At 46.5% G+C, this 144,179-nt stretch overlaps 5 protein-coding genes across 5 annotated transcripts in view; 1 reads left to right on the top strand and 4 right to left on the bottom strand.

The window, feature by feature from the left end:
- Positions 1-23,040: 23,040 nt before the first annotated feature.
- Positions 23,041-78,099, bottom strand: LOC115318656. Its single transcript, XM_040207673.1, has 16 exons — positions 78,039-78,099; positions 74,071-74,243; positions 67,365-67,457; positions 66,983-67,118; positions 65,707-65,745; positions 60,172-60,216; positions 58,949-59,058; positions 46,880-46,945; positions 45,470-45,612; positions 43,449-43,498; positions 36,973-37,078; positions 32,809-32,952; positions 28,797-28,929; positions 27,530-27,667; positions 24,677-24,702; positions 23,041-23,137 (listed from the first exon to the last, which is right to left on the bottom strand). The coding sequence occupies exons 1-16, from the start codon at positions 78,097-78,099 to the stop codon at positions 23,041-23,043; spliced, it is 1,560 nt and encodes a 519-aa protein (XP_040063607.1).
- Positions 38,503-39,270, bottom strand: LOC115312596. The gene has a single exon (XM_042293486.1). The coding sequence runs from the start codon at positions 39,130-39,132 to the stop codon at positions 38,518-38,520; it is 615 nt and encodes a 204-aa protein (XP_042149420.1). The 5' UTR covers positions 39,133-39,270; the 3' UTR covers positions 38,503-38,517.
- On the bottom strand, positions 50,582-53,470 carry LOC121046141. Its single transcript, XM_040499993.2, has 2 exons — positions 52,583-53,470; positions 50,582-52,282 (listed from the first exon to the last, which is right to left on the bottom strand). The coding sequence occupies exons 1-2, from the start codon at positions 53,246-53,248 to the stop codon at positions 51,410-51,412; spliced, it is 1,539 nt and encodes a 512-aa protein (XP_040355927.2). The 5' UTR covers positions 53,249-53,470; the 3' UTR covers positions 50,582-51,409.
- Positions 78,100-78,775: 676 nt separating the features above from the next.
- LOC115332999 (putative fatty acyl-CoA reductase CG5065) lies at positions 78,776-109,039 on the top strand. The gene is made up of 9 exons (XM_040207674.1): positions 78,776-78,809; positions 89,872-89,960; positions 90,983-91,099; positions 92,297-92,472; positions 97,751-97,823; positions 99,423-99,529; positions 100,630-100,807; positions 108,746-108,867; positions 109,036-109,039. The coding sequence occupies exons 1-9, from the start codon at positions 78,776-78,778 to the stop codon at positions 109,037-109,039; spliced, it is 900 nt and encodes a 299-aa protein (XP_040063608.1).
- Positions 109,040-144,055: 35,016 nt separating this feature from the next.
- Positions 144,056-144,179, bottom strand: part of LOC120837981 — a gene marked incomplete at its 3' end in the record, with an annotated part of 2,360 nt that continues 2,236 nt past the window's right edge. Inside the window, exon 1 of the mRNA XM_040207676.3 lies at positions 144,056-144,179. This exon is cut by the window's right edge and continues 2,236 nt beyond it. Within this exon, the coding sequence (XP_040063610.3) occupies positions 144,056-144,179 (124 nt within the window).

The raw sequence follows: 144,179 nt of genomic DNA, 5'->3' as shown, positions 1-144,179 counted from the left end.
CGGACGGAAGTAGTCATCCCCCGGTTGTCCGACTAGGCTGCTTTGGCTGCCAGGCTGTCAAAATCTTCCTAAGAAGGCCAAACTCTCTCAGTATAAACGGCCTTGGTGCAGCGGCTTTGCCTTCACGACCGAGATGGTCATTTCGGAATGACCAGTGACGTCATGGACTTCGCGCGAAGAATTTGAAATAAATTTCTCACCGTCAATGTTGCTTTAAAAATATTTTTTCGCATAAAATGTTTTTTTTTGACACGCGTGTTTCAGTTTACCGTTTAGTTTTTTTTTTCTTTCAGGGTTCTTTAAGGCAAACCAAAAAAAGAAAAACAATTTTATTGAATTAAAAAAAACAATTTTTTTTTTCGTATTAGCATTGCGGTTAGTAAAAATGACTATTGGCTCGAGTTGGTAGAAGAACAAGGTATTCATTGAAGTCGCAAGTGTCTCATTTTGTACCGACCGCCGACGCAAACCGAGACAGCTATATTTTGTTTCACCTTGTGTTGTACCGCAGGAAAGGCTACAAGCGCGAGCTCCTTGCTCTAGGGCACGTCTTGGTGGCACAAGCCCTCGTGCACCAAGGGCAGCTGCCAACGCTATGAGCTCGCGCTTCTAGCGTTCGCTGCGGTACAACATAAGGTGAAACGGAGTATTGTGGGGCGAAATGAGACACAACTTAAGGAAGAAAAAGACAAATCAGTTCATGCAGTCGGATCATTTTCAGTGTACTCCGTGGGCCCCTAGCTAACCTTCGTGAGCCCACTCTTCGAACAACGTGCATTGGATCCACACAAAACGGGGTGCTCTTTCGCTCCATAGTTTCTGCAACACCAGGCACCGCCAGTCACATTTAGCGCTCGTCGCACGGCCTGTGTAGAATGCTTCCGTCATCATTCTGTGAACAAGGAGTCCGCAGACCACCGTATTTTCCGGACTATAGCCTGCGAACTATGCATGTTTAAAAGTTGAAATGTTAGGCTGTGCGGACTATTTACGCGTGCGAACTATACAATGATTTTATTTTTCTACATCGTTCACTGTGACGAGTCGTGAAGAATTTTATGAGTAACGGACTATATAAATCCTGATTTAAATATGAGAAAGCTTCTTTGTGAGCTAATGAAGTAGGCATGTGTCAAGGTGTGCTATGTATGATACTTTTTTTACGTTCGGACTAGTCACCAAGTGCGCACTATGCACGGGGTGCGGATTATGTACCGGTTGCGGAATATCTAAGCAAATACTTTTATTTTTCATCCCAAATTTGACCCTGCGGACTATGTGCACCGAGTGCGGACTGTAGTCCGGAAAATACGGTATCTTCGTCACCTTGAATAATCTTTCTCCTTGGTTTCATTTGCTTGACAGCAGGTGTAAACAATCCTCTACAGTCACGTACGAAGTGAACTGCTCTTTGATACAGATTATGCTAAATACCGTAAAATCGTACTGATCGCAGATGAGTCTTAATTGCAATAAACCAAGTCTTCAGTCTTGTGTTTTTTAAGTTGCTACTGACCTTGATCTAGTGTCGTTGAAATTTGGAATATCGTACTTAAAAATTGTGTTAGGAGTGTGTTATCGTCCCGCTGATTCTGGAAGAGACCTTGTTGAAAAACTCGGCGCCTGTTTGAGAGATGTTTTCGACTAATACTAATAGTATAATTAATTGAGCAGAATATTTTAACTTTCTTGATATTCACTGGGAAGATGGCAGTGTTTCTCTCGCATGTAGTAAACCCCCCTGAGTGCCTGGATATCATTCACCTTCTTTCTTCATTTGAACTTCAAAGTATCGTTGGACCAACACGCTGTGACTCAATATTAGACCTATTTTGTATCACCCACTTTGAACTTATCTCCCGTCCACTTCTTATCGCAGATTAGTGATCATACACCCATAAGCTCAAGCAAAAGGGATCGAAAACAACTTGTGCCAACTCAAAGGCAGACTTAGAGGGCCTAAATGCCTGTCTTCTCGGAGCGCTTGCCGATTTTGAACTACCATTCAGTGATCGCTCAGTCGAGGCCAATTGGACTGTTTTCATAAAAGCATTGCACAGTTCTTCGAATCAGTTTATTTGGAATAAAACATTCACCTGTGACCCCTCCTCTCCCTGGTTCTCAGTAAAAATGAGGCAAATACAAAAAAAAAGTATTACTGCAAGGCTGCACGAATAAAAGACGATGATGCATAAATTCATTTGAAAGTGCCTTAGAATGTACACAACAAATTCGATCATCAAATAAACTAAAACATTTCTTGAAAAAAAAAAAAGAGATGTGAATTTCGGCGTATTTTTATCTCGTAAATCTGAATATCACATTCGTTTTTCCTGAAGATGTAACTAAACGCGAGAAAACTCGAAAAACTTCCGACCAGTAGTGACGTCATACAAAAATCTTTGGGCCGCCAAGCGCGTGTCACTCTTGTGGGCATCGCGTGCAATTACAAGCTTGCCAGGTATATTTTTCCGCACTGACGCCAGACGTGACGTCTCTTTCTGACCTTCTTGAAGATAGCAAGAGTGCACGAGCATAGCTTTGACTGGTGCTGAAGATGCGCGAGAGAGGAGATTTCGAAAACTCCTAGTGTGACGTCACGCCCCGGGAGGGAGGGGCTTCAGCGGTACTTTAGAAATTAATTTCTGAATCCTCTGTACACCAAATGGAAAAATAATTTGAATATTCGTGATCCTGGAGGCCAAACAAAAACCATTAACTCTTTTTTTTTTTTTTAGATTACAGAAACGCTTTATTTGCCATTTAAATTTTATAACTGCGACCTGAGGAAAGCACTAACTGATAACCTTAAAAAGGTTTTGGTCAATCTTCAATTCTAAATCTAGGGGTGGCAAGCTGCCCACCGTCGACCAAGGAGATAATAACTTATTAACTCCCGCTGTGATTGCTTCTGATTTCAGCACGTTCTTTGGAGACATCTTCACACGCAAAACCTCTGCCCTACCAAGCTTAGCCCTTCCCTCTTTCGAACCTACAATGTCCGTGCAAGATGGTCCATTGACGGCATTGTGAATGTCATTGATCGGCTTTCTTTAAATTCGTCACTTTGTTCTGATCGTATAAACTCCAGACTATTAAAACTGACCTCGGGTGCATCTGCCAACAGTAGCGTACCAACTTGTTTTTAAGTGTGTGTGTGTGTGGGGGGGGGGGGGGGGAGGGGGCAAACCAGACCCCCCCCCCCCCCCCCCCCCCCCCCAGCGCCGGCGCCATCGGTATCCCTTGGGCGCCGCCGGCCAGTGCTTGCCCTGCCCAATGGCGGCTGTTTTAGGGGGGGGGGACACATACTTTGCCCACCCACTCTGAGAACTGGGGGGAGGGGGGGGGGGGCAAGCGCCCCCTTGCCCTCCCGGTCGGTACGCCCATGTCTGCCAAGTTTCTACTGTTAATTCTTGAATATACTCTCTTGCCGTTTCTCAACTACCGTCTGATTGGCTGCATAGGAACGTAATCCCAAACTATAAATCGGAAAGTTCGAATGAGCTCCCTATTACAGGCATATCTCATTGACTAGTATTTCAGGCGAAATTCTAGAGCGTATCGTATTCAGCAATATAATATTACATTTAGATAGTAAGAACCTGTTGTTTCCTAATCAGCCTGGTTTTAATGAGAACCTCTCTTGTATTACCCAACTGTTCAAACTTACCCATGATCCTTGTACTAAGATGAATTCTTCAAAGCAAACTGTTATTTCTCAAAAGATTTCAACCGAGTTCCTCATAGCATATTAATATATAAACTTTCTTTTTACCTTAACGCGAATAACAATTTTGTTTTCTGGATCCAAGCTTTTCAATCTAACCCAATCCGTGATCTTTCCTGAATGTCATCCCCGGTGTTCCTCAAGATTCTGGCCTTGGCCCGCTTCTCTTCCTAATTTATATAAACGATATTGCTATTTCATTATCATTTACCGCACGATTATATGCCGACGACCTTGTGTAATTCCTGGCTGGTGTAATTCCTGGCTCATAACGATTAACCTAGAAATATAGAAAATAATGTCATTCTCACGATCAAAGAAAAAAGTATGTTTTCCGCCTACGGCTATTTCTTCTTGCGATATGGAGCGGGTGATAACATCTAAATATTTAGCTGTGTACCTCTCCGAAGATCTACATTGGAAAAATTACGTTAACTACATATCTGCTCTAAAGCTAACCAAGCATTAGGTTTTTGAAGAAGGCTTCTTCATCTCACTGACACCCTTGTTCGACGTTTAGCTTACATTACACTAGTCCGGACATGGTTAGAGTATGCATCCATAATATGGAACCCCCATCAAATATATTTTTCTAACCAAATAGAAGCTGTTCAAAATCGGGTCACTCCTAATTACCCCTAAGGTAGCGTTTCTTCCTTAAAACAGTCCATCTTAATTGGAACAGATTTATTACAAAACATTCGTAAACGATGCACTAGTATGGTTTGTGCAGGTGAGTTATATGGCCAGGGGGACATTCCATGGGTGGATAATCTTTGCGACAAGTCGGCTAACTAATTAAAATTTATTCATTAACGTTTTAATTGGTGAAAATAGACATATGGTTTTAATTAGAAACTTAGCTAGCGTCATCGAAAACCACAAAATCAACTCTTTTTGGAACGACTTGAAGCTCGTGGGAAACTCGAGGCCGCGCAAAAGTTACCACTCGTGCTGCTGGCGCAAAGCTAGCAGTGGCAGAACTCGGATGATTAAATTATACGCGCGTTCCGCCACTGCTAGCTTTGCACCTGCTTCACGAGTGGTATTTTGGGGCGCGCCCGAGTTTCCCACGAGCTTCAAGTCGTTCTAAAAAGAGTTGATTTAGTGGTTTTCGATGGCGCTCTCTAAGTTTCTAATTGGAACCATATGTCTATTTTCACCAATTAAAACGTTAATTAAGGAATTTTAATGAATCAGCCGATTTATTGCAAAGATTATCCAACCATAGAATGTCCCCCTGGCTATGTAACTCGCCTGCACAAACCACATAAGTGTAAATTTCATGATTTTTAAACACATCTGTAAACCCTAAAAAAACCAAAAACACCCTGCCTCGCCACCAAACAGGGTGTTTGGCGGCGAGGGCTTGTATATATATAGCGTCGGCTGCGCTTAGGGCCTCGTACTTAGCATGAAATGAAGTACAAAGCCGCAGTATCACTGCTTACACATCGTACATAAGACACACGGCGTTCGCTGACACGGTGACAGAATATCATCTGCAGACGTGCGTCAATGATGTTCGAAGCATCTTTGCTTCATACATATGTGCGCGTTTCGAACGTGTACGCCGACAGTTTCCATATGACCAATGCGGCAGGACAGCCATACAAAGAACTGAAACGGTCCTCAGACACTGTCTGCAAGCTCTCTTTTGTACGAGGTATTTATTAGCAGTGCGTGACCGCGGTTTAACGATATCACGCCGGTCTGCGCGCTGCCGTCTTTATCTGCTGAGCAACGCGTTCTGTTAGTGCGCGGTAGAGACCTCTCTCCGACAAACCATCAGACGCCGCGCAGGCGTCCACAACCCAGTGACTCAGCGTTCTTCGCCCAGGTGATGAGATCTTGCAAGTTCTATTGGTGACGAGACGTTTCGGTGGCTCCCTCTGATGGTTCCTCTCTGTGACGTCGCGAGCAGGATTAGGCGGAGTTCAAGTTCGTCTGCTTCTTTTGTAGGGGTTATGATGACGTCAGAATGACGCCGAGCTCTGATTGGCTTTGGTGGAGGGATAGCGGGTACACCTCGAGGCAGCTTGCTTTGTGGTCTACCCACTGTCCTTCAATCAGAGCCAATCAGAGCTCCGCCTTCTGACGTCACCACAACCCCTGCAAAAGAAGCAGACGAATTTGCGCTCCACAATGATTTAAAGCGACAATTTCAATAAAGTCCTTAAAAAAAAATAACATTGGACGTTTGTTGTTATAGCGTCCTTAAACCAACACGTTAAAGTTAAGTCTAAAATTCCTGTTGTTTCCATCGATAAAAGTAAAATTCACTACACACAAGACGTCATAGTTGGCGTCCTGTCAATCGTGGAAGGCCGATCAGAGCAACGCTTTGGGTCGCGCACGTCTCCAACATGGGAGGGAGGCTGTGCAACGCTGCCCTACCTGGGACGGAAGTTGAGCGCAACGCAGCGCGGTTCCCGGAGGCAGGCCGCCGTACACTGCATCCGGGACCTCGGGGGACCGGGCAGGCTCGCCAGCAAACCCTGGGGCTGGCGACGATGACGAAGCAAAGTTCGAAACAGCGTGTGTTGCTGCGGCTGTTGCTGGGAGCCCCCCGCCAGAACCGCGAGGGACAAGAGGACTGCCCAAGCCAGCCTCGCCATGGCGGTGGTCATCGCGGCGTCTGATATGCCCGCAGTAGGACGGAGAGCCCTGAATATTTGATGACCCGCGCTTCGCGCGTCAGCGGAGACCCGCGGCGCGGGCTGGTGCAATGCCACCTAGAAGACAAGGCCTTCGAGCCTCTCCCCCCAATACGTCATCAGTAGTGGACCCACGCAGCGTCATCTATAGCCCGCGTCAGCATCGCCGAGTGCGCGTCTTGGAGCAGCTCAGTGGAGTTACGGCGTGTTGTCCGCTTGGGGCGGGTCGGGGATCCACTAAAGATGACGTCATGCGCAGGCCTTTTCTTCTAGGTGGCATTGGCTGCTGCGTGTATTGCTATGTCACGTCGCCAGGACGTGCTTTCGAGTGGGGCTTGACGCTTGACGCAACAGCGGTTTGTAGCCCGCGTTCTGCGTCGCCACGCTCGGGGTGGGGTTGTCGCTATAAAGCACCATTAGTTCTCCTAACGTTTTATATACTTACCCCTTTTTTTTTTTAATTGTGAAAGTTCCCACAAAAGTTTCGTATTCCGCATTCGGTGAGGGCTTGTATATATAAATGCGTATTCGGTGCGAAGTAAAAGGGGACGCGTGTGATAGCGTTAAAGTACTGTAGATATATTCGGTTATATAAATAAAATATCGTATTTTCAAGTCCGCGGACTATAGATGTTTAATAGTTCAAATTTTATCCGGTTCGGACTATTTAGAGGTGCGGAATATACAAGGATTTGTTCATTACTAGATGCTTCGTTATGACAAGACGTGACGAATTTTGTGAATGACGGAGTATGTTATTGATGGATAACGTATGATGCAAGCTCCTTTCTGATCTAATACAGCTGGAATTTTCAATGTCTGCTGTGTATGTTTTTTTTTTTTTTTTTTTTTTTTTTACGTTTGGATTAGGATAAGGCACCGGGTAAGGCACGGGGCTTAAATATTCTAAGCAGAAACACATTTCTTTTTTTAGCTCAAATTTGTTTTTGTGGAATATGCACGGGATGCAGACCGTAAAAATACGGTAAGAAAAGTTATTCAAGAATGCGTATCTACATTCTATATTAGCTAAGTTGAGACAAACGAAAACCAAAGTTAGGCGAATCAAAAAGGTGGCAGACAAATGAATGAAATAGTGACAGAGACAATAAAAGGGCTTCAAAAAGATTAGCTGCTAACGCCAGTTTCAACCGTATATTTGCCTTATATATACACGTAGAGACTGGATGTGAGCTTGCACGCAATATAAATGTGTGATACGTGCAGATTCATATTCGACCAAAATAATAGGACACCCACATGTTTCAATTTTTTTTTTTTTAAAGAACAGTTGATATTACTTTTGCGTTGAATGTTTAGGCATATTGAGTTCGGTCTACCATAGTATGGCGACACTGTTTCACGCTGTAAATTGTGCGGTGCGGCTCGAAAATGGTGAATACACGAACGCCTACAGGCAGGATGCTCATCCAGATCGAAAGTTAAAAAAATAAGCTCTAAACTGTAGAGTCAATATAATACAACGAGCGAAGTGTTGATAGAGCAAAATATTACCAGGGTTACCAAATAGCTGTCAAGAATCGGCGCTGTCACGCTTCTGAAACTGTATCATAACACAAAAACAACTGTGCCTCACTACTTCCTGCTTGAAGCTGTCGTGTGTTACGAGGATCTGTTAAGATAAATGGTACCCGGAAAGAAAACAAGCTCGATTAAAATACAAAAAAGGCAACTTTGAGAGTTGTGCGCAAAGGTCACGGCGCGGAGCAATAAGACTGGCGTGTGCGAGCGAGTACCATGAATTAATGAAGACGCGTTGATAAGTCACGAATATGCCAGGATCGATGAGTTGCTATCATCGACACATGGTTGGCTGCTCGCGTGCTTTATCTTCTCGCACGCGCGCCTTGCGACGCGATCATGGTGTTTCCCTGGCCGTGTACCATCGGAGAGGCCTCGTACGTCCAGTGCAAGATAACTTGCCAGAACGTTTGGTGCCGGGTAATTATAAACTTAACTCCTATTCCATTTAGTCTTGTACACATTACCGGAAAAAATTAATCTACGCGGAAAGCAAGTCGTCTGCTTGTTTCGCAGGAGTTGTGGTAACGTCAGAATGACACCGAGTTCTGATTGATTTTGATTGGAAAGATAGTGGGTAGACCGCAATGGCCTCGATGTCTCCCCACCATTTGTGTCAATCATGCAGCCAATAAGGGCTTGGCGTTCTGACATCAAAGCAACCCCTGTGCTAGAAGCAGACGAACTTGCGCTCCACGTTACAATTACAATTACAGTTGATGAAAATTAATCAATTAGATTACGTGATTACTTGAGAAGAAAATTAATTGGTCGTTACTTGAAAATGTAACCATTACTTTTTCAGAGTTTCAAAACAGAGTTAGCTGCCGGTTTGAAAACGGATTTTTTTCTAATGTTCATTATTAGAGTAGAATTGTCAATTGTTGACTTACTTGTCTTCTTCATCCACCTATGATGGTAAACTTTCGTCTTGCTGGTGGCTTATCTCGAGGATTCGTTAGCAGAAAACTTGTATGAACGAAACGTGCCGTTAGAAAGCGGCGGGAAAAATAGTAACAGCTGCAAGTAATTGTAGCACCCCCAGAATAGTAGAATTACTCTTCTGATTACTGCATAGTAAACGCAATCAAATAATTACAATATCACTAAAAAGTAATCGATTAGAGGTAATTTGATTACTTGTAATGAGTATCGTACAACCCTGATTTCATCCAACGTTTGTTTATTGTATCATCGTTTTTTATTGGTTTATTGGGTATACTTTACGCCGTTCCAAGGGCCCTGCGTTTTCATGACCGCCACGAAAACGTACGGTGCCCGCTGGCTCCAGGAAAACCACAGCGGATCATCTAGTGGAGTTAATTACGCTGACAACGAATAAACAACGGGAAAACTTGTCCTCCTAAAACAATGCCCTGCCGTATCCTTCTGGATGCATACCAGATGTATCTTTCCCAGTCCACAGCGATCTGCATCTAACTCAAACTTACAATTTAAAGCGCAACAAACTCCAGATAGCTTGGCGTCATGTGACGAACATTTGACAGACAGTCACACTCGAGAGAAAATTAAGCGCACATTTATATCTGTCGACAAAAGTAAATCATAATGTTGGACGGCTCTAGCAATATTCCGATTGTTCACAAACCTTTTCTTTGTGGCCAGTTAGTGACTCCTTATTCTACACACAATTATATAGTAGTAAAGTACGCTTGGCGCGTCTAGTGGTACGCCAAACACACTTTAAGCCGCAGTAACGTACTACACTGCTTATACATTATAAGAAACTCACGGTCTTCGCTGCAGAAGTAGTGACCACATTATCTGAAGACAGACTTCATGCATGGGGAAAGCACGTTTGCTTTATACCTATGTATACGTTTCGAAAATGCATCTGAAAAATGAAGCCAGTTATTCTGGAGCCAATCTGATAGGACCGTCATACAAGGAACAAACATGCCTCAGACAGTGTATGCAGACTGTCTTTCGTGCACTCAATAGCTGTGCGACCACGGCTTTATGCGTGCCAAAGACACAGCGACCAACGTTCTTCGTATACAGACCAGAGGTTTGTTGCTTCCCGTGCCAGGGAGTCTACATGCCATGTCAAATAGCGTCGTTCCGCAGGACAGCCATTCTTCCTCCTCAACTTTCTAGCCCGGGAGAGGGAGAAGGTTTCTCGTCTTGTGCCTGGAAGGTTCACCCTGATGTCTTCGGTCCCGTCGGTGACGGATGTTGCATGCAGTAGTCTCTGCAGTGGCCATGGCTTCGGTCAGCGTGTTCGGCGACAGCGAGACTGGCGCCATTTCGACCTACTCGCAGAGATTCCTCTGCTGTCTCGCCCTCTGCTTACCGGTGCCGTCGCTCGTGCTCCGGTTGACCAGCGCGACGCTGTCCTGGTGTGAGGACAGGGACCAGGTGGTGGTACTAGACAACCTGATGACGATGGTACGCGAGGTTGTCGCTCTGCTTTCCGGAGTCATCTACTGCTTCAGACGCCCGCCGGAGCTTGAGCTTCCCGTAGGGTAAGTTTCACATTCAGCGTAAATACGCCGTCCAACGCCGTCTTCTTCACGGCTGCTTAGTGTCACATGGTACGGGTAATTCTTTGCGGTTCTTCGGGGCAACCATTATTACTCGCTAGTAGCGTCTGTTAAGCAGAATTAGGAAAAAAAAAATCAATTTGAAAGATTTTAATCTAAACCCGGAGACACGAAAGAATAAAATAACGGACAAGACATATCTCGAGATTTTGGGTCGTCCGTCATTTTAACTCTATATTATCTCAGGTTTAGATTATGATGTTTCCTAAACCAACTCAACTGCATACTTTCGCTTCTTGTTTGGGAGGTTCTTGCCCGTTAAACAGGATAAATGGCCATTTGTGAAAATCGTAAGAGAAGTCAACGAAGACACCATTCAACTACAAAAAAAGAAAACCTTGAGAAAAAAGAAAACTTTCTTTTGTGCTTGTTAAGTGCTTTTACCACTTTTATTGACAAACGTTCTTGGTGGTACTATTTTACACCTTTAAACTCGCCTTGGGCAAGCGCCGCAGCTCAGAGAGCGAAGAAACTGGTAGCATAGCTCCCATTATCGATTGGTAGCGCCGGTAGGTCACTTCCTCGAATTTTAGTTCTTGCAGTCACCGCCCGGTGCCGTCATTATGTGGAAAAGGTCCATTTCCCCAAGGTGTCTACGTCACGTGGCGTCAGGTGGCACCACTTTCACCGCTAAATTACCGTGGAAAACGCATTGACAGAAGGACGGACGGACAACATTTTGAGACTCGGAGGGGGGGTCTTCAAATATGTTCGAAGGATACACGTTTATGAAGTAAGCATGTGCTTCGAGTATGTTCAAAGCAAAAAACTCCGCGTTTTTTTTTTTTCTTTTTTAAATGATATATGAGCATTGTGACTGCAGTTCAAGAACTGCACGACGTAACGAATCCCGGGCATATTATTCCGGCTCAGCGAGCCAATGAGAATCCCGCACCGGCCTATAGGAACGCCTATATGAACCAATCGCGAAGCAGAAAGCGCGAACAGGATAGGCCGCACGCTGCGTTTCTGTCAGGTGTCGGCGACTCTACCGCGGGCAAGTTCGTCTGCGCCTCGCGCTCCTCGTTCGTTTGTTTACCCTCCAGTAAAGGGGTATTCACACGAGGGAGAAATCCCGGGGATTTCCCCCCGGCACGCGCGCATCACGAGACGAAAACGCGAGGCTTTTGCACATCGCAAAGCCTGACGTTTTCGTCGTGGGATGCGCGTGCCGGGGAGAAATCCCCAGGATTTCTCCCTCGTGTGAATTAGAGCACTGCACGGGCCGGAATTTCCAGGCCCGGCCCGACCCGGCCCGGTAGAGACACGGCCCGGGCCCGGCCCGAGCCCGACAAAATTTTTAATTTCTAGGCCCGGCCCGACCCGGCCCGGAAGAGACACGGCCCGGGCCCGGCCCGAGCCCGACAGAATTTTTAATTTCGAGGCCCCGCCCGACCCGGCCCGATGGCTGTAGCCCGAAACAACCCAGTCCCGTTTGAACCGGTCCCGTTTAGACCCGTTCCCGAAACGAGCTCTCCATTTGAACCCGTCCCGTTTCGACCAGTTCCCTAAACGCCCTTCCCGTTTGAATATGTCCTGTTTCGACCCATTCCCTAAATGCCCTTCTTATTTGAACCAGTTTCTGAAACAACCTTTGCGTATGGACGCGTCCCGTTTCAACCTACTTTTATAAGGCCCTGCACATCGCAACCTCTTCGCAAAAAGTCTCCATCGTTCTCAGCCTGGTCTGCGCACCTTTTCTGTTTAAATGTACCTTTACATGTCAACGCGTTCTTAAAATATACAACCCTTTTAGGCGAGCTTCAGTTTAATATATTCCTACTTAACCCCTTAAAACGTTTTTTTCAAGATGGTTCCCAAAACGTGCAAGCGCGGAACGGTATGTACACTGCGCGACATTGATACCGCGAACACGACGTTGGCTCTTTTTCCAATTTTACTTCGAAATGGTGTTAGTAGGCACCAAAGTATACCGCTTAGGTCTGTGGCCCAGATGAGCACTTCTAAAGAAAATAATAGTTTTGAAAACAGCCTTTTGATTCTATGAGATAAACATAAAAACACGACTATCGCTTGTTCGCGCTAATATAGTGTTACGCTCTGTGCAATAAGGGAGTCTTAGAATAACGTACTCAGGCACTTTGGGCAAGCTAAAATTAGCATCACCATAGGTTTTACATTGCAACGCTATTTTTACGGTACCCAAAGCGCTTGCGTACGTTTTTCTAAATCTCCCTAATAGTGAACTAGATATTTTTGAGAGCGTTGAATCAGACAGGTTGACAAGCATATGACTGGGACTTTATTTTGTTTACAATTTATAACACTGAACCTTCTCTCACACGGAAAAAGCTTGAAGGCTTTCTAGCTTCAAGACGTCTTTTAGTTATTATTTTTAATGACGCTGTAGTGAATTTGCACTTGGCTTTTTTTTTTTTTTTGTATACAATGAACCTAAAAGATTAATGAGCGAACTTCTTGCTATCAACAACAATTTATGATTTACGGCACAAGATTGCCCAGGCACGGCCCGGGCAGGCCCGGGCCGGCACGGCCCGAGAACTTTTTTGTTCAAGCCCGAGCCCGGCTCGGGCCCGAGAAAATACGTGCTACCCGGCCCGAGCCCGGCCCGCGGGCCGGGCCGGGCTCGGGCTTTCGGGCTGGCCCGGGCCCGTGCAGTGCTCTAGTGTGAATACCCCTTAAATGACGGGGCGCGCTTGGCTGCTCGTCATCACACGTTTTCAGCGCATTCTCTTTGTTGCAGTTGTTGATTTTCGTGCCCCTGCTCGCGTTCCAATGCGGAAAAGATGCTTTTGGTACAACTGGCTCTCCGTATAGTTGACCTCCATGTGCACTTTGAAGGCACCTCGATGAAAACCATTGGTATACACGACACCAGACTGGTTTACACACTCGCGACTGCTTACGCGTCCCTGTGCCTTAAAACTTTAAAATCCCTTACGACGAGAGGACACACCAGCTTTACAGTGGCTTAAAGGGGGTAGTGCAACGAACGAAACCGGAGAAGCGGCACAGCGCTGGAAGACGGCCGCGGGTGGCGCTGGCGCCTGAGGCAGTTGCGGTGAGCGGACATGTTTCCTGGTTCTCCTCGAGCATCCGAAGCTAAGTGCCAGTTTTTCTTCTTTTCTCTCTCTTTTTTTGAGAGTTGATTGGAAGTGACTATGCGGTAGCAGTATTAGGTTTGAACAGCAGCAGTTAACGTTAGTTTCGCAAAGTAGGCTCTGTTTGAATTTTTGGCGGGAAGGGACGGTTTCCCGGTCTAGACATGCGTCTAGATTTGGGTCGGCATGACAAGGGTGGGGACGGGTTGGTACAGTGCGAGGGGTGTGGGATGTGGTGTTACCTAGAGGAGACGGGTTTCGGGAGCCTGGAGGAGGCGGCGGGAATGAGTTTCGAGTGTCGGCTTTGTGTGAAGCTTCAGCAGGTAACTGGGGAATGGGAGGGTAAAGTTCGGGAGATTGAGGCCCAGCTTAAGGTAGAAGGAGAGCTGGGGGAAGTATGGAAGGCGGGTTTAGAAGAGCGTAAGAGGGAGTGTGACAGTAGGGTAGAGCGCCTGGAAGGGGTAATTCGAGCGAGTGAGAGTAGCGAGGAAAGAAAGGAGGAAGTGTCAGTTCTAGCGGGACGAACCACCAGTCTGCAGGCTGGGGTCCCTGGTGGTCGGGAGCCCGGCCTGTTGGCTGGCGGGCTCGACGACGCTGGAGAGCTGATTGAACCTCAGCTCAATGGCGCCTTCGAGCAGCAGGCGTCGGGCAGTCAGGTGACAGGAGATAAGTCGCAGGACAAAGGCGCGCAGGCAACAGGGGGATCTAGGGTACTGGTAGTGGGGAGCTCTAACGTAGCACGGGTTAGGAGGGGTGTACATAACAGGTTGAAGGGAGACCAGAGGGTAACCGTAGAGGTCCAGCCGGGGAAGTGTATGGTGGATGCTATGACCGCAGCACGTGAGGGGGTGTGGGATAACCGGGAGGGAAGGAATCTAGTAATAGTTCATGCGGGGCTTAACGATGTGCTCAAGGGTAGGAGCCAGAACCTCGGAAAGCAGCTAAACGTGGGAATACGTAAGCTGAGGGACGTGTCTGAGAATGTGCATGTGGTTGTGTGCACCATTCCAGAAGTTCGGGGGCAGTCCGAGTTAACGGAGAGGACGGTTGTCGAAGCCAACGGAGTAATTAAGGGTATGAGTCGACAGCTTCGGTACGACGTAATGGAAGTAAACAGAGAAGTGTACGAGGCTGGCTCTCGCCCTTTTGCAGATGGCATTCACTACAGTGAGGCCACGGGTTACAGGGTGGGGGATAGGATGGGCCGCACGGTGACTGCTTTTTTGGGGGGACCGAGGGCCCTGGGGGCACTGAAGTAACTGAAAACCCAACAAAGTCAGGAGAGGCACCCAGGGTTAAAAAGAGGAGAAAACGTAAGAACAGGTGTAAACAAACAGCACAATCAAGCATCGGATATATTAACATGCAGGGTGGTAGAAATAGGTTAAAATGGGAAGAGGTAGAGAAGCCACTAAGAAAGGAGGATTTAATGGTGTATGGGTTTGTGGAAATACATCTCAGAGACATGAAGCAGCCACCTTGCAACCCTGACTATGTGTGGGAAGAATGCAACAGAATGGAGGGAACGAGGAAGGGAGGTGGAATTGGAGCATTTATTAAGAAGAATATGAACTTTGAAAGGATCAGAAAGGAGTGCGCCGAACATTTGTGGCTGAAAGGAAAAGTCGCTGGGGAATCAACAGTACTTGAAGTTGTTTACTTATGGACAGGGACAAGTGCTAAAGAGGAAAACAGAAAAATGATTGATTGCATATCAAGAGGCATTAGGGAACTAGGGGAAGGCTCCGAAATAATTGTTATGGGAGACATGAATGCCCATATTGAGGGTTTGGATGGGTATACGGACTCAACTGGAAGCATATTACTAGAACTGGTGGAGAAACATGACTTAGTTTTATGTAATACCAGTCAGAAGTGTGACGGGCACATAACTTGGAAAACTGGCAATCTACATTCAACTATAGATTACGTACTCATGTCACCCAAAATATATGGTAAGTTACAAGTAATGAAAATAGATGAAGAAGGTTTCAAAAGTCTTGGTAGTGATCACAAACGTATTAAGCTGAATTTTGCCAAAGTAAATGCTGAAACTAGACAACGTAATTCAAAGCAAACTTTGTACAGCGACAAGGAGTTGGAAATAGTTGTTGAAAGATTAGAGGTAGCAGTTTCAGGGCAACGGTATACAGATTGGACCTATGAGAGCCTAACTACCCTATTGAAAAAACCAGCTTAAGCTGGTCCCAGCTTCAAGCTGGGTTATTGCCCCAGCATGCCCAGCTTGGCATGCTGGTCATGCTGGTTGATCTGGTCATACTGGTCATGATGGTTGATCTGGTCCCAGCTTCAAGCTGGGTTATTGCCCCAGCATGCCCAGTTTGGCATGCTGGTCATGCTGTTAAACTGGTCATGCTGGTGAACTTCCCAACCAGTTTAACCTGTTTAAATTAATACACAGAATAAAAAAGCCAAGCTCGTCAGAAAAGCCAACTCGGCATCCAATTTATTATTTTCGTACTTGCGGCAGCCTCACATGAACTCAAATGCTACACATCCTCGGCGCTGACACAGTACTAACCGACGCACAGATTCTCGGTGCAAATTGTCTACAATGTTAATAAAACCAGATTGCTTATCTCTCAACACGAAAAAAATACTAGACACAGGCCAAAAACAGGCAATAGCAGACGAAAATACTACACGGACGAGAGAAGCGAACCTGGGTCCCGCCAGCGATGGGGGCGAAGCGGCAACTTGCGTGGTCGGCAGAGGCGAGGAAATCCGTGTGGCTTGGATGGCATTGGCGATACTCCTCGGCACCGCCGTCATTCTTGGGCACACACACGTTCGAAGACACGAAGCGACGCCGCAGTCGGGACGTCTGACATCTTCCCGCACTGAACGGACTGCCGCTCGCTGTCTTCTCAAAACCCGCTTCGCTTGCACCGTCGTTCAACTAGTCTCCAAACAACGCGCACACAGCCGTCCCTTCGATCTGCCCTCTGCCCAAGCTATCCAAACGCGTCTTCGATTCTCCGTTTCTACCACTCTCTCTCTCTCTCTCTCTTTTCTCGCACACAAAGGTAGCTTGCAGCGCGCCTGACGCGCCCGGTGGTCTACCAAAAACGAGAGGACAAAGAACAGGACGTGGCCTCGTTCCAGCAGCCGACCTTGTCGCGCGCGCTCCCAGCAATGCCAGTTCGGCTATCTCTAGCCGACCTTGGCGTGCGCGCTCCCAGCATGACCAGCTTGACCACCACGATTATTATTTCGACCAGATTCACCAGCTTGTCTCCCAGCATGACCAGCTCGTCTCCCAGCTTGACCACATTGGCTCCATGGAAAACCAGTTTGACCAGTTAAGACCAGACTGGCTCCCAGCTACACCAGATTGAATCTAAAACCAGATTCGAGTGAGACCATGCTGGTTTTTACTTAGACCAGACTGACCAGCTTAAATTCCAGCTTGCCCAGCTTAAACCAGCTTGATTGCCAGCTAAACCAGTTTAATTACCACATTGACCAGTTTGACCACCTTGATTACCAGCTTGACCACCTTAATTACCAGCTTGACCAGTTTGATTTTCATGCTGGTTTTTCCAATAGGGTAGGCTTTTTGCTCTAGAACTAGACAAAGTTAAGAATAAACGAAAGGGGAAGCAAGGACATAGACCAAAAAGCTGGTGGGACAAAGAAGTGAAGCAAGCGATACAAAAACGTCAGGAAGCCTCTAGAGAACACAGGTATTCCAAGCGTAGTGGGGAGTCCGAAACGGAAGTAAAAAGAAAATGGGACAATTTTATAACATGTCGCCGAGAGGCATCCAGTTTGATCAATGCGAAAATTCAGAGAAAGGGTGAGGAATGGATGAGTAATGTAAGTAAGAAAGATAGAAACGCTGCCAAGAAGTTTTGGGAGCACTTGAACTCACTCGGTGAAACGACGCAAGCTAGACAGAGGTTCATACTCTCGCGTCAGGGAGATCAATTAGAGGGAGATGATGCGATACAATATATAGGAGCAGTGATGGAGAAGAAATTTCGGGAACGGGTACATGTGGAAGATAGGAGAACCGAAGGAAGTAGCAGTCCAGTTTGTGACATCGCGGATTTTGGACAAAGAGAATGGGAAAAGGCGGAACGAAGAGTCCCTAGTGGCACGTCGACAGGCACAGATGGTATCCCTATCAAGCTGGTGAAGAATTTGGGTCCTAAATCTAAAGCAAAACTGAGGGAGGTAGTGAGTACCATGATAACAAAAGGAAATATTCCAGATGAATGGAGGCTTAGTAGGATGAGTATGATATATAAGGGAAAGGGAGATAAGTCTGATATTAGGAACTATCGTCCCATGACCGTGACACCGGTTATTTACAGGTTGTTAATGCAGATTATAAAGAACAGACTGGAGGAATGGGTAGATTGCGAGGGCATACTGGGCGAGTTACAGAACGGGTTTCGGAAACAAAGAAGGTTGGAGGACAATTTATTTTCTCTAACACAGTGTATAGAAATAGCGCAAAAAGAAAACAGACAGCTCTGGCTGGCATTTCTGGATATCAAGGGTGCCTATGACAATGTGAACCAAAGGAACCTGTGGGACATAATGGAGAGCTTAAACATAGATGAAAGACTAACAGCACTATTAAGGAACATTTACAAAGATAACAAGGTGATTATAACATGGGAAGGAAAGGCGACAGGGAAAATAGAGATAAGACGAGGCCTTAGGCAGGGGCGCCCGTTATCGCCTTTGCTTTTTATGTTGTATCTGAGAGGATTGGAGGATAGACTAGAGAAGAGTGGGCTTGGATTCAACCTTTCTTACAGTAAGCTAGGCCAAAAACTTCAGCAATCCTTACCGGGATTGATGTACGCGGATGATATCGTACTAATGGCTAACAACAGGACAGAGTTGCAGGAATTAATGAGCATGTGTGGTAGGGAAGGAGAGGAATTATGTTTAGAATTCAGTAGCGAAAAATCAGCAGTCATGATTTTTAACGAGGATGAAGTTGAGAGGCCGAAGATACAGAATATTACAGTTGAGAGAGCTAGTAAATACAAGTATCTAGGAGTGTGGATATGTGATGGTGCAGAATATCTCAGAGAGCATGAAAAGTATATAATAGGTAAGGGCAACAGAAATGCAGCTGTAATGAAAAATAGAGCACTTTGGAATTACAACAGGTATGAGGTGGTGAGAGAGATTTGGAAAGGGGTCATGGTGCCTGGCTTGACTTTTGGAAACGCAGTGTTATGCATGAAATCCGAAGTGCATGCGAGACTAGAAATAAAACAGCGCGGAGTAGGTAGACTGGCTTTGGGGGCACGTTGCAAAACGCCAAACCAGGGAGTACAAGGAGACATGAGATGGGCGTCATTTGAGAGCAGGGAAGCGGTGAGCAAGAAAGAATTTGAGGATAGGTTGAGGCTAATGGATGGGGAGCAATGGGCACGAAAGGTTTTCAGCTATTTATACATGAGGAGTGTAGACACAAAGTGGAGACAGCGCACTAGGAAATTAAGAGGAAAGTTTTTGGGCTATAGCGAAGATACGGAAGAGCAAGTCTCAGTTAAGAAGAAAGTTAAGGCCACAGAAAGAGATTGGTGGCTAGAGGGAATGCAGACAAAGACGGCTCTGGAAAGCTATAGATTAAACAAAACAGTTATTGCCAAAGAAAGCATTAATGACAATTCTAGGGGAAGCTCATTGTTGTTTGAGGCAACGACGGGTGTTCTGCGAACCAGAACATACAGAGTGAAGTACCAGGAAATGGATACAGTGTGCACTGCTTGTGGAGAGGAGGACGAGACGGCTGAGCACTTGATACTCTACTGTAAAGGGCTTCACCCTATGCCTACCGAAGACAACATAGATTTAATAAAGTCATTGGGTTTTAGAGACAGCGAAGGGAGAGTGGATTTCAAGACTATAGAGATTACCAAGCAAAGATTAAGTGAATGGTGGCAGAAATCGAGAGAAAACTAGGTATTTTCTTATTTACTGTTGGCAAGGGGGTTTCATAGCCTCATTTTCTTCGCACTGCGGAGTGAATATAGATTTCACATTTAAATATTCTAAGCTTAAATGTAAAACAAAATGGCTAGGTGGCGTAAGCTACCGCCCGATCCAAAGGGCTCAGCCGTATTCATCCATCCATCCATCCATCCGTCGTTCCGGCTATGGCTCTGGCTTGGCCGCTTAGCCAGCTTGGCTCCGGCCAACTCCGGCCGATTCGCAGCTGTCGACTACACTGTCGTCTGCTAGTTTCACAGTTTTATTCACCTTCAAACACAAATCATGTCGTTGGAAGCTCGATGGAAACAAATATTTGTTTTTGAGGTATTTATATTACTTATATGAAGCGTGTTAGGGTGCCTCTATCTGCCGGCCGATTGAGGCACCCAACGGAGCTGCGGATCGAAGCGCCACCTACACCGTCTTCCAAGGAGCGGCCGTTCCCGATGCATGGCGGAGGCTACGCGATAACCACACTACCCCTTTAAGCCACTGTACCAGCTTTATCTATCGGGCAACCGTGGAACATTTTTGGTATTTCCGTATAGTTCCTAGTTTTTTCACGCTTCATTCTTTCTTTGCTGGATCGGAACTTTTTTGACAGTGTTATAAACGGCAATTTCTCACTGCTAGTACGTGCATTTGATTTCGCAAATACTGCAAAACATTCGCTCTAGCGAGATGCTCCTCCAGGGTTACTTCATAGATGGCGCCAGTGTGCCAGTGTGTTCTCTCGTCTCAAGAGATCGCGAGAACTCGGTCGTAAGCGAACGCAAACGTGTAAACGTACCTTAGAGACCCCCATATACGTGTATGCATTCAGTGGCACATGCACCTCGAATCGACAGTCTAGATGTGAAGAGGCAGGTTCAAACGACGAAAAAGAAAAGCAAGAGAAGCGGATCACTTGCCGTTTGTGACTGACCTCACAAGTGGATGACCGTTCTTGTTTTGTACACCGTCATTTGTTGATCAAGATTGGCATATTGCATAGATTGGCCTATAGCGTACTATGTGAAAAACTAGACGCTGTGGCGAGTCGCAGAGTCGACAATGTTATCGTGTGTATGTGTGTGCGCACGCGCGCGTGTGTGTGTGTATATGTACATGTGCACGTGCGTGCATGCGTGCGCGCGCGCGCGCGTGTGTCTCTATGTGCACGTTTATGTGCGCGTGTGTGTGTGTGTGTTCAGTTTACGAAGCTTGCTCTGGGGAGTATTCACTGGCAGCCATAGTAGCCGTGGGCGCCCCTGCTGAGCGCGTGCTGATGGCGAGCTTCCACAGTTCTTTTGCAACGTGCATTCCGCACCATCAAGAGTGCCGGTCTTAGCAGCTTATTGATGTGAGTGTGTTCTGACTCCTGAGCATGCGCTCTAAACAGCACCCACAAATATGGCGTCCAGTGAATACTCCTTATAGGGAGTGCTCACTAGACGCCATATTTGTGGGTACTGTTTAAAGTGCATACTCGGAACGAGCTCGCTTTCATAGGTTGCTAAGATCGGCAATCTTGATGGTGTGCAATGCACCCTCTAAAAGAACCGTGGAAGCTCGCCATCAGCACGCGCCCAGCAGTATTCACTGGCGGCCATAGCTGTGTGCACGACTGCTGAGCGCGTGCTGATGGCGAGCTTCGAGAGTTCTTTCGCAACGCGCATTCCGCACCCTCAAGATTTCCGGTCTTAGCAGCCTATTAATGTGGGCTCGTTCAGAGCATGCGCTCTAGACATCACGCACAAATATGGCGCCCAGTGAATACTTCTTATAGGTACGTTAAAACAAAGTATCTGCGTGGTCCTGTTGAATAAAGCACAAAGATGCTTTTTGGTAGATTGAGATAATTATCAGACTGTCCGTATTATACACCCAGTGGGAGATTCCCACTAGGCATGCTGCTCCAAGGTATACATGAGGACGACCGCTCGTTGATCTTATAATGAACCCAGAGCCTTTTATACTGGGAAACCCAGTACAAAAGGCTCTGAATGAACCTTGCCGGAAGACGAGCGATATCGCGCTTTCTCGGGTTTCTCCCCCTTCTTCTTAAAATGTACTCAACGAAAACTGCGGGAATATAAACATTCAGAGGGGCTCGATACAATGAGACCTATCTTGTATTTTTTTAGGTCGTATTATTCTAGCGAGCGGAACCTGCATATATCTATTTTTTCGAGTAATTTTATTTGCCGTATTAATTTTATATTTCAGTAATATCATCAGTGCAATATGTACCGTACATTGGAAGTATGTATACCACGTAGAATAGTAGAAAGTTTTAGGAAACCGTCTTTGCACATTCGAAACGGTACCATGCACCTCCTGTACAAAGTGCGCATATAGGAGTTTTGCGCGCATGCGCGGTTCGTACCGGAGGGCCCATCGTACCGTATCGAATGTGCAATAACGGTTCCCTGTTCTGGTGCCTGGAACGCGTCTGCGAACGGTGTGTTCAGCGTCCTATGGGGAGCGCGAGTTCGTCTGCTTCGTGCACAGGGGTTGTGAGGATGTCAGAACACCGAGCTCTTGTTGGCTGATTGAATGAAAGACTAGTGGGAACACCTCGAGGCATCTAACATTCAGGTCTACCCAGTATCCTTTCAATCAAAACCAATCAGAGCTCGGCGTCGTTCTGAAGACGCCGAAACTCCTCCGCAACAAGCAGACGACAATTGCTCTCCGCGTTCCGCCCATGCATCGGGAACTGGTCCCGAAGTGGCTACAAATGACGTCACAAAAGCCGGAGTGTCACGCTATCGGACGTCGCGACCCTGGCGGTTGGGCATGGAGGTTCGGGCAAAAAGCACGAGCGAACGCGAGTGTTTAGGTTGAAGCTTGGGCTAGTTGGTGTGACATTCCTAAAAGGTTAAGACAACGCAGACGACGAGGGAAGAGAAGCAGAAGAAGCAGGTCACATACACAGCGCTGTGTAGTATGTGTCCTGTTGCTTCTTGTCCCTCGTCGTTTGCGCTGTCTTCACCTTTTAAGGACGCGAGTGTCGCTGTCGTCACGGCGTCCCAACTTCCGGCTGCCGAAGCTCGCGTCCACCACCGCTGCCGCCGTTACACCGCCAGCATCGCGGCCTGTGACAGCAGGGGTGCTATGTTGCGCTTTTTGCACTCCCAGGAGACTTGGAAGAGGGAAGTGACGTCAACGACTAGAGCAAACGCAGATTGGATGTTGACAGAAGAAAACAAAATCAACATCCAATCTGCATTTGCTGCGTTGTTGACGTCACTTCCCTCTCCCTAGTCTCCTGGGAGTGCAAAAAGCGCAACATAGCCCCCCAGGACACCTTTATGACGTCATCAGGCGGACATCCAGGGACCACTTTTTAAGTTGCGATAAACACACCCGTCGGAGACGCCTAGCAGGCACCATACTCCTGCTGCTTTCTTGTCGAGGTAAACAGTGATGTCGTCTCGTGTCCGTCGATGGCCGTGTAGTGTCTTCCTCTTCATAATTCCAGGACTCGTAACTCGAGTTCACGGTTTTCTTCTTCCCGGCGGCGGCAGTGGGGCCTTCGGTGGCTTGGTCCCCTTCTGTGGCTTACTCTGGGGTGCTTGAATCTTTCGTGTTTGTCTGCATTACGTACCCACACGAATGAAGAAGAAGAAATGATCATTACAGTGTAAAAGCCGCGGCTTACGCACTCTCGACTGCTTACAACGGTGTGTCTTAAGACCTCCGAAAATCTTTTACGAAGACAGCAAGACACCTTACACGAGAGAACACCTTGTCACCCCCTACCGGTAACCGTTGAACACTCAAAGATAGCAATTTCGCTCAAGGCCGTCTTCAGCGAAATTGCTGCTGCCATCGCTGTGCAGTAACTGATAAAAATCGACCCACAAAAAAAGAAAAAAAAAAGATCAATTAGTTTTTTAGTTTATTAAAAAAGATTAAGTAGTGACTTTTACTTGTAAAGTCCTGCAATGCATGGTATGCGGTATTTTGAGAAATGCATGGCATGTAGTATTTCATTCGTTTAGAAAGGCATTAAAAGTCGTTTGGGAGTGTGAATAAAAACGTTTTTGTCGTTAATTTTTCTCTAAATTTAGGAGGGGGGCAATGAATTGGTGTTTAGGTAATGTGGGGTCAGGCCACGTCAATTTCCCCGGTGAATTCTTCGGGGAAATGCACATTCGAACGGACTGACCCACGGACGAACATATTTTGGGGATTATGGGGTCCCGTTACAATTACAAAAGCATTACGTGCTTTAAAAACCTAGGCGTCAACTATTTCGTGCTACGCTGTCAAGCCTAGGGCAGCTTCCAGAGTGCTTCACCTCCGCACTGATTAAACAGCAAAGCTTTCATTTCATTCGCCAGCGCTCGCGCAAGTAGCTTTGATAGCGTTGGAGCGCTGCGGAGCCTACTTTAGCCTTGACAACGTAGCACATTGGCCCTAAACGCCAACAAACACACGCTTCAGAACACTTCCTACATCATGACAAGCTTATCTCGAGAGGGCACAAAAAAGACATTTTGCTAGTGTTAGAAAAATGAAGAAAAAAAAGGGGCAGACAACATCTCTAGCTCAGCTAATGATTATATTTATTTTCCAAGGACGCGCACGGAAGCCCCTAAATTTAGGGATAATGAATAAGGGGTAGACATCAAAGCAGCTTACTTTGAGGTCTACCCATTATCCTTCCAATCGGAGCCAATCAGAGCTCGACGTTCTGACGTCATTACAACCCTCGCAAAAGAAGCAGCTGAACTTGCGGCCCGCATTAGCAATAACGTTTGGGAAAAAGGCTCAGGCCTTGTCTACACCAGTTTTTTGTCTCAAGAACCGTAGTAAAAAAAAGTCCGGCTCATCGCGGAGCGTTACTAATTTCCCCCTTTATGCAGAGAATTAAGATAGATGTAGGTGAATTTTAGATTAGATATACGTTATGTCATCAAGACGTACACGTTTCAAACGCCAAAAAACATCGCTTCTTCCTCTGACAATTAAACATTTCAATAACTTCTTCGCGCGGCGTATGAACAATGCGCAAAACTTCCTTTTCTCTTGAAGTGAAAAACAAGTATAATTAGTATTGGTCAGACACTCCCTCTTTGGAACGACCTCCTCTACATCACGCGGGCCGTGAAACTTGCGACTGCTTACCTCTCACAGAATCCATTGATGCACATCTGTGCAAAAGAACAGAAACGGGCGGCAAGTTCGGATTAATGACTGTAGTGCAGATATATTATCTCCTCACGTCCAATTAGCTCTTTTTTCACGCAGAAAGGAATGCAGCCCAATAATCTATATTAAAGTGTGCTAAGAATACCCTTGTTTTTGTGCCGTTAGTACCTTCGTTGAATTGAAACCTTTAAAACCAATAAACTCTATTAAGAGTTCAGTGGAAGCTCTTCCCACCCCTCTCCACTTTGGTAAATGGAACGCTGGAGATGAGGCGACCTCTTCTCCGGCGTTCGCACTGCTAAAGCGGAAGTTGGTGGGAGGAGTTTCATTCCCTGAACTATTTTAACCTGTCATCAATTATATGGCTGCCGTGCAAGAATACGCGATTTAAGGTAAAATAGGTACGTCAACTCTAAGCGTGAACTAAACTGCTTTGTCTTACAAAGCATACCCGTCACCGGGAGGAGAAAATGAATCTTTTTTACTTCCACAGCATGACCAAATCTCTCTCAAACACCATCAAATGGTGCTATTTTTGTTTGGTTTTCAGATACGCTTTTAAAAGGGGGATTCGGGCAGTTTTTCGGAGCTACCCCTACCAACTATATTATCTGAATACCCTTCCTTTATCCCTTCCGGTGTGCAATTCAGTATCGCGAAATTTGGAATAGTTCTTGTGAAATCAGAAAATGAATATGAGGCAAAAACCGATACATTCAGATATACCCGCACTTTTCAGTTTTGTGACATCAGTGGCAGGCACGCTTGCCAGTCGAGCAGGCAGTATATATATATATATATATATATAAAGAGACTATGGCGAGTATTTGTTTTGTGCTGCTGCGCGAGTGCTGGAGTGAGCTTCCAGTGGATTCATTTGACGCCATGAAGCTGCTTGGAATCAGTTGAGTACAAATTCTACAGTTCTGCCGGTGGCGTCACTTTTTCATTGTTGCCGTGTGTGCCGGTAAAAACATTCAATTCGAAAAAAAAAAACAAAAAAAAAACGGTAAGGATTAAGATTGTAAATACAACAACCTGCAAAAAAAAAAAAAAAACAACCCTAATATTTGGAATATTATTTTAGCGACGTTTGTTAGTGTGTTTAGCACATTTTTAGGCAAATCAGGGACCACGACAGAAAAGGCCGGAGTACCCCTTGAAGGTTTCCCCCCATATTTTCTGCTTCCTTCATTTATTCACTATTCGAGCCATCTTTACTTGTAAAGCCTAACATATCTCGAGCGGCTACCATGCTCAGTTTCGCAGCGCAGGAGACGCGCGTCCGCCTTGGCGTCGACGCGTGCTAGCGTCGCGCTCGTCGTGTGACGCCGCGAGACGCGTTGGCGGCGAGCGCTGACGCGAGCTAGACGGCACTGCCTGGATCCACGAGTGTTGACGTGTTGGGGGAGGGGAGGGCGCAGGCCTCTGGCTTCTAGGTAATATTGGCACAACCGACTTCGAGGTGAAGTGCACGAAGAACACAAGAGCTATCATCTTTTATTATTGCATCGTTTGAGTGATTAGCCTTGCTGGCATTAAGTTACTGTTATTTGTGACTGGGGAAGCCGTCCGCAATTAGGTAGAGTGACATTTTAGCGGATGGTTGGAGGAAAATAAAGATGATAATTTTTCATTATTTAAAATTTGAACAACATTTAGGTGGAGCAAATTGGTAAACTATATTGGATGCAGCTTTATTTCTTTGTTGTTGTAGTAATACCCGTCTTTGAAGATAACTCAGTATCTACTCTTAAAATATTCTATGCCAAGGTGCTTATACCGCTCTAACTTTCAATTGGTTTTAATGTCACTGGTGAAGTTCCGTGAGTTAGCAGCATAGATTGCGAGATGTTTTAACAGTCGGGACGTTTGAAATCAATCTGACGCTGTTTCAAAGGCGTGGCATGGAACGTAACTAGTTTAATGTTTGCTAAAAGTTTCCAACGTGGACGGCATCCGCTCCCGCCATGCTCGCCGGTTTCCTTCCGTCGCGGTCTGTGGTGGGGGAAAGGTCCGCACGCCACCGCATTCCTTGGGGGATGGCGCCATCTGTCGGCTTATCTCGTAACAGACGTCAAGGCCGAAGTGAACTTATTTACACGCTATCGTTTAGCTGAGCTGACACGCCTAATCCGAACTCAGGTAATACGAGACAAATCGAAACGCACATAGCTGAAATGAAACTTCACGAAAGCTTAAGCGCTAAGCCTAATTGAGGCTTAAGAGATATTGGGGATTCACCATAACTAAATCCACATTCACACTGCTAGCACATCACACAAAAGTCAATGAGTTCTTTGCAGACACGACGACAAAAGTATCTGCGGAAACGCCTCAAGAATGTTCTAATCATGTTAATCATGTTTACTTCATATATCTGTGTGCTTCGAACATGCCTCCAGGCAGTTTTCGAGTGAGCAATGTGACAGGACCGGCATAAGGGGGAAGAAACCCGAATCGGACAATAGGGAGTTCTAGGGAATCGTTTTTGCACATCGGATACGGTATGATGGGTCCTTTGGTACGCACTGCGCATGCGCCACCACAGAAGACTCGCACATGCGCAGTTTGTACCGGAGTTCCTGTCGTACCGTATCGGATGTGCAAAAATGGTTCCCCTAGGACTCCAGAGTGCCCGCATGTCTGTCGTTTATATGATTTACTGGCAGCATGACCACGGCTCAACACGACAGATTGCGCCAAGTCCTGAATGATACATTCGGCGGTTTAACTATTCCCACGCAAATTTGCCACTCCAATGTGTGGGATCGTCAAATTCCTTACACAAAATGAGAAGTTATAATGTAAAAAAGCGTTGTAACTCACGCCAACAGTGTGATACGTGTCGAAGAAAGAACGGCAAGACATTCCGTCGAAACCGAAAAGGGTCATCGTTTTTGTTTTTGAAGGGCCGTTCCACTCACAGCAGTCCACTGTACACGTAGAGGGCAGGAGGCTGTACTCCTACAAATGACAGATTTTAGGGTTACGACTGTTTTTCGTAAAAAAAATGTCCCTAAATTACGAAATGTTTTTTTGTTTTGTTTTGTTTTCAGCGGTTTGTGTAGATCTGTAGATATCTCAAAGATTTGTTTCGGGGGCCTCCTGCAAAACCGAAAGTACCGGCTCGAGAAGATGGCAGCCCTGATGATCCGCTGAACGACCCCCCGTGTGACAGAAAGTTCGCCCCGCGTCGTGGTACCGCAAAACGTAAGACTGGCCTAATAGTCAAGAGCTGTTCCTATCAATCAGGTAAAATGCTACGACTGTTTTACTGCTTTACTCCGTAGATATCAAATATCTGTAACAAATATTAATGCGCATTCGCAAAGTTGCGGGCGGAAAAGTGGGCTTGCCACGATAGACGCAGGCTATGCGCAGGCTCAAGCGTGTTTCACATGCAACGATTTTGGCCCTAGAGCGGCGCGATTTCTGCCGTCGCGGAGCTCGTGCCGCTCAACCGCTGGTGCTGGCCAGAGATCTAGGGCCAAAACAGCTGCATGTGAAACACGCTTGTTGTTTAGCTTTACTTTACTTATTTTATAGAAAACAACGATGGGTTACGCGACCATGCAGGCCCGTAGGTCATTGTTGAGGAGGGAGGGGGAGAAAAGGATAAAAGAAGAGAAAAAATGAAGAAAATAAAAGAGAGAGTGTGACAGTCATAGTGTCGTCATCGTTGTCGTGTTTTCGCAGGAGCGATTTGGCCTGCGTTTTCTGAAACACCCTGTACGTCCTTATATATCTTATATAGGTCTTTTATGGTTCTTATATGTTCTTATGTATCTTGTATAATTCATGTGTGTTTATTGGGCACAAGAAATTTCTCATAAAAATGGCTTTTTCACTAGGGACCCGCTATCCTTACAATCAAAGCCAATCAGAACTCGGCTTGGTTCTGACGTCACTGCAACTCCCGCGCAGGAAGCAGACGACTTGCTCTTCGATTAGCATCGGCTAAATTTCTCAACAGCTGAGACACTAGACGGTCATTGGGGCTGACTGACTTCCGGCTGTCTGAACGTGTACACTCATCGCAACTACTTTCTGTTTTATGGCCGTCTTAAGATATTGAAGATATAAAAACACTTACCGTGTGACAGTATTTCCATGCCGGATCATGGTACGAGCAGACTTCATCCGGCGTTAGTCCCACACCAATTAATTTTTTTCTCCCGAAGACTGCTGGCCTCGCGTAATTAGGGTTAAGACAGTTGCCGCCCATGCTGCACGGAGTCGGGATATAATGTTACAAATAGAAAAATCAGTTCCGATTGCCTCAGCAACCTTGCCATGCGCAAGAAAAGCAATCTGCACGCTGATAGGATATTTCAATCCGAATATCTTTTAGGGTAGGCTACGTCTATAGCGAGAGTATACTTTTGGTAAAAAAAGCAATACAGAAACGCGTACCGATATTGTATTTTTATGAAACAAATGGGTAGACTTAAAGCATATGTCAAGCATGCCTTCATTAGCTGAACTATACCGCTGATCTGCACTAGGGTGCTGAATGGAGCATTGAGTAAACAGTTATGAAACCGCCGGAAGTAAGCGGCTTGTCCCGGAAGTGAGCGCTTGTCAATCTTTCCAACTCTTTCAAGCGTTTGTACAAATAGTGTCCAAGGCGTTGGATTTGCTTTTGTTCTCACAAGAGAACCTGCCTTTTGCGCAATAACAGATCATGCAGGCTCGAGAAGTCTTCTGGGAAGCCATTCGATGTGGGAGAATTTCGAGATTCTAGTTGAGCAAGTGTGCATGCCCCACGTTCAAATGCCTCATTCTCGGGATTAAATGGTGAAAGGGGTTATTAAAACCCAGGCAAGATTTAAAAAAAAAGCGTGAACTAAAACATCGACTAAATGCGGCGTAAACCCCAGCAGGCACTCAACTTCCGGGACAAGCATCTCACGTCCGCTGACTTTGCTCGTGCCAGGCTCGGAGCGCGGCTAAGCGCCGTCCAGCCTTCTAAGTAGAGATCAGCGAAGTATATACTTCTAAATTATTTTTGTATACTTCGTATTTGAGCGTTGCGGTCCAGGCGTCGGCCCAGCCTGGTAACTAAGGTGATTCATGATCTAAAATCATGCCTCAAGTACACTTTGAAAACTGTTCTACAGAAGTGTCAAATTAGTATACTTTCAGTGTATTGCGCTGTAAAGGGTATCTTGCTTAAAAACGTCAAACGGAAACTCAAAAGCGAAACGACAAAAACATACGGCCTCCAAAACCTCGTCAAATAGATCTTTTTGAAAACCATATGAAGCAACACTGGCGCTCCCCATTTCTCGGGCAGGGGAACGCCTGATTAGATCCGAGTCCTTGCCGAACGCACTCGCTCTCGATACGAACTGGGCCGAGTTCACTCCGAACGCCGAAGCAGCCCTCGTGTCCAATGCACGCCTACGTTCCCAAACAATGGCGGGGTCGAATAACGGTCCATTCCAGTAAATCTCTCTCTCAGGAGGTTTTGCTATGTAGAGATAAGGGAGAATTTTTTGTGGCAACCTGCTACAACCGCTTTTCCCCTGACTGCGCGGTCTGTAAAAATAAAACTGAGAAACTCGTTTTCTTTTTTTTTTGAAAAAACATCGCGTACCATTCGAGATAATAATGTTTATTTCAAGCATATCATCAGTAAGACGATCATGTGCACAACCTTAAAAGCTACGTCCATACAAAAATGTCATGGATGGCTATTGAAAATTATTTGTATGGTCGCCTTTAGCTATTTGGCCCAATTAGCTAAAGCATTTTCTAAGGCTGTCTTTAGAATTTTTTTATGGTCGTCTTTATAGGCCTCCTTAGCTTTGTCTACGGCCCTATCACTGTCCAGTCATAGCGCTTTTCGGCTTTTCTAATGTCTGGCTCTCTGTAGCCAGCATGCTATAGCTGCCTATTGCTTTTCCTCTGGTGTTTTTAGCCATTTATATTGTCTGCTAAAGAAGGCTGTATGGGTTTTCCTATGACCCTCATTAGCCAGCACACTCTAAAAATATATTTTCAAGTTCCTTAGACTTTTGAACGCTACATGGTAGATACACAGCGTTCGTGGCACCATAGTTTGGGTACAGCCGAGATGTTTCTCTGTTTATTCATCACGTTTGCGTGCAGGATAACTCGGTATTGCGCAGCAGAGGGCTGCAGCAACAGCGTGCTGAACTGCGAGGCGCCGACCCACGGATTTCCAGACGATGAGAAATTCCGAAGCGTGTGGATCCGTCTCGCGCCTGTTAAATCCGATCGCATGTAAAGTGACCATTTTCGTGATGAGGACTATGAAAGGCGACACACTGTTCTCAGGTGTCTTTTGGTTTTCCTACCAAGAATGTTTGGTTGCTACCAGGGATTGCGCCAACTACTTTTTTTTTTCTAAGAAAAGAAAACGAACCGCACAAAAAGCGAAGCAACCTCGTAAGTGAGCACGCTAGTAATAAAACACATAATAGCGCATACCTCCAAGTTCGACAATCGTTAATAAAAATGGGGCCTTTTTTGGTGCCCTCGACGCCCTTTAGATGTTTTTCGGGCGGACAGTCGGTCTGTCGGGTGGTTCGTACGGTTCTAGCCCGAGTCGCCTGTCCGTCACCACGCGCGAGATTGACTACTCGTCCTCGCTGGCATCTTCCAAGCTCCCTGGCAGTCGAAATCCTCGTCCTCTCGAGTTCATATATCATGGCAAAACGCATCGAGGACTGCAAGGGCCGAAATGAATGCTTCACGACGGTCGTCGTGCCGCTATACACCCTTTCAGGCAACATTTCATGGGCGCCGCCATCTTGACGTCACGTGACCCTGCCGCCATAGCCGACCTTCAGTTCCTCGCCGTGGTCGGCTATGGCCGCCCGGAAAGTGCGCGGAGGGCACGCCGAATGGTCGCAGCTCGAGTAACTGATTCGCTGAAAGCGTCTATATGCAGTCCTCCGCCGCTCCGAAAACGCGAGATTGTAGCACACAAAAACCAACGGCGTGGCGGCGCTCATAATCACGCCAGCCTTTGTCTGTGCTGAGGAGCCTGACGTCGGGATTGCGACGGAGTTCCCGAGACGCTTCGCAAGCCTCGATGGCCGATTTCGAAGCGCTGGCTAGGATCGGGCGCTTGAAACGAAAACTGTAGCCATCTGCTCAAAATACGAACGTGCGACTGTCATTTACGAATATCGTGGGTCATATTTCACCCATTTCAGAAAAATTTCCGGATATTTTGATTTTCGTTTCGTCCAGACGGTACACGGCTAATGCTGTCACACAAACAAAACAAAAAAAACAGATATTTTTTTTTGACGACGTGAAAGTTGCGGAGCGCGCGTCCGTTTTCAGCTTGAACATTAACCGCACAAACAGCCCGACTTTTTCGTCAACTCCTCGCACTCGTCTCTTCCCCTTTCTTGGGGACCGTCAACAACAGCGGAAGCATCCACAACAGCCAGCAAAGCTTGAGAGTGGCTGCCTGGACACTCGTAATAAACAAAAAAAAAAAAAAAAAAAAAAAAAAACGTTCTCAAGAAAACACAAAACAAAAAAAAAAAAGTAAAAGAAAAAGACACAAAACTGGAGGAGGGCCTCCACATCTGTTGCGGATGCTGTGACTGCAGAAACCTTGTCCTGTTTGAACAACCCTGCGATCGCAGCATTGAAAAACAAAAGTAAACACCAATCGATTAAAGTTATCTTACAAGGACTAAAACTAAACACGCAAGTGATCCACATACAGGTGGATCACCTGCGTGTAAATGCCCGCAAAAACATTTTTGTATTTCGTTTTCTTTTGTTCTTAGTCACGTAGGTTCCTTATCTGGTATGCAAGACGAAGAAATAATGAGGCATTACAACGTAGAATATCCGAGAAAATATTAGTTAGGCAAAACAAGAATGTGCGACTTTTACAAATTAAAAAAAAAAAAAAAATCTCAGCCGGCGTGGAGAGATTAAACTGTTTTAACGCACACCAGAAGGGACTACATTCAAGATGGCTCTGCCCTCGTTGAAAGGTGTATTGGTATGAGTTTGCCCGAAAAAAAAAAAAAAAAAAAAAAAAAAAACTTCTTTTTGCGTGTCGCCTAATTCTATTTCACCCGTTGAGCAGAATTCTTGCATACAATTACCGTATTCCAAGATTCTTGAGGATTAAATCTCTTGAACAATTAGAAAATGCGAACGGCACAAAAATTTGTTCGGTGCCCATAAAAAACCCGGCGAAGTTAGGGCACGGTGCAGCATCCAATCTTCCGTCATACTCCGCACCTAGCCTGCGAGACGAAGACACGTTTGAGTTTGCGCGCAGCTTTAACTATCTGCAATAAATCTGTCTACTATAAAAATTCTTCATCGAAAGATTTGCTAGCCTCACACTGAATTCTTTCCCGTCACAAACATAAGAGCAAATTTTGGAAGTAATAGCTCGCTTTATGCCTTAGTTAGCAATTTACTCAATTACTATTGCGGTTATGCGAGCTTGCTTTACTCGCTTTACTTTTAACAACGAAACGCTCTGTTTTAGTAATTTGTAAATCTCTGCATATATACTACCGCAAGATCGAGAGCATGTTGGAATATGCAATAATAAATAAAAACAAAGGTCGAGAACGAAACAAGACAACAGGAAACATCCCTTTTCTTCCCTTCGAAACTCACTAATGAAGGCAAGGCAAGATACGTTTTCTGTTTTCTTGTCTCATACACGTTTGCAAAGCCTCTGAGCGCCTCCCTAAAGGGCACTAGCTTGCTCTACCAAGCCTAGAAACTAAAAAGAAAACATAAATGATTCCCTCCTAAGCCAAAGCATTTCTGCTACTACCACGAGACCATGAGGGTGATGGCTATGACGGCCTTCGAAGGATCGGGTAAAATAACTAAATCAATCCCCCCTCCCCCGCCTCCTCCCCCCCCCCCTCCTCCGGCGATGGAGTCGCCAAATTTGCTCTGGTCAAACTTTGACGGCGTCACCCCAACACCGGACTTTGGTGTGCCGGAGCCACGCGGGAGGGAGTCCCCATTTTCCACTCTCCCGACTGTGCCCTATACCTGCGCTGTTTAGTTTTACGTTATCCAATTTTCCCTAGGTAATTTTCACCAATCTTCTAACTTCCTCTTTGTGACTGTAACAAATTTATCGTCAGTTCTTCCACTCCCGCCAGCAAAACCCAACGCTCCCGCCAAATCCGTCACTCCTTGTGAAATGGCGGGGCGAAACCCCGTGCACTTCAAAATCAAGTGTTCTAGCATCTCGGTCTCACTAAGGGGTAGGGCATATAATGTGTTGTGTATCACTTGATCACTTGGAATTTAGCCTAGTATGACTTTTTCATTAACATTCCCGATCTCACCTCGAACAGCAAAGTTTTTCCACCTGGATTATCAAACACGTTTTCTTTTCTTACGTACTGTTTTCGTGACCTGTCTATTGTTAAAGCTTATTCTCCTTGCATTCCTCCCTCCCAAATTTTTATTTCTGCCTATTTTACTCCCTTTTCCACTGAACTAGTCTGCTTTGTATCTTCAGTAGTGTTTAAATGCCAGCTTTCAGGTTTAATTTGTCCGCTTTGTTCTTAAACTTTTCATACATAAATACTCGAATACTTTCCTCGCCTACCGATTATCGTCCATTTAAGTAAACCTTTCTTTAGATTTATATTCGAACAAAGGTTAACCGAGCCTTGGCTGAATGAATAGTTGCGAACGGTTGCAGCCTTTCTAACGGGGCGATAGCTTGCGCCACCCAGCCTGGAAAAAAAAAAAAAGTATGATTCCACCCCTTGTCCTTCTAAGCCAACTCTCCCCAAACCCCTCTATATTTTTGTAGCTATTACCAGGCAGTGTGGGATATTGCAAGGATAATCTTTGGTGGATAGGGGGGAACGTGGCTAGACTTGGCTATAGTGGTCTACAATAACTTGGCTGGAAATTGGTCGCAACTTGGCCGGTTGAATCGAGCTGTCTATTGACAGATTATCACTTTACTTCCTCGAAAGAACGAGGACGAAGGCGGCGAAGTGTTTTAATTGAAGTTTCACAAAGAAAGAAAATTATGAGCAGTTAAATATAGTCTATGTTGGTAAGCTCTCGGCATTTGATAGCTGCATCTTGAGTGGCGGCACGTAGACGTTTCCATACCCTTCACGTACCATGGCGTAAAAACATACATTGCAGCGATAACCTAATCGGAGCACCGACACCTGGTTGGAATCGGTTCGCTTGCCTTGGACTAAGTAGTCGTGAGCATACACGTGACAATGAGTAACATGCAAAGCCCTCGTGATTCATGCTCGCAATCGACTGACTTCATAAATAAGGATCCTTGGGGAACATGTAAAGGCTGACTAACGTATAAGTTTGGGCTAGTTGGTATTTCATGATTAAAAATTAAAACAGCGCAAGCACACGGACAAGAACAAGAATCTTGTTCGTCTACCTTCTTGTTCCTGTCCAGCGCCTTGTTCGTCTACCTTATAAGGCATTGTCCTCATTTTATGAGGAGGTGCTGCTCCTGGCGGCGATTATGTGAAGCAGGCACAACGGCGCCGAAGCACGCACGAGCAAGTCATAGCGCGGGCAGGCATCGTCATTATAAAGGAGGCTATGCCTTTACACGATCAGAGCTGACTTTTTCTGCATTCTTGCATCTCACATCTTACTCTCGGCTTCTTTTATATCCTTTTCCGCAGAGGTTGTCAGCTCTAACCCAACACTCACCTGTTGGTAATACTTAAATTTTAGCTTTCGGGTTTAGTGTGTCCATTTAGTGTTCAGACTTTGCATATGTAAATGCTTATATACCCTTCTCACCCACCATCCCGTCGCTAGGGTATGTCCATGGTTGTCAGGCTGGTTCCCCAACAGACCATTTTCCGCCCACAGCATCCAGATCACAATTTGAAGCTTGACTGCTTTGCTCGTTCCATGTCAATCGCTTATAAAGTACACGATTCTTTTTAATGCGATATTAAATGATATCGCGAAAGCTGACATTTAAATACCCACACACTAGTGATGGGGCTGAAAAGATTAGTTCATCGGAAGAGAGAGTGAAAAAGAAAGTAAAAATAAAAATGTGAGAGGAGAGAATGCAAAAAAGAATCAACCTGATCAATGCGCGATGTACAAGACACAAAAATAAGACATAAGCACCGTGGGCATAAGAAAAGAGCAGGTGTTTGATAATTCACGGGAATTCTCTTCACTGTTTGAGGCGAGACCGTGAGTCAAGGACAAAGCCATATGGGGCTCCATTTCAGGAGATGTGCCGTCTGCCCTAGTAACAGCGAGACGCATGGACATTTGTTTTTGACGTGCACGGGACTTTGTCCTGCCCTCCCTAAAGGCGTGCCGGCTCTGGTGAGTGTATACTGGTTGTGTTAGCGAGGACAAAAAAAAAAATCTAAAAACAGCTTTTTTAGTCTCGGGAAGAAGGAAGACCAGCGGAGCAGTACTCGATACACTGTTTTCCTACGATGAATTCCCACCAACGCGCCCAACTATCCATTATTCTATTATAGCTGGAAAGGTTGTCGCCATCTACGAGTGACGGCGGAAACCATACTGGTTGTGTGCTTGCCGCCGTCGCTTATAGATGAAGGTAGCTGTCAAGGCAGGTTTGTGTCGACATACCGGACACGACACCTAGCCCTTAACAGCTACGCTGTAAAAAGTAGGCTATAATATTGGCGGAGAAGGCCCAGAGAAGCGTGATAATACTCAAAATCGATGAGGTAGATAACTTAACACGATGCGTAATTTATAAAAAAAAGCTTGAAAGGGATCGAAGGTTGTAAATGTTTCTAAGCTAGATGGCGCAAGCTGCAGCTTGATACAAAAGGTGCTGCCAAAGCCATTCATCAATCCTATGATAGAAGACTCAAGTTTGCTAAAAGTGTTCCAGTCATCTTCGCAATGCCTCCCAAGACAAGGGTCGTCTTCACGAGGCCTCGCAAGAGCTATGTACCGAAAAACGTGGTGGGCTCTTTCTACTACAACCATGGGCTAAAAGAAGAGACAAGGCTGGTTTCAAATAAATCATCTTAATATGGCCGTCATATCAATAAAAACGTCGAAATGGTATTGCGTTTTGACGCAGTACGCAGAGAAGCACCGCAAAAACAGCCCCGTTCTTAATCTGCATGCAATGATAAGCGGGGCTGCTTGTTCATTAACACGTTCTGCTGTGGTCTAAACTGGTGACTCTGAAGACTAGGGGTTTAGAGGTATTTGACGTTTCTACCAGTGACGTTTGTTCTATGTCACACAATGGAAAGCAGGTTCAAATAACTCACAGTCTTGCAGAAAGTACTGCTGCCACTTCCACTCCTTCGTAGTAGCCACCATCCTTTACATAGGCGTACTTAAATTTGGTGCACACGCCTCTTAGTTGAGCATACCCTGTGGGTCGAAGTAGACAGAACCGTGATAACAAACGTCACGAACATCTAACCAAAAGTGCTTAAAAACCTGAAAGTCGAAGAAGCTGTCGCGTTTGCGGCCGGAATGAACGCAATACTTGCAGCTTGGGGCTCAGACCAAGAAGTGTCCCGTTTATTGCCACACCCACATATATACACACATGTCAAGTCACATGACGATAGCCGTGCGCAGCACCCCTACGGCTAGTCATCTCGAAGCAGACAGAACAGCGCGATAACTGATAGCCACGTGCGTCTTGGGCTATTAGCGATGTGCGCGGCCAAAAGCGTCGCTGTGGTCAACTTTTCACGATTGGCCAAACCATGGGCATTGAGCACTGTCAGATTGTCAACTTTGACGGTGTTAGTTTCGGATTATGATGGCTCCTAGCTTCTACTGTGCTTTTTAAACACACTATCGAACCCGTCGTCGCCCCCATGATAAATAGCCAGAATAACAACTGGAGACGTCACGGCGAGGCAAATCCCAGTCGTGACGTCACGGAGGGAAACCATAAGAGGGCGCCACCGAGACATCTCGGCGCTAATACCTTTGGAGCGAAAACACTACAGGAACCTCCAAAGAAGCGTTCACAGGGCAAGCAATTGAATGGAACAAGGTACACGACGTTGCGAATGTTACTTTTTGTGATCCCATGCCACGACCACCAAACTGTCAGTTTCGATTTTGGATGATATAAGAAGAGGTTGAAGGCCATACCCGTTTGAATCCGTTTGAACCCGTTTGAAGGCCACGCCCGTATACTCCCGTTTGAAACGTCGGATTACGTATAGACCATAGACTTTCAGATTTAACCCAAGACCACCGATTCGTCGGTGCAAAAAATACAAATTAGAATGTGAAAAGCAACAATAACAACAACAAAACACCGATTAAACAACCATTGCATCAGAAAATACAAAATCAGTTCAAACCAAGCAAATGAAAACACCAATTTCTTTTTAAAATATTTAAAAGGCGGGAGGCGGGAGGGTAGTGTGGTATCTGGAGTAACAGGCCGATGGGGTTCTTCGCTGGCACATCTTTATTGCAGGACTACCGGAGTACGACACATAGTCACGGGCGTGAGAGAGCGGCAGGATAGCAGCGGGTGGTGCAAACGGTGCGCTGGCTCAGATAGATATGGCGCCCCGGAACAGTGGCGCGAGACGCACGAGCGCGCGCTAGCTGTTGCCCGCTTATTGTGTCACCCATACAACACTCCCCCACACTTAGTTCAGCACAGTAATACCATTCGACGGCGTTCCAGTGCAATACTCACAAAGTAACACGATATGACAATTTAACAAAACACGAGAATAATTGAAGTTCTGGAAAGTACAAAGTACAGACATACTAAATACAAAATAATTACAGTTCTGAAAAAACACAAAGTCCTCGTCTTTTTCTCTTCCTTCTCAAGGCGAAAACCTATTGGGCGCACGCCGTTGCCGTTCGGGATACCGGCGCTGAATTTCTTGCGGCTGGGCTGGGGAACGACCGGAGACTGGAGTTGATCCCATGTCTTGTCCCTCTACCACCGGTGACCCAACTGGAGGCAGCTCGTTCACGAGTCCCCCTTGCCCTGGGGTTGGCGATGATGGCAGGACACTCGGTATCAGCAAACCACCTTCCTCCTCCTCTGGGGTAGAGCTCTCCCGCAACCGCAGGTGGTCTTGGTGTCGCCGCCACACGAAGGTCCCCCGCGGTGTGGTCACGCGAAGCCTGTAGGAGACCGGTCCGGATCTAGCCATGACGACTCCGTGCAACCACCTCTCACCCGGCCGGAAGTTCTTGACGTACACCTTATCACCCGGCACGAAGTGTCGGTGTTTGCCACTGTGCTTCACCTGTAGCACGTCCTGCTTGCGGTGAACAGTTTCCTCTGCAGAGGGTCGCAGTCTGTCGAGACGGGTAGTGAGCCGCCGCCCAAGCAGCAACTCCGCAGGACTCTGAAGGGTTGTGGCGTGCGGTGTGTTTCTGTAAGCTAACAAGAAACTTGCTAGTCGACGGGACAGAGGCCGGCCCGGCATCTCTTTTCGTAAGGCCTCCTTCAGGGTGCGGATGAAACGCTCAGCCAGCCCATTACTTGATGGATGGTAGGGGGCGGTCCTGACGTGCCTCACACCGTTCTCTCGCAAGAAAATCTGAAATTCTTGGGAACAAAATTGGGGGCCACTGTCACTGACAACAACATCTGGCAGACCGAAATGACTAAACAGCTCCCTCAGCTTTTCAATAGTTGCTTCGGCCGATGTGCTGTTCATCACAAAAACCTCGGGCCACTTGGAGTGGGAGTCGACGCTCACCAGAAAATGACGGCCCTGGAAAGGTCCCGCAAAATCCAAGTGCAGCCTTTGCCACGGACGAGTTGGCCAGGACCACGGATGCAGCGGGGCTGGACCTGGAAGACTCTGCTGCTGTTGGCAGGTATCACACGACCTGACGCGATATTCAATATCCGCATCGACCTCCGGCCACCATACATAGCTGCGTGCCAGTTCTTTCATCCTTACGATTCCAGGATGCCCTTCATGCAGCTCGTCCAGTACGCGTTCGCGCAGTCCCTCCGGGATCACAACCCTCATTCCCCACAAAAGGCAATTCTGGTGCCACGTCAGCTCGCTTCTTCTTGCAGAGTAACGCTTCAGACAATCTTCTACTTTTGCGGGCCACGCACCGGCAAGGAACCTTGCCACTTGACAGAGCTCTTTATCTTTTGCTGTAAATTGTGCGATCTCTTGGCTGCTTACCGGAAAAGACTGCAGGCGGAGACTGAGAAACGCCGCGACGTCATCCTCGTAGTCTTCATCCTGAAACCCAGGAACTGGAAGTCGTGACAAGCAGTCCGCCTCCACGTTGAGTCGACCCGGTCGGTAAACCAATCGGTACTGATAGGCGGAAAGGGTAATAGCCCATCTCTGCAGACGTGCGGTAGCAATGCTCGGAATTCCCGTCTTTGGACCAAGAATGGTTTGCAACGGTTCGTGATCAGTGACCAAGACGAAGGATCGTCCAAACAAGTAGATGTGAAATTTCTTCACGCCAAACACAATAGCCAGTGCCTCCTTTTCTAGTTGGCTGTAGTTCTTTTCACTCGATGTCAAGGTTCTCGACGCAAACGCGATAGGCCGTGTGTCGCCGTTGGAGTACACCCTGGACAGGACGGCTCCGAGACCGTATGCCGAGGCATCACATGACACCTGAAGGTCTGCCTTGGGGTCGTAGTGTGCCAGGACAGGTGCGTCAACCAGAAGCCTCTTCACCATGTTAAAAGCGTCTTGACAGCGCTTGCTCCAGGTCCAGACGACATCTTTTCTTAGTAGCTCGTTCAGCGGTGCTATTGTGGTCGAGAGGTCTGGGAGGAACTTTCCGTAGAATGTCACCATTCCCAAAAACGACCGTAACTGTTTTGAGTCTTGCGGTTGAGGTGCATCGAGGATCGCTTGCACATTTTCTGCCAACACAGCTACCCCTTGCTCGCCGACTTGGTGCCCCAGGAACTTCAAACTTGCCTTCAAGAACTCACACTTTTCTTTCTTGACTCGGACGCCCTTGTCACTCAGTTTCTTTAGGACTTGCTCCAAATTCTTCAGGTGATCCCCGGCGGTCTTCCCTGTTACCAGGATATCGTCGAGATAGCAGGTTACTCCTTGAATTCCCGCCAGCAAGCTGTCCATTATCTTTTGAAACAGTGCTGGAGCTGAAGCGATCCCAAACGCCAAACGCTTGACGCGGAAGAGACCCTTGTGCGTGTTGATTGTCAGATAGGGTTGTGACTCAGGGTGGACCGGAACTTGCTGGTATGCACGACTTAAGTCTATTTTCGAGAAAACAGTCGCCCCAGCTACCGTTGCTAGAAAATCTTCCAACCTTGGCAACGGGTACTGCTCCACGTCCAGGCAAGGGTTTACCGTTGTTTTGTAGTCCCCGCAAAGGCGTACAGACCCATCCTTCTTCAAAACCGGGACAACTGGTGTAGCGTAGTCACTATGGGCCACCGCTTCAATGACACCTGTCACCTCCAGTCTCTTAAGCTCTTCTTCTACAGCTGGCTTCAGGGCGAACGGCATACTTCTAGCTTTCAGAAACTTTGGACTCGCACCTTCCCTTAAGCTTAGCCGAGCCTCTTCCCCTCGCATGCATCCGAGCTCGTCCTTGAACACATCCTGGTAGCGTATTAGGATGTCTTGGAGAGACGCTTTTACATCAACGCTGACCGCGTTTAGCGATCCCAAGTCAAACTTGAGCTTGTAGACCCAGTCTTTGCCAATCAAAGGTGGCCCATCTTCTCCCAGTACGTGAAGCGGAAGTTTTCCTTTGAAGTCTCGGTACTCTACGTCCACCGTCGCCACTCCTTTTGGCTTGACACGCTCGCCGGTGTACGTGCGCAGTATTAGTGACGCCGGAGACAGCTCTGTGCGAGGAAACAACGATTGGAACTGGCGTTTCGAAATGATAGACACGGCAGCACCGGTGTCTAGTTCCATCTGAAGAGGAGCGTTCCCGACCTTGAGCGTGTAGTAGAACGGCGCATTCATGTTTCTGTCTTGAAGCCCGTATATCGCTTCACTCTTTTCTTCCTCAGCGGAGAAGTTTCTGAACTGTTTTGCTCTGCCTGGTGTATTGGCCAGTGATGCTTTACAGAAACGTTGGAAGTGACCCTCACGGTTGCAGCGATAACAAATAGCGTTACGGTGCGGGCATGACGAGGCAATGTGCTTAGGGGACCCACAACGGAAACATTTGTCCTGAGCCCCCACTACCGCTTTCGGTTTCACCGCCGTCAGTTTCTGCAGTTCGAGTTGGTCGTTGTCCGCCTTATTATGACACGCCTGCACATTCATGGTGGCTCTTTCAATAGTTAACGCTTTTTCCACAGCTTTCTTGAATGTCAGGCTCTCATCTTCGGCAAACAAAACTCTCTGAATGTCAACACGACTCAGACCGCTGACGAATCTGTCTCTGAGGGTTTCTTCCAGGTTACTTCCAAAATTGCACGTCTGTGTCATTCTTTTGAGCTCGGCGACATATTTTCCGACCGATTCCCCTTCCTGTTGTTCTCTCTTATGGAACGTTGCCCTTTCTGCGATGACCGACGGCCTCGGCGACAAGTGGTTTCGCAAAACGGCCAGCACATCTTCAAAACTCTTCAATGCCGGGTCCTCAGGCGCTACTAGAGTCTTGAGCAACTTATACGTGTCAGCTCCTATGAGGCTTATGACCACGTCAACTCGGTTTGCGTCCGCTACCCCGTTCGCTCTCAAAAAGGCTCGCAACCTTTCCTCGTAGGATAACCAATCACACTTCGTGTCATCAAAAGGTTCGACTTGCCCGAATAAGGCCATCGTGACTGCCTTCCGGTCCTCTGGTCCTTGATTCAAGATGCCAGATACTGGAACATCAGTTGAAAGGCCCTCAGTTGCTGAGTCGTCCGACGGTCTCTGCATCCCGTTGTAGCAGCGAAATCCGTGTCCTCGTCGCCACTGTGTGGTATCTGGAGTAACAGGCCGATGGGGTTCTTCGCTGGCACATCTTTATTGCAGGACTACCGGAGTACGACACATAGTCACGGGCGTGAGAGAGCGGCAGGATAGCAGCGGGTGGTGCAAACGGTGCGCTGGCTCAGATAGATATGGCGCCCCGGAACAGTGGCGCGAGACGCACGAGCGCGCGCTAGCTGTTGCCCGCTTATTGTGTCACCCATACAACAGGTAGTGCGCCACACAGCTGGCTTCTTAAGTTTGCAGTGACTATACAACTGAAGTAGACTCTTTTTAAAAGTCCATCGAGCAACATTGGCGGTCGCTATTGCTTGGCCACGAAGCGCGTGATTGGATCCGAGTCTGCGCCGAGCGATGACGTAAATACTCCTTTTCAATACGAGCTGAGCCGAGTTCACGCCGAACGCTGACGCAGACCTCGTGTCCAATACCTTGCTCAGAGGATGTGTGCAAGCAATGGCGGACAGGGATTGGCGCGGACATTATGAAAAGGGACTTTGCGCCGAGAAAGTGAGGGAGAGGAGGAGACGAGAGGGGACGTCAGGATGCCGAGCTCTGATTGGACGGATTAGTGGGTAGACCTTACGCTTGCTGCATTTGTCTCCAGTGCACTCGCGGAAGGCGTCAGTACGCGGAACGCCTGTGTCCAGTGTTTGACTCTCGCACTCGGACGCGTTCGACGCGTGCAGTGGAGACAAAGGCAGCGAGCTTTACGTCTACCCACTAATCCTTCCAATCACAGCTCGGCGTTCTCGCGTACCCGCTCTCTCTCGTCTCCTGCTCTCTCTCATTTTCTTGGCTCATTGGTCCGTATATTAACTAGGTAAAAACAATTTTTAACTCACCAATTTTATCGTCGTCAGTATAACGAGTTTGGGATTCGCTTAGATCGTACCTAAGTGAATGTTACAAAGGAAATGTTAGATACTGGTGAATAACAATATTTAAAGTTGTCAAGTCCCCAAGCCTGATTGTGTAGCCTTCATGGTGACATCACGATGATGACGTCACAATGTTCAGGTAAAGCCGTCAGCATGACGACCGTCATGTGACATCGAGACGTCCCGTGCCCCTTTGACGTCAAGGGACACCATGAAGTCGCATGACATTGTGAAATCATCGTGTTACGTGACACGATCATGCAACACCGTAACGTCAGGAAGCACCACGATGTCACAGCGGGTCTATGAACGCTCTGCACAACGGTGGAAGAAGAGAGCGATACCGGAACAAGTCCAGAAAGAGGGTCGAAATTTCTCTAGGTGATCTCCCGGCAGGAACACTGTCTGGCTGGGGCCACTGTTTGCAGAGAGTATCGCGTGTATGCTCCTTTCTCCGGCAACTCCGTATTAGTGGAGAAGCGTTCACGTGCGCTGAGCTAGATTCAAACTTTAGGCGGGAATGCGACCTTGCAGGAGCCAAGTTTCGGACGGAGCATGTTTCCTAATTTGCGTTTGCGAAAAATATACATCCTACACTAGAATCGAACGAACTGGAATGTTCCTCGACCATTTAACGTTATATGTAGCCACTGGGTAGAGTACAATCGCGTCGTTTTATAACGCGAGCGACGTTTTGAAATATATTTCAAAAGTCTGGGAAGCAGACGACACGGATGACGATCGCGTGCTCGCGTCTATGGCGCTCGCGGAGTGATACGCGATTGGCGTATCCGGGCGCCTCGGACATAGAAAACAACGCACAGCTACGGCTCGCGAAGGGACGACGTTTTCGTCGTTTACTACGTTCTGCCGACGGCATAGAAAGAAACAAGACGCAAATGACCGGACGGCGACGCACGCGCGGCGTATCGCCGCACTTTATCTTTTCAGCTCCGCACGCCGCCTCACAGCCACGCCATCCGCGCCTCCGAAACTCCTGCGGAAGCGAAGGTCACTTCCTGCAGTGCAGCTTGGATGCAACACTGCCCCTCCGTGCACGAGCTCGGTCGCGTGGCACGTGCCCTTGAAGACATGCGCGCGAATCAGGGCGCTTCCTCGAGCTCCTGTCATGCTGCGCCATCTCAGGGTGTTTGTCAGAAATGAGAGCGGACCTTCGACACGCTTGCTCCGCGGCGAGGTGGCGTCGTTCAGACCTCTCGCTTCTTCCACAGTGCTATGGATTTCGAGCGCCTTTGGGATATACCAAGAGGGCAGTTTCTTTAGACGAAGTACGACAATTATTGGAACCTTTTCTAGTAAGCCTCTGCGCACGCATACACCCTCTCCCTTGGGCTTGGTTTCCGCTGGGCCATTTTGGGAGAGCACGATCAACATGGTCAGCACCCATCTTTACGAGCATTTCGTCTTTTGACGATTGCCGAGAGGTTGTTGGGTATTCTCTCGGCACTGGGCTGCTAGCTATTTTATTTCGCGTGGTGGTGAAGCGTTAACCTCACGAGGAAGCCTGCAACAGCAGTTCTTGGAGCACCGTCCAGCCGGCTAGAGGCTGCCTTCTCCGGCATCCGCCAGACCAGAGTAGCGCGGACGTGGCGGGCGGCATGGGAACGGCGCGATCTATTTCTGCCAAGCAAATTTGTTCGGCGGCAAAAAAGTTTTCTGCAAGAGTGAGTGAGCCATTGCTTTTCTGGCTGGAACTGTCTATTATTATGCTGGCATGACCGTTGTGCTAGGATGTTAATCGTCAGTTCGTGGCAAACTCGAGGTCAAACTTCACGTGCGTCTTTGTATCTAGAAACGTTCTCGCCATTTAATCATATTGTAAGATAAATTCTATTTTTTGTCTGTATTCGGAATAACTTATAACTGTGACCGCTTGAAACGCTCGGCAGATTCCAAAGGTCCGGGCTGAGTCTCGCGTTGCCCGACGACGATGGTGATAAACTATACGACGGAATCATACTCACATTGTGAGAAAAATGACCACATCAGCACTGTTGTGCGGGGTCCCACGCCTAGTAAGCATTGACGCTAGTACATTAGTGGTTTGTATTACGGGCACCGTTCGCGGACTTTGAGATTTTATAAGTTGCTCCACACGTTGAGGCGCCTGCAAAAACATAATGCACAAATATAAATAGGAAAGCGTCAAATAAAGCTAAGGGTAAATATACTGCCCCCCAGGCGTGAATTGGGATGGAAGTGAATAATCTAAACATTCATTTTTAGTAGGATTCTTAGAACGGAAGGAAGGGCAGTTACTGAACAGACTGCACGTGTTCAAATTTGATTGCGAACGTTTGACACTCTCGGCAAAACAATAAGCGCCAACGGACACTCAAGGTCAAGTCAGGATTGCACAGTATACTCCGCCCATAAATACAACAACTATAACAACAACAATGAAAAAAAAAAAAAAACTAAAAAACTCTTTTCTGAAAGAAGAAAGCTGCCCGGGGTTCTCTTCGGTAGGTAAACGATATGCAGACGACAGATTGCATCGTCCGCTTGCTGCGCCCATAGGGAGATGGCACCACGATGTGTTACAATATATTTTAATGATAGCCTTGGGGGTGCGGTCTTTCCTGAATTTTCAAAATGCTAATGAGCCTTTTGAATCGATTGTCGCAAAGTCATTGATTGCTTCAGTTAGTCTCACCTCTCACAGGAAGAAAGCTTCCCGTTCTTCAGGCGTGCGCTAAACACATTTCTGTCATGCGACGTTAAAAGTGAAAACAAGCAGAAAATATCAGTCACTGCCAAACCTTTGGAAGTTACGGCGTTTATCAATAAGCATTGAACCAATGCTTTCGTCAGCTCTGAAGCACGTGCGAATTCACTGGTCCAACGAAGTGGATTAATTGTCTCCAAACTGTTTGTTAACCCGCCAGCTTATGGCCCCCTCCATACTTATCACAGCACCGAACACGCAGTTTCATCCTTCTTATGTCGTGCTAAAAATATATGTAGCCACCTAGAGAAATAAAGTCTATAATTCTGCGCCTGAACTCCCTCGATGACAGCGGAGTGCATCGCATGGTTATGCAGATTTATGCAATAGGCCAATTTTACGTCATTCTAAGTTTTACGGCGGTTCAAATTAACCATATATTTTTCCTTTTAATTAAAAGAGCCTTTGTAGATTTTCAACAGGCTGGGTAAACACATGGAGCAATGTTGGTCGAAGCGCGAAGAGGGTGGGACGGGGAGAGCGAGGACGGGGCTTTTGGCACGCGGAGGACACGAGACGGGGTAATGGAACGCGGGGTTTTCGAAACGTGTAGGGCTAATGACGTAAGACTTTAGAGACTAGCATACTGCATATGGGACAGGCGTGCTACACCCTTCGAGATAGTCGAGCTAAGGAAGTCACTCACGCTGAAGACGCCAGTCAGAATCATGTTGATTCCTGGGTATTCCAGGGCCTGAATTCGTAGGGCAACCTGCAAGCAAGTAAAACTGACGGATATGCAAGATTTACACATTGATGGGTTAAGAGTCCAGGTCGTCCCAGGACTAAGAGAAAAAATGCTCGTCAATACACAAAGGATTCGGGCTCAGAGGTACACACCAAGACATGGTACACTTGTGAGAAAATAAATAACTGTGTTCTAGTGGCTAGAGAGCTAAAATGCCTCAGGGTGTTACTGCAACACTTTTAAGCCGCGGTCACACCTGCTACTGCTTCACACAAAAGACAAACCGCAGACACTGTCCACTGTCTGCGGCGGGCTTCTTCTTTGTATGGCGGTCTCGCTCTATTGGTCATGCAAAAACTTTCTTTGGGCATTTTCGAAGGGTATACATGTACAAAGCAAACATGCACACCCTTGAAGCGTGTCCACATATTCGCGACTCCAGCAAAACGGACGTCGCCAAGCGGGAAAACCGGGAACCAGCCGGTCCAGGTCGCTCCGCGCCCCTCCGCGTCTCTGGTGCCTTTCGCGGACACGTGTTGTCGGCGCGGTGGCGAACAATGTAATTTGACGAAGGTCCGAATATTTCTTAAGTTTGCCCGAGTGATCATTAGTGTGGTGAAGCCTCAGTAAATTGTTTTCTTCTATTACGTGTTTGAAAGCCCGTTTACTCCACAGCACAAGGTCGTATGCTTTCGATTTCTTGGATGGAGAGGAATCACGGAAAAACTTTTTGATTTCTTGTCTGTCTCGAATCACATTCAAAGTGACGACTGCTTGGTAACTGATACTGGACGGAACACCAATGTTGCAGTCAAGTGAATGGGAAGGTTCGATAGCTGCTTTTCTTGAGTTTGATTGTGTTCGGTATAGCTTCAAGTTTGAGCCACCCACGCCGGCCGGTGCGTTGGCTATTCATCTTGGCTGCTTTTTGCCGAAAAAGCCTCTGGACCACACTGAAGGAGTTGGGCTGATTTCGTAATTACTTGATTCAGGAAAACTTGCTCGCTGCAAATGCTGAATGAGGGAAATTATCTGTTTTCAAAAGGTGGGAGACAAGTCTCGCAACGTTAGATGCTGTCACGGCATTTTGACCTATCGCGCCTCCAATATTTATATTACCAGGACATCGAAGCCAGCAGCAATATACGTCTACATTGATCAGGTTGACCGGCCACAAAAAAATACTAATTTTCTCCGTTCAGGATTCGAAGCAAAGTTCAATGTAGAGAGGTTCTGCGTGGATCTTCAATGAAGACCCTCTTCAGTTTGTCTTTGGCTAAATTTAAGTAGTATGTCTTCGTCTGTCAAATATACTTTTATTCAGCAGCTCACCTAATAGCTAGTCGACTAAGCTCATATTTCAACCCGAAGGATATACTAATATCGGTTTAGTGGGACCATAGTACGTAATATAATACATAACCCGCTCGTCAAAATGACATCTCGATTGCTACTAAAACCTGAATTGAAATACGAGTATCAGCTGCTAAGTGGGGCGCCGGCGGGTTAACATGGTCCTTTCATTTCATTTATTGAACCTTAAGGGCCCGTGAGGGCATTACATAAGGGGGGGATCATTCATATTATACATTGGAAAAACAGACAAAAAATAATACATTCAGGAAAAGGTTGGTAAACAGTTAACAACATAAAAAGTGCGATTGAAGACTTGATTTAAAGGCGTTTGGTTCTACGATGGTGACGATGGAGGATGGGAGGCTGTTCCAGTCTTTGATAGCTTGTGGGAGAAAAGATCGGTTGAAAGCGTTTGTTGAGCCAGAGATCCTTTTGATGGTACAGTCATTGTTGAGGCGAGATGATGTTCGATCGGGAGGTGATAATAATGCTGTTTTAAGTTCAAGACAGTCATAATAAATTTTGTGAAGGAGGCAGAGCTGAGAGATGTTCCTACGAAGCTGCAAAGAAGAAAGGTTGAGTTGACTTTTTAGGGAAGAGACACTGATGGAGTTATCGTACGTGGAGAGGATGAAACGAGTGGCCCTGTTTTGAATTGCTTCCAGATGATTGATAAGGTAGCCTTGATGGGGGTTCCAGATGGAGGCAGCATATTCTAATTTAGGTCGGATAAGTGTGTCGTAGGCCAGTTTGCGGACAGTTGGTGGAGCAGGTCGAAGGTTACGTCGGAGTACTCCCAGGGTCCTGGAGGTGTCTGCGGAGATGGCTTCAATGTGAGTATTCCATGAAAGGTCTGATGTTAATTTTACACCAAGATATTTGTACGAAGGAACGGTCTCAATTAAATCGGAGCCCAAGTAATATTGGTAGGACAAAACAGTTTTTTTTCTAGTGAAACAGATTAGTTTACATTTAGATTTGTTTAATGGCATCAGCCACTCTTCGCACCATTTATTAATTTTTACTAAATCATCTTGAAGTTGAATGTTGTCATGCAAACTTGTTACTTTGTTATATACGACACAGTCATCTGCAAACAGGCGAATATTAGATAAAATGGTGGCCGGAAGGTCATTTATGAATATTAAAAAAAGTAGGGGACCCAGTACGGACCCTTGAGGAACACCAGATGAAACGTTTGTTAGGGCAGACTCATGGTAATTAGTAACTGTGTATTGCACGCGGTAAGAAAGAAAGTCACGTATCCATGAGAAGATTAGCGGGTCAAGACGTAGTGAAGCCAGTTTGGATAGTAGTCGTTGATGGGGAACATGATCAAAAGCTTTCGAAAAATCCAGAAAGATGGCGTCAGTCTGAGCCCGACACTCGAGATTAGTATGTAGGTCATGGATGAAGTCGCAAAGCTGCGTCTCACAGGAGAATCCCTTTCTAAATCCATGCTGCTTTTTGAAAAAATTTATTAGTTGTTAGGTGACTCATAATTTGCGAATATAGTATATGCTCAAGAAGTTTAGATGCGATTGAAGTTAAAGATATAGGACGATAGTTTGAAACCAAACAGCGACTTCCCAGTTTGAAAACTGGGACGATCCTGCCAACCTTCCAGTCAGAAGGGAGGGAGCTTTCAGATAGTGACTGGTCAAATATTAATTTTAAGAACTCACTTGAGATACTGGTAGTATTTTTTAGAATTTTGGAATTGATGTTGTCGGAACCGGCGGACGATGAGAGTTTTAATTTGGCAATGAGGTCTTGAATACCGGCTGCGCTTACACTGATTGGAGGCATGGTTTCGTAAGGTTGCTCGGGGAGGCTGGGAACAGTGTTCAAACACTCGTTAGTAAAAATGGAAGAAAAATATTCGTTAAACACTGTAGCAATGTCTCTCTCTGGAATGGGATCGCCGTTGTCGGTACGTAGTTGGATGGCAGAGTTGTTGTTCTTCGGTGAAACCAGATTCCAAAACTTTCTCGGGTTACTCCTCAAAATGGACAGTAAGTCATTAAAAAAGAATTTATTCTTGGCTTGTTTTATGCTCCTTGTGTAGTTTTTTAATGCAGAATTGTAGACATCCCAAGACTGGGTGGTATCTAACCGTTTGGCCTTTGCAAAAAGTCTTTTTTTCTTGTTTCGCAAAGAAAGCAAGGTTTTTGTAAACCATGGATTACCTAAATCGGTGCGTACACGAACTGTAGGAACAAACATTTTTACTAGATGATTCATTTTAGTTTTAAATAATGTCCAGTTTTCTTCTACAGATCTAAGAGGAAAATGAACGACGTAATTGTCAAAGAAGATTGCCAACTCGCGGTTTATCGAGATATAATCAGCTTTGTTATAATCGTGAATAGTTTTGGAAATGGGATGCTTGGTGAGAGTGGGGAGTGATAAATCAACATGCAGCAGCCTGTGATCACTGAGCCCGTCACAGTACTGGATACACTTGACAAGATCCGGTGACGTAGTTAGTATTAAATCGAGAATATTTCCCAAACGAGTTGGTTTATCAACAAGCTGTGTAAGGTTCAGAGTAAGACACATGTCTAGAAAGTGTGCGGATGTGGCCGAACCTACGGATGAAAGGTTTGACCAATCGATTTGTGGAAAATTAAAATCACCAAATAACAACATATCAGCCTTTGGAAATCGATCTCGTATATCAAGTAAGACAGAGCATAGATCAGTATGAAATGATGAAGCACAATTTGGTGGCCTATAACATACGCCCACAATGACCTTATTTGATGGCGTACAAACACATATGCAAGTAAATTCCAAGTCATGGTTCGCTAAACAGATATCAAAAGAAGATATAAAACTCTTTATTGCGATAAGCACACCGCCGCCCCTCTGGCCATGCCGGTCGTGGCGGAAGACTTTGTAATCTAAGTTTCGCGGAAAAAGCTCCTTATCTTCGATTTCAGGGTTTAACCAAGTTTCTGTCAAAATGACTAAATCTGATGAGCTGTCCTCCAATACACTGTGAAACTCGTCGCGTTTTGGCATGAAGCTGCGAATATTAGTGAAAAGAACAGAAAGGCTTTTGTTTTTATCGCGCAAGGCGGCATAAGGGGATGGCGGTAACGCTTTGTTTTTGCCAGAAGCATGTAGCTATGAAAATTCAACAACTGTTTGAGATTCCGAGTTAAAAATAAAACGCTTGTTGTCCGCATGCAGTTTGTTAAAACGCACTTTAAACGGCACGTTCATACTCCTACCATACTCAAAAAGTTTGGCACGGGCAACTCGCACAGACGCAGAAAAATCTTCGCGTACAGCGTAATGGGTGCCTTTCAGTTTGAACCCACAGGCCAGGATGCTCTCTTTGTCTTTAAATCGGGCAAACTTGACTATTATTGGCCTAGCTTTCTGGGGCTCGAATTTCCCTAGGCGGTGCGATCTTTCTAAATTTGCGGGATCCAGCTGGATTCCCAGCTTGCTCGAACAAAACTCGATAATTTTTTGTTCCGACTGCCCCCATGTTTCGGTGCTGTTATCTGGGCAGCCAAAGAACAACAGATTTGACCTCCGAAGCCTATTTTCGTTGTCATCGCACTGCTTCTGAATATTCGCTAGGTCAACAGGAAGATTTTCATCATGGGGGGTTAGAGATGCAGAGTTCCTATCAGCCAACCTCGTTTCAACAGCACTCATCCTTGAAAACAATTGTTGGACAGATATCTCGGTAGCCTTTTGTCCGCTCTCCAATGACGAGACTGTTGCCAGCAAATTTGTCTGAGCAGCCTCGATTCTCTGGACAGCTGCAAGAATACTTGTGATTTGCTCACTATCGGTTAGTGGTCCTGGGTTTGCCTCCACGTCTCCGGACATTAACAAAAGGAGCCGAGAAACATAAAAAATGTACGAGTACTGCAAACAGTAAAAACACAGCCACTTTCGCCAGAAAAGGTCGTTGGGGCACGACATCGCAATAAAATTCGGATTTCTACTTCGAGAACAAACTGCATTCGGAAGGTAACCAACCTGAAGAAGGGAGAGGTTTTGCATCGCTGTTTGTCTGGCGACGCCGTGCCCCAACTGGCCATCCATCCCGGTCGGCTTATGTAGCCACCCGTCGGGGTAGGAACCATGTGATGTTACAGTGCTTGAGTGTTGCCAGATGCTGATGTTGAACGCCTCCTGGTGGATCCAAGTTGGTGGCGAAAACGCTCGAGGAAATGCCGTGACACTCTCGATGACAACAGATGACGTGTCCCAAGCCAGGAGATGACGATGCAGCAGATTTCCTGGCGGGATCGCAGAAAGGGCCGCAGTCACCAACACCTGAAGAAGGGAGAGGTTTTGCATCGCTGTTTGTCTGGCGACGCCGTGCCCCAACTGGCCATCCATCCCGGTCGGCTTATGTAGCCACCCGTCGGGGTAGGAACCATGTGATGTTACAGTGCTTGAGTGTTGCCAGATGCTGATGTTGAACGCCTCCTGGTGGATCCAAGTTGGTGGCGAAAACGCTCGAGGAAATGCCGTGACACTCTCGATGACAACAGATGACGTGTCCCAAGCCAGGAGATGACGATGCAGCAGATTTCCTGGCGGGATCGCAGAAAGGGCCGCAGTCACCAACACCTGAAGAAGGGAGAGGTTTTGCATCGCTGTTTGTCTGGCGACGCCGTGCCCCAACTGGCCATCCATCCCGGTCGGCTTATGTAGCCACCCGTCGGGGTAGGAACCATGTGATGTTACAGTGCTTGAGTGTTGCCAGATGCTGATGTTGAACGCCTCCTGGTGGATCCAAGTTGGTGGCGAAAACGCTCGAGGAAATGCCGTGACACTCTCGATGACAACAGATGACGTGTCCCAAGCCAGGAGATGACGATGCAGCAGATTTCCTGGCGGGATCGCAGAAAGGGCCGCAGTCACCAACACCTGAAGAAGGGAGAGGTTTTGCATCGCTGTTTGTCTGGCGACGCCGTGCCCCAACTGGCCATCCATCCCGGTCGGCTTATGTAGCCACCCGTCGGGGTAGGAACCATGTGATGTTACAGTGCTTGAGTGTTGCCAGATGCTGATGTTGAACGCCTCCTGGTGGATCCAAGTTGGTGGCGAAAACGCTCGAGGAAATGCCGTGACACTCTCGATGACAACAGATGACGTGTCCCAAGCCAGGAGATGACGATGCAGCAGATTTCCTGGCGGGATCGCAGAAAGGGCCGCAGTCACCAACACCTGAAGAAGGGAGAGGTTTTGCATCGCTGTTTGTCTGGCGACGCCGTGTCCTTAGCTCAAGAAGCGGTTGCTTAATTTTCGCAATTTTCCTGCAGCCTGTGTTCATGGCCGAGCAGACGACTGGAGCTGTTTCGTAAACGCGGATACGCACAAAAGCTCGATTCCGCGGACAGATAAGTCGCATGGTCGAGGCATGCGAGTTAGCTGAAAAGTTACTCACTGTGGAACAATTCTATAGTAATCGCCGCTTTCTTTAGATGATCAAAACTGATTAGTATATTACCGTCTCTCCGGAGCCCATAGTTTCGGTTTTGAACGAAACCTCCGAAACGAAAGTTTGACACGAAAAGAACAAAAACAAAACACCGGCAAAACAAAACTATGCTTTGCAAGTTTATCTGCACCGGCTACTACTTCACCGTTTCAGTTCAAATACCTATAAAATTGGGCGTTAAACAAAAGAAGATCTGTTAAATTGAACAGGCCACCTGTTCAGGCGGCCCGGCCGAGCCGCCGCGACCTGGACTCAGCCGCCATGTTTGTTTGGTGGTGGCGCCCCCTATAGGTCGCTGGAGTCGCGAATAATGTTGTCTTAAGATGGCAATTTGGGCCAATGTAAGATAGACGCCGAAAAAAACAAGGACAAGAAGAGACGTAAGCACTGGCGCACTCGCAACTAACATTTATTGAAAAAAAGTAAAAACCGTTTACAACTCCCTGTAACGCCGAATCAGAGCGCAGCTCTTGAGGAGGAGAGTAGGAGGGAAGGGTACTGAGGAAAAGGTATGCCCCTCCTCCTCCTACTCCTCCCCCCTCATTCTTCAATCTCCTCCGGGGGATCACCTGACCTCGGGGGGAGGGTGTCATGTGACCTCGAAAAGAGGGGGGGGGGGGGACACGTGACCTCGAAAGGAGGGGGGGAGGGGTACGTGACCTCGGGGAGGGGGAATCACGTGACCTCGGGGAGGGGGGAATCACGTGACCTCGGGGAGGGGGGTCACGTGACCTCGGCGGGAGCGGGGTCACGTGACCTCGGGGGAGGGGGTAACGTTAGGGTGCCTACATGTTTCCGCTCCGCTTTAGGGTGGCGCCAACTTCTTGTTACCCTTTCCCAGATCCTCTCCCACCGCCATTTTGACCTACTTCTTATTTGGCTAAACGTACACAACGTTGAGTCTTCGTAGTTTTGACACACCGGCAACACTGTGAGGCCCCTTCCGTTTCCGTTCATAAGAGGAGTCGGACGAGTCGGAGGCTCAGCGGGGTGGCGGTCGTCGTGGCTGTCGCTCTCTTTATTCGGGTGTTTCATACTTTGAAGTTGCGAGCAGGAAGTATGCGTTGCGCTTATCGAAACGTGAGTCCCCTCGACTAAATGGAACGCAACAGACCGGCATCGCACGCCGAAACCTCGCCGTCGGAACGAGAGCGGTGGGCGCTCCCTAGCCCTAACGAGGATTAGCGGAGTAGCGCGAGCGCACGACTGGCGAGTGTGACAAAATGGTCGACGAAACAGCGGAGGTTGCCATGGTAACGAGGTAGGCAACACTGGTTTGTCGGCAACAGGTTTCACAAACGTTGTCGCCACCCTAAACAGCGGAGCGGCGGAAACATGTAGGCACCCTAGGTAACGTGACTGTGGAGGGAGGGGTCACGTGACCTCGGGGGAAGGGGGGGTGTCACGTGACCCCGTGGTTACGCCGATGGCGACGCCACTCAAGCCGGAAACGGGCTTCTAAGAGCTGCGCTCTAAAAAAAACGAATGCTATATAGTTGGGACAGAAAAACCTTCGTCACGACACCATGGCTTCGTGGGTTCAGTGGTTTTTGCTGGCGGAGCACACATCTGTTGCATTAAGTTGCTGAAAAGCTACTAAGCCTATTTTCGGGGGCAGCTTTTTGTAGTATTTCAGAAGCGAAAAAAATTGGGTTGTGTGTGTGTTTATACAGCCTAGAACTTGATCTGCCTCACAGGGGCGACGAGTCTCCCAGCTGTAGATGAGAAATTTAGCCAGTGCGGTACAGCCGCTAGCCTGGGGTCTTTAACGTGCATCACGCAATAGTGATACACGACCGCACGGCGGTACGATGCTCATCCAGATCGAAACGGGCAGGGGTGGGGCTTGAGCCCAGGATCCCTGGGTTCTGCAGCGCGAGCTTTCGCTCCACGTGCTCCGAGCTGGTGTGCGCTAGACCACTCGGCCACCGATCCCCCCTTTCAGAAGCGAAGAGTGCCTGTGCACAGCCTTGATCGACTCTCGAGGTGCACCAGCTAACGCGCGGATGCCTGTCGGAAAGCTATCGATACTGCAATGAGTAGCGTGAAAACAAAGTGTGATCACGTAATCATAACGAGTGACGACGACGACGTCAAGACAGTGTTACACGGAACGATGTTTCAGGGAACAACGTTCCCGGAACGCGTTCCTTTTAGAAGGAATGAAGGGACGCCGCCGCTCTGTCTGGGTCAGTGGAACCGGAACGGGAACTCTTTGCGCCTTCGAGGAAACAGCGCGGTGCTCCTTTCTTACGTTTTTTTTTTTTTTTTTTTTTTTTTTTTATATATCTGCAATTTTGCCCAAATTTGGTAGACACTTTTTTTTTTTTTTTTATTACCAGCTATTAAGATTTTCGATTTGAAGAAATGGGGAAGTGTCCGAGAGGTAGTGGAAAACAAAGAACTGGAAGAAATGTGATCTTGACGACACGACACGCCGAGTTCGATGCGGATAGTCTCACTCTTTCGTTCCATTTCATCTAGGAATTATGTTAATCAAATATGCAAATGTAACGTTAATGCAACGACTCGTTCTAATCTTAGAAAAGTGACGGGAACGCGTTCCTTTTGAGCCGCTGGAAATGTAACAGAAACTTGTACTGTCAGGTTGAAATGAAAGGCGATCACCGGAGCGCGTGCCGCTCCGTACATCCTGCGCCGCCTGTCAGCGATCGGGGGAACCCTCGGTGCAAGCGCTGTTCAAGTTGAGTGTGCGAGGCTGCGTGTCCTACTGTTAGGTGCCGAGCACGGCGGCCCCGGCGGGGCGTCCGAATGTCGGCTCCTCGCTACCGCTCGCTCGGGGAGCGCGCGGCGATGGCAGCCAGGAGCTTGAACTCCAGCGGCGACGGCTTAGAGCACCCTCAGCGGCGCCGCGGAGAAGCACAGGTGCGCCAGCCGGGAGCTGAGCACCTAACAGTAGGACACGCAGCCTCGCACACTCAACTTGAACAGCGCATGCACCGAGGGTTCCCCCGATCGCTGACAGGCGGCGCAGGATGTACGGAGCGGCACGCGCTCCGGTGATCGCCTTTCATTTCAACCTGACAGTACATAGATTAACAATGAACGAGGAAGGAGCTTTTGTTCTTGATTTTGAAGAACGCGTATGTGTGTGAAGTGTATCAACGTCGAAGTGCACGCCAGCGCGCGCGTTTCACATAGTTATGATGGCGTAGAATGCGATTGCTTCACAGTCTGTCCCCAACATATTGAAACTACCCTGATGTTGACTTGACACAGAAATAATAAAACAAACTCGGGGCAGGAGACAAACTCGGAGTTTGTCTCTTGCCCCGAGTTTGTTGGATGCTTTCTGTGCCCAGTCGACTTTACCAACACGCTCAACAGTTAATTTATCTAGCGTTCTTACCTAGGTAACTCTTTCGCTATTTTGGGTCTTGTTCAAAACACAAGAACCAGCGAAATCTTTTCTCACTTTGGTGGTTACAAACAGGTATACGAAACACAATCTCATATCGCGAGCTCGAAAACGAAATTCGCGGTTTCGAAACTATGATGTGAGAGCAAAATAAATTGACTATTCTTTGCGGTGCACGTTAATGAAAAAAAAAAGGAAAACTAAATTGAGAGAATGACAATGCTTTGATATCGCGAACTAAACCTACTAAAGAGATGTTTCTCTCGCCGGTGAAGTACCATAAATATTTTGCAGACGATCTCTATGCGTGTGATCGTTTCCATCAGGCGGGATCCCTACCCTATTGGAAATACCAGTTTAAAGTGGTAGCAGTTTCAAACTGCTACCACTTTGACCAGTTTCATAATGGTTGAATGGTTTGACCAGTTTCATAATGGTTGAACTGGTCAAGGTGGTTCGAACTCGTCACACTGGTTGACTGGTCATGGCGGTTGAACTGGTCATACTAGTTGACTGGTCATGATGATTGAACTGGTCAAAGTGGTTGAACTGGTCACACTGGTGGACTTGTCACGCCGGTTCGACCAAAAAATTTTAATTTGTTCAAGCACTACGCTTCGGAAATCTTTATTATACACAAATGCAGACACAATACGCCTACTACAAGCATCAGCTGAACATACATTGAGCGCATACACATACACAACACATACAAACATCAATACAACGGCACACTAACCCGATCACTATACTTCCGAGCTCTGCGTTTCCGTCTTTTATACTTGTCGTTTTGAACGTACGGAATTTCTCGGTGGCCGCCTAAGCAATAAAAAATATTCCCAGCATGTTGATTTCTTTCCCGAAATCTCATACCTCTAAAGGTAGTTTGAACGGCTCAGGGGATGAATCTCTTAGTAAAAAGTAAACGTTCGATTATGCTGTAATTATTTGAAAGTCAATACATTAAAGTGAGAAAACCAATAAATAAAGTCAGAAAGAGGGGTCAAACTGGTAACCAGTTGGACCAGGTAGGCCAATCTGGTAACCAGATTGGTCAATCTGGTTCCCAGTTGGACCAGTTTGGCCAATCTGGTGACCAGTTCGGCATCTGGTGACCAACTCGGCCAATCTGCTGACCGGTTCTGCCAATCTGGTGACCAGTTCGGCCAATTTGGTGACCAGTTCGGCCAATCCGGTGACCAGTTCGGCCAATCTGGTGACCAGTTAGGCCAATATGGTGACCAGTCAGGCCAATCTGGTGACCAGTTAGATCAACATGGTTACCAGTTAGACCAGTCTGGCTACCAGTTGCACCAGTTTGATTTTCTGTTAGACCAGTCTGACCAGTACAAATACCAGTCTGACCAGTCCAAATACCAGTCTGACCAGTTAGATTTTCAAACTGGTCTTGCCAATAGGGTATCGCGCAGAAATACGATTCGTTTTTATGCACCTGTTTAGTTTGTGTTATACCTGCCATGCTCATAATAGATACGAGATCAAAATCGTTTCTATTGTGGGATTCACTCAAGCTGTTAAAGACGACGTACGTCTGTCATTCCGCATTCGTCATTCCGCATTCGTCGTCTGCTGCAGGCACCTCAAGACGTCTCGAGGACCGGAAGTTGTCGTCGCAAGTACGTCATAAGTAACGTATTCTCGGAAAGCTTCGATCAAAGTAGGTGTGAGACCCAGGCTTTCAAATAATAATAATAAACACATTATCGTAGTGCACAGAAAACATTTCAAGAAGTGTTTCATAAAAATCATGCCTCAGAATTTTTTTAACACCAAACAAGGAGAGAGAACTTACAGAAGCCCCATAGAGCAGCAGGTACGTTATTGGGTCATCCGGGACTGGGCTTATAAAAATTGTATTGAGCAAATCAGCTTCGGCCACGATTATAGTCTGCATGGTAACACCTATAAATGAAAAACAAAGAAAGTATTTTTAAAATTAAACAGTGATTTCACAGTTTAGTGGTAATGCTTTTAGTCATAGTCACCGTCAACCACTAAGTTCCCCCCTCATATATATTATAAATATACAGGGTGTTTCACGAAAGGTGGAAAAATTCGATATTGCGAAAACTACGTTTTGCCACAAAAATGACTTGTGTCGTTTCGCTCCTGGGCCATGGGCCTAATTGGAAAAATAATTAAAGTCGGAGATAATTAAGTTGTTAATTATTTTTGCGTAATTATCTTTTTAATATTGTGTAAGGGCATGGTTTCAATGAGAAAATTTCTCAGCATCATCAAAAACACTAAATCAACAAATTGCAGAATGATAGAAGGCACGTGAAGCATTTTACGGCTTTCTGAAAAACCGCACAAATTCGACGGGTTTTTAAGTTTTGGTTTGCTCTCGGGGCGCATCTCGGCCCCGACGGCACCGCGCCCCGTGGAGGAATAGTGCAACCAACTTCTGCTGCGTCGCGCGATGACAGCGCAGCAGTGGTTGGTTGCACTATTGGGATACATTCCCTTGTGCCCCTGAACCGAAAGAAACAAAAATTCTGGGGAACTTAAGAAACAAGAGCTCGAGAGAATTGTATGAGTCATTCAACATCAGAATGCAAGGTGGCGAGAGATGCATGAGCGCGCCGAGAGTTTATTTAACATAATTTAAAGTCCTACTTGTAAAGCCCGAATTGGTCTACAAATGGTTTGCGCTGTTTCAATAAACAGTCAGTTGAAAGTAGCACTTGGTGCTGTGACTCTCGCTCTCTGACATGTCTTCTGGCGTTTTGTCAAAAGGAACGATGCACCAACCAGCCTATTTCTCACTATTGACGCGTCGCATAGCAGCGCGGGACGCATCGCATATCGGATCGGGCAGCGTGAAACACAACAAGCGGGCCACAGCAGATAGCGGAGGGGGCACATATGGACAGAGAAGCATGTCGTAAAGGGCGACTTCCAATATTTGAAGTCATTTCAATGGATTTCCGTTGCGCGGTTTGTTCCTGCGATGTCCACGTGAAGCTCGCGAATGGATTAAACCGCGTTGTTCACAAACCAAACAATACTCACTCGAATATTTATCCTTGGGCCAGCGATCACGTCTGTGTTTCCAAGCTAAAAAGAAAGCAATATAAATTAGGTTTTGTTTTACTGGCTGCTTTTGAAGGCTCTCCACACTTCATATCAAGCATTCTTCAGTGTGTAATGGGAGGCACGGACACGACTGCATTAACACAGTGTGCTTCTGAGCGCTTTAGGGACGTAGAAAAACAAATAGTTTCCATAGACTAATCAAGCAGCGCATGGAAAATAATAAATGTGTCTTTAGGTGGTGAATTTATTATAGTAAAATTTTAGGACTGTGGGTCTAAAGAAAGGAAAGTTAAGCCCGATCAAACCTGTTTCTTTTTATGAACAGAGAGGGAAACGGCAACAATCATCTATCTGGTTGGCGCTGATCCTCGCAGATAGTGTACCACACACGATCGAATCTATTGGATCTGCTTTCGGACCTTCATTTCAAAGAAGTTTTCACGTTTTGCTCTATATTGTGGTGCCATCTCTGAGTAGCATACGTCAACCAGACAGTTTTTGACCATTTTCCCCAGTGCGTAGAAAAAAACAAACAAAAAAAAAAAACACGTTTGTTTACGCTTTTAGGTTGCTTAGGCTAGCAAGCCGTCTGTTCTTTGAGACTGCGTGCGCTACTGAGCTTCAATACCTGGTTGACATTGGCGCTGAAGTCCGCGTCATTCCACCAACAAAAGAAGATGGACGGTGTCGAAACGAAATACCTCCGTTACGAGCTGTCAACGGCTCCTCCATCAAGATATATATTGACTGCGATCGATTACACTCGACCTGGGTTCGCGTAGGACGTTCCGCTGAGTATTCATTGTAGCAGATGTTTAAAAAGTCATCCTAGGAGGTTATTTCGGCGTCCTCATTGATCCCAGGCGCAACGTACTTTTGGACACGGGAACGCACCGATACGTTCACGGTATGATGCCCAAGACGGAGTCCCTCAGCCTCTCCACATCAACACAAAGTTTTTGAGGCTCCCTTGAAATCTCTCCTAGGCGAGTTCCCTCAGCTACTTCGACCATACGATGCGACGGAACCAATTAAATACATTACTACGCACCATATTGAAGCAACCCGCCCACCGGTCTTCACAAGATCCCGACGCTTCGCTCTTAAAGGAGCGGTGCAACGATATTCAATTGGAATGTTTTTCACTTTACACGAGCTTATTGACACACCTGGGACTCAAGGATACTCACACGCAACGCCACTGTCCAAGAAACTCCTTTGTTGCCGTGTGATTTCAAGGACAAAATCGATCATTTTCATTCAATCTCTCCTTTGCAAAATTTGATGACGTAACGTGGGTATCGCAGTACACCCCATATTACGATATTTGAATGCGGTTCATAGATTGGACCCGAGCATTGCGTGGGCACTCGATTTGGGCTCGTGATAATTACTAGCTCGAGAAGCATTCGGGTAGTGCCCGGTGTCCAATCGCTGCAACGACGACAATAGCCGAGCCATAACAATGTCTGGAACTCAGCGCGTGTCCTGTGGTTTGCCAACCCCAGTGCGTGGCTATGATCAACATTAGCGGCATTTAATCGGCCCCAGATCACGTGGCCGCTTGTTCTGGCTGCGAGTTGAGGGGGTGAACGGTGTTCGTTTTTCTTTAGTTTTTTTCCGGAACTTCTATTGCTTGCGGTGAAAAACGAACGGGTATTTCATAGGTCATTAACGTCAGGGATCCGTTTTAAGCGGTATTTGCGCAAAGTACAAAAATTGTTGCATCGCCCCTTTAAACGACTCAAAATTGCACGAGAGGAGGCCGAGCTCATGATCGAACTTGGCATTGTGTGTCCCGCAACAGGTGCTGGGTCATGCGCATTACAGATGATGCCAAAAAACAAATCTGGCGACTGGCGGCCATGTGGGAACAACAGAGCTCTAAACAATGCCACAGTACAAGGCCGGTATTCAAAACTTCGTAGGTGCCTTGCAGGGATCTAGAGTTTTCACGAAAGTCGCTATGGTGAAAGCTTACCACCATATTCGTGTCAAACCCTGCGGCGTACCGCAAACTGCTATCATCACGCCTTTCAGCATGTTCGCATATACCAGAATGCCTTTCGGCCTACGAAATCGAGCACAAACATTTCAGAGGCTCATGGACATGGTACATCGTAAATTGTCTTTGTGTTTTGCGCATTTGGACGATATTCTTGTTTTCCGCACTGATCAAAAAGAGCACCTTCATCACCTCTCCCAAATTTTATTTTGTCTCAGCGAGTACGGAATTGTTATCTACCCGACGAAATGTGGGCTTGGCGTCTCAGAGGACGGGGTTTCCAATAAACTCAAAGAGTACCTCGGGCTCGTAAGGCTTTATTGTCGTTTTATTCTGAATTGCATAGCCATGATTCAGCCAGTCGATCAAGTTCACGCAGGATGCAAGCGCAAGAACGAACAACTCACTTAAACCGAACCAGACATTGCAGCATTTGCGGTCATCAAAAAGGCACTCTCCAGAGTAACGATGTTAATTCACCCGCAATGCGACGCACTAATGTCTATTTTGGTTGACTCATCCAACACTGCAGCATGCGCAGTTCTACAAGAGTTCAAAGACGGCCGATGGCGACCAGTGTCGTTCTTCTCAAAAACGTTTTTGCTGGTAGACACAGTATACCTTCGGTAAAAAGCTACTTGGACTCTATAGACGATTGGAAGCGTGGAGACTGGCCGCCGCCATGTCTCTGCTAATGCAGTCAAGCCCGTGCATATGGAAGCTTGCCAAAGCTACGCTCACGAGCACGCTGCACGTGCTTGCATAGCTGGGGCACCAGTCGCGGCACCATGCCTGCAATTGTAGCTTGCCGTAAAACACTTCCGCTATTTCCTGGAAAGTAGAAAACTTTGTATTTAAACCAATCACAAGGCTTTGGCGTACGAGTTTCAATTTAACAACTTCAATCATACCTCGAGAAGGATCCTTCATATGTCCTTCGGATCTGAATTTACAGCAAACATAAAATTCGTGTCGGGGAAAGACAAACCCGTCGCCGACGAGTTCTTTCGAGTACGCATCAACGAGATCACTTCTATTCGACCAGTGCTAGACTTCGCAGTTCTCGCTCGAGCTCAACAGACGGACAACGAGTTAAGTCGACTGCGCACATCTCAAACATCACTAACCTTTGAAGATGTCAACATTCTTGGCAGTAACACAACGATCGTTTGCGGCGTCTCTATGGGCACACCGCGACCATATGTCCCCCTGAAATTTGGACACACTCTGCCACACCCTAGTATACGTGCTATCCGGCGTTTAGTCACATCACGCTTTGTGTGGCCGGGCATCAACGCAGATGTGAGGCGTCGGTGACAATGACAACCAGTGAAAGTTCTTTGACACACAATCACACCTCGCGGCGTTTTTAATCAGCTTGACACTCGCTTCAGCCATGTACATCTGGACATGGTGGGGCCATTACCATCATCGCAGGGTTTCCAGTACATACTGACATGCGCAAACCGGTTAATAAGATAGTCTGAAACAATTTCCATTGTCGGCATGACAGCTGAGCAGGTCGCCAATGCATTCAGCACCACGTGGGTTAGCCGCTTCGGTGTGTCATTTACCATCACTACTGTCCGCGGTCGACACTTAGAATCGTCTCTTCTCAGTCATCTTTTATAATTCCTGGCATAAACCACCTTTACACCATGGCACATCACCCGCAAACCAACATAATGGTTGAAACCTTACATCACCAGCATAGGTAGCCCTGAGAGCACAGTCCACGAATCCATCATCCTGAACTGAAGTACTGCTGTTGGTATTGCTCGGCATACGCTCCGCCTTTAAGATTGACCTGCGCTGCACCCTTACTGACCTGGTCTATGGCACCAACTTGTGGCTCCCCGTTGACTTTATTGAACCACCTACGTAGCCTGCCATCCCCGATGTACTCGATTTCGCCAGCCCTGTGCACTACAGATGGCATTACTGGGACCCTGGCCCACAAGAGCCACACAACCGTCTTCAATATTCGTAGGTTGAGCTTTGGTGGAGTCTACCTACTTCTTCAACCTCCGTACAACGAACCCTACGAAGTCCCACAGAGAGAAGCCAAGCACATGACTCTCCTCATCAACGATCGTACAGACCATGGTATTCATAGATCGACTGAAGCCGGCCTTTCAGGAGTGCCCACGACCCTCGTCATCCTCAAATCTCCTACCTGCACCTTCAAAGAATAAGACAGTTCAAAAGGAAGTTCGTTTCCAAGACCACACAGGATATTTCATAGCTCGTCACCCGCCCTCCTCGCTAAGGAGGGGGGGGGGGGGGGGGCATCTGCAGAGACTGTGCTGAAGAAGAACCAGCAGTTCCTACATCCATGAGATGCTCAAGAGGCACGGCACGAGACATCGTCAGGATCCAAACGGCTCAACTACCCGAGGAACATCCTCCAGTGTAAGTGTCTGTAAATATGTAAATATATTGTATTATTGAGTTTTACGACTCCTCACTCCCGTAAGCAACCAGCAGAGTTATTCACACGAGGGATATGCTTTTTGGAGAGGTATGTGCGTGACGCTAGTGATCGGTGGAATCAGCAGCACTCCCTCCCTGGCTCGAGCATTTGAACAAATGGCGGGGAGCCGAGAGGGATGTCAGTGTTATCAGACGCATTTAGTGGTAGCACTCTAGGCAACAGCGATCGGTGCGCGCTGACGAGTGTAGAAAAGCGTTCATGAAACGGCGATTCGCGATTATGGCGGCAGCGCCGTTGGGTGCGGAAGACGAGAAACTGCTTTCTGCAGGAATTAAGATGATCCTTGAATGGGCAGATGCAACACAAAGGACGTGGAATTAAAAACCAGTTGTGTGAGGAGGAGCTTGAGGACGACATTGATGATATCGAAGACTCCTTCAGGTGCCTCAAACGAGATGCCCGACACCGCAAACCACAAGTCAGGTGATCCCGACACCACCACCGGTATTTCGCTAAGCAAAACCTATAGGTTTCCAGACATGCGTACAAGGTACCTCCAATTTCGAAGATATCCCATGCCAGGACGGGGTAGTGTTTGTGCAGCTAGAACAAAAGCCTCTCCATCCCCCTGCGATGTTAACACCACCACAGCTCCACGCAAAAGCGCGACGTTCTTGTCACGTGATGCGCATCACGGGAATCAAAGGGAGGAATTTCTCTTTCGTGTGAATACCCTTTACTGGGTGAACCCAGGGATACTGGGTTCGGTCCCCACCTCTGCCCGTTTCGATCTGGGTGAGCTTTGTACCGACGTGCGGTCGTGCATCACTACTGCGTGATGCCCATTAAAGACACCAGGCTAGCGGTTGTACTGCACTGGCTAAATTGCTTACCTACATCCGAGACACCAGACGCCCATTGGAACTAACCTCCGGCTGTACAAACATGCACTCAACACAATTATTCTTGTGTCAGGCAGGTGTCGTTATGCCTTTTACGCTGTCGACACTTCACTACTCCAATATCCCGTGGATTAAAGGAATATTTCAAAAGTAACTTTGAATTGTCTTACCATTAGTCAGGTCGACTTCATCGAACCATGTATCGCCTCCTACGTTAATTGTTAAAAGAAGGTCAAGGTAAAATAAATTAAGTATTGTGAGTAAATTAAACTTACTATACTAAACAAGATAAACGTGAAGATAAAATTATTTAAGAAAACTGTGAGATAATCCAATAAAAATGTTTCCTATTTCCCTTCCAGACAAGTTTTTCCATTCTTAGCTTACTTCACACAGCGGTGTCGCGACGTTGTATTTATTTTCTTACTCAAATGGCCTTTAAGTTGTGAGGTTTATGTTTGGTCGTAATATTGAACTCACTGGTTTAGTTAAAAAAATTTAATGCGTATTATTGAAAACTTTACCATTTTCAACTACAACTCGAAACAATTCGCAACCGAAAATAAGTAAAAAATAATCGACGCCTTAAGCCCAGCTGACCGGGCCCTGGTATTTCTTTTATCTGTTATTATTATTAAAGAAATTTTCAAACAAACCGAAAATAAGTCCTAGCAATTGACTAGCACATATATAGATTAGCGTAGAGACAGTATATGGGATATGCTTCCGAGTAAGGACTCTTTGGCTATGTTTGTTCTTAAAGTAATTATTGACGTTTTTTTTTTGTTTCTTGTTTTTTTTTGAAGGAAAGCATTATTTGAAGTCGCAAAAAAAAATGTTGGGCCCTCCAGAAATATTCAAAACAGCCTCCCATCAAAGCGAAACAACGTGGCTTGAAAATCCTGAAACCGTGTCTGTGAAGCTGTGGGAGTCGTATTTTCCAATCGTAGCCATCGCGAGTTCAGGGGCGACCTGGAACAACGATACAGGTTGTCTGGTACCATTTATTTTTTTTTTTATTTTCGTCAAGCTTATCGAAATAATAATCTCGACCAGCTCAAAGGAAAATAATGCTACGTTCTTTGGGAGCTGCACTTTTGAACGTGTACCACTATTGCACGCAGCCTCTAAAAAAATGCACCAGCGCTGCATAATGCATTAAAATGGCGGCGCTTCCGGTATAACCGGGCAATGGAGGACCGATACTCTATGCTTAATTTAGTAATTCTAGTGTAGCGCATAGCGATTACCTCTCATGCGCAATGCTTTGAGCAATGCGTCTATTTGAGACAGCGCTAGCTAAAAGGGACTGATGTAATTTCTCACAAGGCCGTGATGTTCTCTTAATTTTGCTTATCTCGGGTCTATCAACAGCCACCTCGCGTATCTTGATATATTGTCATAGTTATCGTGCTTGTAATGAATAAACCAATAGTAACTTCTCACCGTTTAGAATGTCATCGGACCTTGAAGTTATACGTGGCTTTTGTATGGCACGTACGGCGTGAGGCATTAAGCCGGCCCGCGACCGAGCCATCGCAACCAGCGGCTGGATAGAGTGCGTTGCGTTCACTAGTCCACTCTAACAAGTAAGAAAGACGAAATGCGCCCATGTTAATAAGTAAGGCATAAAAAAAAAAAAAAAGAGGATATATTGAGTAGAAAAGAGTCAAAGTACAGGCTAGCTGGTGGAAGTCAACCATTTCGTCGTTTACCCTGAGACTGGGGTGTTTTTTGAAGAGCAGTTTTTTCTGTTCTGCTCTTCAAAAAAAACCCAGTCTCAGGGTAAACGACGAAATATATTGAGTGTTTTTATTACTCATCTTACCATTTTATAGAAACCGCCAGATTGCTCCAAGGATATTGCGGCAAGGTGCCTACGGTCAACGTACAACCGCTCTGAAAGTAGTCTTCCGGACATCTGTTAGGTGAAGCAATAGAGATGACTTTGCACTAATCAAAAACGAGAGCATTAAGCCGCATTCACGCTGTTAATACATCGTACAAGACAGTTTGCAGACATGTTCCAAGTATACGTGCATGTATGAAGCAAGAAGGCTTCAAACCTGCTTCCGGAGAGTCAGCAGACGATTTTGTCATAAATGTCTGAAGAGGGGTCCGCGTCTTTTGTACGACGTATGTGCAGTGTGACTCGGGCTTCACGTTTTTAGGAGACGATAACATAAAATATTTTCGCGTTATAGTAGTCCCTTTTGACAACCCCATCAAGCAACATTGGCGGCCGCCATTTCTTGAGCACGACGCGTGTGATTGGATCCGAGCCGTCGCCGAACGCTGACGTCATATTCGTGTCCAACACACACCATGCTCAGAAAAACACCTGCCCAAACAATGGCGGACTCGGAGAATTGGTGAAGCGGCTACTAAGACGGCGAGCACTTTTGAAAGAGGGTCCTTTGTAGCGCCTTTACCAACACGCACAGAAAGAACTCAAGAAAAGTATTTTGAAACGATTCTGCGACACTACACTCAGAGGCTAAGAGTTTTGTTTTTTGAGTATAGCTTAGGGCCTATAGAGTCAGTAAATGAGCTGCGTTTAGCGTATCGGCACTCTGTTTGTCGATCTGCTAAGGCACCGCCATCCTGGTGCTGCGGAGCAGGCGCAACTGTCGATCGTCACAATTCGAGAATGCGACTTGCTCAGCCTTAGATGCGGTGTTAGGAAACTCAAGTGCTGTTATTTCGCTCTGTCGGGAATTTTTTTATTTCTACTTTTCTGAAGGACAAAAAAAAGCATTTCCTGCGATTTCAGATAAAGCTTCAAATAACTGGCAACCATGAATTTCAGCACCGAGATACTCTGAAGCGTAGCTTATTTAGTGGCTCTAGCTGAGCCGGAGAAATGGCTATATGCACTCCCCCCATTTAGATTTACCTTTTTTCTGATAACAAAAGCGCCAAATATATTTTCTTTGTAGCACGACACTTGGTTGAATAGCACAGTGATGAATCCTCGAGATTACAACCAGAGTCACAAGTAGCTTGACAAACGCGGGGCTTGACCGACTATGCTAAGGCTTATGCGGAGCGCAAATTCGTCTGCTTCTTTTGCAAGGGTTGTGACGACGTGAGAACGGCGAGCCCTGATTGGCTCTGATTGAAGGATACTGGGTATACCTTAGAGCAAGCTGCCTTCGGGTCTACCCACTATACTTCAATCAGACTCAATCGGTGCTCGGAGTGCTGACGTCGACACAACCCTTGCAAAAGAAGCAGACGAATTGGCGCTCCTCATTGCTTCGTGATTTGCATCTTTGGAATTATTATCGGCCGATGGAGCGCTCTCATTGGCCAGTGCGTCATCGGCGCATCATAATGCACGGAGTGGAACCCCAATCAGAGGGAAGAATAGAGAACGCGGAGAGAGCTCACGATGACGAGTAAGCCAAGAGCGCGGTGTTATTGGTTAGGGTCGTGGACGCAAAGACTTGTGGGTGCACGAGGTGGGAAAACAAACGCGCGAGGTGTGCGAGGGGCACGCGAAAGCGTCTACAAATTTTTTACTATATTTCGTGTCACCTTCGGTGTGAGTGTATTAAACGCTACCAGAGCGAGCTCCGGGCTTCCAGCGTCCCTGCCAAGCACGCGCGCTCGTGCAGTGGAAGCATTGTTCAGGGCCACACGCTCGAGCTTGTAGCTTTGGCTTCGCTCGCACCTCAAGTGAGACGGAGAGAAAACATCTCGCACGGACAGGTTTGGTGTAGTTTGAATGGCTGGATGTCCAACAACCTCAGTTTTTTTTTCGCATTGAATTGGGACTGGTGGGAGGCGCCACCTATCGCCGTAAAAGTCGCGTTTATCAGGGTGCCAATGGGCGAAGGGCGCGCCGGAGGTATGGTGTACTAGAACTGGGCAGTGTGTCGTCCGCGCCGAGAAGCAACGGAGGGAGGGGGTCGGCGCAGCGATGACCAGGGTATCGGAACAAAACGAAAACCAAAAACGAAAAACGAAAAAAACGATATTTTTTGACCGAACGGAAACGTAATCGAAACGTTATTTATTATTTTGTTCCGGAGTGAAACCGAAAAAATTTCTTATCGGTTTTCGGTTCAAGGGAAAATATCAGGTATTTCAGTAATTCGTTTCACGCAGCGAAGAGACAGCCGTTGGTTTGTACCATAATTAAAGAGAAGACAAGCAAGCCATCGCCCCCGCGTCTAAACTCCGGGCGAACAAGCATAGCAAAAACAAAGACAAAAAATACAACGAGAAACAAAAAACATGACGCAAGGCGCCATTGCTTCCCACCAATGAGAGCGCGGTGGCGCGACGCCTCCACACGCTCGCAATGCTCTCCTTGGCTTTTGCGCCCTCTCCCTCCATGCTTTCTTCGGACGACACAGACAGACAACAGATCACGGCAAGCGCGGGAAGTTTGTGACCCGGCGTTGTAGAAGTCCATCTTTTGTTTTTCTACGGTTACGGCAGTCTGAGACTCTGTTGCAAAAGTGTACTCCTTGATCCCCATGAGCCTTCAGGGCCTTCTCGGCGCTGAAATTTATTTTATCGGACCAGAGGTCTTGCCTTTCACCGAGCACACTTGATGACGTGCTGCTTCTGAGATCATGGTCGGTGCCTTGATCATGATCTCATTCTCAAGGCAATGAACATGATCTCAGAAGCAATGTCGTTTCCGCGGATTCCTCTAGAGCGCCTGAATTATCTATTTTGGTGTAAAAATAAACGTTACGTACCTTTTAATTTTTGCTGCGATTTGTTTTTTTTTTTTCATAGAAAGAAACCGTTACGAACCGTTACGGAGCATTATTTTTTTCGTTCCGGAGCGGAAACGGAACGGAACTTTTTTGTATGGAACGAAAATGAAAACGGAACGAAAAACATTTCGTTCCAACACCCTGGCGATGACGGCGCGCAAGGACGCCAGGGGGCGCTGCGGGTAACAGGCGTGCTCCTTCCCGCTCGGATTGCCGTGTGGTCGTACTGCTTGTGATCGCGTGGTTCGCGTCGTCGCCTTGTTTTCCTGCAGTTTTTTTTTTAATGGTTGAGTGAAATGGATTGTGATCGGCGCCGTTCAGTGGGATGTAGACGACGCGTGCAATTACGGAAAAACGGCGGGACAAGAGAGACGGGACGTGTTTTGTGCCGGGGCAGTGATTTCCCTACACCACTCTACGGGGGTGTACTCCCTCCTTGTTTTTCCGAAAGCATTCCTTTAATTCGCAACTACTCTTATATTCTCAATGTCCCCCGAACCCCCCCCCCCCCCCCCCCCCCCCCCCTCCCTAACCTCAATTCCTGGGGCCCGTGCCGGGTTGCAACAGTGGCTACCGGTCCTGCAAAGAACCCCGTTCTCTTTTTCGTGCCCCTCTCGAGTTCGATCGGCGTCAGTCGTCGTCCCGCAACATTAAAAGGAGTGACAGGGAGACTCTGCTTCATGTAATGCAGGCAGTCATGACAGTCGTCCTCTACATTTTTTTTTCGGATTTTTTGCACTCTAAAGTATCTGCTAAATCGGTTTTACAGACACTGGTTTGGACACGCCGAAGGGTCCTGTGCACGCTGGCTGCATTAGAAAGGCTTGGAGAAGTGACTGTGAAAATGTGACGTTAAACGTTATGGCCTCACATCAGCAAATTTTTTTTTTCCTAACAGCTTTAAAAGGATGAGGGTTGGCCCAGCACTCCGTCTCTTCAATGAGGTGTTAAGAGGCCTATTTTTTTACCGCAAGAATATTGAAGGGTCTTATGGCCCAGCGGAAGATACTGAGTAATTTATCCTGAAGGTGTCGAAGCTCATCAAGATCATGACTTCACGTTGGAGAATGTAGAGATACAAAACGCCACAGGCGCCGACCACGGGAGAGCTCGGTAGTCCCCCCCCCCCCCCCCCCCCCCCCCCCCCCCCCCCCTCTCCCGAGCTCTTGGGAAAAGGAAGTACCATCGCCTCCGGAATCCTTGGGTGCACCTCATTAATCTCATCAGTGCGCTGGTGCCCAGTGCATAGTTAAAAAATTATATGTGCTCCCTGGTGCCCACACATATCAATATAGCTGGTGCTCAGTGGATAAATAAGAATTTATCCACTGTGCATGGTTACTACCAGAGCTGGTGAGTGGGTACATTTTTCTAACTATTCGCACAGTCCTGTATGACGACCCTACGTAGTAACAGCAAACACGATAAAGGCTAGTACTAGAAATTCCTTTGACAGCCCGTGGAAGTAGTTGCGAGAGTCGACAGTGGCACCTCCATGCAGCCTACGGAAGTAGACGATATAATCCGTTTTGTAAGCCCCATCTTGTTTTCCCAAACGTTGAAACAATTAATTACGGTCAATGCTCTTGAACCACGGAATTCATTGATCACAACTACAGTGACAGCGAAATTATAGGGTCACAAAAGCACACATTTGTTAGGTATCATGCCATCAGCATGCTTATCCTACGTTATCCAGGGGATTACACAGGTTTGGGACGCCTCTTTCAAGAGACTTCCCGAACGTTTCCCTGGGGGATGGATTTCCCGCCTATTCAGAACGCAACATTGTTAGTGCGAACAAGCGATCGCCAGTTTTTCTATGAGAAACCAAAGGATCTCAGCAAAGTTCTAATTGCTGGGGAAAAAGCTCATTCGGGTCTATAATGCAGGTGATAAAAGTTCGTCCTCACTAATACTCTTTCGAAGTAAATCCGAGAAAGCGTCAATGTCTTGTTCGCGCTAGCAGTGTCGGGATGTGTACTGTGGCGTCCTGCCCGAAGATGCACGTCTCGGGCAAAGCATTTGGCAACGAATTAGTGCGATAAATAATATGTGAAACGGCAGAAATAAAGAATACCGTAAAGAGTTAGCCAAACAATACGAAACAATCGAACTCGTGAGGAACGCCAAGCCAGCCAAGCGCTACCGCTGCCTGCGCTCCGCACTCCGGCAGCACGCCTACTACACGTTGCGCCCTCTCGCGCCCACCGATCCGGTCATCGCTGAAAGAGCCCCCCTTCCGCCGGCGCTCGCTACACTGCCCAGTCTTCTAGTACACCATACCGGAGGCCGTTCGGTCGAAGGAAGTGTTTGCACAATACGTGCTGTAGCTTGTTCTCACAAACAATTTTAGAGCAAAAAGACGTTTTTTTATTTTTATTTTTGGCGTTACGAGACGTCCGGACTGCTAGAGGAGGAAGTATTCACTGGACGCCGTATTCGTGGGTGCTGTTTAGAGCGCATGCTCAGAACGAGTTGACATATCAATAGGCTGCCAAGACCGGCACTCTTGATGGTGCGGAATGCACGTATCAGAAGGACTGGGGAAGCTCGACATCAGCTCGCGCTCAGTCATTCGTGCACACAGCTATGGCAGCCAGTGAATACTCCCTATAGGATGTGAGGTATTCACTGGACGCCATATTTGAGGGCGATGTTTAGAGCGCATGCTTAGAGCGAGCTCACATTAATAGCCTGCTAAGACCGGCATCCTTGATGGTGCTAAATGTACGCTACCAAAGGACTGCGGAAGCTCGCCGTCAGCACGCGCTCAGCAGGAGCGCACACGGGTATGTCCGCCAGTGAATACTCCCTATAGACCGATCACACCAGCCAGTTTGACTACGCCACCGCTGCCGCAATGCATCGAGGAAGCTTTACTATTTCTGCACGTGCGACAACCTCGCTGGAGCTCTGCGCATGTGGAGCATGAGACGGCACGAGCCGTCTTGTGCACTGCAGCCTGCCATCTGCGAACTAAAGTTGGCGGTGTCACGCATGCGCCGAACGCTTGGTGAGATCGGTCTATTGACGCAGTAGGCACGCCCTTAATACAAATGAGCAGAGAAGGGCGTATTCCCCCTATAGTCAGTTACAGGTTAAGAAGGTAGCGGCAAATGCCCCTCAAAGGGAATCAGATATCCCTCCGCCACCTCTGCATCCAATAGCGTTCCACCGTTTCCGTGACGTCGCGGCCAACGCGCGAGGAGGGTCTTGCCCTTCTGTACATATTTGCTTTATCTTTCGACTTTGACTTAGCATTGTGGAAGCCACGAGAGGGAGATTAGAGTTCTCCCCCATCGACGGAAACAAATACGACATTCGGGGATTAGCTTCCCCCCCGATGGATACAAAGGCTGCTTTCAGGGGCTCGGTTCCCTCTCCGATGAATACAAAGGTCGCTTTCTTAAAAAGTGGGATCGGAGACAAGTGGGAATTCATTGAAGCGGAACAAGGAACGCTTCCAGTGAACTCTTCTTTCGGCTGCGGAGAGATTTGAAATGGGCGCATCACACTTGTGGGAGGAGCTTCTCCTACCTTCTTGACTTGTAACCGACTAGTAAAGAATTTACGTCGGTCCCTTCGGCGATCGGCGAATCAGCCTGCGTTCTTGGGTCGCGAACACATGCCACGCGAGGGGGATCGCGAACTGAATCGCCGACGATCATAAAGGTCCCCCAGCTAAAGGTCCTTTTCTGATTGTGTCAATAGAGTATCAGATCATGTACATCGTGTAATGTCAGAAAAATCATCCAAGAGCCGCGCCCCTTTAGAAGGTCATGGAGACGTTGTTACCCATTGCTCTACTTTTCTTCCGTTTCGATTCAAAGACACGTAAAGTTCATCGGCGACGACCGAGCTCTTCGTGAGGTGCAGAGTTAAATGCTCGTCGACCCGGACCACTTTCCTGGCATCCAGCGACCTTTCTTCAATGAGCATGGGATACACTATCCGGGTTTCTTTGGAAGCTGCAAAGAGAGTGTCGGCATTTTATTTAACGGACGAATCGGATTCATTGGTCACGTTCGCGACAGCAGTTCAATCGGGACTTTTTTTTTTTTTTTTTGGAATTCGAAAAAGGATCGGTTCAAGGGAGTTTGCTTCCCCCCTTCGAGACGTGGATCCACATGTGAACCACTAGTACGAGCTCATCGAAACAGTGCGTTCGCGAGAGGAAGAGAAAACAAACAAAGAAACAATGATGGTATTGGTGCACGCTGATAACTCAAACACTTCAAGCAAGAAACGTACTGGCCATAACACCACACAAACGACAGGGTTTTTGCCGCAGACATGAGGACAGAAGTACCCGCGGGCAAGCGAGCATGGTTGAAGCAGGGTTGCTTTATGAATAGTGCTTCGAACTTGTCTACAGACTGTGTTTTATAACATCATACGAGGAATAAACAGGCCTCAGACTGTGTCTGTGGGCTGTTTTTTGTATGATGCGGTATCATATGTGACCGAGGCTTTAAAGGAGCCGTGCAACGATATTCATTTGGAATGTTTTTCACTCTACACAAGCTTACTGGTACTAGTGGGACTCAAGGATACTCACACGTATGCAACGACTAGCCAAGAAACTCCTTTGTTTCGATGTAAATTCAAGGACAAAAGCGATCATTTTTACTCAACCTCTCCTTTGCAAATTTTGATGACGTAACGTGGGAATCGCAGTGCACCCCAAGTGACGATATTTGAATGCGGTTCATAGATTGGACCCGAGCATTGCGTGGGCACTCGATTTGGGCTCGTGATAATTACTAGCTCGAGAAGCATTCGGGTAGTGGCCCGTGTCCAATCGCTGCAATGAGGACGATAGCCGAGCCATAACAATGTCCGGAACTCAGCGCGTGTCCTGTGCTTTGGCGACCCCGGCGCGTGGCTATGATCAACATTGGCGGCATATAATCGGCTCCAGATCACGTGGCCGCTTGTTCTGGCTGCGAGTTGAGGGGGTGAATGCTGCTCGTTTTCTTTAATTTTTTTCTGGGACTTCTATTGCGTGGGGTGAAGAACGAACGCATGTTTCATAGGTCATTAACGTCAGGGACCCGTTCTAAGTGGTATTTGCACAAAGTATAAAAATCGTTGCATCGCCCCTTTAAGGTTATTCGCTAGGATTTCAACAAGAAAGAAAAAAACGTTTCTGCTTCATGTGATCGACACTGAAGTGTAATTAAATACGACCTTATCGCGATCAGTCTCCTAACGTTCTGAACTTTACGGCTAAGGGACGGAGAATTCGCAACTCCCTGAGGCTGACAAAAAAAAAAAAAAAAGCGGTAGAGAATGTAATAGATGAGGACGACAGGCGACGGGTGTGTCTGAGTCTGTAAAGCAGCAGAAGAAGCAAGACGTATATATCAAGTAATCAATATTCATCGGGTGAATAAGGTCAATGCCACCTAGAAGACTAGGACTTCGCCCCCCCCCCCCCCCCCCCCGCCCCTTTTTTTCGCTTCCTCCCCCGCTCTTCTCCCAAACGTCATCACTGGTTTATTAACTCAACGCTGCTATAGCTTGAGTCAGCATCGCCGCCAGCGCGTCTCGTATGCGGTTAACAAGTCGTCTGCTTCCTGCGCAGGGGTTGCGGTGACGTCAGAACGACGCCGAGCTCTGATTGGCTATGACTGGAAAGATAGTGGGTAGACCTCAATGCTAGACGCCTTGAGGTCTACCCACTATTTTTTTCCCCATCAGCCAATAAGAGCTCGGCGTTCTGACATCATCTCAATCCGCGAGCAAAAAGCAGACGAACTAGTGCTCCGCATACGTCTCACAACGAGTGGGATGATACTCGTGGGGATTCAGTCTGCCTTTCGTTTGGAGTGACTCGGGAATTCAGAAATGATGACGTCATGTGTAGGCCTCGGCTTCTAGGCGGGGTAGGCCTCTTTCTTTTGGTCAGGGGCGCTATGGCGTCGGCGAGACGAGACCACGAAGGGTTCACTTTACGGTTGATCGAACGCCATTTCATCGAAACACGTTTCAGAGAATGGACACGTTTTCTCGATGCTCGGTTTCAAGAAAGAGGAGCCTCAGTTTAAAGAAACGCCGTTTATTGAAAAGGGGACGCTGTTTACAAAAGGCTTTCTTACTTCGCGCGTGTGTCACTGGGACGCGTGTTACCGCCCCCCCCCCCCCCCCTTCCCTCCCTTTTGTTTACGCCGCTTGGTAGCGGCTCATTACAAAAATGTTAACTCACCTGACCCATCCGTACACGCCGCATTCACAGCGGCCGAAATCACTAAAGGGGGGCTCATTGCCATTTTCTCTAGACTGGGTTCCCCCATAAAGGAATTCAACCAACAGGGGTCGGTAAAATCGCGTTCGCTAAAACGAGCTTCTCTAAACCGCATGCCTCGGCCTGCAAGTTTTACAACATGCGACGACAACCCTTTGGAAAGTGCGGGGAAATTTCAATGTTGGTTTAAGGCATATGTTTCGGTCACGGTTTCCTCAATAGCGATTTTGAATTTAGAGATCCATAATGAGATGCCTGGAAGACTAAAAACTGGGTATATTAAAAATATAGTTTTTGTGGGATTCATTGCGTTGAGGAAAGAGATGGAGATTCCTTAAAAATGCCTCTGCCCCCTTTAATCACAATACCTAAAAAAAAAACAAAAAAAAACGGAACACTACGTTTTTGTGAGAGAGTTTGGTATACCGGGCGCTCACCAGAAAAAGAAAAGTGTTTTTTTGGCCAGCGTAAATAGGCTACGCATTGTAGTAGAAAGCTCAAATCTTGTAAGAATGTGACACTATATATACAGCGGTTGGGATAGAGCGCAAAAGCTTGAGAACATGGCGTTAATTAGAAAGAAAAAGATTTTTTTCTTTTTATGAGCCGACGTTTACCTAAGCCTTATATCATCAAAACAAAAAATTACATCGTTATGGGGGTTCTTAAGAACTATTGCAGTGAACAAAGGTCTTCAGCAACGTAGAAAATAATATTTTCTTTCATGCTCACAATTTTTTTTCCCGCTAAAATAGCTGTTACAGGCACCCACGAAGTCATTCCTTGTTTTAAAAATTTTGAAGATAAGGGGGATCGGTGACCGAGTGATCTAGCGCTCACCAGGGGCCCTAATCTGGACAGTCGGCGAAAAAGTCGACGAGAAATCTGCTGGCTATCATTGGCCGGCGCCAAGGTCAAGCGCGACGTTGGCCAATCATGGACGCCAGATTTCTCGCCGACTTTTTCGATGAGTGTCCAGAATGGGACCCCAGCTGGGATCACGTGGACCGGAGGCTCGCGCTGCAAAACCCAGGAATCCTGGGTTTAATCCCCGCCCCTGGTCGTTTCGGTCTGGATGGGCATCGTATATCGGCGCACGGTCGTGTATCACTACTGCGTGGTGCTCTTTAAAGACCCCAGGCTAGCGGTCGTACCACAATAGCTAAATTGCTCATCCACAGCTGTGACGTACACCAGACGCTCACTAAGGCAGACCTACTTCCGTCTGTATAAGCATACACACAACGATTTTATTGTTCTTGCTTAGGCTTAGGCGGACCGCGGCTCATTAAGGCATTCGGTCTTTCTCAATTATCTTTTGATTCATGTACCATTATGCTCTGAAATTTTCGAGCTCTCTCACAACCACTAGCGTCCTATTCCAACTTTCTACGATTGGCGGTTTGTTTACGCGGCCGGAAAACACGCTTCTTTCTTCTCATGAACGCCAAGTATATCCCAGTACGTTCGAAAACAACTTCTGAGGCGAAAATGTAGAGCGAAATGTCACACTCACCGTCGGCAAACCCTCCGAACGTCAATGTAATAACGACGAGAACAACTTTAGATGCGTTCATCTCTTCACAGATAGTTTCTAACCTTCTTGGCTTCTGGCATGCGATACTATGTGATGCTACTTGCGAGAAGGCGACGAAAAGCATATTTTCTTCGTCGTGTTATCCCGGGATCCCTACCAATAGCCCAACCAATCTATTCGTATTGAGTTCTTTCTTCTTTATGTTGCGAATCCCCTTTGTCCAGCAGGCGGCACTTGCTGTATTATTAACAATAGCCATGTTCCGACCCATGACAACCGCTACGTATCAATTTTTTACCCCGTTTGTATACGTTCTATGCGTCACCTTTAGCGAGGCTGCAGCTGGCTTTCAATTCTCTGTGTGAAACAAACTTCGATATTTATAACTGCAATCGCGATTTTATTTGGCATACATGCGAAGAGATGTCTTTTCTATAAGCATGATGATGCGTTTTTATCATTAGTTATCATCCTTATGTGCTTCTTGTTTAGTTGTATTAATGACCAGTATATCGTATTTTACATACATAGTCTTTCACTGGTGTTTAGCACCAAGCAGTAGATTGTTAGGTTGTTTGTGGGCACAGGAAAAAAAGATTATAACGATATTATTTATTATTATTAAAGTGTGGGCTAAACACACACACAAAACAATTCACTGGTACTTTCGAAAATGCCAACATAATTTCTAAGGCACATGAACGAATATGCGTAAAATGTCACTGGTCAGACTGCTGAGAGCTTGCAAGTGTAATGCTTTTTCTATTGAAAATATAAATCGAAAGTTATTAATAAATTATGTAATTGTTAAGGTAAAAATTTGTATGTTTGTTTACTGATTCATAGATTCAAACGTTTGGGTGCTCAAAAAACAACTATTATTTTTTCTTTTTTGCCGCAAAAACAACGCTTTGAGACTCAACCTAAAGCCTGGTTCAGACAGTTGCTTTTGACTGCGTTGCGGCAGCGAGAAACCAGGACATCCCTGCTGCTTATATCGCGTGCCAAGATGATTCCTTGGATTGGATTCCACGTTTCATACGAATCACAAATGTGCCGGTGACTCGCTTTCCGCACTCGACGCATCGCAGTCAAACGCACTCAAACGCAAGTGTCTGAACCGGCCTTAAAGGAGCTGTGCAACAATTTTTGTACTTTGCGCAAATACCGCTTAAAACGGACCCCTAACGTTAATGACCTATGAAACACGCGTTCGTTTTTCACCCCACGCAATAGAAGTCCCAGAAAAAAAGTTAAGAAAAACGAGCAGCGTTCACCTCCTCAACTCGCAGCCAGAACAAGCGGCCACGTGATCTGGAGCCGATTATATGCCGCCAGTGTTGATCGTAGCCACGCGCTGGGGTTGGCAAAGCGCAGGACACGCGCTGAGTTCCAGACATTGTTATGGCTCGGCTGTTGTCGTCGTTGCAGCGATTGGACACGTGTCACTACCCGAATGCTTCTCGAGCTAGCAATTGTCACGAGCCCAAGTCGAGTGCCCACGCAATGCTCGGGTCCAATCTATGAACCGCATTCAAATATCGTCACTTGGGTGTACTGCGATCCCCGAGTTACGTCATCAAATTTTGCAAAGGAGAGATTGAATGAAAATGATCGCTTTTGTTCTTGAAATTACACCGCAACAAAGGAGTTTCTTGGCCAATGGCGTTGCGTGTGAGTATCCTTGAGTCCAAAGTGTGCCAGTAAGCTCGTGTAGAGAGAAGAACATTCCAATTGAATATCGTTGCACAGCTCCTTTAAGTGTAGCGCTAGCGGTCCGGACCAGATGAGAAAGTTTCGTAGTTCACCGTTACCTGGTTAAAATGCAGACATGTGAACGTTACCCAAAAAAGTAGTTAAATACGTTACTCGTTACCGATTTTCCAAAAGGAAGGCGGTACTTTACCTTAAGTGGAACGAGTTGCTTTTCTTGTTATTTTGACGACCGAATACACAGCTAATTTTGTTTCATGCTTTCTTTTTTTTTTCTCAATAGCCATTGCACTTAAGCAGTAGCTGAGTCACATTTCCCCGGTTCCTTGAGAATACATCTGCGACGCTGAAGAGTCGTTCTACTGACGCCATAACTCGTTACTTGACCTTAAAAATAACTATGTATCTTACTCGTTCTTTTTCTAAACAAACGTAACTAAATACATTACTCGTTACCGAAAAAGTAACTAGGTGGAAGTAACTTGTTACTAGTGACGCGTTACGTGCATGTCTGTTAAAATATTATACGCGAATTTCGGAAATCTTCAATAGGAAAATGGCTGTCGACGGAGCCCCCGAACACATGGGGCTGAATGGCGTCAGTACCGGGAACAGGCGCCATTGTCCTGTGTAAATTTGCAAGAAAAATTACCTGTAACATTTGAATATGATAACAGTTAGTTCTAGTGATGATGTTCGGTTTGGTTTCGGACTGTTTCGGAAGATTCCAGAACTTTTTGGGAGAAATTTCGGTTGTCTCGAAGGTTCGGCGGTTTGGTCGCTATCTATCCAGCAAAGCGTTGTTTCCTTTGGTTTTGTGGGCGTTGTGAGTGATACAAACGAAAATTCGAGCAGTTTTTAACGCGACAACGTCGCATAAAATCCGGCGTCGGTGGCGTGTTGCGAAAATCTTTTGGTCGATGGAATTAAATCTTGTTAACAGCGCCGCTTGGGCTAGTTGTTTTTTTTTATTTTACCACTTCACAGCAGTGTTGTACGAAACGGCGCTTGAAGGAACGGCGTTCCTGGAACGCTTTCCTTTTAGGAGGTACGAAGGAACGCCGCCGTTCCATTTTGCATCGGTGGAACTGGAACTCGTTACATTTTTACTGGGACAGAAAAAGGAACGGCGTTCCTTTTTTTTTCGTCCAGTGGTGTAATATTCCGTTTATTTCGAAGAGGGAAATTTTAAAAGGATAAAAACACTATATTTTCGAAAAGCAGGATTCCGCTATAGCTTTTTGGTTTTTTATCTTGGGGTTTACTCTGTGTGGTCCTCACTTGGTAACATTCGGGTGCAGGAGAGCTAGTGGACATTGATTCTTTTTTCGGTGACCGAAACTGCGGCCCAAACTTGTAGTCGAAGGAAAAGACACAGAAAAAGGGACGTTTAAACTCTACTTTATTTGTTCTCACGAATCCTGATACACCCAGAAATCTAAGGCAGACTACAGCCACCACTGAACTGCCACAAAGAGACCTACAGTTACAACCAAAGAACAGGTTACCAGATATCGAACATGCCCTTGTATCCCAAACATTGGTCACTTAAAAGATACAAAAACTTTAGCCTTTATTCCTTTTTCCATCGTCCTCCATCTTCACACTGAACAACAAATCCAAGTTTCACGAAGAAGGGCTTGTAGCTTTCAAGAACTGACCTTCCAAAGCCCTGCCTTCTTCTTCACGTGCTCGCCTGGCGGACAACAACATCGAGAAGCAGCTGTTGTTAAGGTCAAACAAGGGACTTCGTTTGATGGAAACGTGTGAGGTTGTTGTAAAACGCTCGTGCATTGTAAGGTAACAGTACATTTGGCTCGTCTGAATCGTTCACCACAAGCATAAATATGGTGAAAAGCTGAGATTTTTTTAAGGTGAATATATCAACACATGAACCCCTGCTTCCGCTTGTTCTCTTCTCCTGGTGCTCTTCCATCACGGCATTAAAATTAGTATGTTCCCATTTGATGGGATAAATAAAAAAAGGGAAACGTTTCCTCGATGTAACTATAGATATGGTAAACAGCAAAATACAAATATAGCTTATATGTAGTGATACGTTCCATTTGTTTAACCGTAACGGGAACGAGTTTCTTTTTCACATATGAAACATGTAACGGGAACGCGTTCCAAAAATCAGAAGGAACGAGGAACAATCGTTTGTTCTTTTTTTTTTAGGAACGTGTACTGCACTGTTCATAGAGGATAAACGTGTCACAAAACAGGCACTCGCTCGATTATAGACACAAAAACATACACACCGCGCTGAACTCACAACTCTTTGCATTTTGTCTTCGTTTTCGTCTACGTGTTGTTAAAAAAAGCTGTAAATTGTTTCGACCTGTTTTTTCCCTGCCTCTTAAAACCAATTCGTAAAATAGTCCGCGATTATCTTGACGATGGATGCGTGAGCAATCCATCTCTCACCTTATCTGCAAAAGAATTAGCTTACCTCATCTTGAGAAGATAATCGCGGAAGATTTTACGAATTGGTTTTAATAAGTGGAGAAAAAACAAAGGCAAAACAATTTACAGATTTTGTTTTAACAATATGTAGAACACGAAGACAAAATGCAGAGTTGTGAGTTCAGCGCTGTGTATATGTTTTTTTTTTGTGTGTCTGTAATCGAGTGAGCGCCCGTTTTGTGAGACGTTTCTGCACTTTGAAGTAGTAATAAGGGTCAAAGCGTTTTCAGTGTTAGTGCGTATGGCGCGTGATTTGCTCGCCTTCCAAAGCAACAAACATGCGCGTGTTGGGCTGAGGACTTCCAAATATTGGAACGGTGTATAAGGAACCACGTTCGCAACCGTCCTGCGAACGCGGTTCAACCGCAATTGGGAATACTAAACAAATAAAAATAAATCAGCGCATAAAAAACTGCAGGCCCGGCTTGCAAGTGTAAACGTCCCAACTAAGACTGTGAAACTAAGCTGCATAAAAACAAAGCCCTGCCGAAGCTGGCGCACGAGCGGAATGGCACCACATAAGGTCGAGTTATAAGCTTCTATATACTAACAAAGCCTGGCAGATCGCCTCGAGAAGCGGCCGCCGAAAAGGAAAAGGTGGAACGGCAGACAAGGGATGAAAGGAGAGCCACGTGACTGGCGCCTCGCTACGGCGATACGCCGAAACACACTTCCACCGAGCGAACAGGTGTTTTTTGGGTCCTCGCCGCTGCACAAGTTGTGCGCTGACGTCCAGGTTCCCCGAGAAATGGCTCTTTGATGCTCTGCGCTACCAGATCCTCGCGCTGCAATTCTGCGAGGATCCCTTCCTGGTGAGATCTACCAACGGTGTAGCGAGCCGCGAGTTCTCTACGAATGTTTTGGTAGGATCCCGTGACTTTGAGAAAAAATCTGAATTGCGGCTCAGTCGGGACTGGAGTGCGCATTCGCAGAACGCAAAAATAATGCGTACGCTCGCAACATTGGGCACTTTGCGTTGCTTGCATTGCGGCAATTTACAGGAAGTTATGGACAGAGCTTTAGCTCAGCGTGATCACCGGTTTCAAGGTAGCGGCGCACACAACAGGCGTCATAGGCAGGTTGTTTTGGTATTGGCTTCGCAATTACCCATAATTTGGCCCTGTTATGCAACAGTTGAGCATGTTAATCATTTTCTGCATCTACCGCAGTCAAGCCAGGTGGCCGAACAGATGCAGGAATTCAAAGCAAAATACTTTCGCGCGCTGTGTGTCCTAGTTGCTTTTTGCTCATTCCGCATTTTGTCGCACACGACCGGACTCTTCAAGAAATTGTCGAAGATATTGGGCTAAACTGGACATCAGTAGGTCATAGTGTTTTTTCCTATGAAAGCTTTGCTAGAAGACTAAGGATTCCCCGTGATTGTTGACGGAGGCATCGTGGATGTATTTCGCTATGCACTCTCACAGTGTACTCGCGCACGAGGGCGTAGATTGAGGAGCTTCCATATGCACCGCAGAAAAGGTGCGGTTGACCAGGCAGCCTTCGCTTGACTCGGTTTTCATCAAAATCTTGGGGCACATTTTTCTTTCCAGTAATTTTGGGAGAGCTTGATAGACCTGGAAGCGCGACAAATGAAAGCAGCAGGAACACGCTACAGATCCAATTGGCAAAGTCCACAGAAAAAGCAACTAAAATTAAGCCGCGCCATTTTTTTTTTTGCGGCGTAGGTTATATTTTGGCATATCGCTTGAGCAGGGTTCATGAACGCTAATCTAAAACTCATTACCTGCCGTGTGCATCCTTGCATTCATTAAGACATTGCACGCTGTTGTTATGCAAAGTTTTCTTTTGCTGTCTTTTTTACTTGCCATTTTTGTTCTTTTTTGTTTTGTAAGCGCGGAGCCTTAAAGATGAATGTATAATTACGCATTCTACTCCTCATTCAAGAATGTACTTTCCGAACGATTTTGATTCCATTACCACTGTTCATAGCAGTGTTTGTTGGTAAGACCATTCTTTATTGGTATATTTGCAGCAACCATTGAGCTTTCATTTGAATGCTAGTTCTGACATTCTTTTAGATTTTCGTGCTTCAAGCTTGCTTCAAGCAAGCTTCAAGCACAAACTTAGAACTAAATTTGTAACATCATGCAACTAAAATTAGTGTGGACTCGCCCAATGCTTGAAAGCAGTTTGACCATATGTGCTATAGTTAATCAGTCGTTGTTCCCGTTAAGAAGAATCTCACAAAAATGATTATTCAAGCTGTATGATGATGTAATCTGACAGTAGTACCTGCTGGCTGGGCAGGCAGAAAGTAACGTAACATCTTTAATGCCGTGTGTTACACGCCTCACAAGGAAGTGATGCATGAACACTCAACGATGACAAGTTAAGGATCGGGTTCGACGCGCCTGTTCTCGCCAAAGGGTGCAGGTATTTGAATGAGTGCCTGGAAACAAGACTCAACTTGAACTCTGAGCTTCTACAGGTCCTCCTATGGTTCAGTATCCGAGCGCAATGATTGCCGACATTGTGAAGGTAGTTTTATAGATTGTGTCACGATCTTTCTCGAACGTGGACGAAGGGGCCGAAGCACCCGCCGAGGAGAGACGACACGCAGCCTGGTTGTGAGGGTGGACGATGTCTGACCGGAGCACGTGTGCTCAACGGTGTTTATTAGTGCGGTGAACAATGTTGCCCGCCGAGCCAGGCGGCTGCAGACGGGCGGACTGGAGGGGAGCGCCACTAACTTGTCACACTCCTCCCCCCCAGTTTGTTTGTTATAAAACAAAACTAAACACAATGCGCACGGCCGACACCATCTCGGTGTCTGGTCATGCGAAGTCCTGGCCGGTCGATGATGAAGATCACCCAGGCGAGTAGCGGTCAGGTGGTCTTCGCTGCCGCATACTCCGCCTGGGCACTGGAGTTGACGGGCCCGGTGTGGCAACGCCGGGCGCTGCCTGTACCGGTCGCGCTCCACCCGGTGGAGCCGCAAGGACCGGATTTGGGAGTGGCACCGGTGCAACTGGTGCCACAGGAGTGGCGACGCTTGTCGCCTCCGGGGTGGGTGGCGCTCCGCTGGCCACGACTGGTGCTGTTGGGCCCCCTGCAGGCTGGTCCTCAGAAGCGACGGCCGAGGGTGGAAGCCAGGTCCCGAGGCGAGGCCTGACATGGTCGGCGTGCCGGTGCCAGGTGGTCCCGTCGGGCATGCGGACGAGCAGCGATGAGGCGCTCGCTGGTGAACCCACATGTCCGGCAGACCAGGGTGGGCCAGGACGGAAGTTCCTGGCGTACACCGACGCTCCCGGCTCCGGCAAAGGCCCGGGACGGCACCCTCGGTCAGCAGCCAGCTTCTGCTTCAGCTGCTTCAGGAGCGCCGTGGACCGGAGGTCTGGATGCAAGACGTCCAGGGGGGTCTTGACCATCCGGCCCAGCAGAAGCTCGCAGGGGGCACGGCCAGTGACCTCGTGAGGTGTGGTCCGGTATTGAAACAGTACCCGGGCCACCTGCGTTCGGAAATCCCCGGGCTGGCTCTTCTTGAGCTTGTCCTTGATGGTCTGGACCACTCGCTCGGCCGCACCATTGGAAGCGGGGTGGTACGGCGGAACCAGCATCCGGCGGATTCCATTCCTCTGCAGCCAGTCCAGGTACTCGGCGCTGGCGAACGCGGGACCATTGTCAGACACGATAATGTCCGGCAATCCCTGCGCCGCGAAGACCTGCCGCAGAGTCGCAATGGTCGCGCTTGCCGAGGGACTGGTGACTGGCAGTGCCTACACCCACTTGGAGAAGGCGTCCACTACCACCAGGAAGTAGTGGCCCTTGAAGGGTCCCGCATAGTCCACGTGCAAGCGGGACCACGGCCTCTGTGGGAACGGCCGGGGGTGATCTCCACGTGGCGCGAGGCTCGCTGGTTCTCCTGGCAGACCTGGCAGCCTTGCACCTGGTGCACGATGTCCTGGTCCAAGCCAGGCCACCAAACGTGCGACCGTGCCACCATTTTAGTCTTTTCAATGCCAGGATGCCCCGCGTGCAGCAGCTGCAGCACCTTGGCCCGCAGACTTTGTGGAATCACCACCCTGGAACCCCACAGGAGGCAGCCTTGCTCCAAGCTCAGCTCGGCGGTCTTGTGGCTGTACGCCTGGTGACGCAGCTCCTCCCCTCGGGAAACCGCCTTGACCACCTGGGACAGGACCGGGTCCCGACTGGTCGCCTGCGCCACCGCAGTCCTGGTGAGCACCCCCGGGTAGGCCCGCTCCAGCAGGAACACATCAGCTGGCTCTGGAACGGCAGCAGGCACCTCCGGCAGGGGCAGGCGGCTCAGGGCGTCGGCAGGTCCTAGGTCCTTCCCAGGGCGGTAGACCAGCTTGTACCTGTAGGCTGCCAGCGTCAAGGCCCAGCGTACCACACGAGGCGATGCTTGCACTGGGACTGCCTTGTCAGGTCCCAGCAGCCCCAGCAGCGGCTTGTGGTCTGTGACTGCCTCGAACTGCCGGCCCCACAGGTACTGATGGAAGCGCTGGACCCCGAAGATGAAAGCCAAGCCTTCCTTGTCGAGCTGGCTGTAGCGTTGCTCCGCCGCATGAAGCCGACGAGAAGCAAACGCCACAGGGTGTTCCTGACCATCCTGACCCCGGTGCGACAGGACGGCTCCTACCCCGTACGGCGACGCATCCACGGTGAGGACTACAGGCTTGGCCGGATCGAAGTGCGCCAGCACTGGAGCCTTAACAACGAGCTCCTTGCTGCGCTGGAAGGCCAAGTCCTGCTCCTTCTTCCAGGCCCACTGCTGCCCGTCACGAAGCAGGCGATGCAGCGGCTCCAGATGCGTCGACAGGTTGGGCAGGAACCTCCTGTAGAAGTTGATGAGGCCGAGGTAGCTCTGAAGCTCCTTCTTGCTCTTGGGCTTCGGCGCCATGAGCACGGCCTCAATCTTGCGGGGTGCCGGGGCCAGGCCAGCCTGGGAGATGATGTGTCCCAGATACTCCACGCTGGGGGTCAGGAACACGCACTTGTCCAGCCTCAGCTTTAGACCGGCGTCCTGCAATCGTGTCAGGACTTTGCGCAGGTTCTGCAGGTGGTCCCCGTCGTCGGTACCGGTAACCAGGATGTCGTCCAAGTACACCGCCACGTGCCTCATGCCCCTGAAGAGGTTGTCCATCTCCCTCTGGAAGATGGCTGGGGCTGAGGCCACGCCGAACGGTAGGCGCGTGTACTGGAAGAGTCCCATGGTAGTCGAAATAATGACATACTTCCGGGCGGCATCCTGGAGCACCAGCTGCTGGTAGGCATCTCGAAGGTCGAGCTTGGAGAACTTCTGTCCCCCGGACAGAGCAGACAAGAGATCTTCTACCCGAGGCAGCGGGTACTTTTCGACGGTAGCGACGGGGTTGATGGTGACCTTGAAGTCCCCGCAGATCCTGACGCGGCCGTCTCGCTTGAGGACTGGGACAATTGGTGCAGCCCACTCGGAAGTCTTGACGGGCACCAGGATACCCTCCCGCTGCAGCCGTTGCAGCTCCTGGGTGACCCCGTCCTTCAGGGCAAACGGCAGCGGACGCGGCTTGAAGAATCGAGGCCGGGTTCCTTCGGGTATGTGGATGCCGACCGTCGTGCCGGCGAAGGTGCCCACCCCCGGCTGGAACAGGGACTGGAAGTCGGTCAGGAGGCTCGGGACGTCTTGCACCACGTGCAGCGCAGCTTCTTGGTACTCCGGCAGCCGAACACCCAGCGAGTGAATCCAGTTTCGGCCCAGCAGCGTCGGCGACGACCCCTTGGTTAAGTAAAGGGGAAGGATTGCCTCCCTGTCGCCAAGGCGAACGCTGACTTGGGCCCGACCCTGGACCTGGGAAAGCTGCCCGGAGTAGCTGCGCAGCATGACGTCTGATGCCTCGATGGACACGCCTGGAAAGGTCCGCTTGAACAGCTTCCCGGGCATGACCGACACGCTGGCCCCTGTGTCCAGCTCCATGGTGATGGGGTGGCCGCAGATCTCAACAGACACCAAGTAAGGTGGCACAGACGAAAGTTTATTCAAATGCCACACGTCGAAGATCTGCGGCTCGTCGGCCACGACGTGGACCCTAGCTGACGACGAACCCGGGCCTGGTGCCGCTCGTCCCCGCCGCGTTTTCTTGCGACGACCACCCTGGCCGCGGGCTTGGCTGGAACCCGGGCTTGAACCAGGCTGCTGCTGCTGCTGCTGCTGGCCGCCGCTCGTCCTCCCCCCTCGGCAGACACGTGCGAGGTGCCCAGTTCTCCCGCACGTGAAACATTGTGCGTGGACGAACTGGCACTGTGAGGGGGAGTGGGCAGCACCGCAGCGGCTGCAGGCACCGCTCCTTGCCGCCATCTTGTTCACCGCCGCTTCCGTCGACGGTGAGCCGGCCGCACGCGCTATCTCGCTGGCGTCCTTCGCTGCTGCTTCCATTGCCAGCGCTGCCTTCACTGCGTCGTCCAGCGAGGGGTCGGGGAGCTCCAAGAGTCTCGTCTGCATGGCGGAGTTGTTGATGCCGCAGACGAACCGGTCCCGGAGTAGCGAGTCCAACTGGTCGCCGAAGGCGCAGGTGCTCGCTAACCCTCGTAGAGCAGCGACGAACTGCCCGAGGGCCTCCCCGTCCCGGCGGCTCCGGTTGTTGAAGCGGAACCGCTCCATAAGCGTGGACGGCGCCGGGCTGAAGTGCGAGCGCAGCGTGGCGAGCAGCTCACCCAGCGTTTTAACGTGCGGCGTGGCCGGCTTGAGGAGGTCGAGCAGGAGGCTGAAGACTCGGGTCCCGCAGCTGGCCAAGAAGATGTCCCGTTGTTTCGCCTCGGGCGTGTCGTTCGCCCGGAAGAACACGTGGACTTGTTCTTGGTAGACAGGCCAGGCGGACCCATCTCCTACGAACGGCTCGAGCCTCCCGTACAGCGGCATGGCGACAGGAGCGGCGGGCGGTGTTGCGACTCTCTCGGCGGCGTGGGCCGAACCGTGCACGTTGGTGGCCTCCAGTGCCACGGTTCCTCGTCGCCAGTGTCACGATCTTTCTCGAACGTGGACGAAGGGGCCGAAGCACCCGCCGAGGAGAGACGACACGCAGCCTGGTTGTGAGGGTGGACGATGACTGACCGGAGCGGCGTTCGCTCAACGGCGTTTATTCGGCGCGGTGAACAATGTTGCCCGCCGAGCCAGGCGGCTGCAGACGGGCGGACTGGAGGGGGGCGCCACTAACTTGTCACAGATTGTTATCCGTCACGAGTATCGTTTTATGCTTTAAGATTTGTTTGGTTTTCGATAGAGCCCATTGCTTCATCTTGAACAAGAAATTAATTAAAAAGGGGAAGGTGTGCCGGGTTCGGGCTCCAAATATTCAGGAACCAATGAACACAGAGGCATAAAACTAGACGAATATTTAAGAGTGACCTTATTTTTTAATGTTGGTATTTTCACTTCCCGGGTCGCTCTCTTCTACTTCTTCATATTTCGATTGCAACGGCCCCTTCAACGGGGGTGAATAACGGCAAGTAGATTCGTTTTGTATGGTAAAGACAATGGCCTCTTGACTGAATTCGTTTTGCCTAGCTTCGTTACTTCCGAAATCACACGACTCACCTCTAAATATGTGATTTCCTTCGGCAGCCTAAAGCACTGCAAGGTAAGAGAGTCTTGCGCTCCTGCGTATCGTTTCAGTGGCACAAAGTGGAGAGTATTCGGAGGTGCAGCGCTTCTATCAAGATGAAGTAATCTTTGTCACAGGTGCGACTGGTTTCATTGGAAAGGTGCGTACCTCCGCTCTAGTCCAACACCTGACAACGTAAAGGAAACAAAAAAAAATATATATGCACACCTCCGGTATTGGAGTAGTCTGGGAGGCTTACTTCTAAAAACGATTCAAGGTAAAGTGTGTATGTTTAGTGCAAACTATCTTGCTGCCAGCCAAAAAATGTTTGATGGCCAGCCAGAAAATGGCTGCTTACGAAATGACGACTTTTCGGCGACAGCTTGAAACTAGGATATTTGGTAATGTCGTTTTGAGGACTAATTATTCGAGTAAATGTATAATTGCAGGAACGTTATCTAAACCCAACCAAATAAACTAATGTATCTTACTACTGAAGCAAGCTAATCTTCTGTAGAGTCCCATAGGTAGTTACAAATCAAAGCCTATGCTTTGATTTGGAGTGGGGTCGGTGACGAAATGTGCTTAAGCCGGGTTGCTCGAGGCGGTGGAAAATATTGTTAAGGAACCGTTGGAAGTTTGAATATTGCAGCTGGAGGTGTTGACAATACAAGTATTTCTTGTCGGAGAGCTTTTTGTGTGGATAGTTTTCAAGAAGCCTGTTAAAGTTTTGCTCTAAAGTTTCTTCGCGCACCTACAATTTTGCTTTACCTAGGTAATACATGAAGAAATATACGTCTTTACTTAGACAGTACTTTGTACATATAGACGTTTAATACATAGTAAATTTTGAAAAATGAATGAAGTGTTAAATAGTCGGGGGTTCACTTCTTCTTCTTTCTCCAATTATAACAAAACTATCATGAACGTACTGGGAAGAAATATAAATGCAATGATTATGGGGCGGTAATATTCATTCGCTGTAAAAATAAATTGGCGTGTCTGGTTGCCGCAAAGACTCAATGTATACGGTGCCATCTATATATAGTATATCAACTTTATACTAGCGAGACTTAATGTGTTTTTTTTTGTTTGAAAACTGGCTTGCATTTAATGTCACATGTAATGTATAAAAGCACGCACGATTCTGCGACGTATATCTTTGTGAATGGTTCCTTCCAGGTTCTCCTTGAAAAATTACTGCGGTCATGCCCAGGAATCAAGCGGATTTACCTGTTGATCCGCCCAAAAAGGGATGTTAGCCCAGCAGGAAGGTTGGAATTCATCTTAAGATTAGCGGTAAGATATCCGACTAACTTGTATCGATGATCCTTAAATTCACGCGAGCACGACCCAAGTACGGCGCGCCTAATAGTGTTTATGCCAGATATTTTTTAGTTTATGAAACTTCCTCATTATGTAAAGGAGCGTACGACATTTATAAATAGCCAGATTACCTTCGCTGTGGTTCGTCCTTGTATAGTGGCCGTAGATTTCACGGTGTTTATAAAGAAAATAGCAAAAAAAAAAGAAAAAAAAAAGAAAATTTTTTTTCTCTGTTCGAAAAGACTGTCTAATGTCTTATAAAGAAGTTTAAACGATCGCTCCTCAAAGGGTGCATTTCATGCATTGGCAGCATTTTGGAGATGAAAGTAACTCTCAATTTCCCCCGCTCTTGACGTATGTTTGAACGTGGGGTATTTAACACTATACGGTGTGCAAGTGTGCAAGTTTGTCTGCTTCTCGCACACCTCGCGCTCTTATTTGCCCTTCAAAGGCGCCCACGTGTGTTTGTTACCCCCTAGACTTTAACCACTCACGTCACGAGGTCGGCTGCCTCGTCATCACGCATTGTCTACACGTTCTCTACGTTGCCATTCGTTTGGCGAGCCCTTCTTTGCGTTTAGTTGCGCAAAAGACGCATTTTTGAACACTTGCTGGCCGTACATTGATATATCTCGAACGTAATAATTTCTAAACGCAACAACTTTTTTTTTTTTTTTTGTACACGTTATTGTGAGAAGCAAGAATTCTTTTTCATGAAATCACCTTGTTGCGTTTTAGGCCCAATCACATAGTGTGCCGGTTGTTACCCCTTTATATCGCATTTTCGGACTACCAATTGCTGCACCAAGTTAAACACAGCCACTTGGTAATATACGCCCAGCAATCACAAAAAAGACCAACAAAACAACAAAGCATATCAGCGGTGAAAAAAAACAAAACAACCTCGTTATGAAGCGCAGCAACGGTGATTTTTTATTAATATATAAAACAAAAAAATGCGCTTAATGAAGCAAAATTGAAGTCGGAAACGCCATGCCTTAACTATATTATACATATATTGTTCCGATCGGAGAGAGCAAGTCATTCTCGAATACCCGCTTTCTCCAGCAATGGCGCGCACAGAACAAACAAAAATGTTCTTTAAAAAGAAGGTGTAATTGTACGAGCGAATAATTTTTTTGTTGTGTGTGTATTGGGGTCCTCCTGCAGTGTTTTGAGCGGTTGCGCCAAGAATATCCGTCAAGTTTAAACAAGCTATCGGTCGTCGAAGGAGACGTGAGGGAAGAAAAATTGGGCTTGAAATCCAGTGACTACGAGCTCCTGGCTTCAGAGGTGTCCATTGTATTTCACGCTGCGGCAACTGTGCGGTTCAACGACTCCCTAAGGTTCGTACCTCGATCTGTGCCTGCCAATATAGTCACTGATAACTTAAAAAACGCTGGGTGTGGCGAGGCCCCTGCATCTCATTATTACTCAGCAACCCATGAGGTTTTTTATAATATTCAAACATATCATTCTGGCTGAGATTACTGACCCATAGCAGGTTTGGGTGGTGCATAAGATCAATATACAGACGAAAGTAATATTTTATAGTAGATTATACAGAACTTAGTAAAAGACATCAAACAGATGATGAAAATAATCCCTGGAGAAGGGGAACAAGAGGGACAGAGGACAAACACAAATCTCCAAACACAGCTAGGTGACTGGTGAGCGACCGAAAAAATCCGCCTGGTCCGGGTATCGAACCCGGGACCTCTTCATTACAGGTGGAGCGCTCTACCAACTGAGCTAACCAGGGGTTAGATGTCAGTAGAGCAAACGGGTTTTATCAGCCGCCACCAGTCTAACACCAAGAAGGGTGAAACTTGCAATTTAAGGTCATTGTTATAATGCAATTAAATGCAAAGGTGCAAGCGAGCTGGACAAGAATGACGAAAATAATCCCTGAAGAAGGGGAACAAGAGGGACAGAGGACAAACACAAATCTCCAAACACAGCTAGGTGACTGGTGAGCGACCGAAAAAATCCGCCTGGTCCGGGTATCGAACCCGGGACCTCTCCATTACAGGTGGAGCGCTCTACCAACTGAGCTAACCGGGGGTTAGATGTCAGTAGAGCGAACGGGTTTTATCAGCCGCCACCAGTCTAACACCAACAAGGGTGAAGCTCGCAATTTAAGGTCATTGTTATAATGCAATTAAATGCAAAGGTGCAAGCGAGCTGGACAAGAATGATGAAAATAATCCCTGGAGAAGGGGAAGAAGAGGGACAGAGGACAAACACAAATCTCCAAACACAGCTAGGTGACTGGTGAGCGACCGAAAAAATCCGCCTGGTCCGGGTATCGAACCCGGGACCTCTCCATTACAGGTGGAGCGCTCTACCAACTGAGCTAACCAGGGGTTAGATGTCAGTAGAGCGAACGGGTTTTATCAGCCGCCACCAGTCTAACACCAACAAGGGTGAAGCTCGCAATTTAAGGTCATTGTTATAATGCAATTAAATGCAAAGGTGCAAGCGAGCTGGACAAGAATGATGAAAATAATCCCTGGAGAAGGGGAAGAAGAGGGACAGAGGACAAACACAAATCTCCAAACACAGCTAGGTGACTGGTGAGCGACCGAAAAAATCCGCCTGGTCCGGGTATCGAACCCGGGACCTCTCCATTACAGGTGGAGCGCTCTACCAACTGAGCTAACCGGGGGTTAGATGTCAGTAGAGCGAACGGGTTTTATCAGCCGCCACCAGTCTAACACCAACAAGGGTGAAGCTCGCAATTTAAGGTCATTGTTATAATGCAATTAAATGCAAAGGTGCAAGCGAGCTGGACAAGAATGATGAAAATAATCCCTGGAGAAGGGGAAGAAGAGGGACAGAGGACAAACACAAATCTCCAAACACAGCTAGGTGACTGGTGAGCGACCGAAAAAATCCGCCTGGTCCGGGTATCGAACCCGGGACCTCTCCATTACAGGTGGAGCGCTCTACCAACTGAGCTAACCAGGGGTTAGATGTCAGTAGAGCGAACGGGTTTTATCAGCCGCCACCAGTCTAACACCAACAAGGGTGAAGCTCGCAATTTAAGGTCATTGTTATAATGCAATTAAATGCAAAGGTGCAAGCGAGCTGGACAAGAATGATGAAAATAATCCCTGGAGAAGGGGAAGAAGAGGGACAGAGGACAAACACAAATCTCCAAACACAGCTAGGTGACTGGTGAGCGACCGAAAAAATCCGCCTGGTCCGGGTATCGAACCCGGGACCTCTCCATTACAGGTGGAGCGCTCTACCAACTGAGCTAACCGGGGGTTAAATGTCAGTAGAGCGAACGGGTTTTATCAGCCGCCACCAGTCTAACACCAACAAGGGTGAAGCTCGCAATTTAAGGTCATTGTTATAATGCAATTAAATGCAAAGGTGCAAGCGAGCTGGACAAGAATGATGAAAATAATCCCTGGAGAAGGGGAAGAAAAGGGACAGAGGACAAACACAAATCTCCAAACACAGCTAGGTGACTGGTGAGCGACCGAAAAAATCCGCCTGGTCCGGGTATCGAACCCGGGACCTCTCCATTACAGGTGGAGCGCTCTACCAACTGAGCTAACCAGGGGTTAGATGTCAGTAGAGCAAACGGGTTTTATCAGCTGCCACCAGTCTAACACCAACAAGGGTGAAGCTTGCAATTTAAGGTCATTGTTATAATGCAATTAAATGCAAAGGTGCAAGCGAGCAAACAGACTTTGAGATAAAATTTAAACATGGAATTTCAGGATAAAATACTTATATCTGTTTCCTGAAACAAATGGCGGTCGCATCAAAAGCACGTGGGAGTCATTCTTTTACATACAAGTTTCACTAAGCAAAAAAAAAAAAAAAGAAACAAATAAACGCTGTCACAGTCCGTGCCGTGACCTCTGGAGGAAGGTTGTTCCCATTCTCAATGGAGATGGGGAAGAATGATTGCTCGAAACACTCTGTACGACAGAAGTGCATGCGTCAACGAACTTCTGTGAACGCCTCCTCGAGACAATCTTGGTTTTAAGCATTTAACTGTGTCAATATTACAAGCATTGTTAAATAATGGAAACAATAAAACCATCTACGTGTGCCAGCGCCTTTTCTTTACTGGGTCCATCTTGGCTTGTCCATAGAGAATAATAATGCTAACAGAATTAGGGGTGCTATATTTATTTTACAGGGTGTATTGTTTTAAGCTTTACAGATTTGCTTTAAAAAAGCCGTGAAAGTTACACTTATGCGGTCTGTGCAGGTGAGTTATACGGCCAGGGGGACATTATGTGGGTGGCTAATTTTTGCGATAAGTTTGCTAATGAAATAAAATTTGTTAATTAACTTTTTAGTTAGTGAAAATATACATATGGTCTAAATTAGAAACTTAAGCAGGCGCAAAGCTAGCAGTGGCAAAACTCGGATGATTAGATTATCATCCGAGGCCCAAAATCCTGCTGTTCATTATGGGATTTTCTAGGCGTATCCCCACAGAAGAAGCTGGTACAAAAGAAGACCCCCCCCCCCCCCCCCGTTTTCCCCGCCTCGCCATGCACCAAGACACAACCAAAAAAAAAAAAAACAAAAAAAAAAAAACGGATAGGAGGACTTTCCGCCAGGCGAAAGAAGATTTCTGCAATTTAAATGAAATTAGGCATTCCGGTTCCTTCGCGCAATGCTGTCTTGAGGCGGAACACAATAATTGTTTACTTAACGCGCTCACTTTTTCCGTTAAAACTGCTTTACGCACGAATACGCCGACCAGAACCATGCGGTATAAGCAGCACCAAGGCACCAAAGCCGACAGTCCCTGCCACCGTCTCCGCGCCGCCACCGCCGCCGCCGCCGACCCCGCTCCTCTGGTTCTTCGTTCGACCGCGAGGGGGCGAGCGATGGAACGGAGTTGCGAATACATGTCTGAAAGTTTCAATTCTACGCAGTGCATAATATCTACAGGTGCGGACAATAGAAGAATTTTGATTTTTCAAGGTCATTCATTGTAACGAGACGCGACGAATTTCGTGAATGAGGGAGTATGTTAATAATACTTTCTGTGTGATACAAGCTTCTTTGTGAGCTAGGAAAGGAGCCATGTTACAGCGAAGCTGTTATGTGCTAGGATTTGAAAAAAAAAATGCGTCCAGAGATGTTAAAAAAAAAAAAAAAACTCCCGTTGAAACGGCGCATTTTCGTTCTGATTGGTCGTGGCAAGTATAAATAAAAAGAGGCTGGAACCCGCGTGAGTCAGCCTTCCTTGGCGTTATTTTATAGTGAGGTCCTAATGCCTTGTTATCATCTCCGGCCGCCGACTTATCTCAGCTAAAAGTGCGCTGTGACGAGGCTGAGGGCGGAACGCGCCGATCTAACCTTTTTCCGCTTCCGCAATGCTGATAAAGAGACTTGGACTCTTTATCACCATCGCTGATAAAGAGCCCAAGTCGCTGTAAAACAAAAAATAGTCATATACTAACACGTATGCATATACCAACGACCAAAAACAGAACTTGTATCGACATTACGTTTAGCAAGAACGTATCTGAAGTCAAAATGCCACCAATGGCAGTTTACCATAGTGACCGTAAGGCAATGATCACTTTAGTCACTAAGAGATAAATTAAGGCAATGAGACAACGAAGTCGTGTTCGTGTGTTCATTACAATGATATGTAAATCGTATAGATGTATAGTTGTCGTAAATTTATCGTGAAAATAAAAGCTTCGCTGGTCCTCTATCTCCACGTGAAGTGGATGGGCTTTATTTTTTTTTAAGTGTGATGTGCATGAGAAGATTTGCATGTCGACGAAGCACCATTTGCAAACTATTTACCTAGTGCGGACTAGAGTCCGAAAAATACTGTAGTTTTAATCAAAAACACACGTGTCATAAAATTTACATTTAATCAGTATGTGCTGTGACCTCACTGCAGCGGAGGCCATTTTCTCGCCGGTTCTGTATAATGAATGGGAAAATAAAATGTATACAAGCCATTGCAAATTAGAACAGAGAACGCAGTCACGCTACAAAGCCATGGCCGGCATTGATCAGCGATCAGGCGTTATACGCCAAGCACGTACAGCCGCTGCGCGAAGGACTATTTTGCGCATGTGCCAGCCCCGATACCAAAATGAAAGGGGTTCTCTTGGCAGATGGTGCAACAGGTACGCGAGGTCACGCTATCCGTTGGTTTCACTGTCGAAACATCCACTAGGCCGGGTCTGATGTGTTATCGTGTTTCGTGGTGTAAACACTAAACTATCGTACTGTGTCCTGGTGTAAACACCAGATCCACCTAATGTGTTTTAATGTTCACACCAGACCCACCTAATGTTTTTTGGTGTGCACATCAGACCCACCTAATGTGTATTAGTGTGCACATCAGATTCACCTAGTGTGTTTTGGTGTGCACATCAGACCCGCCTACTGTGTTTCGGTGTGCACATCAGAATGGTTTGGTGTGTTTTGTTGTGCACATCAGAGCGACCTGCGTGTTTTGGTGTGCACACCACCTGATGTATCCTGATGTGCACATCAGAGCGGCTCTGAGTAAAAGTCAGAAAACACCAGAACCCGGTCTCGTGGATTTTCGAAAGGGTCATTTTGTTGTGTTGAGGATGCCCGTGTTGGTTATATGACTCGGTATATTGGTTTCAGAAACGCTGTGAACATTAACATGGAAGGCACTAAAAGTGTGCTGGATCTTTGCCACAACATCAAAAATTTGAAGGTGAGTTAATTCTCAATCATAGAGAGGTACATAATATTAGCATAAAAATGTGCACTCGTGTGCGCTCCTAACTTGCGCATGTTGAGTTATGAAATAAGAGAAGGAAATTGATATACTTCATTTGCATATGCACTCTGCAACTTCTTTGAATATTTTGTCAATACTTATAATTTGGTGATAGTATAGAACATTATGTTAGGAGTCACTGACACGAACTACAGATATATTCAAAATGGAAGGCGTTTTATAAGGGCCGGGTTCGTGCACATTGGTATTTTCGGTTAAGATTTATGTACCCTTGTACTTGCAAATGCAATGAAGTCTATGGATAACCATTCTGCATTCTTGGAGTCAAATCTAAGAAACAAATGTTGAATGAAGTTGAATGTTGTCACGAACGACAGGTGAGGAGGCTGGAATACACTCAAATAACTAAGGGTGGAACGTGGTGAATTTACGGCAAGACAAAAGGCAATACGCGGAGTCACGGACTTTAATGTTGGCTTAAGAGCAGCATCGAACACCAGCGATGAACTTTCTACTACTAAAATGTACAGTATTTTTCAAGCAGATACTACGGTCAAGATGATATTAGACTTAGAAAAAGATAACTTATGCGATTGAACTGGAAAGTACCAGCAGGGCAACATTCCCCGTCCAGGGCTGACTGGTACACGCTACATTATCTCTCTTCTAAACTTTACTATACCTCTACGCTGACAGAGCGGTGGGAGGTACGCGCCCGCCGGACCAGTCTCTCTTTCATCACCTGACCCCTCTTTATGCGTGTCGTTTCGGGCGGGACTGTGATCACGTGACGTAAACTAGACAGATGGCTGGTCTAACGAGCATAAGTAGCTTCAATCACTCTGTCAACTTGGAGGTGAAGGGAGTGTGAAAAACAAGTCGTCTTGACAGAAAGCAACCAAAACCTCTATCGTGTCGTCATTGCATTGACGAATTGTCCAATCCAGGCTTTTGGTTAGCTTGTATTTCTGTCGAACATTGCTCTGAAGCTTTGATGGAAGTTACTTGGATAGAAGCCACGTGTCTACATTAAAGGGAAACTAAAGCGGTTCTGTATTAAGAAGAAAACATTTAAATCGTCTTCATTTAGCCTCCAGGATAACGAATACGAAAAATAACATTTCAGTTTGATGGGTCAAGTCGCCACAACAGCGCTTTCGTATTTGCGCTGATGCCCCTACCTCCACCCGACTCGTTCGTTGGGAGGAGGGAATCGTGGCGTGTTATACGAAGATCTAAACGCCTTCAAGCCTTCCGCAAGTTTTATTGGAGTAATCAAAAATGCTGTATACGTGCCCTTACAAGGGGCACGCGCAAGGCCTTTGAAACCCATGGGTATAACGTCACACCCAGTAATTGGTTTTTCGTTTTTTTTGTGTCTATTGATATGACCGGTTCAAATGCTTTTGATAGTCAAATTCACAAGACAAAAATACGCTAGAATTCACCTCTAACCCGTTTTTAGAAGAACCTTTTCCGCTTCCTTTCAAGTACTTCCCCGTGAGTTCACATCGAAAGTGTAAAATGAATCACATACAGCAGCTGCAAGTTAACATTCTATTTTTCTTTTAGGCCGTTGTGCATATATCGACAGCATTCGTCAACAGCGATCTCGACGTCCTGGAGGAACGAGTGTACCCTCCGACGGTAAAGCCAGATGACATCATTTCGCTCACAAAGTAAGCTTATTTGTCCCCTATACAAAAATAAGAAAATCCTTTAACTTAGCAAAGCCCGAAGGCTACGGTTCGAGTGAGCCAACTGGCGCGTGGAAGGAAGACACGTGATAATATCTCGCTATTGCGTGTAGCACAGAGAGAGAGAGAGAAAGAAAACAATCAGCTTTTTATTATGTTGAGTGACAGGCTAATTTTATAAGGGCACGAAAGCAACGTCTGGGACACAAGAAAGGGTCCGGCAAGAGGAGAGTTTGTCCTCCTCTTCTTCTCTAATCGTCTATGTTCGGTTACGGAATGGTTTGGGTACTTTTCGTTGCGTTGCACTCGTGTGCCCCCCCCCCCCCCCCCCCCCCCAGGATGATCAGAATAATTGAAACAATTTTAAATTTAAGCAAGCTTCATGATGTCGTGAGATCATGTGAGAAGCTATGAATCGCCATTCGGAAGTCAGCCGCGTGTGGCGACAGTCGTTTACTACCGCATGCTCTCTTGAGTCCTACTTGGTCAAGATGCTTGCGCTCCTGTTCACCTCCCCCTGCGTTTACCGAGAAAAAGAGTGGGGTGCGGATCGTATGGTGGGGGCCTCCATTCCACTGCACCGCTCAGTGAATCGCATTATTTATGATTAAGTATGATTAATTACGACAAAGTTGCCTTCTCCATGCTTTGCACGCTCATGCACTGCCTGGTATGGGCAATGTGCGGTTGAGTACGGTTGCTGGTACCTAATCCGGCTTGCAACAGATTTTCGTAAAGTTCGAGCGACACCCTTTCCACATGAAACTCAACCATAGACACATTGTTTGTTTAAAGTTTGGATATCGTGTTCGTGCTAACTTTGACGCCAAGTGTTTAAAAGTCCCTAGTATTCACCAGGGCGTTTTAGGCCTAGGCTATTAAGACTAACCCGCAACTCGCTGTTCAGAAAAATAGTTCTTCGTCTTGCTTTAAAATAAAGGTAGGGTTGCCGTATGGTCTGAATTCTCTTCCACGAACCTTCGTGATTCCGGTTTTGTGACAGAAGTTAGGAAACTTAGTTCTAAACAAAGTGTTAACGTCAATTGTTTTCATCTTTGCGCATCCTGATGCATTACGAGCAGAACACTGAGCGAGGTCGATCTCGTTAAAACAACACCGGAGCTGCTCGGAGGCAAACCCAACACCTACGTCCTCACCAAGACTCTGGCTGAGGCCATCATTGCAGATCAAGGCCGAGGCCTTCCGTTGGTCATCGTCCGGCCTTCCATTGTGTCTGCGTCATGGAAAGATCCATTTCCGGTACGTCGCAACGATTAATAATAGGGAGTTGTAGTAGATCGTTTTGTCCTCCGCTAAGGTATCCCCGAAGAAAACGGCGCAGCTGCGCATGCGCGCCGCCAGCCTTGTCTGCATAGTTCAAGGTCTTGTGGCGGATTACGGAGCGCTATCCGGGTGCTTAGCTGGCTGTGAAAACGGTCTACTACAATTCCCTATTGTGCTTTGACTGAAAACTTTGAATAGCGTTTTGTCTGTAAAGCAATGTCTCGAATTCTTGACACGTCTGTTCGTTTTGAAAGTGTCTTTTAAGAGAATTGCTGAGTCGAACGTGGTGAGCCCGTCAAAAATTGAATGCGATATGTTTTTCTTTTTTATATTGATATTAGAGGCATACAGTTAAAGACGACAACTTTGTATATATACTTACCAACAATAATATAAGCTAACTGGATAAAAATTTTGAAGCCTTTTTTCACACTATGCTATCTTTAAGCATAATGTCTTTGCGAAATATTAAATTATTGCCCGAGATAAATACCAAGTTTAATTTTTAACTCATCAATGGAGATTATATTGGCCTTCGTAATTGTTCCCAGATGCTGATAGAACTTATGGTCGGGCGTCAGCTTTGACGAAATTAACCGAATTCCGCCTTTTACCTCTTTTTTTTTTCTATATTTGAAGATTATATCTTAATAGCGTCAAGCATAGTACAGAACCGTACGGCGATGAAGGAATGAACATTACAGCACCATGCTTGAAAGGAGTATTTTATCTGCATTTGCAAATATTTCATATTTCTAACTTCACGGAAGAACCGCTCTTCATTAACGTGGCTAGATATTAGTACCATTATGAAAATAAAAACGATTGAACGACCGGTTAGAATTCCTACCAGAGGTTATTGATAATGTGTTCTTCAGTTGATTGTAATTTTAAGAACCCAGACGGATAGGTTTCCAGGTGACAGGGGAGATTGCATCAGTACCAGTTCAATGTCTAACACGAGATGGGTAAGAAATGCATGAGCGCCAGTGCACTCTCACGAATCTCTCACGCACAAAAAAAGAAAAAAAAAACAAAGAAATAAAAATAAAACTGTGTCCATGTCTGGGGACCGAGGGGCACTCGGACCTGAATTGCACAGGATATGGGTCAATGATCAAGCTGCAGGCGGTGATTAAGCTTTCACTTACCGACGCCGGTGCCACTGATTGGAGTGACAATACTCTCCGTTAGATCAAAATAAACGATGACGACATTTGAACCTTTGTGCACTGCAAACAAGGAGGTGAAAGTTTAGGATGGTGCCTTACCGCACCACGCAATTCTGTCGTCGAAGCTTACCGAACTCAGTGGGATTCTCTCCTCATAAAAAAGGACCCCTGTTTCATTTCTGGGAAATTAACGATGGAGTACACGTGTCTCTTTAAGCAGTCCTGCTACAATTGATAGACAAAATTGTATTACGGTTTCTACTCGGACAGTTCACGATAGTCCAAACAGTGGACAGTTTATGGTTCACAAAACTCTGCCGGGAGTGCGAGACAGATTCTACTGGTTTAGAGCCACCCATGACATGGGCGAGTGACACAAAAGTTCACTATAGAATGATGAAAGGACCTCCCTTCATATGTTGGCGAAATATAATAACTTAAAACATTGGTGTCCCATTTGAGGTAGTGGCCGTTGACGTGGCTGAAGAACTACCAGAGACAACAGGGGTTAAGCTGGATGGTGCGACTTAATTTTAAGTCGCACCATCCAGCGAGTCATAAGGCATCAGTCGTTGCAACACTCATGTCCAGGGCGGCTGTTATCTGTTCTTCAGAAACTGACAGAAAAAGCGAGGGGCAGAGTGTGATCGCTGATTTGAGAAAGAACGGCTACCCGACAAGATTCATCCGACAAGTCACCAAACGTACGGTTCACGCTCGCCAAAACCCACAACCAAAGGGAGCTGCGCCGCATCGCCCCATCACGCGCATCAGCGTTCCCTACGTTCAGGGTACTAGCGAAGCACTATCACGGGTGCTTGCAAAACAAGGCATTCACGTGGCTCACAAACCGGTATCCACTCTTGGACGGTTCATGCCAAGACCAAAAGATCGCCCCCCGAAGGAAAAAGCACCGGGAATTGTTTACCGGATCCCCTGCTTAAAATGTCCTGCATCTTATATCGGCGAAACAAAGAACTTCATAGAAAGGTTACGCCAGCACAAGAACGATGTACGCAAATTCGACCGAGAACGCAGTGCTCTTGCGGAGCACTGTGACACCTTTGACCATCCGATAGACTTCGCGAACGCGTCCGTTCTTGATGTTGAAACCAATCTCAGAAAAAGACATCACCTTGAATCATGGCACATCCAAAATACACCAGGAAACATCAACAGATCTATGGGTACCTTACCATCTGTTTATGTGAGCGGACTAAGACACGTGATTAGAAAAAGACTGGATGGCAAGGCGGAAGCGCGATCAGAAAATATTCGTATCACCAAAGAAGACGAGGCTGCTCCCACGCACGAGATCAATCGCCCCTGAAGAAGAAACCGAACTGGTTTTGAAACGTTGGGTCCGAGTTTAATTTTTGGTTGGAGTCAAATATTTTTCCATTCCGGTAACTTATAATGTTTGGGGATTCATTTCAAAATGAACCAGAAGTTTTCTTGGTTCGGACATACGATGCAGAGACCCTCATTCGAAGATTTCTTCACAACATTGTATCGGGAAACAGAGTGCCCCTGGAAGTTCATAAAAAAACGCACCTTGGAGTTGCAAACTTTGAAGGATTTGTGCGCATCGCTTGCCATGAAGGAAACCAAAACAACATCACTACATTCAGGGTCGAACAGAATGAATCGCTTTCTTAGGCAAGGCCTCTATCTGTCATCAAACATCAGGATACCTGATTAAAATAAGAACACCGACTTCACATAACAAGAAAAACAACTTCATTAAACGTTTCGCTTCCCATGCGGGATGCATCATCAGTACATACACAGGAATGAGAGAGCTTCGGTCAACGCAGTCCTATTTATCGGGGAGGTCCATATAAGCTTCCGGGAGGGGATCACGGTTCTTGTTGCACGCCGTCTTATCTCCGCGGATGAACCATGACTCAAGTAGTTTGCGTGGGCCCCACCTATCCTCCTTCGCCAAGGTCGTCGCGGCTGTGAAGTCAAAGGTGTGTCCTGTGGTCCACGCGTGGTCGACCAGCTCCGTCTTGAGACGGGTGGCGTTCGTGGAATGCTTGACGTCACGTTGGTGTTCTTTCATCCTGGTTATCTTCTTGCGTCCGGTCTCTCCAATGTACGAAGAGCCGCAGTCCTGGCAGGGGATCTTGTACACAATGCCTTTCTCGGTATCCGCAGGGGTGGGGTCCTTTGGCTTAGACACAATGCTTGCTATAGTTCGGTAATACCTACAGGTTTTAGGGCGCGGCTTAGCGACTCAGACACTCCCTTAACGTACGGAATGCACAAGACATTACGTTCTTTGTCGGCTGGATTGGAGTGCGTTTTTCGTTTCGTCTGGTTGATTACCTCATCTACAAAGCGCCCGGGGCAGTTTCGCTTTTGCAGAGACTCTTGTACACGTGCCAGCTCATTAGCGCAATAGGTAGCGTTAGTTAACTGGCTCCTTTCTATATATGCTTCCAACCGTTCAGCTGTCCATTCAGAAACAAAGTGCACACCGTCAGTGGTGCTAATGGGCATAGGTCTACGGCTACCTACGGACGCCGTATTCGGTACTCCGGTGGTGCCACCACTGGAGGTCGAAAATATTCACTTCGATTAGGCTATCCATTTGTTCAAAAAATAGAATGTGTCCATTGTTTTGCAAAAAGGCGTTCGTAACTCAGCATAACAACGGAAAGAACCACAACAGTTTAAATACACCAGGTCACCAATAGAAACCAGGAGATTTGCTGCGTCTGTGAAGTCCACGTTAGACCAAAAGTCGCAATGATGTAATCGAAAACTACTTGGGTGGCACCTATGAGATCACCAAGAAACTGAATGAATTCAGCAATCGAATTTGTAATGCAGAAAACCGGAAACCGATCGTTTCACGCCGTATCGCCCTAAGTGAGGCTTTGCGCAGTCTTCGGGACGAGGTGGGTCTTGGCAGGGAAGGGTGCAGTGTTCTGGAAAACGGCGACTGGCACAATACAATAAAGAAGGCAAGAAAGCGTGTGTGTGTCGGAAAATTTACGTTATCTTGAGAGCGGAATACATAAAAAAAAGGCTTTTGTTAAGCTTGGTTTGCAATCCGGATGGGTGCATACTTTTTTGTTAGAAACTTTAAATAGTCATAAACTTTCGTTACTAAGTCGAACTTGGTATTTTATAATATTTGATGTGCAAGCTGACTCAGTTTAAGTATTAGATCCGGACAATTTACCCTATAATTAGTCCCAGCTTGCCAGTGAGAATACGACAAAAATGTGGGGAAAAAACTGCTTCAACATTTTTGTTGTGCAGCCTGACTCCGCTAAAACGGTGTATGAACTAAAAGGGGGCTGTTTACAGTATAATTAGGTCATGTTTGTCAGTGAAGGGAGCACTAAACACTTCCGCTTGACACATCTAAAGTGATATATTAACTTAAACCATGCAATTTACGTTCTATTTAGTCAAGGCTTTTCAGTGGTACTGGCGATAAAATTGACGAACTTCACGTATATTTGCTCTTCCGCCTCGCTCTGCTGAAGCTGTATATGGATTCCAACTGGACACTTGAATTACAATTAATCCACGCATGCCAGTGCAACTAGCTGTAAATTTTGGGTAGAACTTGACCATTTAAGATATTTGCTCTGCAGTGTTGGATTTTAATAATGCTTTTAGTTTGGAATGACTGAAATTCTCTAGTACTTGGCGCTTCAAGATATTTTCCTTGCTTTCTGTCTCAGCTCAAATGGTCTCGAAACCCAAAACGGGGCAGATTACATTTAAATGATCTGTTTTTGACTGGGAATGCCTGTCAAAATTCGATAGAACTTGACGTTTTAAGATATTTGCATTGCAGTCTGTATCAGCTCGATGGTATAGGAACTCAAACGGGACAGTTTGGGTTTTAATAATTCATGCCTTTAACTAATAATGGCTGTAAAAGTTTGATAGAAATTGACGTTTTAATACATATTTTTTGCAGTTTATCTCAGCTCAAAAGGTATATGAATTTAAATGTGAGATTTTAGATTTTATTAATTCTTCCTTTTAACTTGGAATGACTGTAGACATTAGATTGAGTTTGACGTTTTAGGATATTTTCCCTGCAGCTTGTCGCGGCTCAAAGCGTACAGTAACCCAACCAGGGGCCGTTTACATTTTAATGATCCCACTTTAAATTGGGAATTGCTATAAGAATTGGATTTACCTTGTTGCTTTAGGATTTGGGGCTTGCAGTGTGCTCACTTCGTATGTTACATATAAGCGTAAACGAGAACTTTACATTATGATTATTCCGTGCTTGTCAGCTAAAATTATGATTTAAATAACATTAATCACATTTGTATTTTTATCAGGACTTCATGCTCACAAAATAATCAGCCTGTGTATAGTCTTGACAAAGCTCGCATTGTGAAAAAATCTTTATCTGCCAATTAGCCACAGGCTTGATATTCCTGTTTTTGTATTGTGACTGTTGTTTTAAATGATTTTGCAGAATTTGTTGGGTTAGAATAACTACCTTTGGATAGTGCATTTTATTCAATGCATAATTAACTGAACCTTTTTTCTCTCTATTAATTTTATTTGATACCGTTTGTATTAACGAAGAGATCCAATTTCATGTCGGGTTGTGGCGATATCATATTGTCAAAAAAGCTGTGCAACAGTTTCAGTGCTTTGCATAAATATTTTGGGATTTGGCGTCTCGACCTTTCTGAAATAAACAACAAAAAACCGCTTTTGCCTGCATGCCCTAGTTTTTATTTTAAAAATGGACAAAGATTGAGGTTTTTGGCACCTCTCAACTCCTTCACCATCTTCCGAGTCACGTGCGCTGTGATGTCATTGGGGTGGCGCGGGGTTTTGGTGAAGCTCTCTCTCTCTAGAGCCATCAGTGAGCAGCCAGAGCTCATCCGCTCGCGACCGCGTGACCACGTGCTGTCAGGCGCCGCGCGAACAATATGGTGAAAGGAGGAAAGTCTCATCCGGGTCCGGCCATACCCTCCCGGCTCTGTCCCCCTCCCCCTCCGGCTTCCGGCGGCTGTTCCACTGTTAGCGTTAGCAGAGAGAGCTGACGGTTTTGTGGACCTAGGATAGATGGCGCCACTATAACTCCGTATAATAAAAGTTTTGTCGATGATACCAGGTTTCTGACGCATTTATATGTATGTTGAAACGACAAGATTTACAGAAAAGTTACCTTTTTATCGAGCAGGTATTCGTACAACTTGCTACCTTTCTAAAGGACCCCCATTGACGTCATGCCGCGTGTTTCTCATGGCCGCCACTCGCGGCTGCAGGTCGAGGAATATTCTAATTTTTGCCTCGCGATTACGCGGTGGAATCGCAACATTTCGAAGGAAGGAGGTGTGTTTTCTCTCCTTTTTGACAAGGTAAACAGTGTCAAAAGTACAAGATGCCAATTCTTTCAACGTTAAAATCGTTGCACAGCTCCTTTAAATAGCATATTGTTATACCTAGTGTTTTTTTTTTGTAATATCTTCAAAATATTTACAAAGAACGTATTTTGCTTGTTTGTTAAACGAAACAGATTCCGTATATTCAGTGTCTTTATTTCAGCACAAGTACGGCGTTTGAATGAAATTGTATTTCTTGCCATTGCATACAAGCGTCATACAAGCCTCACAGGCTTTAACGGACTCTATCATCCTACTTAAAAATGTACAAACATATAAAATATAGTGTATATCCCCTAATGTTTCAACATACCTGCTGTGGAAACTGACTCAGCTCAAGTGGCCTATGCTATCTAACGGGAAAGAGCTTGCGTTATAATTTGTCCATGCTCGTCATTGTCCATGCTTGCCAGCGAAGCTCTTGCGATTTCGTAGGGCTGGGTGGAAGGACTAAGTGGAGGAAACGGCATGCTGGCTTCAGTGAGTATAATTTCGCAGCACATCCTCGGCACCTTCCATACTACACGTCTACACTTTTATCCCACTGGTATAAATGTCATCGATCAAATAATGCGCAAGTGTACCGTGTACTGCCTCTAAGAACCGCAGGGAGGACAGTGCCCATCTTCGGGCCTTGTGTCTCTAAAGCCTGTCTCTCTCACGATTGGCTCATAGAAGAATAAACACCGAGTTCTATTACATTAAATTAGGTTATGCGTTTCTAACCTCTACCCGGTTTCCTTCCATGCCGCTTTGTTCTTACAAAATGAGGAGAAGCTTATCCCGTTGGTGGAGGCCGATTTCCGATACGCGGACGAGTTGAAACACATGGGCCGTGTTCCAAAATTTACTCGATCTTACTCCAGGGTTTTGTACCCTTGGCGTTCTAAAATCTACCCGCGTCCAGCGTTTTTCAATCTGTGCTGTCACGTGACACGATCCGCCGGAGTAACTCGGATCCATTCGGGTAAGATTTGGAACACAGCCATCTAGTCCAATACATCATCAAAGTATGTGCCCAACAATGGCAGACTCGGATATTGGTGCGGATGCTACTAGACGACGCGCACTTTTCAAAAATGTCTATTCACGAAGCGGTAAGTAGATACTTTGTAAAAACTAACTGCCGAAAGGACTAAGAGCAGGATATTATTAGGGCTCTTAATCGTTTTTTTTTACTTTTTTTTGTGTTGATTTTAACTCGTGAAGACAAGCTCGTCTGGAAGTCAGCCTCCCTTCAATTGTGTACAATTTCAATATACGAATAATCTCCATGGTAGATAGGGCAAGGCAGAAAGAAACTTCGTCTCCCTCCTGTCGTGTACAATCGCTGTGTGGCCCTTTTTCTTTATTAAACACAGGCACTGTTAGGTGTGATGAAAGCCGTCATTGCGGACAAAACTGCAGTCATGGACCTCATTCCAGTAGATGTCGTGGCCAATGTGCTCATTTTAGCAGCCTGCCAAGCACCACAAGACGAGAGGTAGGACCACTTTGAGGTTGTTTCGGATCCAAACAACTTAGGCATTGATTATGCTTGTCCTTAATTGCCATTGATATTTAAGAAATATGGTGTTTGTATAATGGAGGAGTCGGTTGACTGTACAGAAATTACGCTTCCCTGGTTTTAATGAACATTGATTTGTTTCAGTTGATATTCCAGAGTAATTAAACTTCAGACGTGGACCGCGTCCTGAGCCTACATAGCTTTCAACATGCCAAGTCATGTCTCATTTTTTTTGTCAGATAACTGCATTTTTAGCGCATTGCAGAGTGAAGGGCTGTCAAACAGTACAGGATTTCTACTGTGCACGGCCAAAAAAAAGTCTGCACGCTTCTTAAAGAAAGAAAAAAAGAAACTCTGACGTTTCAGCGCGCAGCATACGTTTTCAGTTAGGACATCAACCGCGCCAACAGCGCGGCTGTCCTCCTCGCCTTCTTGTTTTCGGGTACTCTCCTTTCTTGTTTCCGGGAGGTCGGGGCAGTCGGGGGTTGAGAACAGCAGAGACCTTGGCGAACAGCCGGACGAGTGCGTGAGGGGCCACGTCCTGGTCTACGCCATGAGTGCACCCCGCGGTTTCCTGCAAGGTCGCCTAGCAAAGGGTTTCTTTCCCCTCGGCAGAAAACGGCCGAGCGCAGCCAAAGTAAAGTGAACTAGAGGAGGGGTAGTGAGATCAGGCGCCGGCGCGCGCCATGCATTGCTGTGAAACGGCGCATGTGGAAAGGTCCCGGATGTACGCGGTGGCGCTGCGGACGTAGTGGCTGTAGGATCCGACCGCCTGCGAGCGTTCCGGAGGCCCTGAGCGCGCAGCTTCGGCTTGCGTTTGGTCGATTTTGCAGCGTTTGCAGCTCAAAGTTTGCCCCCATTTTGAACCGCTCTTCACCCCGTGTTACCCGTGTCTGCTGTCGTTTATGTCCAATGAAGTACCATGCCGAATCGACGTCGACAACGCCACTGCTTCGCTCCGGGGTGCCAGACAGGCTATCAATGGCGGAAAGGTGAGCAGCCGTCGCTGTTCTCAGTACCCAAGGAGGAAGAACAAAGAAAACTTTGGGAACGGAACTTGCATCGCAAGGATAAGCTCCTCGACGAAACGTGTTCGGTGTGTGAGCTTCATTTTGAGCCATCGTTTATAACGCGAGACTACGTTCACGTTGTAAACCGAGAAGAGGTGCGCATTCCGCGCGGAAAGCCGCAGCTCTTGCCTGGCGCTGTGCCGACGTTGCTGCCGAATGCTCCGAGCTACCTGTCAAAGAAGACGTCGCAGCCGAGGCCCCCGAGAAAGCGAAAGAACGCCGATGCTTCCTCAGTTGACGGCAAAAAAAAGCAAAACACTGCCTCTCCAACTGCCTGCAGCAGCACTGGCAGCAGCACACCGGTTGCAGACGATACCGGGGCGTTTGATGAAGCTGATGAAGCCTGTATGCCCGAAGAATACTCCAAGCTGTGTGTCCCCTCCGAGTACTGGAGCTGTCACCGAGTTCCGAGCCTCAGTGGTCTCGTGTATTGTAAACTTTAAATGTGTGACAATGAAGTTTTATCCGAGAGAGTAGTTATTTTTTCACGAGACAGCAGGCCTGGAGTTGTATACACTGTTCATCTTAGTGGCCGCATGGCTGAAGGAGGACGCGTCGTCAGCTGCGAGGAAGCGGAGGTTCTTCTCCGAGACGTCGACTCGTATCGTCTCTGTGGAGGTGCCGTGCCGACGAGCGACGTGCCAAGATCCTACCTTACAAAGGGCCTTGAGGGGCAAGTGGTCACCCGTGAGGGCACATACTTCAGCAACCGCTGCACAGGAAAAGAACCAACTGAAGGTGTGTATCAGTACCACTTGGGAAGAATTAAGAGTGTCATGCCAACATCGTCTTTGTCAAATCGAACATAGTAAATTGCGATGTCTGATGCATTGTTATTTAAGCTGAAAGATGTTTTTGGTTTCAATTTTAAATGTTTTCTTTTTTTCTTCACAGGACAAGCATGCATCTCCTGCCGATACCTGAGAAAGGCGCTTCTAACACGGCGGTCAAGGGTTCAGCGATCAGTCAAGAAGCACGTCCGAAGCATCACTCAGAAGCTCCGTGCGGCTCCGCAAAAGAACCGAAGACTGTTGTCTCGCAATGCTAACCTCCAAGCCCAGCTCAAGCAAATGCAAGATGATAATGCCTCAAAACCTGACGAAGTACTACAGGCAGAGATTGCAACCTTGCCTCCCAAGCAGCAAGAATGCGTTAGGCAGTGTTTTTCAGCAGCAAAGAAGAGAAGCTCGAAGGGAAACACCTACTCAAAGGACTGGGTTCTGGAATGTATCATGATGAAAATGAAAAGTGCCAGGCTGTATGAACATCTTCGCAAACACGACATCATTTCCCTACCAAGCAAAAGTACCTTGAAGCGCTACCTCAGAATCTACAAGAGCGGGTATGGTTTCAATCACAAGGTGCTGAAACAACTAAAGCAGAAAACGAGGCACATCAGTAGCTTTAAAAGACGTGGTGGCCTTTTAGTGGATGAGATCAAACTTTCTGAGCACCTCACTGTAACACCTTCTGGACACATTGAAGGCTTCGTTGACATGGGACCTACTATGACTGAGGGGCAGAATGTTGTCTGTGACCATGGCATGATCATCATGTTCGTCCCTTTCACTGGTAAATGGACTCAAATTATAGGTGCGTTTGCCACCAATGGAAATGCCAAGGCAGAGGAGCTTGCAAAAGTTCTAATAGAGACTACAATCCTGGCTGAAGCAAGCGGACTCATTGTTGATTTCCTCACTTCAGACGGTGCTTCATGGAACCGTCGAATGTGGAAAATCTTGGGAATCGGCGTTAAGTCAGGGAAAGTTACCTGCAAGCTTGAGCACCCTGTTGATTCATCTCGGCATCTCCATTTCCTGTCAGATTTTCCTCATTTACTCAAGTGCCTCAGGAATACGCTCCTCAAGTATCCATTGAACACCCCGGATGGAATGGTATGTGTTATTACTTCGTAACAAAACAAGCACTTTGCAATTTTGCTCTTTCTGATCTCGCGTTTCTTGCTATGCCGATGCAGAGTCATTTCATAAAAGCTATTATCAAAAGCATTTATATACTCGTGCTTAAACACGCATGTCTTTATGTGAAAAAGGCAATATGGATGCAATATGTTACGGCTACTGTTTCAGGTCTCCATGCGGCCTGTAAGGGAAGCATTCAAGAAAGACTCAAGCAATGTCACCCTGAAGGCGATGCCCGGTCTTACATCTGTCCACCTTCAACCAAATGGATTTGAAAAAATGAGGGTGTCCTTCGCCTTCCAACTCTTCGGAGACCGTGTCATCAACGGACTCCAGTTCTTCCAGGATGAGCTAGAGTCCTCGTGCAGCAGCTTCGATGCAACATTGTCCTTCTTTAGGTAAGCAGAAACCTGCTAATCAGTTAGTTTGCTGCCCTTTGACCTAATGAACCCGTCGGAGAAATAATGAAAACACGTGCTAAGTACCTTTGAAGGACTACCTGAGAGAAAATTTGTATTTGTTAAGTCTGTAGCCTCTGTTTACATTCCGGTATAATATTTTTAATTTTTACTGAGCAGAGCATGAAAATTTAATTTGTCTATCGCAGCAGTTTTGACTTGTATCGACAATGGGAAGTGCTAGCAAACTGTATGAGTCTATTTGTATTCTTTCAGAACCATCAACAACCTGATCAAGATCATGACTTCCCGCTTCACAGCAAAAGCTCTGCGTCCAGGGTCCAAAGAAGTGGAGTTCTTGAAGGAATTTCTTGATTTTTTGTCTTCTTGGGAGTCCCATGCAAAAGGAGTGGGGGGATTTTTGAGCGACTCCACAGCAGATGGCCTTAGGGTCACAGTATCCAGCACTTTAGCTCTCTTAGATTACCTCACAGCACATGGTTTCAGTTACCTCATGACATCTCGGTTAAGTCAGGATCCCCTTGAAAATTTATTTGGGATTGTCAGACAATCTAGTGGCTCCAACGACCATCCAACGCCAACGCAATTCTTAATTATTGTCAACTGCCTGTCTTTTTATAATTTGGCAAAAGTAGCAAGCTAGGGCAACGCCGAAGTCAATGAAGATGTCAGTTCTTTGCTCAATGCATCTGATGGCTCAACTGCAGAAGCCAAAGTTGCCGAAATCGACAAACAGATTGAGGCGGGAAACTTGGGGTCCGCAGAGTGCATCCTCCGTAGCGTTCCTAGCGAACACAAAGCATACGTAGAGCAAAAAAGTGATTCCCGGTTAATACATTACATGGCAGGGTATGTAGCTCGCAGGTTCCTTGCCCGCAGCAATTGTTCAGAGTGCCGCAGCCTTTTTTTGGGGAGCTCTTCCGACAAGGAAAACTGCGGGTTTACGAAAATTTGCGACAAAGGTGGGCTTTTGTATCCTTCCCACGCTCTCTTCCTCGCCGTGAAGAAACTGGAGGATATTTTTACTTTCTTTTTCAGTAAAACGAAGCTGTGCAGCAACAGCATTGTCGATATTATGTTGCTGGTGGAATCCCGCTTCCGCCATACCATAGGCTGCAGCCAACATGCAAGTGTGCTCACGGCAGCATTGGTAAAGTTTTACGTTTTAACAAGGCTTCACTTTTATGTGAAAGGGCTGAACCAGTCGCGAGAATCGCGTAGAAAAAAAAAGATGCACAAAAAATCAGTCGCTGCTCTTAGCTAGGATTGCTCCAAACACGCCCTACGTTGCCCTTCGAGAGTAATAGAAATGTAAATACTGTAAACGACTTAATTTTTGCGAATCGCCTACAAATTGCGAAAAATGGGTCCCTCGAACAATTCCGGTAAAATGTAAACACATTGGAATCTATAGTGAGATCCCACCTTGTCGCAAAAATTAGGTCCCCCAAACAATTCCGGTAAAATGTAAACACATTGAATCTATAGTGAGATTCCACCGTGTCGCGAAAATTGGGTACCTCGAACAATTCCGGTAAAATGTAAACACATTGGAATCGATAGTGAGATTCCACCGTGTCGCGAAAATTGGGTACCTCGAACAATTCCGGTAAAATGTAAACACATTGGAATCGATAGTGAGATTCCACCGTGTCGCGAAAATTGGGTACCTCGAACAATTCCGGTAAAATGTAAACACATTGGAATCGATAGTGAGATTCCACCGTGTCGCGAAAATTGGGTACCTCGAACAATTCCGGTAAAATGTAAACACATTGGAATCGATAGCGAGATTCCACCGTGTCGCGAAAATTGGGTACCTCGAACAATTCCGGTAAAATGTAAACACATTGGAATCGATAGTGAGATTTCACCGTGTCGCGAAAATTGGGTACCTCGAACAATTTCGGTAAAATGTAAACACATTGGAATCGATAGTGAGATTCCACCGTGTCGCGAAAATTGGGTACCTCGAACAATTCCGGTAAAATGTAAACACATTAGATTCGATAGTGAGATTCCACCGTGTCGCGAAAATTGGGTACCTTGAACAATTCCGGTAAAATGTAAACACATTGGAATCGATAGTGAGATTCCACCGTGTCGCGAAAATTGGGTACCTCGAACAATTCCGGTAAAATGTAAACACATTGGAATCGATAGTGAGATTCCACCGTGTCGCGAAAATTGGGTACCTCGAACAATTCCGGTAAAATGTAAACACATTGGAATCGATAGTGAGATTCCACCGTGTCGCGAAAATTGGGTACCTCGAACAATTCCGGTAAAATGTAAACACATTGGAATCGATAGTGAGATTCCACCGTGTCGCGAAAATTGGGTACCTCGAACAATTCCGGTAAAATGTAAACACATTGGAATCGATAGTGAGATTCCACCGTGTCGCGAAAATTGGGTACCTCGAACAATTCCGGTAAAATGTAAACACATTGGAATCGATAGTGAGATTCCACCGTGTCGCGAAAATTGGGTACCTCGAACAATTCCGGTAAAATGTAAACACATTGGAATCGATAGTGAGATTCCACCGTGTCGCGAAAATTGGGTACCTCGAACAATTCCGGTAAAATGTAAACACATTGGAATCGATAGTGAGATTCCATCGTGTCGCGAAAATTGGGTACCTCGAACAATTCCGGTAAAATATAAACACATTGGAATCGATAGTGAGATTCCACCGTGTCGCGAAAATTGGGTACCTCGAACAATTCCGGTAAAATGTAAACACATTGGAATCGATAGTGAGGTTCCACCGTGTCGCGAAAATTGGGTACCTCGAACAATTCCGGTAAAATGTAAACACATTGGAATCGATAGTGAGATTCCACCGTGTCGCGAAAATTGGGTACCTCGAACAATTCCGGTAAAATGTAAACACATTGGAATCGATAGTGAGATTCCACCGTGTCGCGAAAATTGGGTACCTCGAACAATTCCGGTAAAATGTAAACACATTGGAATCGATAGTGAGATTCCACCGTGTCGCGAAAATTGGGTACCTCGAACAATTCCGGTAAAATGTAAACACATTGGAATCGATAGTGAGATTCCACCGTGTCGCGAAAATTGGGTACCTCGAACAATTCCGGTAAAATGTAAACACATTGGAATCGATAGTGAGATTCCACCGTGTCGCGAAAATTGGGTACCTCGAACAATTCCGGTAAAATGTAAACACATTGGAATCGATAGTGAGATTCCACCGTGTCGCGAAAATTGGGTACCTCGAACAATTCCGGTAAAATGTAAACACATTGGAATCGATAGTGAGATTCCACCGTGTCGCGAAAATTGGGTACCTCGAACAATTCCGGTAAAATGTAAACACATTGGAATCGATAGTGAGATTCCACCGTGTCGCGAAAATTGGGTACCTCGAACAATTCCGGTAAAATGTAAACACATTGGAATCGATAGTGAGGTTCCACCGTGTCGCGAAAATTGGGTACCTCGAACAATTCCGGTAAAATTTAAACACATTGGAATCGATAGTGAGATTCCACCGTGTCGCGAAAATTGGGTACCTCGAACAATTCCGGTAAAATGTAAACACATTGGAATCGATAGTGAGATTCCACCGTGTCGCGAAAATTGGGTACCTCGAACAATTCCGGTAAAATGTAAACACATTGGAATCGATAGTGAGGTTCCACCGTGTCGCGAAAATTGGGTACCTCGAACAATTCCGGTAAAATGTAAACACATTGGAATCGATAGTGAGATTCCACCGTGTCGCGAAAATTGGGTACCTCGAACAATTCCGGTAAAATGTAAACACATTGGAATCGATAGTGAGATTCCACCGTGTCGCGAAAATTGGGTACCTCGAACAATTCCGGTAAAATGTAAACACATTGGAATCGATAGTGAGATTCCACCGTGTCGCGAAAATTGGGTACCTCGAACAATTCCGGTAAAATGTAAACACATTGGAATCGATAGTGAGGTTCCACCGTGTCGCGAAAATTGGGTACCTCGAACAATTCCGGTAAAATGTAAACACATTGGAATCGATAGTGAGATTCCACCGTGTCGCGAAAATTGGGTACCTCGAACAATTCCGGTAAAATGTAAACACATTGGAATCGATAGTGAGGTTCCACCGTGTCGCGAAAATTGGGTACCTCGAACAATTCCGGTAAAATGTAAACACATTGGAATCGATAGTGAGATTCCACCGTGTCGCGAAAATTGGGTACCTCGAACAATTCCGGTAAAATGTAAACACATTGGAATCGATAGTGAGATTCCACCGTGTCGCGAAAATTGGGTACCTCGAACAATTCCGGTAAAATGTAAACACATTGGAATCGATAGTGAGATTCCACCGTGTCGCGAAAATTGGGTACCTCGAACAATTCCGGTAAAATGTAAACACATTGGAATCGATAGTGAGGTTCCACCGTGTCGCGAAAATTGGGTACCTCGAACAATTCCGGTAAAATGTAAACACATTGGAATCGAAAGTGAGATTCCACCGTGTCGCGAAAATTGGGTACCTCGAACAATTCCGGTAAAATGTAAACACATTGGAATCGATAGTGAGGTTCCACCGTGTCGCGAAAATTGGGTACCTCGAACAATTCCGGTAAAATGTAAACACATTGGAATCGATAGTGAGATTCCACCGTGTCGCGAAAATTGGGTACCTCGAACAATTCCGGTAAAATGTAAACACATTGGAATCGATAGTGAGATTCCACCGTGTCGCGAAAATTGGGTACCTCGAACAATTCCGGTAAAATGTAAACACATTGGAATCGATAGTGAGATTCCACCGTGTCGCGAAAATTGGGTACCTCGAACAATTCCGGTAAAATGTAAACACATTGGAATCGATAGTGAGGTTCCACCGTGTCGCGAAAATTGGGTACCTCGAACAATTCCGGTAAAATGTAAACACATTGGAATCGATAGTGAGATCCCACCGTGTCGCGAAAATTGGGTACCTCGAACAATTCCGGTAAAATGTAAACACATTGGAATCGATAGTGAGATTCCACCGTGTCGCGAAAATTGGGTACCTCGAACAATTCCGGTAAAATGTAAACACATTGGAATCGATAGTGAGATCCCACCGTGTCGCGAAAATTGGGTACCTCGAACAATTCCGGTAAAATGTAAACACATTGGAATCGATAGTGAGATTCCACCGTGTCGCGAAAATTGGGTACCTCGAACAATTCCGGTAAAATGTAAACACATTGGAATCGATAGTGAGATTCCACCGTGTCGCGAAAATTGGGTACCTCGAACAATTCCGGTAAAATGTAAACACATTGGAATCGATAGTGAGATCCCACCGTGTCGCGAAAATTGGGTACCTCGAACAATTCCGGTAAAATGTAAACACATTGGAATCGATAGTGAGATTCCACCGTGTCGCGAAAATTGGGTACCTCGAACAATTCCGGTAAAATGTAAACACATTGGAATCGATAGTGAGATTCCACCGTGTCGCGAAAATTGGGTACCTCGAACAATTCCGGTAAAATGTAAACACATTGGAATCGATAGTGAGGTTCCACCGTGTCGCGAAAATTGGGTACCTCGAACAATTCCGGTAAAATGTAAACACATTGGAATCGATAGTGAGATTCCACCGTGTCGCGAAAATTGGGTACCTCGAACAATTCCGGTAAAATGTAAACACATTGGAATCGATAGTGAGGTTCCACCGTGTCGCGAAAATTGGGTACCTCGAACAATTCCGGTAAAATGTAAACACATTGGAATCGATAGTGAGATTCCACCGTGTCGCGAAAATTGGGTACCTCGAACAATTCCGGTAAAATGTAAACACATTGGAATCGATAGTGAGATTCCACCGTGTCGCGAAAATTGGGTACCTCGAACAATTCCGGTAAAATGTAAACACATTGGAATCGATAGTGAGATTCCACCGTGTCGCGAAAATTGGGTACCTCGAACAATTCCGGTAAAATGTAAACACATTGGAATCGATTGTGAGGTTCCACCGTGTCGCGAAAATTGGGTACCTCGAACAATTCCGGTAAAATGTAAACACATTGGAATCGATAGTGAGATTCCACCGTGTCGCGAAAATTGGGTACCTCGAACAATTCCGGTAAAATGTAAACACATTGGAATCGATAGTGAGGTTCCACCGTGTCGCGAAAATTGGGTACCTCGAACAATTCCGGTAAAATGTAAACACATTGGAATCGATAGTGAGATTCCACCGTGTCGCGAAAATTGGGTACCTCGAACAATTCCGGTAAAATGTAAACACATTGGAATCGATAGTGAGATTCCACCGTGTCGCGAAAATTGGGTACCTCGAACAATTCCGGTAAAATGTAAACACATTGGAATCGATAGTGAGATTCCACCGTGTCGCGAAAATTGGGTACCTCGAACAATTCCGGTAAAATGTAAACACATTGGAATCGATAGTGAGGTTCCACCGTGTCGCGAAAATTGGGTACCTCGAACAATTCCGGTAAAATGTAAACACATTGGAATCGATAGTGAGATCCCACCGTGTCGCGAAAATTGGGTACCTCGAACAATTCCGGTAAAATGTAAACACATTGGAATCGATAGTGAGATTCCACCGTGTCGCGAAAATTGGGTACCTCGAACAATTCCGGTAAAATGTAAACACATTGGAATCGATAGTGAGATCCCACCGTGTCGCGAAAATTGGGTACCTCGAACAATTCCGGTAAAATGTAAACACATTGGAATCGATAGTGAGATTCCACCGTGTCGCGAAAATTGGGTACCTCGAACAATTCCGGTAAAATGTAAACACATTGGAATCGATAGTGAGATTCCACCGTGTCGCGAAAATTGGGTACCTCGAACAATTCCGGTAAAATGTAAACACATTGGAATCGATAGTGAGATCCCACCGTGTCGCGAAAATTGGGTACCTCGAACAATTCCGGTAAAATGTAAACACATTGGAATCGATAGTGAGATTCCACCGTGTCGCGAAAATTGGGTACCTCGAACAATTCCGGTAAAATGTAAACACATTGGAATTGATAGTGAGATTCCACCGTGTCGCGAAAATTGGGTACCTCGAACAATTCCGGTAAAATGTAAACACATTGGAATCGATAGTGAGATCCCACCGTGTCGCGAAAATTGGGTACCTCGAACAATTCCGGTAAAATGTAAACACATTGGAATCGATAGTGAGATTCCACCGTGTCGCGAAAATTGGGTACCTCGAACAATTCCGGTAAAATGTAAACACATTGGAATCGATAGTGAGATTCCACCGTGTCGCGAAAATTGGGTACCTCGAACAATTCCAGTAAAATGTAAACACATTGGAATCGATAGTGAGATCCCACCGTGTCGCGAAAATTGGAACCCGCGAATTATTTCAAAACTTTAGCTTTGACCTAAAGCTGAATCTAAGAGAGCTTAAGTGCTGGATACTGTGACTCTATGCTGTGTTTATGAATTTCTCTAAGGCTTTTGACGGTTCCTCACCAGCGGTTACTGAAAAAGTTAGGCAGTCTACATCTTCACCCTATGTACACCAATTGGATCCTTAATTTTCTCTCGCACCGAACACAATCGGTAATTTTCAACAAAGGAACTTCTAATACAATAAATGTAATATTTGGAGTTCCACAGGGCTCAGTTCTTGGACCGCTTCTTTTTCTTGTTTATATCAATTTTCAGAATCGCCTTTGCAATCAGCCATTAAAGACTGGAACAGTCTACCTGAATCCGTTGCGGGTCTGGCGGACGTCGCTCTTTTCAGAGACGCCTGTGAAACATTGTTCAGTGACTTTTTCTTTAGGCGTACTGTGCGTGTACACCACCTGTATGTTATACCTTTATAGGTATGTGCACTTGCGTTACCACTGACTGTCGTCTGCTTGGTTAGTTGAAGCATACTGTATACCTACTTTCTTTCTTTTAAGTATGTGCTGATGTTTTGTCTTTCTCACATTCGCGTGTATTTTGTATTAGAATTTAGTCAGCTTGTACCCTCCCCCCTCATTTAATGCCTTCGGGTGACTTGAGGACAATAAATGAAATGAAATATATGTAATCACAAAATATTGAGCCCACCAAAAATAAGTCGTTTACAGTATTGTGTTTTTGCTGAGTTTAACTAATAAAAAGTGTATTCATGTATAAATAACAGTTTGCTGTCTCACGAGTTCTTTTTGTCCAGCAGTATTTACCCAACAGGTTTCTTTGAAATTGGCTTAACGAGACGCATAATGATGAATCAATAAAGGAGATTAAACATTGGGAGTAGCTTTGCACGGTTTCTATATTAGGGATAAAAGGCATGGCCTGTTGAAACGATCGCATGCCATCCTTGAGGCTTGAGGTGCGATTCTTTAAATATCTAGGAACCATCAGTATGATCCTGTCTCAATAATATAACTAGCAATTTATGCGGCGAGTGAAGGATCTTGCCCATTAAACAGCTTCACCCTGTTTCTAATGACAGGCTCCTAACAAATTCACCTGCCATTAAATAAAAAGTGCAAGAACACTTGGGTTTCGAAACGCCGCCCAGGAAATTGGTCAGGCGGTGTTCGCCTTCCACGTCGCGCATTTCTGCTTCGCACACCGCGCAAAGCGAACACTGCGTCTATTTTGTGTCGCGTATTTCTTTTAAGGGGTTCGGACCTAAAACGGCAAACATTTTGAGCCGAAAAGCTTCAACAAAGAGTCTTCAGTCGCGCAGCAAAAGCAATGCGAGCCGCCCTGGCCACCCGCTTCATCCAGCCCATGCATTCGCGACGCCCTCTCGTGCCGTCGACACGAAGTGCGGCCGCCGTCAGCGCGCTCTGACCTCACTACCCCCCTCTAGTTCACTTTAGCCAAAGCTACTTGTGGCCGGAGCCAATCACACGCTGGTAATAGGTCACGCGATCTCGTCTGCACTTTTGTATCACTCCGCTGCGCCGCCGGTCGGCCGCGCCGCCCGCGCTCGCCGAGTATTTCGTCTGCTACGGGTGTATCAACGATATCGTCTACTACAGGTTTAAAAGTGCCCTTTCACGTTCTAAAACTTGGTCACAGGGGATGTCAGTACGTAGCTGGCCGCTGGCATCTGTGTCCGAGCTTTCCACCTGTTCGGCATAGTTTCGAGTTGTAAGTACACGTTGCAAGGTCCCCGATGACCCGGCCGTTGATGTTTCCTTGTATTGTCTGGATACACCAGGGCTCGAGGCGCAGTCCTTTCCACCAGCTTCTCGGCGTTCGATGTGATCGGCAGGTAAAGGGGTGCCCTGATTTCGCCTCGTATCTGAATTGTAGTGGCCCGAACGCTTTGCTTGTTTACAACGCATTCGCGGTACGACGCGGCCGGAGTCTCCTGCCGAATTTGAAAGTAGACATTCATCACGACTTCTCGCGCCAGACGCCCAAACGTGCCTTTGCGAAAGGGCATTTTAAAGCAACTCGGTGAGGAAAGCAGCGAAGCACATGATTCGGCGATTACGGGAACGAAATCACACACGCACAAAAAAAAAAAAAAAAAAAACCGAGCGCTACAGTTGTGTTGCCAGAGGATATACATGTTTTCACCAAACCACATGCGTTTACAAATATTAATAGAAACATAAACTTCAGAGATTTCATTCCTTTAATTGCAAATCATTCTCAGCAGTGCACATCTGGAACATTTTGCAGTTTTTACGCACAAAACAGTTATTTTAAAAGAAATTACTTGTGTGAACTACTTTGTGGTGCGTAGGAATGCTCTTCTTGAAGTTGCGAACCGTCCCTCAGCCTTTGGCTGCGCTCGGACGGAAGCTGAAACGAAGTATAGCGGACTGCAAATGTGTTCCAAAACCCAGGGGTAGTCACAATGAAATAGGTTTACACTGGCTTAACACAATAACAAAAAAATATAACAACACACCCGACGTTTCGCCACCTATCCGGGTGGCATCATCAGTATAAACTGGCCCGGTGGTGGGGCGCGTCGAAACCAGTCGACTCTAATCTAACAAGTTCCCGTAAAGCGGACTGGTAAGGAAGAGAAAACTTCATCTTCCGCCAGGCGCACAGAAATACGTCTCTCCCGTGTGGAAAGCCCTTCACAGTGCTCGCACAAAAAGCAGTCCGCAGAAACTGTCTAAGGCGTGTTTCTTTCTTGTACGATGAACCTGTCTCATTGGTCACACAACACCTGTCTTTAGAAATGGCATGTGTATCGAGCAAGCATGACTCGAACATACGTGAGCCTTGTCCGCAGACGATTCACTTTAGACAGCTGACGAACAACGTGACTGTGGCTTAAGACTCACTTTAGACAGCTGGAACGCTGACATGACTTCGACGCTGCACGCCTCTGCTCAGCGAATGATAATAATAAATGATACATTTCATCATTTGAGTACTCAGGAAGAACCTTCAACAATACGAAAACTCTAATTCAAAGGCACAAGCAAACCACGTATCTTCCGGGAGGGGAAATGCATTAAAAAACTGCATAAATGTTAGACAGAAAATGCCACAAATTAGTTTCACACTATTCGCCGCTCTTTTTTTCGGATTTAGATGCTTCGTCTGTTATATAGTCGAATAGACTTCCAAGACAACCAAATATCACTCGTAGTATGTTAGAATAAAACGTAACACAAAAACAAAAACTATTCAAATCGGAACCCTACTGAACAAGTACCATACTCCCCTATACGAACCTTATCCCATAACATAAGATACGAAATACCCTAAACGAAGAAACATCTGAAAATTAGGTAGTTTTAGACCTATATACCGTTTTAACTGGTTCAAGACAATCTTCTTGGTCTTATAGGCCTATGAGTAATATACACGTAAAACAATCAAAATATTACAAAATATTGTCAGCGTTACACACCTTATTAATTTATTTAAAATATCACTAATTAGAAAATTAGTCAAGAGGTGTGAAAGAAAACAATGCTATTTCCACATTCCTTCCGACATAGAAAATACGGCAAACAACCATGGTTAAACTTCCTATGGACCTGTGCATTCTTCATTGAGAAAAATGTATAGAAGATGCCATATGGTCATTTCATGTGTTTTATGGAATGTGGGCCGTAGGAGGGCATGTTTTTTCTTTCTTCTTTAGTATGGTAAGAAGTAACTTCAGCACGAATTCACTGAACACTACGCTCTAAGAAATCTGGAACCTCTGCTCTTCCACGAAGTACTTGGGACAGCAGATCGCTGTAATCTACGGGAAATTGTCGAATAACGAGGTTGAGAATATCTATACACTTGACAAAAATACATTCTGGTTTTTGGGCACTGAGCGTGTTGTTCCTCCACGCTCATTGTCACAGCGCATACTGTTTTTTTTATGCTAGGTATGAACATAATTTTCTCCTTGTCGTTCGCTGTGCTTCCTTCGTAAATTGTAACGATTTGCTCTCTCGAGTGCTTTCACGGGAATTTAGACGCGCATTAGATTTCTTAGAGTGTATGGACGTCCATCATTCACCAGGCGTCGCCACCACTTTTTTCCGTTAAAGCGTCGTCTCCTTTTTTTTTTTAAACTCTTTTTGTAGTTAAGAACTCAGCACTCCACAGTGCAACAAGTATCGTAAAAGTACCGGGCTGCACCGCCCAGTGTGGCAGACATGCCAGGTATAGGGACACCTTTGGACATTTACGTGCACTGTTGGGGTGGTTGCTAAATTGTGCTCGGAGGCTTTTGGGTACTGGATACCCATGAATGCACTTCCAATTGTGGTTCCTTCTTTCAACCAATCAGTAGGACGTCGCAGGAGCAGCTGAGACAGCATCCGCGGGTGTACAACTGCACAAGTGGCTGCATCAACAAGATTTTGTACGGCGAAATATGCCACCTCACGGCCAAGCTGGCGCGCAAGCACGCGCCCGAAACGTCCTTTTGTCGCCCAGGGCTCAAAATGACGACAAACCGATTCTACAAAGAAGTTGCAGTTTTTGTCTTCAACTACATTCCGTGTTTGTTCTTGGACCTCCTGGGACAAAGGACCGGCCGGAACGTAAGGTAGGCATTGTGTTTGTTCATCTCTTCACTGTTTCACTACGGTATCTTTGTTGGTTTCGTTATGTTCATCTCTTTACTATTTCAGCACAGTATCTTTGTTAGTTTCGTTAAAGGGGCAATGAAGTCGATTCTGAGATCGCCCTTTTGTGGTCACAACTCAATCTAGACGCTCTCAGGATCTGAACAAACCCAAAATCACAATCGTGCGTAGCTTATTTCCTGGTTAAAAGCGGGTTCGAAGATCGCGACACGCCCTTTTTGGGAAAAAGTTTCTTCCGTGTGAAGTGGTCGACAAAGGGCGCTTGTCGGCGAGTTGCAAGCGATGGCTTCGTCTGCAGAAAAAAGAAGGAGTTTTTTCCGAATGTGCACCTATCAGACTCTCTTCGAAGCGAGTTATAATAAAACCATTCGGAATCTGCGCTTTTATTGGTGTACACAATGTAGTCCTCGAGAAAAAAGAGTCCACATGTTTCTCTCTTGTCCTGAGATGAATAGGCGGTTTTGTAATACCGGACTTGGTATATGTTGGAAATAACACATTTTAAACAACATAAAATCAAAAACGACTTTTTTCAAAAATGAGTTCTGTGCCCCTTTATGGAATTTGTGGAACCGGCACCACCTATGTACAGCATGCACACTGACGCTTCGAACCAGCATTGTAAGCGTTGCCAAAAAGAAAAAAAGTAACGCAATATGTTACTCGTTACTTGCAAAATAGAGGAAAGCGTTGCCAGCCTACGTTACCTCAAAATAATAGGGACGCTTTACCGTTACCATTACCGATAAAAAGGAACGCAAGTTACGTTTGCGTTACTCTTTATTAAAGAAAATGAGAGTAACAGCGTTGTTCCTTATTTGCGACAGTGTTTTTTGACACTGGGACAAAGAATGTGGGTGTTGGGGTTTTTCTAAAGCGGGACCCTTTGTGTGCGTGAAAAGCACAATTTTGAAGGTAAGCGGCATGTGTGAAATAATTAATGCCTTGGCGCGTATACCGTACTTCGCTTCAGCTTAAGTCCGGACGCCGCCGACGCTACAAGCTAATAAGACCAATCAAGCAGCGTAAAAAGCGCAAATCACTGGGCCTTTTTTCTTTATGATTGGTTCAGCGATGATAGAACGCGTACAGATACATTGCGAAGGCCACGATGGTGCCCTTGAGACCATGTCTGATTGGTTCCGTCCGCTGGTGACGTCGGCTGCGTCTAAACTTAAAAAACAAATTCGCTTCATTTTTGTTTTCGAAACAAAATGCAGCTTTTTTTTACTATTACTTTGGAAGCCCATACTTCAAATATTACGGCCTAACTCTATCTAAAGGTTTCTGAAACGGTCCGGTAAACTTTGCAACGCGCCAAGTTGCCGAAATTGGCTGACTCTCGGGGGCGAATTGAGACGGACGCAACCAACAGCGCAGTCAAGGTTACGACGTGGGCGTAGCCAACATTGACCCAGACGTCATCACCATTGTCCCTATTTGTTTGTTTTTATTTCTCCCATTGAGGTAGAGCGGTGTAGAGCGACAAACAGGCAGCTGAAAATGACACCCCGATGGGCCGCTGCCATATTGCACATTTTGACCACTAGACACGTGACCTTAGTAGAGTTTTACGTGTTGATTTTAACGAAGTACCGTGCACAAATAATTGCTTATTGATCTTTATTAACAGTACCGACGAGATGAGTTGTGCCTCGTTTGTTTTAGGTACAGAATGTGCTTTTACGACAAAAACTCGGGCAGCTTCGCAGTGCCTCTGCTTAGAGTAAAAAATTCAACGAGTAAACTTAACTGACTCATAAAAGAAGAAAAACGGCTGCATGCTCTGTTCTTTCGTAAAACCCGTTTAAATGTGGTAGCTTTATAGAGTGGGAGGTGCTCTTTGTTGTTTGGTGCCTACTGCAAAATGTCCTTCAGTCTTCCAGTGCCTGGGCTGTGTGGTGCTCTTAGCATGAAGGGGGGGGGGGGGGGGGGTGCCCAAGGCAGCGTTTGACACGCTTACGTCATGCTCATTCTCACAACGAAGAATTTAATTTTGTTATAAACATTTCGATCCTCGCTATTTTCTGAGCTCTTCGCGTAGATTGAGGCAATTTGCTCTCTCGTGTGTTTTGCGGGAGTGTTGGGGCTCCAGATGTCTTAGAGCGTAAGACACCGCCATTAAAATCATTATACATCATATAAACTAACGCTTTTAAGAAATTTTTGATGGCCCGTAAAATTTAGATTTTCAAGACATCGCGCTGCTGTTTACTGCAGAGGTACAAGCAAATCATGGAATTTTACAGTAAAAAATGGAGGAAACAAGTTTCCTCGTCTAAAAAAAGAAAACAATCAAAGACCTGTTCGGGGAAGTCTACGCTGGCACTTCGTAAACGATGCACGGGTTTAGCGGGAAGCACTACCGACCGATGGCGTACGCCGCGTCCAGGAAAGGGAAGGAGGAAGCGTGGAAGGCTGAGATGGGACAGGGTTAGGGTGCCTTCATGTGCGCTTCGCATAGAGTGATGCCAACTGCCTGTTTCTCTTTCCTACACCCTCTTCCACCGCCCTTTTGTTCCTCTCATTGTTTCACCGTGCGCCGGAAAGTGGCCATTGTGTCCATCGGTCCACCGATCCGAGGGAGAAAATGCTAATCCTCCTTCTGTGGGTTCCACAACGCTGCTCCGAACTTGTAAGATAAGGTGCTTGTTTCCGGGAGGGTTATAAGCTCCACGGATTATCGCCAAGAATCAAAATGGCTGCTGGTTTGTCGGCGAGGGGTATTACAAAGGGTGGCATCACCCTAGCAAAACGCACATGAAGGCTCCCTAGATAGAGTAAGAGGGAGTGCGAGGCAGGGTTGTTGCAGCTGAGGAGAGAGGCGAGAGCAAACGTAGCGGAAAAAGCAGTGTCAGGGGAAGAAAGCGCTAGTGAACAGGGAGAAGTCAGCGTAACAGGAGTGGCCCCTCTACCGTACAGTGCCACGTGAAATTAAAATCACCATTTGAAAACATGGGAATCGTCCTACCCAGAGGGAACGCAAAACGGCGTCAAGCCGACCCTCCGGTGAGTATTGAGTCTTGCTCCAGGGAGCAGCGACACCACTGGAACCTGTTTATGAAAGAGCTGTTACAAGCAAACGATTTCCGGAAGATGGGAGCTTAACTGCAGCCCAGGATCAGTGTAACTCCTTCTGCAGTATGAGATGGTACAGGGGGCCGGGCTCGGATGACAAGACGGGTCCTGTCGAGCACTCGTGTGCCGACGCAGAAAAAAACCCCAACCAAAACACCCTGTCTGGCTTCTATGCTTGACAGGGTAACCGCCCGGGAAGAGTTTTTTTTTTTTTTAATGATGAAGGTGTAGAAATCAACGCTGACCTAAGGGTGACCCCTGCTCCTGCGGGGGAACACCCACTACACATCTGACATGGCGGTAATGGCGCAGGTTACCAGCGGGGCAGTAAAGGACGCGCTTCTAAACCGGCAGACATAAAAAAAGTGAGGTAGATAGCTGGAGTGGGGGGGGGGGGGGGGGGGGCGGGTGGGGTGGGGGGGGGGGGGGAGTCAGCCGCAGGGCAGGGAGGGAGGGAAAGGGAGTGAAGACAGAAAGTTGGAGGCTAAGCGGGTACTGGTGGTAGCAGGCTCGAATGTAACAATATTAAAGTGGCCAGGCTGAAAGGGGACGGGAGGGTAAACGTAGTGGCCCGGTCAAGAAGGTGTATCCTAGACACTATGGCAAAAGCTAAGGAAGAGCTCTGGGGTAACATGGAGGGAGATAATCTAGTAGTAGTGGATGCGGGACTCAATGATGTGTTCAAAGAAAGGAGCCAGAATCTCAGCAGACACATAGAGGATGGGGTGCGCAGGTCGAGGGTTTTAGTTAATTAGCTAACTAAATACCTAACTTCACCTTTTTTCTAGAGGCCGCCATGGCCAGTAACACTTCCCCAAGGCTCAAATTACTCAATCTTACGTTCCCTTATTTTGAAAATTTGGTGCAGCTAAAAAGACGCCCTGCATAACTCTGGGTTCAATAAATGTAAAAAAAAAAACACAAAAAAAAAAAAATAAATAACACTGGCCATTTGGCGCAAGTCGCCGTCCGATTCAAAGGGTTCTTGTTTTACGCGCATAATATGTGTGTAAGATAAGGTAGATGCTCTTCAATCATATACAAATGTGAAGCCCAGTGATACAAAATACTTAATTTGTGAATATTTGTTCGTATGGTATCATGAAATATGGGTCGCACAGATGTATGCGCTTTTCGTTGTTTTTGCTATGGTAAATATAGCTCAAGAGACGATGTTTGCCATACCTCCCTCTGCGGATTATCATCTCTACATACAGGATGGTGGAAGTTCTGAAGAAATACAATATGTTTTTCGAGGCATGCACCTTCGTCACTCTTCGCTCCTGGAAATTTCGCTCCGACAATTTCCTTCAGCTACATGAAAACTGCACCCCAGTGGACAAACAGGTTGGTAACCTCTCCTTCATTGTACTATGGTGCCTGAAACACGTCTTTCAACTGGTTTGTCTTACTGCTTTCTCAAATGTGTTTCTTCGCTTTCCGCCTGATGACGCCATAAACGAATCGTTCTGTTTCCTGCCATGATCCTGGTGGTGGCACTGTACCGGAGGTGAATGCGGCCAACGTCTTTTCTGCTGCAGCTTGTTCTGCAGTCAGGGAGTTCAAAGAAGTTTCACCATCCATAGGTTGGGACGCTGCGACGACAGGGACCATCGCGTAGGCTTGCCTTTTTAGCGAGCATTTCTACGACCTGCCACCAGGTTCGCGACGTTCGATGGGAGGAAAACCCGGCTCCTGTGACGCCATTTGTTGACACTTCGACACCATTTTTCAATGCATGGGTGGTATACGCTCCGTGCGGAAACTATAAGGGACGCTTTGAAAAACGCGCGCAGCCCCGCTAGCGGAGGAGCTGGCATTCGACAGTGAGGCGCGTTCAGCAGCCTGCGGCGCTTTTTCGCAAGCCAAGCTGTAGCGGCGGAAGCGCACACGGACGAAACTTTTGCTTTTTGAGACGATACGTTGAGGGTGACGTTGCAAGAGTGCTGGGGCAGAAGGGCATTTAGCTGTTCTCCACTTCTTATATATTGAGTTTGAGTCGTTATCGGGGGTAATTTCACTAGTTGCGACCGGAAAAGGAGTTGGAGCAATTTTCCGAAAAGCAAGACGGCCACCACCATCATTGCTCTGAGTGGGAAATTTATTTCGCTCGTCGCTGTAAACGTAGGACTGCTGGAACGATGATATTTGGAGGCAAGTGAGATGTTCACTAAGTTTGTGCACGAAGTTTGCCAAGTTTTAAGACAGCAGGAGTGAAAGTTATGTTTCTAACGAATAAAGAAATAAAGCTGTACGGGATATCCAATATTGGATCCAAAATGTTATGTTATAGCGGGCTGTGCAAAGTGCAGATTGGCACACAGGTCCTTGGACTTGACAGTAACATGACTCAGCACTTATTATGCCAAAAAGAGGTGGCATAGGAAAACCAGGTGGAAATTTGGTATGGGCGGCGTAACTCGATGGGAACCGGTTTTGGCCATAAAAGGGCTGTCAAGAGAACACCACTGGTCGATGGAGGTGGAGACTTTACAGGTAGAAAGGGACTAGTGGACTGTACTTCCAATTGAAACAACTTTACAAAAGGTGGTTCCAAAGCCGAGAAAACAAAGTTCTCGGCCAACACACGGTTTGGCGGTCAGCTGTTGTGTAATAACCTGTTGTGAGAGGTGCTGATTTTCGGCGCACAGGTACTTTGACATGACCGTAACTTGACAAAACAAGTATTATACAAAAAAAAGAGTTGGCATAGCGAAACCAGGTGGAAATTTAGTTTGGGCGGAGTAACTAAATGGGAACTGCTTTTGACCGTCAAAGACTGTCATGATAATACCACTCATCGTGGGAGGTGCACATTTTACAGGGAGGAAGGGGCCAGTGGACGGTACTTCCAGTTCGAACCACTTTGCGATAAGTGGCTCTAAGGGGGTGCCCAAACAGGACACTACAAAACGCACGACTCCGACAAATCGTGAAAATTGAAGCGGACGCGAAGCGGGCGCGTCCGCTTCAATTTTCACGATTTGTCGGAGTCGTGCGTTTTGTAGTGTCCTGTTTGAACACCCCTTAAAGCGGAGAAAAAAGATTGTCGTCTACAGAACTCGGGGTGTCAGCGTTTCCACATCCAAAAGGAGGCTGATCAAGAAAGAAAGCACACCACATAAACTTCCATACTCAAACGTCGATTCTCCAGTGATTCCAAGTTTCATTGTTGTTTTCTTTAGATTCATATTTGTCCCTTTTTTTGCCGTTCGAATCTTTCTTCACGAAGTACAGATTGCGTGGCATAATTGTCCGGAAATATCATCGACACGTACGATGGGGACGAAACTTCTTCGTAGGGTGTTCCTCCAACGAAATTGGCACTGCATACCCGCGAGTGTGGGATGGCATTTCAGTTCGTCCGATCGGTGCTAACACATGTAGGCGTTACTGGTACGAAAACAAACGCAGAGCGCAAAGCGGCAGTGTAGAATATGTCAGTCGTGCCGACACAGTGGCAGACATGATCGGGAGACCAAATTTCTCGCGTCGTACGGCACGGCTCCATCGTTGTCGCTGTCCCACAGAACATCGGCAAGGTGAAAAACTGTGAAATTTTGTCCCCACGAGATACGACGCATAACTATTGAAGCACTTAACGACGCAGCACCGGCAGCACTTCATGCTGTGAACCCAGCGCAACCGCACCGCTCCGACTTCAATGTGTACCAACGTACGCGGCGTGGTTTCCGTTTCGTTTTCTCTGGGGCTCTCACTGCCTACCTTCGGTACCGGCCGCGCGGCGGCGCGCCAGTCGCGTCGCACGGGGTGTATAGGACGCAAACGTCACTACTCGAAGACGTGCTGTAGGCACTGCAAAGCTACCTACACTTCTTTCGTTTTTTAAGTTTTCAGCGCACTTGTGCTTATCTTAGATACTCTAATCAAGGTACTGTATTTCAAATACCCTTGATAGTATTTCGGTGTCTTGCTAATACGTTTCGTCTAAAGTATTTGCTACTCTATCTTAACTACATCTCTCACGATCTTGTACTCAGCGTCTCAAATGCATTTTTCAACCTTCGAAAATATATGTCGCCGGAAAAATCTACCGAACTAGGGTTCGTCAGAGTAAAGGGCAAAGCTGAACCAATTGCAGGCTTGGAGGCAAGTGACCAAGCACATAACAGGAAACAAGGCACAAAAAAAAAATGCAGTGTCCGAATGCCAACTATAAACCAAATGGATAGACCCAAGTACGCCCATCTTTTTTTTCCTCCTGTTGGCTTTGTTTCGTCTTCAAACTGTCTTTGAATGGTACGTTACACATGAAGCTAGCAAAGTGCTGGTGACGTTAACGGGATTTTCCACCTTTTGCCTGAAGCTGAAGTGACTCCGTCAGCGGAAGATTGCGACGCCAACGCTTGGTACGGTCACAATGGATCTTTTTCCGAAATCGCCAGTTCAGGAGGTTTTGGCATGAAAATGCGCTAGCACATTTTCAAGTGAGCGCGAGCACTCGCTCAGCCAAGGATGCTAGCTTCTGCTTGTATTATTGAGCTGCAGTGACCTTAATTAGGGCTTCCCCAAAGCCCCTTGTGTGCCTATTGTGGCTTAATTTTGGACCTCAAACTCGTTCAAAAACGTTTCTTTAATCTCCCTCCGAAGCGCACATAGTTTCATTCTCAGAATCCTCCACCCTGGTTCTCCGCACGGCGGAACCAGGGATTGAAAGCGGTTTCCTGGACACTTTCTTGTGTGACTTGCGTTTTCGTCTTGAACTTCCTAATATATTTTGTGACAGTTTGAAGGCACAGTGCTCCTCCTCGTCCTCGGCTGGGAAGACGAAATACTGGCTCTTGGTTGTTGATCAGGGACAGAGGCTGCTGCCCTCTAGCCGATGTTTCTCCTGAGCGTGCACGTTCGTCATTCACTCGCGTGCTCTTCATCAAGTCTGGTATCAACTTCTGGTTCGGCTGTTAGGGATATGCTATTCCGGACTGTATGTCGAAGTCCGCCGAATCGCGACAGGGCATACTACGAACTTATTGCGGAATGCATGCCTACAATACGCGAGTCCCCTTGTTCTTAAATCTTTCGGTACCCATTACATCCTAATTATTTCAAAGTAAACTTCGATTGCAGCAGCCAAGTTGCTTCTTGAAGGTCTTGAAAATCACAGCAGAATGTGATTTTCAGCGACGTCACCACATGTAGAGCAACCCCTTTAGACTTTTTTTTTATTCTTATATTACCGGCTTGCAACCCATTTGCCGAGTATCTTCGAATGTAATTCAATTACTTTTTCAAAGTACTTATACTCCACTCAAGATAGTTCGTAGTAAAAGTAACTTAAATAGTGCTCTAAATACATTTCCAAATGGGTATTTTATTTTGCACAACGCCGGTTTTCAGCGTTCTTAGGCTTCGGGGATACGGTGCTTCCATAAATGGCGCCGTTTTGTTAGAAATTTCTAGACGCGTCCTAAATTTAGACATGTAACTAATTAAGGTCTGAACATTGTTTTAAAACATTAAATGCATTTTAACGCCACCCCGCAATCCCGAAATTTCGTCCGTCCGTCCGCTCATTTTTGAATTTCCCGCTTAATTTGGAGAGTGAAATTGATGTCACGTGACTTGCACACGAATTCAGTTTCTCCGCTTGATTTAGCGGGAAATTTGACGCCACCTGACGTGACGCCACGGGACTTACCTATTCTGTTTCCCCGCTAAAGTTAGTGGAAAAATGGACGTCACTTGACCTATACACCAATTCAGTTTTCCCGCTAAATTTGGGGGGAAAATTGATGTCACGTGACCCGACGTGACTAGACCTATATATATTTATATTCATGCCACGTGACGTGTACTACACGAGACTATATAATCTTCTAAGCAAATTAAAGTGATCACTTCTTAAATACTGAATTTCATGCACTATACGACTTTGAAGGTAAAGGTCAATACCATTGTTTTTTTTTTGTAATTACTGTGTGCCCTGTTACCGAAATTCTGTCACATGTCCTTTTGCGTAAAATCTAAAAAAAAAAAAAAACATATCCGCAGCAGTGCTTCAAAAACGGTGCCTAGATATTTCTGGGTGTCGTTGTTCAAAATGTTAAATAGTTTAGAACTCCTTAGTAGCTACCAAAAAATCATTTGAATGAATATAGGGATCCGCGAGCTTCTCTAAAGAAACTAAAGATTTTTTTTTCTTTAGTAGCTGGAGGAACAGAAGCGGTGCAATGAGACGTCAGAAAGTTTCCAGGTTTCTGCACAACTCGTTGTTAGATATATGATGCACTTTGAACTCTACAGGTTTTTGTTTCGGGGCTTTCCTGACCCTGTAAGCGTAATCTCACAATTGCGAAATCCGAGACGCTAAACATGATATGAAAATCAGTATCAATATTTAAACTCTGAATAGGATAAAAAGTATCTACTTAGCTTCTATCGGTTCCATAGAATACAGAAGAAGCCAAATTTGGCCAAAAGCCCCTTGTTGGGTTCACTTATATACGTATTCATCTTGCCGCGCACGAAATAAATATTCAAGTTGCTTTACTGAAAATCGCCCTTCTTCTTACAGATTTTTGAAATCGACATTCGCCGCCTCAACTGGGAAAGCTACTGGGAGGATTACGTGAAGGGAATACGGCGCCACGTGTTGAAGCAGGAACCCGCAAGGATTGCTGATTAGGCAGAAGCGGACAGAACGGTGAACGTTGTATGGTACAACTCTGCACCCACACGATCCTGTTGAAAGAGTTTAAGTTCTTTGCCTACGGTCCCTGATAGAGTTCCTGTATATAAGCTTCCGTAGGGAGCTGAATTGCGCGTTCATCCATCTTGAAATTCAAAGTTATGCGGGGAAGCCACTCTTCACTTCACGCGTACAGGAGCCGTACTTCGACGAATGCGGCTGGTTATTAAAGTTCGTTCTCTCCATTCTCATTTTTTCGCGACCGCATTGCACTTGACTATAAATTCGCAAAAAAAAAATCGTGAAGGTATTTACAAAAATGCGGCAGTCAATATGGCACTTAAAGGCCGAAGACCAGACTCGAGATTCTGCAAGGCAGAAGATCTTCCTCACCATGGGGGAGGAGGAAATGGGCAGCGGTGGACAAGTTAGAAGGGGAGAGAGGAGGAAGCGAGGCAAAAATGGAAAGCGCGAACTGGTCGTCGGCCTTTAAAGAAACCGTAGAGCATATACTTTTTCACGACGAATTTAGTTTCGTGAACAAGCACGCCCTTGCATCGTTTTAAACTTTACTGATGCCAACTCATTATCACAAAGTTTTTATTACGGTATGTACACTAATGGTGTAAAATGTCGGGGTTGTGATATTGAGGCCACAATTTGCGGCTCAAACTTCATTTTGTTCCTTCCCGAAAAACGCCGACCGAGAACTGGCCGGTATGAGTCGCGCTCACTCTCTCCTTCGTAGTCACGAGCCGTTTTCTATGGTTTAAACACAACCACCAAATATATTCAAAGTCTTGGGTCAGCGAAGGCACACACACCAGATTAGATATAAAAAATAAATATGATAACCATTTTTTGGGGCTCTTAAAAGGCGGCAAATACGTTGATTGAGGTAAGAAAAGTGTCACAGCTACGTGACCTTCCGCCTACCCTCTCCTCTATATTTCTTCTTCCGCCCAAGTCCAGTTTCGGTTTCGGTTTCGAGCAGTTGCGTTTTTTACTTTATTAAAAATATATGCGATGCTGTAGCAAAACATTGATTAGGTAGTCTACTGACATCTAAATGAATCGCCTGGCAAAAAGAAAAAAAAAACATTTTGGGGATATCAATGTTTCTTTAAGTTCGACCAGACAGCCTACGCAACGATTGGATAGAGTGAATCAAGCAACCCCGAGAGTGTAACGTCACGGCGCTATTCGTCTTTCTGTCAACTACTAAAACAAAAACGGCTCAAGCTACACCTAAGCACTTATGAGTTGTGAATGCGAAAGCGGAAGCATGCCTGCTGTTCCGTCTGCTGCGTACTTTTCGTCGCCGATCAGCGCGCGCGCTCTCTCCTCGGCGCATTGACCTTGGACGCTCCGTGGGAACGGCGCGCTGACAGACACGCAGCGCCATGGGGTGTCCGGTCGTTAAAACTGACGCGCAGTGTCAGTTTTAATGACCGGCTACCCGATGGCGCTGCGTGTCCGGCCAATGGGAGCCTCGTCGACGAACGCCAGCCAATGGGACGGAAGCCGAAAATCATTCCCCTTTAAGGGGTGTCCAAACAGGTCACTACAAAACGCACGACTCCGACAAATCGTGAAAATTGAAGCGGACGCGCCAGCTTCAAGCCCGCTTCAATTTTCACGATTTGTCGGAGTCGTGCGTTTTGTCGTGTCCTGTTTGGACACCCCCTTACTCCGCTGCTTTGGGAACGGGGAATTTCGGTGCCGTTGGCTAGCTTTGTGCGTGGTTTCAAAGCTGGGAGCTGGCTTCACTTGGAGAAAGGATTTAAGGTGCCGTTAGGCGAGGTTTCAAAGCTGATGACGTCGGCTCGCTCCATGATACAGTTAATGCTTTTGCATTAAAAAAAAACCGTAATATTGTTTAATATAGACTTTCGCATCACCTTTTTCTCGGGTGCAAAATGCTGAGTCACTGAGCTGTGAACGCATGCACAACGTGTGATATACCGCACAGCAGCGTCTGATATACCTCAACTAAACCGACTGTTTGCAAGGGTACTACCGGAAACCAAGCCGTTCTTTATCTTTTTTTTTTTCAGGCATTGATTTTGCAGGGGGTGCTGATATATGGCTCCGCTGCCTTACAGATCTGGCGACCATTGATATTGGCCTTCTGCAAGTCGCTCACTTCAAGCGTGGACTGCTATGTTGTAATTTATTTAATTCAGCGTAAATTGTTTGGTTGTTATTTAGAAGGAAACTTTTCGGACTTGCGGAGGCCTGATATAACTGCATATACTTAATAAATAAGTAAAGAGTTCCGTGCTTTTTCCGGCTTGAAAGAAGGAGACGAAGAAAAAAAGGGGGGGGGGGGTTGTAAGGAGAGAAGGGAAGGTTGTTTTGTCAGGGTTCCCGAACTGTTTTTTCTCGATGAATTGAAATGAGAAGCAGACGGAAAGGTAAAGATAAAAGCAATTGAGAAATAGAAAAGGAAAACGCAGGTATAGGAGAGAAATTAAAAGAAAATGCACTAAAAGGGAAAGGTAACCCCTCGTGTATAGTCGAGGCCGGTTGACTCGAGCAACTCCATAGATACTTCTGACTTTTTCCGGCGACGTCTGTCCCAAGGGAAAGACGGTGGTTTCTTCTGAGGGATTGCTCATTCCAGTGGTGAGCAGGGCACGCCGGTTAGTAGAGTACTCTGTACCACGATGTGGGCAAAGGGCTCAATGTCGCAGCATTTGTGGCTGTTAGGGTTGTCGACTGCGCATGTCTTTGATTTTCGAGAGAAACACTCGTGTCAATGCACTCCATCAGTGAAACCGTAGGAAAAGTGCAGACCCTTTTGCTACAGACCCCTAGTCAGGGATGGCTAGTGCGCCGCGAAGGTGGGCGTCGCGCACTGCGAAGTCACCAACACACGCACGCCATGTGATGGCCCCGAGTGGTCTCTCGAAGCCCGTGGACTTGATGCTGAACGTGGCAAACTTTGTGCGCATGCCTTAAAAGTTTTGCGCGAGCTTACCTGTACTGTGAGAAACGGAAGGAGAGGAGGAAATGAAGTCTTGGCGGAGATGACAGAGCGCCGAGTTTTGATTTGAAGGATAGTAGATGAACGTACAATCTAGCTGCCTTTGTCTCTACCGCAGTGTGATATATAGTGTTTCATTTTAATTCGAACATTTTTTTCGTTTCTTTTTTTTATATAACGTGCGAGAGTTAGACAGGTTTTGCCTTCACCATGTATTCACGAGGCTGGGCCAACGTTAGATGACGCGATTATCATCACGGCAAATCGACTAAGCACCTTAAATCTCTTAGCTAACATTTTAATTATTAGTTTTAGGACTCCTGTTGAAATTGTAGTATCGACGGCAATTACCATAGAAGCCAAACCAATTTAAAGGATTTGAAAAAAAAGGTAATGCTTTTTTTAATATTCACCGATTAATTTTTGCGGTTTTTAATAACGATTTAAAAATTGCGTTCCTAAAGACCGTCGCAAGCCCTGCCCGCAACGACGCTTGGAAGAGTGACTTCGTCGTTTCAATCGTGTCGTTACTAGGGAGTTTTCGTAGACCGTGTTTTCCGCTCCGCTAAGCCCCTCCGCTCCCCGGAACTCTACAGCCAAGGCCATTGGCGCGCAGGCGCAGTGGCGGTTTCTTCGTAGCGGGAGGCTAGCGGAGGGGGGAAACACGATCTACTAAAACTCTTGACAGCGCGTCCTTGGTGCGCGCGCCGACGGCCTGAACAACTTTCGTCGTGCACTTCTCCGTGACTCATTGTGAGCAGGGCGCTCTTTTTGTGCGCAATTTTTCACTCAATGAAATGGCGCGACGTTCAATCAAATGCCCAGACCAAGTTGAGTCTGTGTCGTACGCAATTGACCGTCGCAGTGAGATGCTCGCTCTCGTCGATTAAATAAGCCGTTCTCTTTTACGTAGAATACAAATAAACGCCGAATGGATAGCCTTTCATCGGAGGGTACTTACATTCTTTTTCTTGCGTAGTCTTTTTCTTGCAGTGGGGACAAAAATAGAACCGTATAGACACGGGTCGAAAGAGAGCAGCCATTTTGGGCAGGTACGCGATGGCGCTAGAGACGCAAACGACAGTTTACTCGGCGATCGGCGAAGCAAAAACGCTCACTTCGTTAACTACGCTCGAACTTCACGAACTCCCGCAAAACGTCGTTTGTTCAAGATGCGTCTGAGAAGCAGAGAGTAGTGAAAATGTCAAGGAACTGATCTGGCTCTAGGGAGACATCGCATCAAACCCAGAGAAAACGCCGGGCTTCTAGAACAATAATTCCAAAGATCGAGACGACTATTACAATTCGAAATACATCTCGAGTCATGTATCGTAAATGGAATCCGTATTTTACGCGTAGTACGTCATTGATTCATCTCCGACGGTGTTGTACTTCCCACGGCCTCGACGTAACCCCGCGGAGCTTCAGGCCGGCTAAGCTTACGGGTTTGCCACAATCCGGTCCGCAACAGTGGCTACAGCCTCGGCGTTTGCTCGTCCGCGACAGCTGATGGGAACATTAGGAAGAAAAACTTTCAGCCTTTCCACTCTGGCGAAAAGGGAAGACCAGCAAAGCTGTATTATGGTGGGGAGTGAAGTAATGGCTGGCCGCAAGTCGGCATTGCAAGCCAGAGCGGAAAGGCTGGAAAGGTCGCGCCAGCTATGAGCAACGGCGGCAAACAGACAACCGGCAAGCCGGTTGTCTGGTTGTCGCCGTCACTTATAGATGGCGGTAGCTGTCCAGAGTTTCGTGTCATCATTTGTTTGCTCACGGACACGATACTGGGGAAACTAGCCTTCAACAGCTCCGCTGCAAAAGGACAAAAACTCTCGAATCAACACCTTCAATGCGATGCATAAGCACCCCCACGCGCAAAAAGGCTGTCAAAAGGGACTCACCAGAGTTGCAAATTTTTTGAGCTAGGTGACGCGACCTGCCCCACTAAACCAGAGCCGTATATGGGGAGAGTTTGGTCAGTCTATGATCTCGCCGCCGTAACGCTCTCCTCCCGGGTGAGCCAATCAGCACGCGGCGCAGAGCGAGAGGCATGAGCGCATGCGCGTGAACTCCCGGCTGCTCCCAGCTGAGTGGGGGGGGGGGGGGGGGGGGGGGGGGGGCGCCATTTTTGTCCATTCTGCCGGCGGAATGCGTGGGATCGGCATTTAAATCTCGATTATTTCCTTTTATATCGCTGGCTCTGGCGAGAAAATGACATACTGTTATTCCTCGGTGGGTTAAAAAGCTATTAAATGAAGATTTTTCGTCGTATGGCCACAAACGTTTATTCAGGCGAAAAAGAAGTCGGCCCGTAGAAGACGACGCGTAGCCTCAGCAGTGCTCTTCTCCGACCAGTCTCCGACAGCGTTGCGAAAAAATGGCGGTCGTTTCTTCTCTGCTCCCTTGCTCCTTTCTCGCTCCTTCGGTGCTCTCCTCCCTTTCATTTACTTTTCTCCTCTCCGGCGCCTTCGTCGCCACACCCACTGGCCAAACTCTCCCAATATACGGCTCTGCACTAAACTTGTTTGCCTCGAGGCTATAGGGCTGCCCTTCTTTTGCATTTTGCAGACAGGTCCCTAGACGGCGCTCGGTACACGAAAAAAGGTTCATTCAGAAAGTCACTTCCATATAGGGGTGTTGCGAACTTTTGTCGAGCCGGATTTTTAGGTCGAACTTTCGGGGTTCGACTGGGTCGAACCGGTTCGACGAAGCTTCGAAACTTTTCACCAGATTCGACCGGTTCGACTTTGCGGACAGTGTGGCCAGACCTTGATAGACGCATGTCTAGGTTTGGAGAATTTATTTTTATGCAAATGGTTATTTTATTTTATGAACAGTTGGAATTAAAAGAAACCACTTCTAATCACTAAAGACGTTAATAACTTAATATTTTTACTGTATTAACTGAAATAACCAACCAGCGATGCCCTTAATTCATCCATTAGCCATTACCATCCAATCCGAAGCCAACTGGCCAGCCTGTCGCGCATGCGCACACGAGTCGAACCTCAATACAAGGTTCGTCGAATTTCTACGAAAAGTTCGAAAAAGTCGAACCAGGTCGAACTCGAACCTCGGCCGGTTCGCGACATCCCTACTTCCATACTGACTTGAAACTTCCTCGAGCGTTATGGATCCTCGTGTATATTACGAAGTCGGTTCGCCAGCTTCCATGTATGTTATTAACAGTTCATGTAGAGGGAGTAAAGTTCTGTGCTCATCAGGCCGACGGTGAGTGGCGCCCTCTTTTCGTGCCTGTAGGGTCACCCGTTTCGCGAGGTGGGCCCGGTTCGTTTTGAGCCCTAAAGTCGTATGGTCAAACTGCTAATACGTCGTACGAAAAACAGTCTGCAGAAACTGTCTGAGACGTATTTCTCTTTTGTATAACGTCCTGTCAGATCGTTCAATCAAAAACTGTTTGCAGACATATTTGTAGCATACACATATCTGCAGCGAATATCGTGTCTTTTTGTTTGATCCAAAAGTACGGCCATCCGTTGGAGATATCGACGTACGAGTGGTGTTTTGGAGTTCGTAGCGTCCCGTTCAACACTTCTGCAGCCTTACCTTGCGAAATCCAAATTTCGGTTCAGTATCCCTTTAAAGGGGCACTCAAGCGGTTTTTGGAGACGCTACTTTTTGGTGCGATGGCGTTAAGAAAGTGTCAGTGAATGAGTCCCTATTGAAAATTCCATCACGTAATTTGGGACACTGACTGCCAGTCAGCAGCGTTGGTGGAACGTGATGGACCATCAGACGTCATCTGATGGTCTATCAGATGACGTCTGACTGCCACTGCCAAGGGAATTTCATCAACAAGGGCAGCATTTATATAAGAGTAAAGCTATACGCACTCATAAATATCGAATGCCTCGATAAAACAAAATGTTCGAGGAAAAAAAAAAAAAAAAAGCAGCAGCACCACCGAGCATCGAACCCGCGACCACATGCGTACAAATCGAACACCTTAACCGCTATGCTACGCCACCGCTTTTTTTTCTTTATTACATGATGTTCCGTAACTACCACAACACGTTCATTCCTACTGTATATACATTAAAACATGCACATTTTTAAAAAGCTATTTACAAACAACTATCACACAAATTTTTACATTTGACATCTTGAACATGTGGCCATTAGACTTATTAGCAGACAATGACAAAACTAAGGTGAAAGATTCGGGCAAGTCTCACTTACGCTTGCAGTTCTTTTTCTTCAGAAATTCGGTAAGCCAAGGCATTTGTCAAACATAGGGAACCAGTCAGGCTGGTTAAACTTTGAAGCATATACACTTCTCACCTGCGCCACTTGCTCTAGAAAGAGCGACTTCGTCGTACGCGGCTTCTCCGCATGCCTATCGATCATGCGGCACTTCCACAGACTGTGCAAACCTAAAAGAGCAAACATGTCGTACGGTACGGTTTTATTTTCAGAAAAAGGAAGGAAGCGAAGATTGTAGTCGTTAAGAACTAGGTCTTTTTGTAGAGTGCGTTGCAGCACATCCCCAAAAAAAAACGCATCATTACGGTATATGAAACAGTGTTCTATTGCCTCTGGCTTGTTACATAATCTACAGTTTACTGTCCAGGGTACAAATATTCCTTTTTCTTCGAGGTAAGTCTTAACGGGTAAAGTGGATGTGTGTAATTTAAAGAAAAACGTCTTAGTTGAGGGAGGCACTCCCATTTTCTTGACCCTTTTAAACACGTCGTTGATAGGTTCCAGTGTCAAACGGGTACGATAAAGTGGCAGAGGAAACAAGCTTTCTTTTATGCTCCTTGAGAGTGCCTTTCTGGATACAGTAAACAAATATTCCAACGAAAATCTTTTTTTGAGGAAGCTAAGTGTGTCAACCACTTCCTTTAAAAAGCCCCTTGGTGTGCCTTGAGAGCTTTTGACGGTTGAAACAATCAGATAGTTTAAACTACCAGAAAGACGTCGTTGGAGCATTACTCTGAGGAAATCGTGATTAACATTTTTAAAGAAAAAGAATCGCGAGACCAGCTGTCGCACAAATATATGACAAAGACCTAAACCGCCGCATTCAAGAAAAAGAAAGAGATTGTCTCTTTTTATGGGCTCCCAAGTTGAACACCATATGAATGTAGCGAATATTCTGTGGATTTTCTGGATGTTGGTCCGAGAGCAGTGAAGCACCTGGAGCACGTACATAAGCTTAGAAGCTAGAAATACATTGCAAACACTAGCTCTAGCGAAAATTGAAATGTCCCTTCCTCTCCACGCGTCTGCTTTCTTTTTCAATGTGGTTGTCAAGGAGGACCAGTAGGTCACGTTGCTACGGATTTGTGAGAGAGGTACTCCGAGATATGTAAGGGGATTCCGGTTCCACGCTATACCAGCAAACAATGAAGGTTTTGTGGCCCAGGAACCATACCAGAAGCCATTGCATTTAGCAGGATTTGCGGAAGCTCCTGCGACCTCACAGTAACGTGCTGTGAGATCAAGGGCTCTCTCGACGCTTCTCTTGTCTGTGCAAAAAAATGCCACGTCATCTGCATACGCAAGAACTTTTACTTCAACATTGCCCAGGGAGTATCCTTGAATACTTTCATTGTTTATGATGCTCAGACATAAAGGTTCTAAGTACAGGGCAAAAAAGTAGCGGGGATAGCGGGCAGCCCTGCCTAACGGAAGATTTTATTTTGATTTCGTTGGAGAGAATATTATTGATGACGAGTCTTGTTGAACAGTTTGAGTAGCAAAGCTTGATACCATCTAAAAGTGTTGTCCCTACGTTGATATGGTTTAGCAGTGTAAATAGGAAGGAATGACTCACGCGGTCGAAAGCCTTCGTGAGATCTATTTGTACGAACGCTACCTGGTCGTTATTGTCGGACACGCAATCCAGTACTGAACGAGCAACATGAATATTCGTTTGAATAGCTCGGCCTCGTATTCCACAAGTTTGGTGTTTACCTATCAGCGTTTTGATTACGCACTGTAGCCTGTCGTTAAGTATTTTTGCATAAATTTTGTAATCAACATTGCACAAGGATATAGGTCTGTAATTTTCCATCTCTTTAAGCATCTCTGCGTCTTTTGTTTTTGGGATTAGTACTGTATGACCATGATAAAAGGAAGGCGGCAGAGCTCTCTGCACTAAGGCTTCGTGAAATACAGCGAGCAGAACAGGAGATATAATGTCTGCGTACGCTTTATAAAATTCTCCACTCAGCCCATCAGGCCCAGGCGTTTTACCATTAGGGAGAGATTTAATAGCAGCTTTGATTTCTTCCAATGTTATAAGACCATCAATTAACTTTCAATCTGTTTCGTCAAGTACCGGCATTTGAGACAAAAGATGTTCAACTTCAGACTTCTCTTTCGTAGGTATTAGTGTTCCAAAAATATTCGTGTAAAGTTGATGGAATGATTTTACAAACTCTGTTGGGTCAGTGAGCGTCGATCCATTGTTGTTGATCTCTACAATTTCTTTCGTCAAGGCATATCGCCTTTCATCGTCCAGAGACCTCTTCGTAGGCTGCTCACCATGGAAGAAACGTTTCTTTCGAGAGCGGATCAAGGCTCCTCGATACCTTTCTGTTTCATATTTTTGTAGTTGACCTCGGACTACATTGACATCGTCACCATATTCACCTGGGTTAAGGCATTCCAATTCGTATAGCGTTAAACTTCTTAGTGAGCGCGTTGGTAACGATGTAGGTTTAGAAAGAGTTATATACGTAAAAACAGGGGACGGGACAACACATCTTTCAACTTTCAACAAACAAATGAATTTATTGCCAGACGCTTCGCCTTCGGAGCTCCACTATAGGAGAGGGAAAATTAAAAGGAGGGGGAAGGGGAAGGAGGGCGGAGGGGGGGGGCAAGGCAAGGACCCGGGAGAAAAACTGGGGAAAAGTAAAGCGCAGAGACAGCGGAAAGGAGAGGAAGGAAGGAAGCATCCCGATTTCCCTCTCAGGAGCAAGGGGCGCTCGCCCGGCCCACCAAGGCCGTCAACTCCGGTCTCAGGAATGTCGCCTCTCTCTCGGACAGCGACAACGAGGCCGAAGAAATGTTCCTCGGCGCCTCTTTTATGGCGAACACCTCCACGATCTCGCGCCCGTAGCGGTTCTTGTTGGCCCCCAGAACGCGCGCG

Source organism: Ixodes scapularis, unplaced genomic scaffold (genome assembly GCF_016920785.2).
Source record: "Ixodes scapularis isolate PalLabHiFi unplaced genomic scaffold, ASM1692078v2 PGA_scaffold4__175_contigs__length_147842914, whole genome shotgun sequence".
NCBI lineage: Eukaryota > Metazoa > Arthropoda > Arachnida > Ixodida > Ixodidae > Ixodes > Ixodes scapularis.
The sequence above is the reverse complement of the archived record's forward strand: the minus strand, read 5'-3'. Positions and strand labels throughout refer to the sequence as shown.

Coding starts and splice junctions, on each gene's coding strand:
- LOC115312596 (XM_042293486.1), bottom strand. CDS start 39,132: ATGCCGGGCCGGCCTCTGTCCCGTCGACTAGCAAGTTTCTTGTTAGCT.
- LOC115332999 (XM_040207674.1), top strand. CDS start 78,776: ATGTCACTGGTCAGACTGCTGAGAGCTTGCAAGT. Junction 89,961..90,982: donor CGACTGGTTTCATTGGAAAG/GTGCGTACCTCC, acceptor GGTTCCTTCCAG/GTTCTCCTTGAAAAATTACT. Junction 91,100..92,296: donor AATTCATCTTAAGATTAGCG/GTAAGATATCCG, acceptor GTCCTCCTGCAG/TGTTTTGAGCGGTTGCGCCA.
- LOC115318656 (XM_040207673.1), bottom strand. CDS start 78,099: ATGAACGCATCTAAAGTTGTTCTCGTCGTTATTACATTGACGTTCGGA. Junction 43,499..45,469: donor GTGGTCATTTTTCTCACAAT/GTGAGTATGATT, acceptor ACATTCACTTAG/GTACGATCTAAGCGAATCCC. Junction 23,138..24,676: donor ATCAATGGATTCTGTGAGAG/GTAAGCAGTCGC, acceptor TACGTAATGCAG/ACAAACACGAAAGATTCAAG.
- LOC121046141 (XM_040499993.2), bottom strand. CDS start 53,248: ATGGATGGCCAGTTGGGGCACGGCGTCGCCAGACAAACAGCGATGCAA. Junction 52,283..52,582: donor AAAACCTCTCCCTTCTTCAG/GTGTTGGTGACT, acceptor TCCCTTCTTCAG/GTTGGTTACCTTCCGAATGC.